Source organism: Vipera berus, assembly GCF_964194415.1.
Source record: "Vipera berus genome assembly, chromosome: 3".
Classification (NCBI taxonomy): Eukaryota; Metazoa; Chordata; class Lepidosauria; order Squamata; family Viperidae; genus Vipera; species Vipera berus.
In genome coordinates this window covers 15,563,986-15,708,164 of record NC_138204.1, presented here as the reverse complement: position 1 = coordinate 15,708,164, position 144,179 = coordinate 15,563,986, and the positions used below count along the sequence as shown (strand labels likewise).

General features: G+C 41.2%; 1 protein-coding gene across 4 annotated transcripts; it reads right to left on the bottom strand.

Annotated features, from left to right (window-relative positions):
- Nucleotides 1-52,914: 52,914 nt before the first annotated feature.
- PMEPA1 (prostate transmembrane protein, androgen induced 1) lies at nucleotides 52,915-136,325 on the bottom strand. 4 transcript variants are annotated; one of them, XM_081323121.1, is made up of 4 exons: nucleotides 136,068-136,325; nucleotides 69,653-69,807; nucleotides 60,425-60,478; nucleotides 52,915-60,204 (listed from the first exon to the last, which is right to left on the bottom strand). In XM_081323121.1, exons 1-4 carry the CDS (start codon nucleotides 136,168-136,170, stop codon nucleotides 59,671-59,673), a joined length of 846 nt encoding a protein of 281 aa, XP_081179247.1. In that variant the 5' UTR covers nucleotides 136,171-136,325; the 3' UTR covers nucleotides 52,915-59,670. The 4 variants fall into 4 exon arrangements, with proteins under 4 accessions (XP_081179247.1, XP_081179248.1, XP_081179249.1 ...); XM_081323122.1 differs by having other exon boundaries at nucleotides 52,915-60,201; XM_081323123.1 differs by lacking the exon at nucleotides 60,425-60,478.
- Nucleotides 136,326-144,179: the final 7,854 nt, after the last annotated feature.

The following is a 144,179-nucleotide window of genomic DNA, read 5'->3' as shown; positions in this document are numbered from 1 at the left end:
AGGAGAGTGCAAAACTTGGGTTGAAACTTAACATTAAGAAAACCAAGATCATGGCATCTGGCCCTCTCAATTCCTGGCAAATAGATGGGGAAGAAATGGAGGTAGTGACAGATTTTGTTTTCCTGGGCTCCAAGATCACTGCAGATGGGGACTGTAGCCAAGAAATTAAAAGACGCTTGCTCCTGGGGAGGAAAGCCATGGCAAATCTAGACAGCACACTAAAAAGCAGAGACATCACCCTGTCAACAAAAGTGCGTATAGTCAAGGCTATGGTCTTCCCAGTTGCAATGTATGGCAGTGAAAGTTGGACCATAAGAAAGGCTGAGCGCCAAAGAATTGAGGCCTTTGAACTATGGTGCTGGAGAAGACTCCTATGAGTTCCTTGGACTGCAAGGCGATCAAACCGGTCAGTCCTAGAGGAGATCAATCCTGACTGCTCTTTAGAAGGCCAGATCCTGAAGCTAAAGCTCAAATACTTTGGCCATCTAATGAGAAGGAAGGACTCACTGGAGAAGAGCCTAATGCTGGGAAAGATCGAGGGCAAGAGAAGAAGGGGACGACAGAGAATGAGGTGGCTGGATGGAGTCACTGAAGCAGTAGGCGTGAGCTTAAATGGACTCCAGAAGATGGTAGAAGACAGGAAGGCCTGGAGGAACATTGTCCATAGGGTCGCGATGGGTCGGACACGACTTCGCAGCTAACAACAACAACAACAACAATCTAACAGTTCCCACAACCATTTATCATACGGTTTGGCATCCAGTTCCCTAATCATCTTTGTTGTTCTTCTCTGCATTCTTTCTATAGTCTCAACATCACTTTTGTATTGTGGTGACCTGAACTTGGCATAGTATTCCAAGTGTGGTTTTACCAGTGCAGTATAAAGCAATACTAACACTTTACGTGGTCTTGATTCTCTCTTTGTTTTGATGCAAGTCTAGGATTGCATTGGCTTTTCTGGCAGCTGCAGCACACTGCTGGCTCATATTTAAGTAATTATCCACTGGGACACTTATAGCCATCTCACAGTTACTGCTATTGAAGCAGTTTCCACTTATTCTATACCCGGTTTGGTATACAATAAGTGGAGACATTTGGTTTTTCTTGACCATGTGTAAGACTTTTCTTTTCTTACAGTTGAACTGTGTCTTGTTCAGAAAGCTCCTTATCTGAGCAAGAATTTGAATTTCCCCAAACTTTAAGATTATCCTTTCCAGTGGTGGGATTCAAATATGTGAACAACCAGTTCTCTGTGTGGATGCCGCTTCTGGAAGTCCATTCTGGGCCTGGGCAACAAAAAATTAGCTACCAGTTCTGCCAAACTGGTGCAAACTGGCTGAATCCCCCCACTGATCCTAACTACACCACAGTGGAGAGACTCAGACAGTTCCCTTGAATCTTGAAGAAGTCCATGGGAATGTTGGAACATCAGAAGGATTTAGCAACACAACATGTCCTTAAATATTTCCATCTGGAATAAATCACCAGTTTCTTGGGGAAAATACACATGTGTTATTGGAATGCATCTTTTTTGGCATGTTCTACACTTTGGGATGGCAAGGACATTGGACCCAGCAAGGGTGGAAATTCCCTATGTGTTCTGTAGGAAGCCCTCTACTCATTGCTCCAGCAGATAAGAAGATCCAAGGGAACCCCTGAAATAATATGGAGGGGTAGCTTTCAAACTGACACACTTAGAATAACCTAACTCTCCTTTTAGACTTTTAAAGGGCCATGGTATTTTTTTCATGCTCCTTTTCTTTTTCCCATTAAAATGTATCCCCCCCAAAAGGAAAAGAAATTTCAAAAAGGTTCAATAATGCTCCCTGAATGTGACCTGAATATTCTTTCAGAAAGTGATATTTTTGCCCTTGACTGCAAGTTCCTGGTGATTTCACTTCCAGAATATGTGTGAAATCCCTGGAGAGCTTCGTTATTTTTTAACTTGCAAGGCAGGTTAAAAATGGGTTTAGTGAGAGCCAAAAGCTCTTGCTTCCATCTCTCTGAAACTGTTAACAGGATTGCTGTATAGCTTTTGAGGCCATGCCAACATTAATATCTCTGTATACTTTCATCTATTTTATCAGCTCTCTTTCTGTATTGCCAGGAGCAGAAAAGATCCATCTAACAGAGGGAGTCTTAAACTAATTCACAGAGTTGTCAAGGTTTCCGTAAGATTTGCTGTAAACAACTGTGTTTTCTGTTCCATGATGCAGCCACATTGAGCAAGTGGAGAGGACAAATAAATAAATAAACCAGGGGCAGTTTATTCTTGATAGCAAGTGGTGCTAAAATGCAAACTGGTTAGCTTGCACAAAACGTGTGTCAGATCTTAACAATGAAGTTTCCAAGTTTAACAGAATAACAGAATTGGAAAGGACTTTGGAGGCCATCTAGTCCAACCTCCCTCCCTGCTAGAGCAGACTCTATATCACTTCTGACAAGTGGCTGTCCAGTCTCTTCTTGAACGCCTCCAGTGATGGGGCACCCACAACTTCTCAAGACAATCTATTTAGTATTCTCACTGTCAGTAAATTTCTCCTTAGCTCTAGGTTGCTTCTCTCCTTGATCAGTTTCCATCCATTGCTTCTTGTTCTGCATTTCCAGTGTTGCATGAGACAAGCACATCTTCCTTCCCCTGTCCTGACCACTTTCTACAGAGGGATGATCGAGAGGATCCTGTCATAGAGCATTAGAGTCTGGTTTGGAAGCATCACTGCTTCAGACAGGAAGATGATGCAGAGAGTGGTGAGGATAGCAGAAAAGATCGTTGGCAGTTCCCTCCCTTCCACCCAGGACATAGCATTTAAGCACTGCTTGAGCAGGATCCGCAAGATTGTCTGGGACATTTCACATCTTCACACCTATTTTCCTTGTTACCTTCTGGGAGAAGACTTCATGGTATCTGAAGCAGAACATGCAGATTCAGTTTTGTTCTATAGAGTATTAACCTTGTGAACTCTGAAGCTTCCTCCTTCCACTATGTAATCAAGATGGACCGTGATTAATATTTATATATTATTTATATGTAAGGGTGTAGGTTTATTCACATGTTGTATATAGCATGTTTAAATGTGTGCTATGTATGTGTACGTAGGGACGCGGTGGCTCAGTGGGTTAGGACGCTGAGCTTGTCGATCGGAAGGTCGGCAGTTTGGCGGGTCGAATCCCGAGTGCCGCGTAACAGAGTGAGCGCCTGTTACTCGTCCCAGCTTCTGCCAACCTAGCAGTTCGAAAGAACGTAAAAATGCAAGTAGAAAAATAGGGACCACTATGGTGGGAAGGTAACAGCGTTCCGTGCGCCTTTGGTGTCTAGTCATGCCGGCCACATGACCACGGAGACGTCCTCGGACAAGCGCTGGCTCTTCGGCTTTGAAACGGAGATGAGCACCGGCCCCTAGAGTTGGAAACGACTAGCACGCATGTGCGGGGGAACCTTTACCTTTACCTTTATGTATGTGTACACTTTTGAGAGCAAACAACAAAATTTTATTTTTAATGTGTGCCAGTGTACCCACAGTAAAATAAAGACAATAAAGGTTATCTGTTCTATTCTATTCTACTCTACTCTACTCTACTCTACTCTACTCTACTCTACTCTACTCTACTCTACTCTACTCTACTCTACTCTATTCTATTCTATTCTATTCTATTCTATTCTATTCTATTCTATTCTATTCTATTCTATTCTATTCTATTCTATTCTATTCTATTCTATTCTATTCCTTTCCTCAGATGCTTTGGGAAATATTGGAATATTGCTGTCAGAAAGACTCATGGTCTTTCTCTTCTCTAGACTAGCCATGCCCAGTTCCTGCAACCGTTCTTCATATATTTTAGCCTCAGGCCCCTAATCATCTTTGTTACTCTCGTCTGCATTCTTTCCAAAGTTTCTACATCTTTTTTATAATATGGTGTCCAAAACAGGATACAGATTCCAGGTGACTAAGACTTTATAGAGTGGTATTATAACAGAATAACAGAGTTGGAATGGACCTTGGAGGTCATCTAGTCCAACCCCCTGCTCAGGCAGGAAACCCTATACCATTTCAGACAAATGGCTGGCCAGTCTCTTCTTTAAAACTTCCAGTGTTGGAGCATTCACAGCTTCTGGAGGCAGGTTGTTCCACTGATTAATTGTTCTGTCAGGAAGTTTCTCCTTAGTTCTAGGTTGCTTCTCTCCTTGACTAGTTTCCATCTGTTGCTTCTTGTCCTGCCTTCCGGTGCTTTGGCGAATAGCTTGACTCCCTCTTCTTTGTGGCAACCCCTGAGATATTGGAATGAATGAATGAATGAATGAAGAATGAATGAATGAATACAAGAAAGGCTGAGAAAACCTTCCTGTCTGTTTTCAACTATATCATTTCTATCACTCTCTCACCTTAATTAAGCTGTTTCCCCCTTAGGAAATTGGAAATGTTTTCCAGGAAAAAACAACAACAGAGAAGCAAAAGAGGGGAAAACTCTTTACTATGTCAAACTGAAAAAAATGTAAAATATAACTTAAGAAAGATAATAGATTCTATAATATCATTTCCAATTCTGGTGCAGGTACCTTGGAAGGTCTCAATTAAAAATCTGGCATTTCCATTTAAAAGGATCACATAATAGATGGAGGGAATCCTAGCATGATTAATGCTTGTTTTTAATCCTTGGCAATATGCACCTTTGTAACTCTCTGCTTTCAATAGCTGTAGCTATAAAGGGGTTTTAACTCTATCCCCCCATCTTGATTTTAGCTTGATTTTCTGGCTATAAGTGGCCATACGTGTCTTGTTGCAAGAAGGCAGAAAGGTTTTGTTCGGCATTGGACAGTTTTTAGGTTGCAAGGCTTCCATTAAGTTGTGGGCTTAGTTGTTTTATATGGGATTTCATGCAAATTTTCAATGTGGGCCTCAAGCTATGCCATTTGGAATTTTCCATCAAAATTTGACAGTAAACTGAAAAAGGCATTCTAGAAAATAGAAAAGTCTGAGGGTTTTGGTGGCTCTGGGGTTTCACAAAAGTCTTGGAAGAAACCTACGCAATAAAGTTAACTACCGCAAGGTGCAAAGGTGAACTTTGGCTTACATGAGAGTCAGGAAGGATGGCGAACAAGAGAGCATGGATCTCTTCACTCTCATTCACCAGGTAAGCTATTATTCCAAGGTCTAGGCAGGTATTCCCCATCCTATGCTTGCACATTTGATTTATGTTTCCCAAGAAAAGAAGTTTGCATTTCTCTCTCTTCAATGTCATTCCCTTATTTTCATTCTACTTCTCTAGGGTGCGGTGGCTCACAAGTTTAGGATGCTGAGTTGACGATCAGCAGCCTTGCATTCAAGACCCAGTTGCTGCCGCAGGACAAGGTGAGCTCCCGTCACACACTCCTGCTCCTGCAGACCCAGCAGTGTGAAAGTGGGTGATTGTGAGTAGATAAATGGGTACCACTTCAGTGGGCAACTTAATGGGGACATGAAAGGAGCCCCCAACTGGGCATCCCCTGGGCAGTAGTGATGTCATTGTTCAATCCTTTCAACCTGGAAGCACTTCGGTGCTCCTGACATGACAGTAGCACTAGTAGTAATCCCACTTCTCTAACCTATGAATATTATGAAGGATCTTCCCTTTATCTTATCTCCAGGACAATCCAATATTTGAGACAAAGAACGCAAGATGCCTTTGGCTTTATGCTCATCTTGTGGGCTTCCCAAGGATGTATTATTTGGCTGCTCAACTGGCTTGATCCAGCAGAATTTAAAATTTAAAACATGATTTCAAACTTTTGAGACTAGGTGCGTGAAAAACCGAAGGAAGATATCTAACAGAAGCATCTTAAGAAAAGGTATTCTCAAAAGTACCTATTACTGGGCATTGATTTGATTCCCTTATTCTTTGGTTTTTCCTCTCTTTTTTCCCCCCATAATGGCAGAGTAGATACTTTGATTCACCAGTTACTTAGAGTGAGCCACAGAACTGACATCTGAGGCAACTTAGTTGTATTGATTTCAACAAGGCTAAACTTTTTCATATGGTTTGTAAATGGCCTTGTGGGTCACCCTGAGCCTTTTGATATATACAAGTCTATTCCCAGCCAGATTAATACCACACTGTGAATGATCTCCAAGGTTAAACTGCTTTTAATTTTAGCTTAATTATGTGCAGAAGCACAAATAACTAACAGCATTGATCTGAACTTGGCACCAAAGACAGGTTCCAAATGGCAAAGCATATTAAAAGATCGAACTATTAAATACGGATAATGAGCAAAATAATTATGTGTTTCCATGCCGTAAAAGGTTAGACTTTAAAGTTGTCACAGTTCATAAGCAAGGAAAGATTTAATCCCACTCTTAATAAAATATTTATAAGATAATGCACGTTAATCAAAACAGCCACAATTAATTTGGGGTTAGGGAATATATTGTCCAAGATTTTCAGAGACAATTGGGGGAAGATTTTAACAGGGCATTTGTTTTCTTACTGAATAATGGATGACTCGCAGTCAGAAGCTTTTAAAATGCAGCTTAGCTTAGGATAAATAAGCATAATTGTAAGCAGTTATGCAGGATAAATATTCTAAGGCTGGTGGTGTTTCACATTCAATTCCAGAAAGAAGTTTTAAAGCTTTGGGATGTGCTTATATATACTGTAGCTTGAATGTAACCTCAATCTGCAACTCTTTAAAGCTGCCATGTCTAATCCACACATCTTGAAGTTGCTGAAGTTGGGAAGACTGCTGTAGCTTGAGCTGGTACCTGTATATGGCCCTAGAATCTGAAGTCCTAGAGCCATATATATAGCTCTCAACATTTTAGGTGTGAGTCCCATAACCCATCTAAAAGTGGCCATGAAGCTCATTCTTACCACAACAGTAAAAGTATGAAATAGAACTGAAATAATCATATTAACTGTGTTTCGTCTTAGTTTAAATTTTATTAAGTCAACATTTTATTTATCCTGCCTGGTTATCTACCTTGTTGGTTTGGCTCCACATATTTTGGTGTGTGTGTGTATGTTGTGTGACCTTTACTATGTCTCTCAAATGTGAACTGTGTCCTTCAACTAAAAAATAATGTACCCATGATGTGTAACTTCGTCAAGATTTTCTCATAATTTCCCTTGATGTTAGTGCATGCATAGGAGCTATTGTTGAACAACCCTTGTTGGCTGGTGTAAATATGCGTTTAGTACATTGTCGCTGAACTTTCAGTAACTGTTAATGTTTTTCATTCAAATAGCCTTTTAGGTGTACATGCTGAGTTCTAGAATGATACCTAAACATCTGAAGTGTTCCTATGATATACAGATGCATGTCAGTTGCCAAGCGCCGAAATTTTGATCATATGACCATGGGGATGCTGCAACAGTGCAAATTGGTTATAAGTCACTTCAGTGCTGTTGTAATTTTAAACAGCCACTAAACAAATGGTTGTAAGTTGAGGACTCCCTGTAATTGGTCCTTTAAGTGATCTCTGGGACCCAGTCAAGTGACCCCCATCTGGAAGAGGTCCAGAAATTCTGCAATTCATCTGACCAAAAGGGTCATCATCTTTGATTCTTTTACTTTATACAGCTTAGGACAGAACTGGCCAGCAGATGGAGACAGAGGCTAATTTCCCCCCCCCCCAAAAGCCATGAAGTCAACAAATTAGCAGTAGTAAAAATTAAAAAGTGCTTCTTCAATCCTTCCAAAACTTTTGGTTATGAGGTTTGTTCATAAGTCCTTACATGACTTGGCTTGCTACATATTATTTTTGCATGTTCCTTTCCCTTTTTTCCCATGAAGAAAGAAAGTTCCTTCTGTTGGTTTATCATCAGCATCTCTTTCACAGAAGAGAATATTTGTAGCTCATGGTTGAACTGTGGGTCCTTGGAGCTCTCTGAGCTTGGTGTGTCTTGGGAAGACCTCATTTCTACTCTTGCTCCTCCTTAGTCAACCTATCCCCAGAGACACTAAGGAGATGGCGGCTTTGCACTGGTAGGTCAGGTGTCCCAATCATGCTGCTCCTGAAAACACAACTTTTCTGGGAAGACTTTCAAACCCACAAAACTTTATTGGCAGTCCAAAACCACATCCAAGCCTATGTCAGTCTCAACATTGTCTAATATTTTACATGATTCTCATTTAATCTTTTGTAGTAATCACAGGGAGACTGACTTACTAAACCATTTGTTTAGTGACCTTCCAATGTTATAACAGCTCTGAAAAAAGTGACTTACGACCGTTTTTCACCTTTGTGACCATTGCAAGCATCCCCACGATCACATGATCAAAATGTCGGCGCTTGGAAACTGGCAGGCATTTATGACAGTTGCACTCTCCTGGATCATGTGACTATCATTACTAACTTTCCCAGCTGGCTTCTGATAAGCAAAGTCAATGGGGGAAGCCAGATTTGGTTAATGAACCTATGATTCGCTTAACAGTTGTAGCAAAACAGATCGTAAAACCAAGTGCAACTCACTTAACTCTCTTGCTTAGCAACAGAAATGTTGGGCTCAATTGTGGTCATAAGTTGAGGACTACCTGTAGGTGTTATATAGAACAGTGTATCTGAGTATATGTAGATCCACAGGTACATCCTTCTATTTCTGTATTTTATTTGCAAGTGAAGTGCTGAGTTGACAGGTTCTCCCAGACTCCAGATGAAAAGCTTTTCTCTGAACCATTATTGATTGGTGTAATTTCTGCTGCTTTCAATTTAGCCAGCTGTTTCACAATTAACTATCTGTCATGTTTTCTAAGACCAGAATTTCCTCCAAATGAAGGGTAACTGCTACTTCCTCCTCCTCCTCCTCCTCCTCCTCTGAAATAGGCTGGTTGTTGTTTTTCTTGTCTTGAAGATGAAACTCCAAATCAAAAGCAGGGACTTTTTTCCCATTAATCATCACAATAGTCGAAGGTGAATTATGATAAATAGCCCATTTAAATATGTTGGTGTTTAAAATTTCAGTAATGGATTTCTGTTTCTAAGGACCCAGATTGTTGGGGGCAATTAAGCTGACTTTGTAATAATGCCGCTTGGGGTGTGTGAAAGCCCTAATAAGCAGGCATATACATAGAATGAAGGCTACTGCTAAGTTTGTAAAGCCGTCCTGAGTCTTCGGAGAAGGGCGGGATATAAATGGAATTTTTTTTTATATATATATATATATATATATATATATATATATATATATATATATATATATATATATATATATATATATGTTAAATGTTTGTTAAGCATTCAGAATACACTTGCTTAGTCCCAAACAAATCTTATTTTCTGTTTCAGCCTAGCCCAAGGCCATCTACAGGCAGTAGCCACAGTAGTGGCAGCTCATATTTGTGTAAAAAAATTTTTTGGCTTGCTTTTATTCTTTGTTAGCAAGCCAATATATATATACCGTATATACTTGAGTATAAGCCGAATTTTTCAGCCCACTTTTTGGGCTGAAAAAATCCACTTTGGCTTATACTCCAGTGAACAAAAAAAAAAGAACTTACCGAGGACTTGCGCGCGGCCGAGGCTTCGGTGCTTCCGGGATCGCGCGCACCTCTCCCAAGCCGCCGCCGTCCGGAGACCTGCCGAAGTTTGGGGAGGTTGGGGAGGTGTGCGCGCACCTCCCCAAACCTCCCCAAACGTCGGCAGGTCTCCGGACCTCCGCGCCCTGCCTGCCTGCTTCTTTCCGCTGCCTGGCTGCCCTACGATGTAACCCGCTTCATGATAGAGTGCGACGCCTGCAAGGACTGGTTTCATGGCAGGTAACACAAAGCGGTCATTCTCGCCTTTCCCTCCCCCCCTCGCCCGCCCGCTCGCTTTTTTTTTCCTCTCAAGCATCACTGGACTGGGCCAGGGAAATCAGAGAGAAGCTGGGCGTGCAGCGTCACGGCAACGGCTGGAAGCCTCGCCCAGCTAGAGACAGAGAGGAAGGAGGGAGGGAGGGAGGGAGGGCGCGCGCAGGCAGAGAGGGTTTGGTCAGGGTGGCGGCAGCGGCGGCGGACACGGGGAGCTGAGGCGCCGTCCGGTAGGTAGAGGCCGTTATGGGAAGGAGGCGGGAGAAGGGACGTGTGGGGGAAGTACGGGGGCCGTGTAAACGGAGTACGTGCGGCGCCGCACGGGTCTGATAGAACTGGGCCGGCAACGGGTGCTTGTGAAGCGGCTGAGGGCTGGCTAGGAAGGGGGCGGCGGCGGCGGCGCTGGTGTTTTGCGGGTGGGACAAGGCTCTCGAGAGAGAACATGGTGGAGGCGGAACCGACCCCGCTGCTCCCTGCAGGGGAAAGAAGCCGGGCAAGCGCTGCTCCAGTCCTCGCTCTTCTTCCCTCTCCCGATTTTGCCTTCCTCTCCAAGATAAGTTCGAGCGGTAGGGGAAAGTTAGAGCCCCTTTCTGAGGCCGCCCCTTACTTGGGATTGTTGGGCGAGAAGGCGACGTGGGCATGGAGGAGGAAGTAAGTCGCGCTTTACTCGTCACTGCGGGGCGGGGAGAAAAAAAGTTCTTGCCGGCCGGACTTGGATGGCGGCAGCGGCAACAGCTGGGAGCCGCAGCCCCGCCTAGTCCGGCTGAGCTGAACCAGCTCAACACAAAGCGATCGGGCCTTTCCTCCCCCCCCTTTCCCTCCCCCCTCCCGCTCTAGGGCAGAGATCCCCTTCCTATCGCTCGGGGCCTTTCGTCTCTTTGGCTCGCCAGGGCTGGAGCGGCGAGAGCGAGCGGCAGAGGAGAGATGGTGGGCTTTCCTTTCCTTTCCTTTCCTTTCCTTTCCTTTCCTTTCCTTCCCTTCCCTTCCCTTCCCTTCCCTTCCCTTTCCTTTCCTTTCCTTTCCTTTCCTTTCCTTTCCTTTCCTTCCCTTCCCTTCCCTTCCCTTCCCTTCCCTTCCCTTCCCTTTCCGTTAGAGAGCTACCTTCGTGATTACAATGTGGAGTGGCCGACTGAGGCTGAAAGCACATTAGGTAGAACTTGAGACATGCAGGCAAATCCTGCTAAAGGGCTTTTCCCCCCCACTGGATCCGCGCTCCGCAAGCCTCTGCCGCTGGCGGAGGCTGGATCCGCGCTCCGCAAGCCTCTGCCGGAGGCAGGGCGCGGATCCAGCCGGCGGCAGAGGCTTGTGGAGCACGGATCCAGCCTCCGCCGGCGGCAGAGGCTTGCGGAGCGCGGATCCAGCCTCCGCCGGCATGCAGGCAAATCCTGCTAAAGGGCTTTTCCCCCCCACTGGATCCGCGCTCCGCAAGCCTCTGCCGCCGGCGGAGGCTGGATCCGCGCTCCGCAAGCCTCTGCCGGAGGCAGGGCGCGGATCCAGCCGGCGGCAGAGGCTTGTGGAGCACGGATCCAGCCTCCGCCGGCGGCAGAGGCTTGCGGAGCGTGGATCCAGCCTCCGCCGGCATGCAGGCAAATCCTGCTAAAGGGCTTTTCCCCCCCACTGGATCCGCGCTCCGCAAGCCTCTGCCGCCGGCGGAGGCTGGATCCGCGCTCCGCAAGCCTCTGCCGGCGGCAGAGGCTTGCGGAGCGCGGATCCAGCCGGCGGCAGAGGCTTGTGGAGCACGGATCCAGCCTCCGCCGGCGGCAGAGGCTTGCGGAGCGCGGATCCAGCCTCCGCCGGCGGCAGAGGCTTGCGGGGCGCGGATCCAGCCGGCGGCAGAGGCTTGTGGAGCGCGGATCCAGCCTCCGCCGGCGGCAGAAGCTTGCGGAGCGCGGTTCCAGCCTCCACCGGCGGCAGAGGCTTGCGGGGCGCGGATCCAGCCGGCGGCAGAGGCTTGTGGAGCACGGATCCAGCCTCCGCCAGCGGCAGAGGCTTGCAGAGCGCGGATCCAGCCTCCACCGGCGGCAGAGGCTTGTGGAGCGCGGATCCAGCCGGCGGCAGAGGCTTGCGGAGCGCGGATCCAGCCGGCGGCAGAGGCTTGCGGAGCGCGGATCCAGCCTCCGCCGGCGGCAGAGGCTTGCGGGGCGCGGATCCAGCCGGCGGCAGAGGCTTGTGGAGCGCGGATCCAGCCTCCGCCGGCGGCAGAGGCTTGCGGAGCACGGTTCCAGCCTCCACCGGCGGCAGAGGCTTGCGGGGCGCGGATCCAGCCGGCGGCAGAGGCTTGTGGAGCACGGATCCAGCCTCCGCCGGCGGCAGAGGCTTGCGGAGCGCGGATCCAGCCTCCACCGGCGGCAGAGGCTTGCGGGGCGTGGATCCAGCCGGCGGCAGAGGCTTGTGGAGCGCGGATCCAGCCTCCGCCGGCGGCAGAGGCTTGCGGAGCGCGGTTCCAGCCTCCGCCGGCAGCAGAGGCTTGCGGAGCGCAGATCCAGCCGGCGGCAGAGGCTTGCGGAGCGCGGATCCAGCCGCCGGCGACAGAGGCTCGATCCGCCGTTCTGCAAGCCTCCGCCGCCGGTTAATACCCTGTATTCAGCTCTGGGAAGTGGGGGGAAGGGGGAGAGAGGGGGAGTTTGGGAGGAGGGGCAGGGGGAGCTCCACGGTGCAAAAATAAAGCCCTGCCGCTCTTCGCGTTGCTTGCCCGACTGGCTGTCACGGGACCGCACGGATCGCCTCGCTCCCACCGGCAGCTGATTCCTTCGAGTTTGGTCTCGAGCGATTTTGCATTTTCTCCAGTGCTGAAAGCCACTCGGCGGATCCCAGCCTCGGCTTATACTTGAGTCAAGAACTTTTTCCAGTTTTTGGGGGTAAAATTAGGGGTCTCGGCTTATACTCGAGTCGGCTTATACTCAAGTATATACGGTATATATATATAATTTGGATTTATATACCGCACCTCTCCAGAAGGACTCGGGGCGGTTTACAGGGCAATTAAAACACTATATACAACACATAATATACAAAAATTAAAATAAATTAAACCAAGTAGCCCTAAACAATAAAACACGTTCTAAAATGTAAAATTTAAAATTTAAAATTTAAAATCCCAGTCCCTCAGTCCAGGCCAGCAAGTTCAAATAGCCAAGTCTTCAGGTCGCGGCGGAAAGAGCGAAGGTCGGGAGCCATCTGGAGCTCAACAGGGAGCTGATTCCAGAGGGCAGGCACGCCCAAAGAGAATGCTTTCCCCCTGAGGGCTGCCAGTCAACATTCCCTGACCGACGGCACCCTGAGGAGGCCCTCTCTGTGGGAGCGCCTATACACACACACACACACACACACACATATAAAAGGGATGCAGTGGCTCAGTGGGTTAGGACGCTGAGCTTGTTGATCAGAAGGTTGGCAGTTTGGCGGGTCAAATCCCAAGTGCCACGTAACAGAGTGAGCGCCTGTTACTCATCCCAGCTTCTGCCAACCTAGCAGTTCAAAAGCACGTAAAAATGCAAGTAGAAAAATAGGGTCCACTATGGTGGGAAGGTAACAGCTCTCTGTGCGCATTTGGCGTCTAGTCATGCTGGCCACATGACCACGGAGACGTCCTCAGACAAGCGCTGGCTCTTTGGCTTTGAAACGGAGATGAGCACTGGCCCCTAGAGTCAGAAACAACTAGCACGCATGTGCGGGGAAACCTTTACTAGCATTGATTATGTTACCTAGTTTGGGTAAGAAACATCAGCAAGAAAACAAGCAAGCTCTGAGAGCAACATGGACTTCACAGTAAGTTCAACCCAAACTCACTTTCTTAATTACTTTTGGATACAATGAATGTGCAGTCAAAAAGAGGTCTTTGGAAAAATTGGGACAAAGAAAACAACACTAGGTGAGTCAGACTTTCTTCTGAATTACAGAAGGTAAAACAAAGAAATGTTTAGATTTTTTTAAAACAGTAATAATATACAGTAATGACAAAATGCATTGTGTACTATATAATGTGCAGCTTTGCATTAGAATGAATTGATCTGCGGCTGAAACAATCAAGATTTGCCAAGGCTTTTGCTGGTTCCTTATTTCAAAAAGAAAAGACAAAAAGAACAAGGATGCTTTCATCTCTTGAAAACTCTCCTTCTAGCAAAAAATTATTTTATCAGTAGTCTGGTGACACATTACTTATGAAATAAGATCTGTCTCAAGGTAATGAATATTCAGATTAGTTTCCTCTCTTCTAATATATACTGTACACTTCAAGGAGTACATTTTAGGTTTATAAGCTGCTCTTCAAAATGTAGATATTTTCAGCATATAATTTTATAGGTTGCATTAGTGGAAAGATAAAAGGGATATCAAATTACTCTTTGTTTGGGACTGGAGACTGAAATAGATCAAATGTGCCAGGCCAGATGCCTGTATGGTAGTTCTCATTTAGCGACCGCCTCATTTAGTGATTGTTGCTAAAAAGCAACTTACCGATCATTCCTCGCATTTATGACTTGCCCAGTGTCTCTTTTCTCCTATTTTCATTTGCTGATTTACCTCACATGTCCCCAAAGGGAAAGAGTCTGAAGGAAGTAGCAAGATGCAGAGGAAAACTGAAGTAAAATTGTAAGCCCAGTTATAGTCACATAATTTTCATTTAGCAACTGTTTCACTTAATGACCGAATTGGCCGTCCCAGTTGTGGTAGCTAAAGGACTACCTGTAATGCATAGATGTTATCCTAGCTCCATGAGCCGAGATCCACATTCTTGGTCAATATCTGAAAGTGGTCCCCATTTGAGGAGAAAATCTCCATGTCTGCAGTTGTAACCACCCACCCATTCTATCCCAAATGGGGCACCAGAATTAAAGTTGTTGTGCAGGGGCACTGGGTGGAAGTGGGTGGTGGGGGAGAACAGTTGGTAAATAAAGATGGTAGCCGTGTCTGTGCAATTGAAGCCCCTCTCCTTAAAAGAGGAAGAGATTTCAGCCACATGGTCACAACTGCCATCTTTATTTTTTGACCCAAACATCCTGTTGGGAGCAAGTAAAACTGCCAATTACTCCAATGTTTCTATGGTGCAGTTGATATTCGTTTGGTGGAGATACACCTAATATCCCTGGACAGAAATTATTTTAAAACAATAACATTATACATTCTTATTTAAATGGTTTGTTAATGTATATTCTACATTTTTCCCCCACATGGTCAGCATATTACATCTAACTCATAACAGAAACCCATAATCCATAACAACAACCCTCTGAAGTTATTGCCCCCCTCAGAAAGGGCCCACAACTTGGGTGTCCTCCTGGATTCACGGCCTAATTTGGAAGATCATCTAACTGCCATGACCAGGGGGGCTTTTGCACAGGTTCGCCTGGTACGCCAGTTGCACCCCTTTTTGGACTGAGATGCCCTATGCATGGTCACCCATGCCCTTGTCACCTCTCGCCTGGATTACTGCAATGCTCTCTACATGGGGCTGCCCTTGAAGTGCGCCCGGAGGCTTCAACTGGTGCAAAATGCGACCGCGCGGGTGCTTATGGGAGTATTGAGATATTCCCATGTTACACCACTCCTGCGCGAGCTGCATTGGCTTCTGGTTGCCCTCTGGGTGCGATTCAAGGTGCTGATAATCACCTTTAAAGCCCTACATGGCTTAGGCCCGGGGTACTTGCGAGACCACCTGCTGCCAATGTCAACCTCCCATCGCCCGGTCTGCTCCCACAGAGTCGGCCTCCTCAGGGTGCCGTCGGCCAGGCAATGCTGGCTGGCGACCCCCAGGGGGAGAGCCTTCTCTGTGGCCGCACCGACCCTCTGGAACGAACTGCCCCCGGAGCTGCGGATGGCCCCTGACCTTCGGTCCTTCCGCCATGACCTAAAGACCTGGTTATTCCAACAAGCAGGCCTGGACTGATCATAGTTTTTAAATTTGTTTTTTTATTGGTTTAAACTGTTCTTATTTCTCATATTGTTTAATCCTCTTTTAATTTTTGTATTTATATCTTTTGACTTTTTATTGTTGTGAGCCGCTCTGAGTCCTCAGGGAGAAGGGCGGCATATAAATTTAATACACCTAAACCTAAACCTGAAGTAGATTGAGGTAAGAGAGAATAAGTAGTCCAAAGTTTTCTAGGGAGATTCTGTGGATGGGGGTGAGCTTATACTCCCAGTTGTATATTTTAATCACTCCGCCACCCTGTCTTTTTCTTCCTGCTGTAAATTGGATGGCTCTTCATTTTGAACCTGATTTCTGGCTTAAGTTTTCAATTCTATTAGGAATGGTGTCAGCAGGAAGAAGAAAACAGAAATAAATCTAACTAATGCAGCAATCAAGACTCATGGGGAAAATGCGTTCACAATGTTCACACCTTTTCCATGCATATTTTTTAAACAATAATCACATTGTTAACAAACCATAATGAAGCAGCATGACATGAATATATGAAAGGAAAACTCTAAAACAATTAAGGGAGAGAAAGAAAACAACAGAGATAGGGACAATCCCTTCAACTAAATTGACACTTCCATGCCAATCCTTCAAAACACTTTAAGCCCAACCAGCATTTGTCTGCACAGCAGCTGACCTTGAAATGCTGTGAACGTCACATGAATCAGTCCCAAAGGACCAGGAGATGGTGCAAAACATGGCATCTATCTGCACCTTGCCACCTCATCCATATCCAAGTAATAAGGAGACACATATGGCAGTTAGTACGTTTTAATAGAAGAGAAAGATGCTAAGGTGCTCTCTCATTGTTCAGTCTGATGCTTCTTTAGCAATGTTAATGGAATGGTAAAACTATTTCTATGGGGCAGGAGAAAAACCCCTTGATTTGGGAAATTCTCATCAATCCAAAAATGCTTACCCCCAAATCCTCCAAACTCCCAATATTCCTAGTTGTAAACTAATTTCAGACCAATTTGCCATGCATTGCTCTCAAGTTGGTTCTGTTGCTAGCTGGAGGTACCCTAATGGCATGGATAGGAAACACTAGGATAGATGTTGCTTGAGGAGATGTCTTTAAGATGAGGATGGTGGTGATATACGTTTGGAGTAAGGATTCAAGTCTTCCAAATTCTTCAAGTGCCTTTTATGTTCCCAAGGACTTTGTCAGAAAAGCCCATATGATGATTTGCTTTCCTCTCAAGAAGGAAGAGTCTTTTAATTTCATGGCATGCAGTCATTGCCTGCAGTGATCTTGGAGCCCAAGAAAATAAAATCTTATCATTGCTTCCATGTTTGACAAGGAGGCTAGAAGCTACGTCTTGTGAAGAGAAATAAAAGGAACTGGCAGTGTTTAGCCATGGAAGTCACAAGAAATATGTTAGAACTGGTATCTTCCAGAAGAAAATCAAGACCTATTCTCTGTTTTCTTAAAGAATAGGATAAATTATGGTGGCTTTAAGAGATTTCAGTTCTATGTTAGGAAGACCTTCCTAACAGTACAATGAAAACAGTTTGCCACGAAAACAATTATTCGGGGAGGTTATGATTCCCCTAACCCAGATGTGTTCAAGGAGAGGCTGGACTGACACCGAACAGACAATTATATTTCATGATCTACATGATCCTTTTTTATGATTCTATGGCAGGTGTAGATAATTAATTTTCCCAAGAGAGACGTTCCTTGAGGACGGGCTCCAGCACAAGTCCAAAAGCTCAGAAGACTAAACCTCTGGTCTTGATGGTAAACTCAGATTGGATTCTGCAACATTATCCTGGGACAGGTATATTCGCCTACATTTGTGAAAAATTCAAACACTAGGATAGAAAATGTTCCAGTTAGATCAGAGGTCCCCAACCTTTTGGGCACTGGTTCCATGGAGAGAGGTTTTTCCATGGATCGGAGGTTGCATGGTTTTGTGTGCTGCCTGTATCTCACGGATGGGGCTTTGCTTGTTTGCACGGACCAGTTGCTGGCATGCCACAGCCCGGTACTGGTCCACAAACCGGGGGTTGGGTACCCCTGAGTTAGATGATGCAAAATGCTTGAGGTGGCCTATTTTAATGTTTTGTGTTTGCTTGTTTGTTTGTTCCTGAAGTCAATCTTCAGTTATCTCCTTCACTACTCACCAAATATTAAAACAGGAATGCACACAAAAACACTTCTGCAGCCATTTCTGATTGCTTTTCCCCCCCTCTCTATTGGACTAAACAGTGAGGTTCTCAAAATAACTGAGGTCAAAAAGGTAGCAGTTTCTGAAGCCATTAGAGCAGAGTGTCTCTATGACCTGGAAAATGAATCCATTGCCAGATGCTTCCAGTATCAAAGGTTATTGCAGAATTTTTATTTCTTCCCAAACATTTATCCATTCCTGGCTCAGGTGGTTTGTGCAAATATTATATCTTTCCACATTAACTGTTCAAACACTCCATATCAATGTTTTTTGTCTTTCCTTTCCTTTCCTTTCCTTTCCTTCCCTTTCATTTTCTTTGTTATCCCAATCCTTTAAAATGATTATCTTCATAGGAATTTGAAGTTATAAAAGATGGATGAATATATAGTATCTGCCTTTCAATATTGGCTTTCAGGATGATGGTTTGACATCATAAGCTTTTAGGATGGAAGGCAGGAACATAACTGCAGTTAAGTATTGTTAAGCCCAGTATTTATTTTAAAGATGATGGGTTATGAATTAACTGAACTCTCTCTCTCTCTCTCTCTCTCTCTCTCTCTCTCTCTCTCTCTCTCTCTCTCTCTCTCTCTCTCTCTCTCTCTCTCTCTCTCTCTCTCTCTCTCTCTCTCTCTCTCTCTCTCTCTCACACACACACACACACAGAATAACAGAATTGGAAGTGACCCCCTGCTCAAACAGACTATCCTATACCATTCCAGACAAGTGGCTGTCCAGTCTCTTTATAAAAGCCTCCAGTGATGGAGCACCCACAACTTCTGAAAGCAAGCCATTCCACTGGTTATTTGTTCTTACTGTTATGAAATTTCTCCTTAGTTCTAGGTCGCTTCTCTCTCTGATTAGTTTCCATCCATTATTTCTTTATCTTGGAAAATAGGTTGGCCCTCTCTTCTTTGTGACAGCCTCTCACATATTGGAACACTGCTATCATGTCACCCCTAGCTCTCCTTTTGACTAGAGTAAAAAAGGTAAAGGTAAAGGTTCCCCCGCACATGTGTGCTAGTCGTTTCCAACTCTAGGGGCCGGTGCTCATCTCTGTTTCAAAGCCGAAGAGCCAGCGCTTGTCCGAGGACGTCTCCGTGGTCATGTGGCCGGCCTGACTAGACGTCAAAGGCGCATGGAACGCTGTTACCTTCCCACCGTAGTGGTCCCTATTTTTCTACTTGCATTTTTACGTGCTTTCGAACTGCTAGGTTGGCAGAAGCTGGGATGAGTAACAGGCGCTCACTCTGTTATGCAGCACTCGGGATTCGACCCGCCAAACTGCTGACCTTCTGATCGACAAGCTCAGCGTCCTAACCCATCCTGCAACCATTCTTCATGTGTTTTGGACTCTAGTTCCCTAATCATCTTAGTTGCTGTTTTCTGCACTCTTTCTTTTTATCTTTTTATCCTCTACATCTTTTTATAATATAGTGATCAAAACTGGATGCAATATTCTAAGTGTGGTCTTATTATGGCTTTATAAAGTGTGTATGTGTGTAGAAAAATAGGGACTACTATGGTGGGAAGGTAACAGCATTCCATGCGCCTTTGGCATCTAGTCATGCCGGCCACATGACCACGGAGACGTCCTTGGACAAGCGCTGGCTCTTCAGCTTTGAAACGGAGATGAGCACCGGCCCCTAGAGTTGGGAATGACTAGCAGGCATGTGCAGGGGAACCTTTACCTTTACACACACACACAAACACACACACACACACACACACACAAATTTAATTAAAATGCAAAAACAATATAATGCAATACTATGAAATGGGTCTAAAGAATTGCCTCCTTTTTTTCTCTTTGCATGAAATTATTCATTTCAATCCAGATTATTGGCTCATTTTATCCATCCTGGACCACTGTCACTGATAGGTCTTAGGCAAACATCTGGAAATTTCTTTAAGTGGATATGCTGGAGGCTGAATATGAACTCTGATAGTTACACACATTCATTGATATACGTAGCTCATGCTTTTCTGCAGAAAATTCCAAATTCAATCTTAATCATGTCCCATAGGCCGGTCAGAGAATAGATACTAAGACTTAAATTCAGAATCATGTATTTTTCCCCATTAGGGAGAAGAAAATAGCTAAAGTTTTTTAGTAGGGGAACAAAAGAGAAATAAATGAAACCAATTAATTCCCCCCACACATCCACCTTCCTAAATTAATAATAGCAAGTTTCAGAAGGTGGATTTAAATTGCTTTCCCTATAAAAGGCATGACTCATAAAGAATTACAAGCAATGTGAAGATTGGTCTTTACCCTTTATGTTCAATATTGCACAAACTTTGCGCTCAGTCGGGACAAACATGCAAATAATAGAGAAAAGTAATAGAAACCTAAAGGTTGATTATTTGAACAGGAACCTTTTGGTTTCCTTCAAAATGCTGCTGGAGCTATGAAACCCTATTAGGAATGGAAAATCCCTTAAGTGGGGGCTAATGTAATCAAGACATTGAGACATCTCAGATAGAATAATTTTGCTGTCACTGAGACCTATACGCAGGATAGGCAGCCCAGTGTTACAATCCAAGAAGACTTTCAATCAACTCTTTAGCAATAGCATTAATTACTGCAAGCACTTGACAGCCAATATCATTGACACAGGCAGAGGGGGAGGAATAAACGAAAGTGGGGGAAAAACAATATTTTTGGAGACATTTTGAAAAGTCACCCCAGAGGTTTCTTAGGAACATCAAATACAGGTAGTCCTCAAGTTACGAACACAATTGAGTCCAAAAGTTTATGCTGCTAAGTGAAACATTTGTTAAGTGCGTTCGCCCCATTTTACAACTTTACTTGCCACAGTTCTCAAGTGAACCATTGCATTTGTTAAGTTAGTAACAAGGTTGTTAAGTGAATCTGGACTGCCCGTTGATCTTGCTTGTCAGAAGGTAGCAAAAGCTAATCACGTGACTCTAGGATACTGCAGCCATCGTAAATATGTTTCCTGTTGCCAAGCAATCTGAATTTTGATCATGTGATCATGGGGATGCTGCAACAGCCGTAAGTTACATAAGGAAAAGGAACAACTTGTCTCCAGAAGTTGTGAATGCTCCAACACTGGAAGTTTTAAATAAGAGATTGGACAACCATTTGTCTGAAACAGTTTCCTGCCTAAGCAGGGGGGTGGACTAGACGTCCTCCAAGGTACCTTCCAACTCTGTTATTCTATTCTATTCTATTCTATTCTATTCTATTCTATTCTATTCTATTCTATTCTATTCTATTCTATTCTATTCTATTCTATTCTATTCTATTCTATTCTATTCTATTCTATTCTATTCTATTCTATATTTTTTCCAGTGCCATTGTAACTTTGAACTATCACTAAATGAACTGTTCTAAGTTGAGGTCTACCTGTATTATACCTTTCCCAGAAAAGAACGGGGGAATAGGAAAAGTCGGAGGCTTTGGGCATCTTTGAAATGATTAAAAAATCCCATTTAACTATTGGTGAATATACAGGTCAAGCCAGCATGACAAATTCCATGAAATTAGCATCCTGCAGATGACATGAACTTCAGGGCAATGTCAATCTGTCCCACATCTATTCCTTTGGCTGCAAGCCAAATCAGAGTCAGGACCACAATAAGTGTGCAGATTTCCAGAGAGTTATTTATCATTCAAAATGAGCTAGAGGTCTCGCCTGTCCTCAGTGAGTTTTTCCAGTATCATTGATCCTTGTCTATTCTCAGACTGTGTTCACACAATGTACATATTGATGGTTTGATGTATTGTGAAAAACAGAAAAGTGGCCGACTCAACAGTGATTCAGTTAAGCACAGAGAAGCACATTGTGCCTCAAAATGAAGAAAAAAATCTCTTCTGGAATGGAGAATTTTCTGCTAAAGCCTGTAAATCTGGCCAAATTTTTGATGATCTGGGATAGGAAGTTCATGCATTGTCAGCCGTTCAGTGAACCTGAACAGATTTAGGTCTGACTCACAATGCCATGCAGCTTTGCAAAGTAGGAGAACTCTGTTTCCATTCTTACCCAAGAGAATTAACTCCTCCTCCCGTAAAAAACCAAGATTAAGGCGTGCATAAGGGGATTGTTCTCTCATTCATGCAATGTTTGTCTTGACTTTTTATATTGGATTACTAGAGACTTATCAGAAACTGCTTGATCAGAGCATCCTGTGTAAGCAAGACAATGAGGTACACACAGCACACTATTATATAGTATTCTTGCCTGTAAGGATCTTCAGCCCGTTCTAGAAAATAATGGCTTGCTAGAACTCCCTACCACAAATCAGAATTCTACATGTTAATTCCATGATCATCTTGAACAGATGGCCCACCGTATCCCCATTTTTCATATTCAGTGGTATAAACCACCTGCTATAAACAGGAGAACTGGCAATTAACTATGGGTGATTTTTGAACATGTACAATACATCTCATGTTATTGTAAAATTGTAAAATCTGGGAAAGAAAGCCATTAGTTTCTGAACACATCAGTTGGGAAGAGAAACATTAGTTCAGAAACATTAATTTTGGACAAATGTTTACAATTAACAAGTAGTTTCATTTCTAATTGAGTCAATATGAGTGCACTATATCTAATCTTATCCAGAATGTTATTATGCCGAAAGGGTAAACTAAGCTAAAGAAGAATATAATAAGATTAAATCACATTTTTTGCACAGTGCTTAGGTGTTTTTGTGTATCCAAAATGGCTGTGTTCTATGGAAGGTATCCAAAACAACTGTAGCTCACATTGGCAAAAAGCTTAGGGTAAACCCATAGGTATTACCGCCTGTGAACGTGCACAGGAGTGCAACCTCAGTATACTGTTGTCATTGCTGTTGCTGCTATTAAAATCATCCTGTGCATGGCTTTGTACAGAACACAAAATGACTAATTCCTGACACAAATAAAACCTAAAACTGAAGACACTAGAAACAGTTACAAGCCATGAGAATTAGGGAGTTGTGGAATAGGTGGGTTTAATATAGGTGGGTTTAATATAAGATTCAAAGGAAATGAGAAAAGTGTGAGGAATAGTGCCATTCCAATCAAGAGATCTTTGGCCAACTGAAGATAATGGAAGTGGAAGAGCAGAAATCACAGGCAATGAAAAACAGAGAGGAGCACAATCGTGAAGGATTTTGAATGGAAAATGATGAATTCTCTCTTGGATCCAAACAATAACAGAACATCCAAGAGCCAAAATTATTTAAAGAAGGTCATTACCATCAGCAAGGTGGAAAGGCTAGTGATTTGGGAAGAGAGAAGCTGAGAGCTAATGTTTTCTCAAGGCAGAGATGTCAGTTATGTCAACAATCAATAACCACTCAGCTTCAAAGGCACACCACACAGCACAAAAATGTTCTTTGGAATGTGGGAAAGGAAAAAAAAAGAAGAATCAAATTTAAACCACTATATACTGTATGTATATGTATATGTATATATGTCTAGATATATATTTGTGTGTATGTGTGTGTGCGTATACACACAGAGAGAGAGAGTATATAAACACACTCACACACACACACACACACAAACACACACATATATACATATACATATGTAAAATATCATCATCTACATCATCTCTCTCTTTCTCTCTCCTGTATCTATCTATTTATCTCTATATATCTACATATCTATATGTACCGTATTTTTCGGACCATAAGACGCATCTGACCATAAGACGCACCCAGTTTTTAGAGCAGGAAAACAAGAAAAAAAATATTCTGAACCAAATAGTACCGGTATAATAAAACAGGGCTTTTCAACCTTTTCATCCATTGTACCACTTTTAGGACAAGGCAATGTCCAAGTACCACCAGTGGCCCAGCAAGGTGTCAAAAACTTGACCCCGCCCCCAAAAAGGGAAAAAAATGATATAGGTAGTCCTCGACGTATGATTCACTTAGTGACTGTTCAAAGTTACGACAGCACTGAAAAAAGTGACATGACCATTTTTCACACTTATGACCGTTGCAGCATCCCCAGGGAATTGATTGCTTGGCAATCAATTCATATTTATGATGGTCACATTGTTCCAGGGTCATGTGATCACCTTTTGCAAACTTCTGACAAGCAAATTTAGTGGGGAAACCAGATTCACTTAACAATCATGTTACTAATTTAATTTCTCTCTCTCCTTCTCTTTCTCTCCCTCTCCCCCCACCCTTTCTTTCTCTCTCCCTTTCCCTCTTTCTCTCCCTCTTTTTCTCTTTCCCTCTATTTCTCCCTCTCTCTCTCTCCATTTCCCTCCCTCTTTTTTTCTCCTTGTCTCTCTCCCTCTTTCTTTCTCTCTCTCTCCCTTTCTTTCTTTCCCTCTCCCTCTTTCTCTCTCCCCCTCTATTTTTCTCCCTTTCTTTCTCCTTCTCTCTCCCTCTTTCTCTCCCTCCCTATTTCTTTTTCCTTCTCTCTCCCCGTCTTTCTCTCCCTTCCTATTTCTTTCTCCTTCTCTCTCTCCCTCTCTCTCTCTATTTCTCTCCCTCCCTCTCCCATTGTCCCTTCCTTTTTTCCTTCCTTCCTTCCTTCCTTTCCTCCCTCTTTGTCCTTCCCTCTTCGCGTTAGAGCAGTACCCGTGGAGGCGGCCCTGCGGCCTGGCTTTCTCTTGCAGAAAGCAAGCTGAAATGGAGCGAGGGATATTGACAGGAACGCGAATTGGCCGATCTTGCGCTCCTGCAATCTCCCTCGTTCAGTTTCAGCTTCCCTTGCTACAAGAGAAAGCAGGCTGAAATGGAGCGGGGGAGATTGCAGCAGCGTGAGATCGGCCAATTCGTGTTCCTGGCAATCTCCCTCGCTCCGTTTCAGCCTGCTTTCTCTTGTAGCAAGGGAAGCTGAAACCGAGCGAGGGAGATTGCAGGAGCGCAAGATCGGCGTTTCTCAGCACATGCCAATTTGCGCTCCTGGCAATCTCCCTTGCTTTCCACTTGCGGAGGTTGGGGCTGGCCATACGGATCACCTTCGGACCATAAGAAGCACCCTCGTTTTCCCCCCCACTTTTTGGGGGAAAAGTGCGTCTTATGGTCTGAAAAATACGGTATATAACTACATCAATCTATCTATCTATCTATCTATCTATCTATCTATCTATCTATCTATCTATCTATCTATCTATCTATCTATCTATCTATCTATCTATCTATCTATCTACAGTATCTATCTATCTATCTATCTATCATCTATCTATCTATCTATCTATCTATCTATCTATCTATCTATCATCATCATCATCATCATTAAGGTTTGCAAAGTTAGAGATTGGAGATTTACACCTGAGTCTTGGTCCAGAGATCCTGACATCAGGAAGGAAGTGAAGACACCAAGAAGGCTAGAAAAGTTGTTTAGGTGGGAGATGATTGCCCTATGGAAGGCTCAAAAAAGTCAGCATTGGTGGCCATGACTGCAACTGAAGTCATCCGCTTGACTTTTTTGATTCCTATGCAGAGGTATTTAAGTACACTGATCATTCATCAGACCTACATCTCTGTGTTAAACAATGGGGAACACAAGTAAATGGGAATTATTGCTGCATGTATATTATTGTTCCAGCTTGGCATATGGGAAGCCTGCTGCCCATTTTCCAACAATAGGTGTGAGAATTCTCCAAATGCCCAGCAATCCCTGTTTGTTTTATTCTCTCAAGGCTCCAGGAATCTGGTCAGTTATTTTTTTCCTCTTTAGCCAGCACTTCTCAAGTCTGATCTTGATTAATGAGAGTCTCTCCTGAAGTCCCAGTATTTTCCTTCGATGGATGCAGTTGTGCTGAGCGAGCACAGAATCCGTGAATAAAATAGACCTTCTGACTTAAGGCTTCTCACACTGTGTCTCTGTGGATTTTCCTCAAAAGAATATTCTTTAGAGCCAAGTCACGTTGTTAGTCAAGTCAGACTGCAGAAGAATTTTGGTCCCTGCAGGGGACAAAACATGTTCACACTGGCAGGAAAAGGATGATGCTTCTTGTACCAAGTGACACAATCGATGTGTTTCTGCCAACTGAGAGTGTAAGTTCTCTGTTAGCCATAGAAAGAGGGCAAACTTGCAGTGACATTCAATGGGGATGTGATAAAAAGCGATCTTCTCCTGTGTGGTGAAATCATTGTAGACGTACTGTAATCAGGATAGGCCAACCAGGAATTCAAATGATACATGACCGATGTTCTACTAATGGCATAGGTTCATAGCAATCAGACTGGACAATTACCTCACCAACTTTTAGGATTTGCAATTTTATATAAAGTAAAGGAGAGAAAACGTATTCCACCCACCCTCCAGTTATTGGGGACAAGTTATATAGAATGTATAAAGGTATTTCAAATGAATGTTGAAAATATAAATGTAAAGAAGGGACTTTTTACCATTTATGGTGGACATGTGTTAAGGCAAAGAAATATTGGAGTAGGATTCATATTCTAATACAGAAAATTCTTAAAGTGAATATAAAGATAAAACCAGAAAGTTTTTTGGGGGGGCTTAATGGAAAAAGACTTGGAATTTTTTTGGGGGAACTTTGATGTTATATATGCTGACAGCAGCAAGACTACTTTATGCACAAAAATGGAAAGATATTTCAATCCCCACAATGGACGAATGGCTGCAAAAGCTGATGGAGTAAGTAGAGACGGCCAAATTGACGGCTTTGAGTAAAGAAAAAAATATAAGCACTTTTGTTTCTACTTGGAAAATGCTTCTGGATTTGTGCTTGAGGTGGAAAAAAAATGAAACTTTGATTTTGGGTTTTGTTGATTAGATAGATTCCTTGTTATAGTAATGGCTAATTTGTACTATTATATAAAAGTAAAGAGCTGAGGTTTTATGTTATTGCTTTGTTCTACTGCATTGCGAAGGTTGTTGAGAGCGTGGTGGCGCATCAGCTCCCTTTGTTCCTGGAGGAAGCTGATTATCTGGACCCGTACCAATCGGGCTTCAAGCCCGGGCACAGCACGGAGACGGCATTGGTCGCCCTGGTGAATGATCTCTGGCGGGCTCGGGAAAGGGCTTGTTCCTCTGTCCTAGTCCTATTAGACCTCTCAGCGGCTTTCGATACCATCAACCATGGTATCTTTCTGCGGCGTCTCAGGGGGTTGGGAGTGGGAGGCACCTTTTTACGGTGGTTCTCCTCCTACCTCCTGGGATGTTCGCAGACGGTGTTGGCAGGAGGGCAGAGGTCGGCCTCGAGGCCTCTCATTTGTGGAGTTCCTCAGGGGTCAGTCCTCTCGCCTCTCCTGTTCAACATCTATATGAAGCCACTGGGTGAGATCATTCGTGGTTTTGGGGTTGGGTATCATCAATATGCTGATGATACCCAGCTTTTCATCTCTAACCCCAACCAACCCCTGTGATGCCCTCGATGTGATGTCCCGTTGCCTGGAGGGAGTTCGGGTCTGGATGGGGAGGAACAGGCTTCGGCTCAACCCCGACAAGACTGAGTGGTTGTGCGTGCCGGCATCTCGGGAAATTCAGATTATTCCACCTCTAATCATGGGGGGTGAGGTATTACCCCCGTAGATAGGGCTCGCAACTTGGGTGTCCTCCTAGATTCACAGCTCTCCTTGGAAGATCATATAGGAGCTGTGACTAGGGGGGCCTTCGCCCAGGTTCGCCTGGTGCACCAGTTGCAGCCCTAACTGGACCGGAATGCCTTGCGTACAGTCACTCATGTGCTCGTGACCTCTCGTTTAGACTACTGCAATGCTCTCTACATGGGGCTGCCCCTGAGGACTACTCGGAGGCTTCAGCTGGTGCAGAATGCGGCCACGCGAGTGGTGGTGGGGGTTTCCTAATACTCCCATGTAACACCTCTACTCCGCGAGCTGCATTGGCTTCCGGTTGCCCTCCAGGTGAGATTCAAGGTGCTGGTAATGACCTATAAAGCCCTAAATGGCATGGGTCCGGATTACTTACAGGAGCACCTGCTGCCGGCATCAACTTCCCTTCGTCCAGTGCGCTCCCACAGAGAGGGCCTCCTTAGGGTGCCGTCGGTCAAAGAGTGTCAACTGGCGACCCCCAGGGGGAGGGCATTATCTGTGGGCTCGCCAGACCTTTGGAACTGTTTACTGGTTGAGCTCCAGATGGCTCCTGACCTTCGCTCCTTCCGCCATGACCTAAAAACTTACTTATTTGAACAACCCGACCTGGTCTGATGGGTTTGGGGTATTTTAATATTAATTTTATTAATTTTTATTGTAATTGGGCTATTATTTAATTCTTTCTTAACTTTTGTACATTGTATTTTTATTGTATTTATTGCCCTGTACACCGCCCTGAGTCCTTCGGGAGAAGGGCGGTATAGAAATTAAATTATTATTATTATTATTATTATTATTATTATTATTATTATTATTATTATTATTATTATTATTATTATTATTATTATTATTATTATTATTATGAATTGGAAGTCAATGCCTTTCTCTCTCTCTCTCTCTCTCTCTCTCTCTCTCTCTTCTTTCTACACTTCTCCTTGCCCCCTTTCCCTTCCTTTTCTCCCCTACTATTTGCTTTTGTCTTCTTGTATTTTATATTATAAACTAATAAAAATGGCAAACAGGGAGTTATTGGTCACTCCATAGAGAAAGGGACAAAGTTCTGAAAATGTGGTCAGCTCCTACCCCAAAAGAAGGAGAGGTGGAGACACAAACAGGACTGCAAAAATTAGGCAGAAGGCCATCGCTTTTCATCTCTTTAATCCATTCTTCAGTACTTCTGAAAGAACGTTAAAAGTGCCTTAGAATTCTAATTTTTCTTTCTTTTTTACTTAAAGAAGGAAGTTGACCCATCCTCTTTAAAATGAGCCCATTACCCCCCACACACACACACACATCTCTCCTGAGTGGGCGGGGAAGCAGCAAGGTTGGCCTGTGATTATTTGGCTCAAAAAACCCCTCCCAACTTGCTTTGTCCTATTGTCTCTGGCTGACCTTGGCTCCATCATAGTCCATTTAAAATAGTGGCATGCTTAATTAGCTCTCTTTTTTCATGCACTGTAAAAGTGTTTGCCATCACTAATGCGTAGGAACTCAGTTTTTAAAACACAAGCAAATAATTTTAGGCAATGAACCTACTCAATTGCGATCAGCAAACAGGACCCATCCTGCAGCCAGGAGCTTGACAGCTCAGTTGTGTAGGACGAGACTTTTTTTCTGCGGGGTTCCTAGATTATGGGAAGAGTTGGGCTCCTTCTATTCTAGTGTTTGGGGAAATTATGATAAGCATCTCACTTTTATCAAGCTTCTAACTGCTAAGTGTTGTAGCAACTGATTTGCATTTTGATTTTAACTGTGTTACTTTTGGCTGTGTTTCATACTTGATATATTTTACTGTAATAAACTACTTTGAACAGCGGAATAAACCAAAGGATGGAGTCTCAATTTAATAATTGATATCCAGAAATCCAGATGGCCCCAATTCTGTTGGCCTTTCATAAGGCACCGAAGTATCTTGGAGGATTGGTTCATGGCTGCTCATTTGTGTTGTTGATTGTAAAACAGAATGATCTTTTTGGACCTCAGGCACACGATATATATCGGTCAACTGTGGATTAAATTTCTTCTTAATTGATTTGTTCTGTTGCTTTCTAGTTTTAATTTCTCATTTGCTGCCTAGAGTTGTAGTGAGATGGGAAGCCAGACAAATTGTTTGAACAGGGGGGGGGGAAATGGAAATAACTCGGATGATTTCTAATCCAAATAATTTGGACCCTGGATTTAGTAGCCTAATAAGGATGAGCCTTTCCCACAAGAACTTTTTAATAAGATGCCACTTATTTCAAAACTTGATAAGCTATCAGCATTGGAAGACTGAGACATATCCTGCACCTAATTTTTGCTTTAGCACAATCTCTACGTTTTGTGCTGTGAAAAGGGGTGGTTCTTGCAAACATTCAAACATGGGAATTGATCCAAACTTCAAAAGCTCTACTATATTTATTACAGTTTGAGCTCCCCTTTTCTGCAAGCAGCTTACCACTAAATCTAGAGTGATACTAGGGAGGTAAGGAAGGGTTCAAGGGAGGTCACAAAATTGTGAGGAATTCATGAATTGTGCCATTTGCATCAATTGTGCATGAATTATGCAGATTACATATTTACATAATTCACATCTATTTTGGCGTCATGCTCAGATCACACTCATGAAATGATGTCCTGATGCATCTGATATCACTGTAGCTTGTATCAGATGCTTGTTGTGAGTTCAGCCCAATCACTTTATGGTCTTCTTAAATTTATACCACCCTAGAAAGAACTGTGAGTTGCTGGTAGAGAAATGATACACAGCCTTCTGTTTTCCCTTCCTACTTGACATTTCATTCTCAGAGCTATCCTGTGAGGCCAATTATGTTACGAGATACAATCTAGGTTCACAGATTGCGCTAAATGAAAATATAGGTTCCTTAATCGTGGTCTAGCATGCAGTAAGAACTCAGCCACTAGGATGGAGACCCAACACATATTGGCAAACATTACTCTGGGTTTCCCAGCCAAGTCTGTCTTCTCAGATGACCTTAGTTTGTGGCCAACTTCTCCTTATCTTTTGTCCTTGTTTTCTCCATTTCCGTGTAAAGTTGGGCACCAGATAACTTTATAAAGCAAGGAAAGGAAAAAAAAGGCACAACTCATTTTTTTTTAAAAAAAAAGCACCAATATTGATTTGCAAACTCATAAAGTAGGGCACAAGAGCACAATTCTGTTATCATTTCTTAAAACTGGATAAGCGATACTTCTTTTCCATGCCTGAAGCTAGGAACTGTTCTGAAATAAGAGTAATTAAATGCTAACACAGACAGCTGTAGAGAGAGAGAGATAAAGAGAGAGTTACACAGAATGTTGTCAAGAGGTTTTGGAAACAAGAAGGACTAAGTTCAGACCCAGGGAGAAAGCTGCAGAAATGGAAATTCTGCCCAACAACAGGAAAGGATGGGGGGGGGGACCAAAAAAAAAAAGAAGCGGAGGGATCTGTGTTCTTGCGCATATATATATATATATATATATATATATATATATATATATATATATATATATATGTGTGTGTGTGTGTGTGTGTGTGTGTGTGTGTGTGTGTGTGTGTAGTTTGGCGGGTCGAATCCCGAGTGCCGTGTATCAGAGTGAGCACCTGTTACTCATCCCAGCTTCTACCAACCTAGCAGTTCGAAAGCACGTAAAAAATGCAAGTAGAAAAATTAGGGACCACTATGATGGGAAGGTAACAGCGCTCTGTGCGCCTTTGGTGTCTAGTCATGCCGGCCACATGACCACGGAGACATCCTCGGACAAGCGCTGGCTCTTCGGCTTTGAAATGGAGATGAGCACCGGCCCCTAGAGTTGGAAACGACTAGCACGCATGTGCGGGGGAACCTTTACCTTTATATGTATATATATGTATATGTATGTATGTATATGTATTTCCTGTTGTTGGGAAGAATATATATATGAGGACTAAATGGCAATTCTAAGTAACAATCAAGACAGGCAATTGTAATTGCTTTCAAGTGAAAGAATGTACCTTCCAGCCAATGCCAAACAGTAGGAACAAGTGCAATTCATTCAATTATAAGGAACCCTTCGGCATCTTTGAAACTTCAGGAAGTTTATAATGGCCTATGATTTTGCAAGGAAACTACTGAGCGGGCCATCTTTCAAGTGCAAAACTTTTGAGGGCTCCCCAGAATTTGCTGCTTTCATCAGAAGGATGAAAGTAGCATTGCTCTATCACGTTGCAAGCTCCAGCCTACCTTTGTGCAATGAGGCATGTTGAAAAGGGCTTGAACTGCAATCTCTGAACAGGTATCTTTTCTCATGCTGACCCTCTTGGGTTCCCTTTCTGAAGGCCACCGGGCTACTCACCTTCCTTCACCTGACCCAAAACAAGCAGAAAAGGAAAATTATCCACAGTAGGCAGCTGCCAGTCATAAAAATGTTACTGTATTTATTGATATCTGATGAATGCTCTGGTTCTGAAAGAAAAAAAAGTTGATGTAATCCCAAGCCCATTTGTCTTCCCTGTAAAGTGTGACATTGCCTATCTTTTTTGAATCACTAGTGGGGCTCACAATTTTGTGGGATAGCCAGGTCAACTTTTATGAAATTCTTGATTTCCCTTGCTGTAGCCTGAAATGCCTGTGTCTATATGTGTGTGGATAGATGCACACCCATGTATATATGTGTGCGTGTATACACACATATATGTGTGCGTGTATACACACAAACAAGGGACATGGTGGCTCAGTGGGTTAGGACACTGAGCTTGTCGATCAGAAGGTCGGCAGTTTGGTGGGTCGAATCCCAAGTGCCGCACAACAGAGTGAGCGCCTGTTACTCGTCCCAGCTTCTGCCAACCTAGCAGTTCGAAAGCACGTAAAAATGCAAGTAAAAAAATAGGGACCACTACGGTGGGAAGGTAACAGCGTTCCGTGCGCCTTTGGTATCTAGTCATGCCGGCCACAGGACCACGGAGATGTCCTCGGACAAGCGCTGGCTCTTCGGCTTTGAAACGGAGATGAGCACCGGCCCCTAGAGTTGGAAATGACTAGCATGCCTGTTACTGGTCCCAGCTTCTGCCAACCTAGCAGTTCGAAAGCACGTAAAAATGCAAGTAGAAAAATAGGGACCACTACGGTGGGAACATACGCTGGATCATGGAGAAAGCTAGAGAGTTCCAGAAAAACATCTACTTCTGCTTCATTGACTATGCTAAAGCCTTTGATTGTGTGGATCATAACAAACTGTGGCAAGTCCTTAAAGAGATGGGAGTACCAGACCATCTTATTTGTCTCTTGAGAAACCTATATGCGGGCCAAGAAGCAACAGTGAGAACTGGACACGGAACCACTGATTGGTTCAAAATTGGGAAAGGAGTCCGGCAAGGCTGTATACTGTCGCCTTGCCTATTTAACTTATATGCAGAGCACATCATGAGAAAGGCAGGGCTAGATGAATTAAAAGTTGGAATTAAGATTGCCGGAAGAAATATCAACAACCTAAGATATGCAGATGATGCCACTCTAATGGCAGAAAGTGAAGAGGAACTGAAGAGTCTCTTGTTGCGAGTGAAGAAGGAGAGTGCAAAAGTTGGGTTGAAACTAAACATTAAGAAAACCAAGATCATGGCATCCGGCCCTCTCAATTCCTGGCAAATAGATGGGGAAGAAATGGAGGTAGTGACAGATTTTATTTTCCTGGGCTCCAAGATCACTGCAGATGGGGACTGTAGTCAAGAAATTAAAAGACGCTTGCTCCTCGGGAGGAAAGCCATGGCAAATCTAGACAGCACACTAAAAAGCAGAGACATCACCCTGTCAACAAAAGTGCGTATAGTCAAGGCTATGGTCTTCCCAGTTGCAATGTATGGCAGTGAAAGTTGGACCATAAGAAAGGCTGAGCACCAAAGAATTGAGGCCTTTGAACTCTGGTGCTGGAGAAGACTCCTGTGAGTCCCTTGGACTGCAAGGCGATCAAACCGGTCGGTCCTAGAGGAGATCAACCCTGACTGCTCTTTAGAAGGCCAGATCCTGAAGCTAAAACTCAAATACTTTGGCCACCTAATGAGAAGGAAGGACTCACTGGAGAAGAGCCTAATCCTGGGAAAGATTGAGGGCAATAGAAGAAGGGGACGACAGAGAATGAGGTGGCTGGATGGAGTCATTGAAGCAGTAGGCGTGAGCTTAAATAGACTCCAGAAGATGGTAGAGGACAGGAAAGCCTGGAGGAACGTTGTCCATAGGGTCGCGATGGGTCGGACACGACTTCGCAACTAACAACAACAACGGTGGGAAGGTAACAGCATTCCTTGCGCCTCTGGCGTCTAGTCATGCCGGCCGCATGACCACGGAGACGTCCTCGTGCAAGCGCTGGCTCTTTGGCTTTAAAACGGAGATGAGCACCGGCCCCTAGAGTCGGAAACGACTAGCACGCATGTGTGGGAGAACCTTTACCTTTACCTTTTATACACACACAAACATACGTGGATGTGCATGTCTGTGTTACATTTATAACATTTCTCTGATACTACAAATTATAGATAGCACAAATTGTATTAAGTAAATAAGGAATCAATAATTTCAGATATCTAGGCACAAGTTTAAAAGCTCTCGAGCCAATATATGCCCTCAAAGTTTATTCTTATTCTCTGCTTAACCAGTTAAAGAACTTAACAATGAGACCATCTCAGTGATTGTGCCCTTTTGGATTATCAAAAGAAGCAGATACAATCCTGATGTTGAATTCCTGGTTATTAGTTTTCACTGTAAGTTTCCATGTTATAGTACATCAACTTGGCCAAAATGCATTTCCCCCCCCTAGTATTATAAAGTCAGCTTGCAGACACAGCAGATGTGAGAGTCCATGTCCATGTGCTGATTTTCTCAAACACCCAATAACCAAAGCAAAAGGTCCTCTCTTAGGGAAGGTTGTCTGAATGGAGAAATTTTCCTGTGTAGAGAGCTATTTGTTCTTGTTTCTCTAATGGGATCTAAAGTGGCAATGAATGACCATAAGCCTTTTGAAAAATAATGTGTAGCTCTGGTGAAAAAATGCCATCCCTGGAATTATTTGGAATGGAGCTTACAATAAAACAGCCATATTCTAATGTTTTGGGTTAAATATGCTAGCTATACAGTATAATGTGGAAACACTTGGAATATTGTACACTCTGGTGGAAGACAAAGAGCAAATCAGATAGGACACGGGAAGAGTTCATTCAAGGCTTTTTTAAAAAGCCTTGAGCTTTAACCACTACACTAAATTAGCTCTCCATTTCAAGTTGATATTGCGACAATAAGGATAGTAAAATGTCAGTATTTCTCTTCTCTTCTCACATTTGTAAAGTGCTGGCCTTTTAAAAGTGGATTTAGAACAGGAGTCCCCAACCATCTGTTCTAAATCACTTTAAAAAGTTCCCAATGGGAACAATGGGATATTTTTTAGCCAGTTCCCAATGGGCCCAGTATCGGTCTGCAGCCCATTGGCAACTGGGCTGCACAAACAGTGAGGAAACACACAAAGCTTCATTTCCACACATGCAGGAGCTAGGTTGCACATGCAAAACCATACAACCCCCCCACCCCCACCCCACGCACTGCCACCATTGCTGCTGCCGCTGCTGCCACTGGTTCATGCAGTAAGAAAGGTTGTGGACTCTTTATTTGTAATATATTAGGGAAGGATGAAGACCATTTAATGGACTGTTCTGAAGAGTTTTCTAAGCATATGGAGGACAAAATTGGCCTGATCCCCTTGGAGGTGACTGAGACTATGTCTTGCCAGTGTTAGAGACTCCACACACTGATTTTACAGTCTGATTCTGTTGTTCCCCTCTGGGAGAAGATTTCAAAGTATTTCTAGCAGGACTACCCTATTCTGTAATAGCTTTGTTCCCTATAGTATCCATCTGGTAAACTTGCAAGATTAGTTTTTCTCACCATGCACATGTATACATAACCCGAACAAGACTGTTGTTTCTCTGTGTCATATAATATATGTAGGTATATGTATAATTCTATATGTATGTATGTATGTATGTATGTATGTATTGTATGTAGTGTACATTGGAGGTGGTAACCTTTTGAGAGCTGAACGCAATGAAATTTCATTTTAATGTATGCTGATTAGTGTACACTCAAAGTGACAATAAAGTCTATTCTATTCTATTCTATTCTATTCTATTCTATTCTATTCTATTCTATTCTATTCTATTCTATTCTATTCTATTCTATTCTATTCTATTCTATTCTATTCTAATTCATTGTATCTTGGATAGGTTTTAGTTGCTAACTTTTGCCTATGTTTGTCTATGGCATTGGCAGTTGCAGAAATGACAGTGAAGTCAACAAGTGAAGAAAGGGGTCATCCAAAAATGAATAAGGGGCTAGAGTAGCTCCTGTTAAAGAAATGCTATAGGGGGTATGATTCTTAGTTTGAAGTGGAGACAAATAAGGGAAAATGGGGTATGTTTCTTCCAAGGAAAATGTAGAAGGACAGAAGTTTCTCTGCTTCCCTCATAATGTTGGAACTGGGCTCACTCATTAAAACAAAAGGTGGGGAGATGGAGGATCAATGAAATAAAGAGAATGTTGCCAATTTAGTTGGCCTTAAAAGGTGACTGGACAAATTCAGGGAGGACATGGCTATTATTCTTGATGGATATATATCTGAATTATATGCAACCTGCAATAAATAATAACTGCTAAGTGGCAACCTTTGGCCAACCTTTTCATGGACTTGGAAGCTAAGCAGATTGGACATTATTAATACTGCCATGAACTATCAAAGATTTGGCCGAAACCGATGGCTATCACTTCCATACTGCTACCAAGAAAACTGCATGGTTGTGTCCATGAAGTCACCAGAAGCTTGATTTATGAGTGTTTTTACCATAGAGTATAAAGGAGAGTGGAAGAAGCCACTTCTCCTTAGATCAGGGGTGGGCAACTATGGCAAATTTATGACCTGTGGACTTCAACTCTCAGAATTCCTCAACCCAGCCCTTGCTGGCTGAGGAATTCTGGGAGTTGAAGTCCACAGGTCATAAAGTTGTCATAGTATCCCACCCCTGCCTTAAATCCTTCTAGCTGATTGACCAACATGGGACATGAAATGCCAGACTAGAAGGACTATTAGTTGATACAATGAGACACTTTCTATGTTCTCATTGTATAAACAGTGTTGGAGATCAAAATCCAATGGCTCTGAGTTTTCAGCACATGAGGCCTTACTGACTACAAAGACTTAAGAATTTATTCTGTGCCCCATCTTTTATCATCACTCTTTGCTAAACTGAGGTGACTTCTTTCCGCCTTTATTCCCAGACCTCCATACGCAAAGCCAAGGCTTGTTAACTTTCTTCCGGTAGGATGTACAGTAGGTAAGATGTGTATTCTGCCAATCTTTCTGTAGGATAGCGGTAGGATGTATTTTCTGTTAATAAATCTCCTTTCTGTTATAATTATAAAACTTGCTTCACTATTCATTGCTCAGATTAGATTTCTGTGCTCAAGAATATTCACCCGTATACATCTCAGCTTTCAACAAAGCAGATTTTTTTAAGCAGTCTGAAGAATTCTATAGGTAATCATTTATTCATCAGATCTTTGAGAATTAAGAGTGGCACATATGTATCTTGAAATAACATAATTTTGAATGCAAGCTGCATCTTTGCTTATCATTAACTATAAAAAACCATCCCCTTTCCTGGTTGCCCTTGGGAGGTTGAAAGCAAATCCATTTATAGTGCTCCATTTCTGTTGTATGATGCAAGATTAGCATGTGTATGTGTTTGCCTAATAAATCCAGATTATAATAAGTTCCTGCGACAGGGCAATACATTCATTTGCCTATAAAGTGCTTTGAAAACCTAGAGGGCTATATAAATAAATAATATAAAAATAGTTATGAACTGTTAAAAAAAATTCCTTAGGAAACATAAAAGTACACACCTCCAGCAGGATTATCCATGCAATTCTTACATTTCTTCTCTCACTTTAAAGCTGTACTTGTGGATTAATTGGAAGAGTAAAACAGAAAAGCATAATCCCCAAATATGAGTAGCCCCCCACACAAATGTTATATATAGTTAATATATCCAGAGGAAAGTTATTGGGCTGTATATAAGGGCTGCAAAGCTAAACAGTATCATCAAATAGTTGTTTCCATTAATAACTGTGAAATAATAACAGAACAGAATAGAATAGAAAACAACAGACGTGGAAGGGACCTTGGAGGTCATCTAGTCCAACCCACCGGCTCAGGTTGGAAACCCTATACCATTTCAGACAAATGGTTGTCCAATCTCTTCTTAAAAACTTCCAGTGTTGGAACATTCACAGCTTCTGGAGACAGGTTGTTCCACTGATTAATTGTTCTAACTGTCGGGAAATTTCTTCTTACTTCTAGATTGCTTCTCTCCTTGATTAGTTTCCATCTGTTGCTTCTTGTCCTGCCTCCAGGTGCTTTGGAGAATAGCTTGACGCCCTCTTCCTTGTGGCAGCCCCTTAGACATTGGAACACTGCTATCATATCATTCTCAGTTCTTCTTTTCATTAAACTTGACATATCCAATTCCTGCACCTATTCTTCATATGTTTTAGCCTTCAGTCCCTTAATCACCTTTGTTGGATTTTTATTACCTCCAGTTCTTTTAATATTTAAAATTATCAATGAAGAAGAATATTTGTAGCTCAGGATTGAAATGAGGGGTCCTTGGTGCTCTCTGAGCTTGCTTATTTCCAGCAAACAGCACTCCTTACTAGCACTAGGATAGCAGATAGCACTCCTTACTAGCACTGATGATATTACCAAGTTAGGGTGATGAAATGTCTGCAAGAAATCAAGTAAGCTCAGAGAGCACCAAGGACCCCTCATTTAAAATTATGTCCTTTTGACCTATAAAGCAATTTTGCGATTGAGCAGTGACTGTCATTTCTCTAGAAAAGTGTGGCAAAGAATGAAAAGTCTCGTCATGACATCATAGGTCCACACAACAGGATGCTTTGTAGAAATTCAGTCTAAGACCATGTTTGGCTGATTTCCAAGGCAGTTATCTCCTCCTCCTCCTCCTCCTCCTCCTCCTCCTCCTCCTCTCTGATACTGGTAAATGAATTTGAATCTTATTTTATTTATTTATTTATTTTAATTCCATTTATATCCCGCCCTTCTCCGAAGACTCAGGGCGGCTTACAAGCTTAGCAGTAGCCTTCATTCTATGTATATGCCTGCTTATTAGGGCTTACACACACACACCCCAAGCGGCATTATTACAAAGTCAACTTAATTGCCCCCAACAATCTGGGTCCTCATTTTACCTACCTCGGAAGGATGGAAGGCTGAGTCAACCTTGAGCCTGGTGGGATGCGAACCTGCACTAATTGCAGGCAGCTGATGTTACTTAAGGAGGCATTAGCCCACTGCTCCACCAAGGCTTAAAATAAAATAAATAAAATTCTTAAAATAACAAAGATATAAAACTAAAAAAAAAATCAACAGTTAAACATACAGTAGGCGGTGATGAAAAGAAGTGTCTTTAAGAATTTTTAAAGATGTGATCTCAGTTTCACAGAGAATGCATTTCAGAGATCAGAGAATCACCATGAATGTGGTTGTGTTGCCTTCCCTGTGGTAATCTGACTGCATATCAGGTGGGTCAGCTTTATGACCTGTTGCAGAGTTCCACAATTATGTGACTGCAATTTACTATTATTTTGCTGGTTTTGGGCAAAAATAACCCATTCTATTACATGGGTTCACTTGACTATGGCATTTGCTTAACGACCACTACAAAAAAGCCATAAATGTACTTCCACTTACATTGGTACCTTGACTTATGACCATAACAATTTATTTATTTATTTATTTATTTATTTATTTATTTATTTATTTATTTATTTATTTATTTAATTCGATTTATATACCGCCCTTTTCCCAAAGGACTCAGGGCGGATTACAGGGCAAATTTTAAAAAAATACAATATACAGATTAAAATACAATTAAATTAATAGCCCCAACACTTAAAAATTGAATTTAAAACCTTAAAAACCGCTCAGTCCAGGCCAGCCAGCTCAAATTTTTTTTTTAAATTCCATTTATATCCCGCCCTTCTCCGAAGACTCAGGGCGGCTTACAAGCTTAGCAGTAGCCAGGTTTTTAAGTCCCGGCAAAACGAACGAAGGTCGGGGGCGATCCGGAGTTCCACCGGCAGCTGATTCCATAGGGCAGGCATGCCCACCAAGAATGGTCTCCCCCTGGGAATCACCCGCCGGCACTCCTTGACCGGCGGGACCCTGAGGAGGCCTTCCCTGTGGGAGCGCACAGGACGATGGGAAGTTGACGCTGGCAGCAGGTGCTCTCTAAGATAATCCGGACCCATGCCATTTAGGGCTTTATAGGTCATCACCAGCACCTTGAATCTCACCCAGAGGGCAACTGGAAGCCAATGCAGCTCGCGGAGAAGAGGCGTTACACGGGAGTATCGGGAGACCCCCGTCACAATTCGCGTGGCTGCATTCTGCACCAGCTGAAGCCTCCGAGTGGTCCTCAAGCGCAGCCCCATGTAGAGAGCATTGCAGTAGTCTATCTGGGAGGTCACAAGTGCATGGGTGACTGTACGTAGGGCATCTCGGTCCAGATAGGGCCGCAACTGGTGCACCAGGTGAACCTGGGCAAAAGCCCCCCTGGCCACGGCTCCTATATGATCTTCCAAACTAAGCCGTGAGTCCAGGAGGACACCCAAGTTGCGGGTCCTATCTACGGGGGGTAACACCTCACCCCCCATAGTTAACGATGGAACAGACTGATTAAACCGAGATGCCAGTATGCACAGCCACTCAGTCTTGGCGGGATTAAGTCTAAGCCTGTTTCTCCCCATCCAGACCCGAACCGCCTCCAGGCAATGGGACATCACATCGAGGGCATCACTGGGTTGGTTCGGGGTGGAAAGAAAAAGCTGGGTATCATCAGAGTACTGATGATACCCCACTCCAAAACCACGAATGAGCTCACCCAGCGGCTTCATATAGATGTTGAACAAGAGGGGAGAGAGGACTGACCCCTGAGGAACTCCACAAACAAGAGGCCTTGGGGCGGACCTCTGCCCTCCTGCCAACACCGACTGCGAATGACCCAGGAGGTAGGAGGAGAACCACTGTAAAACAGTGCCACCCACTCCCAACCTCCCGAGGCGCCGCAGTAAGATACCATGGTCAATGGTATCAAAAGCTGCTGAGAGGTCTAATAGGACTAGGACAGAGGAACAAGCCCTGTCCCAAGCCCTCCAGAGATCATTCACCAGCGTGACCAATGCCGTCTCCGTGCTGTACCCGGGCCTAAAGCCCGATTGGTACGGGTCCAGATAATCAGCTTCCTCCAGGAACAGAGGGAGCTGATACGCCACCACGCTCTCTACAACCTTCGCAAGAAAGCGAAGGTTGGAGACCGGATGATAGTTGTTCAAAATAGCCGGGTCTGATCTTAATTTATGGTCATAAATCAAAGGCTACTTGGTTATGTCTCTTTATTCTTCAGAGAGTAGTGTGGTACCTGAATTCTGCACTAATTAAAGTTTATGGCCTAGATTTTTTTTAAAAGAAATCTAGCAAATGATTGCTTTTTCTTCCAAAAGATCAAGTCTACAGGCTATCAGTCCAAGGTTATTTTTCTTCCCAAAATCAGTACCTGTTGAGGTTGGCTTGTTCCTACAGTAGGAAAAACTACAGAAAGATCCAGAAAAATCCCCAGAATGCATTTCTGCTCTTTCTGAAGAGAATGTTAACTAATCCAGAACTGGAAGGTCTATGATTTTAATAGATGATCCCTTCTATCTTGATTAAATTCCACTTCAGCAATTTATTGTCCTTTTTCCAGCTCACCCCCAAATATGGGACTGCTGTCATGGAAACCACCCCATTATGGGACATTTTACCCAGATCTCTAATGCTCCACAATATCTGTAAAGAGACAGAAGGGAGTCCTCAGAGACACCCTGTAATGACTTCTGTTTCGAGGAGCAACTGTTTCCAAGCAACACCATCTGAAATCTACCTGGAGATAGAGTTGAATTGCTGTAAATAGTGCTTCTTATTCCTAAATAATCTAGGTAGATGGATTGAATGCCATTAAGAGGTTGAGAAAAGCTAATACAGTTGCTGCTTCTGTTGATCCCCAAAGATCATCCTTCAGGCCTAATATAACAACCTCTGAAGCCAGTTTTGAATAGATCAAAATGTTTACTTCCTCTACAGTTGTCAACGCTTGGGATGTAATTGCTCTGTCTATGTAAGATAAGTGACTGGCCCATAATTTCCTATTTCTTTGGATTCAAAAGAGGTTTCTTAGGAAGAGGCATTCTTCAACACGGAGGCATTCTACCATTCTACAGAGCTGTTTGTTAAACCAGGCATCTCAAATAACTTCATGTTTAGAGTTTACAAACCAGGCTCAGAAAACATCAAGAGGACAAGTGGTGGAAAACACCTCTCCAAATGATCTGTCCATATTGTTGGATGTCAAAACTTACATTTTGATGTGCAGTCATTAAATGCTCCCATGAATCCTGTTTATCTGAAGAAGTGAAGAGATGGAGATGCTATGGATTGTTGAGAGGCAGAGAGAAAAATAAGAAACCCTGAAATAATCTATCTTAATACAATATTTTGCTTAGGATAAACTAAGTTTTGCTTTGATGATTACCATTGCTATGAAATATCTGCGATGAGAGATCAAGAATTGGAAGCCAATGACAAAATGTTTCCGACGGTTTTATCATGCAAATGCTTTTGCTGATTGACTTGTATCAGGTAAACCATTGCCATGTGGGCATGTTGTCATTGTGGTTTGCCACAGAATCCACTGTGAAATGCTTGTCAAGGTTCCGACTAATGAACCCAAACAAATCAGAACTCTGAGGCTTTCAGATTCCTCAAAGAACATGTCTATTGGATACATAATATCGGCACAATCAAAAGTGAAACCAACTGTAAATTTCCATGTGGATTCAGCCTGTGTGGCAACTGTGAATAACAAAGATGGCTTCAGCCAGGTTCATTTCAAAATTTGACAATGCTATTTATTATCTTGGATGGTTGGGTATGATGGAATCTGTACAGTTCTCAGATATCTTTCAAAGACCCAGTTTGGTCTAGTGGCTAAGGCACCAGTCAGGAAATCAGGAGACCACGAGTTCTAATTCTGCCATGAAAGCCATCTGGGGGACTTTGGGCCAGTCACTCCCACTCAGCCCAATTCACTTCATAAGGTTGTGGTTGTGGGGGAAAAAGGAGAGGAAGTTGTGTTAGATATGTTCACTGCCTTGAGTAATTTATAAAAATTTGTAAAAATAATAAAAATGGGAATAAACCAACCAACCAATCAACCAACCAACAAGGCACTGGTTTCTGGATGTTTCAGCAGAGAGTTTTAAAAGCAGAGAATCTATGGAGATTCTCAGTCATCCAGGTCATGGTTGTCCCAAAGATATCTTTTTCAAGAGGCAACTGGGCTTTCTTGTTTTTCTTTGAAGATGTTTCGCTTCTCATCCAAGAAGCTTATTCAGTTCTTAGTGGATGGTGGGCAATGGAAGGATTTATACTCCTTGCAGAGAGCTGGTCATTTGCATTCTTTCAGAGAGTCCTTGAGGCCCCTTGGAGGTTTATCTTAGGGACAACTGAAAGGGTATCATACATTTTCTGAGCAAACCTCTCTCCATAACTTCGTTTTAGCAAAAATCCTGGCCTTACAGATGACTTCTCATGCAGACATTAAGCTCTCTTATTTACCACAGAGAATTATTACCTCAATAATTTAATATAAAAAGGAACAGAGAAGTACTTTCCAGGCAAAGCAAGGTTTATTAAAGCAGAAATACAAATAAAAGCATCAAGCAAAACCTTTAGATTAAAAGCCATGAGATAGTAAATGAATCAAGTGTTTACAATAAAAAGCCTGCTGCTGAAACCCAGAGACGTATAAAAAATATTGGGAAAAGCCAAGCACTGTAGCTACAATCTTTTAATATATCTTACTCATATATACCACATGTACCAAAAGTTATTCCTGTCTTGGGTTGCTAGCCTAAACTGTATGAATAATTTGCTGCATTTTAAGTAACACTAACTCTACTTTTTTCCAATCTTATGCAAAAAGCTTTTTGTTAACTTTATTATTCTTCATACCATATCTTATTTGCAGTCACTATCGCATGCTGGCCAGCTGGTCAGTCTTCTCTGGCTGTTTTCTGTGACAATGAAGTGCACAAGACTATCTCATCTGGTGGGTGTTTAAAAATGTGGAGCCTTTTTTGGTAGAAAGTATCACTTCTTTTGCCCCAAGATAGGATAGCACTTGGTTGATCAAAGCTGAAATTGGGCCTTCTGATTAGAGTTAGTCTTCAACTTATAACAGTTTATTTAATGACCATGCAAAGCTACAATGGCACTGGAAAAAAAGTGTCATGATTGTTTTTTCACACTTACTACCATTGCAATATCCCCATGGTCACGTGATCAAAATTCAGATGCTTGGCAATTGGTTCATATTTATGACCGCTGCGGTGTCCCACGGTCCTGTGGTCACCTTTTGCGACCTTCTGACAAGCAAAGTCAATGGGGAAGCCAGATTCACTTAACAACTGCAGGAATTCACATAACAATGGTGGCAGGAAAGGTTCATTGTTTTGAATAGCAACAGAAATCTTGAGCTCACCTATGGACATATGTCAAGGACTACCTGTAGTTGGATGGATGAACACCAGGATATCCCAGAGCTGGAGACCAAAGTGGAAAGTTGAAGGAAAAAGTCCTCCCTATTGTTGGCAAGAAACCTTTGATGAATCCATGGAGTCCCTACAAAGATTATCTTGGTTTGATGGCACTTTATATCATCTTCTCTAATAGCTGGTTTTCTAGAGCAGTGGTTTCCTACCTTTTTTTCACCACAGACCCCCTTTAAATACCCTTTATGGCAGACATGTCAAACACAAGGCCCGGGGGCCGGATCTGGCCCGCGAAGTAGTTTCCTGTGGCCCCCGAAGCCATCCTGGAAACAGTGAGGGAACGGCCCCCACTGCCTTGGCCCTGGCCCAGAGACCCTCCTCCTGCCAGAGACCCCCAGATCTGTCCCACTCCTGCCCAGGCCCCCATAGGCACCCTTGATGCCAATGATGTAGAGCTGGCCATGCCCACCCAGTAGGCCATATGCACTCCAGCCACGCCCACCCAGTAGGCCACGCCCACCCTGGCCATACCCACCTGGCCCCCCGACGGCAACCACAATGCTGATGTGGCCCTCAATGAAATTGAGTTTGACACCCCTGCTTTATGGCCGTGGACTATGGCCACGGACCACTGAGACCTAACTCAAGATTTAAATCATAACATTTCTTCAAGCCTTCGTGGCCCTCCTGTGATGACACCACAGTCCTCCAGTGGTCTGCAGACCACATGCAGAGAACCACTGTTCTAGAAGAATCTATCTGTCCAACAGGAACATTTGAGAGTCCAGGGGGACTGTGAAAGCATGATTGAAGGCCTATACACCCTATTTTATGCATGGTCACGGATGCTGCCTTGATAGTGCCTGCTGTCCAGATTGATTTTGCTCAGTTTTTCCTACCTTTTGAAACCTGGGTATATTCTACTAGGGTTGTCCTGTGACAGAATTTGTGAACTGGAGACCAAGAGTTTAGAAAAGAGAATGAGGTTGGAAAGAGAATGAGGGGTACACTTTATCTTGATTCAAGTACAGGTAGTCCTCCCTTAAAGACTGCCCTATTTAGGAAATATTCAGAGGTACCACAAGTAACTTTGTGGGCAGTCCTCGAATTTACACTCTTTACGGTAATGCAAAGGAAAGTTGAAGTAGGACCATAAGCAAAGCTTTGGGTTCACTTAGCAATCCCTTCACTTAACAACCAAGTGGCTAATGCCAATTGTGGTTGCTAAACAAGGACAACCCTGTAATGATATATCCTGAAAGAGAAATTGCAAGTACATGACATCTCAAGGGAAAGGATGCTCTTCTCACACATTTGAACTGCCACATATGATAATTGTGTGTATTCCAGTGATGCCCTGCTGTTCACAACACTTAATTCTGGAACTGGGAGTGAAGAATGGCTTTGAATAAGTTTGGAGATCATATTTTACCTCTAGCACCTACCTGGTAATAAGAGATTCGGGATCACAAGATGAGAAAAAAATGTCTTCTTTATTTGTTTTGACTTTTTAACATGACTTGCCCCCTCCCTTCTTTCTTTGTATCACTTAGATTGATGAAAGGTTCAGGGACCTCAGAAGCCTGCATGCTCTTTTCTTGATTGGTTGTAATCATAATCCTATTATAAAGTTGGAAGGGACCTTGGAGGTCATCTAGTCCAACCCCCTGCTCAGGCAGGAAACCCTATACCATTTCAGACGAATGGCTGTGCAGGCTCTAAACTTCCAGTGTTGGAGCATTCACAGCTTTTGGAGGCAGGTTGTTCCACTGGTTATAGTATAGGATTTCTCTAGATGTGCCAGTTTGTTCAACACTTTATGGATTCAGCACAGCTATTTTTATTTTCTGTATTTTCTGGTTTGCTTTTTGAAGGTGGAACATTAAACCATATTTTACTGGTTATTGTATCATCCCTGGAAATTGAGTGCTACCTGCTGCATCAGACAGTTGGATGCATTGGTTTTGTTTTAATTTAGTTTGTGTACACATTCTGTTATATTGAAGGTGGGAAAAATTGCATTTTTTTCCTCTTTGAAACAGGCAGCTGACGGTATCCTTCAAGAAATTATTCTGAAATGTCTTCAGCAAGATAGAATGTAAATGGGCCAGACATAGATTATTATTGCAAGTTCTGCCTTTGAGTCAGTTCTTCATTCCTGGTGACTGCCTGGACTAGCCTCTGAAGTTTTCTTGGCAAGGTTTTCCAGAAGTGGATTGCCATTTCAACTTCTGGAGAAGAAATGGTAGGCTGAAGATGCCTCTGTGAAGAGTGGAGCTGACGATCATGGGGGAATGAAGAGCTAGAGCAGACATGTCAAACACAAGGCCCGGGGGCTGGATCTGGCCCGTGAAGTGGTTTCATGTGGCCTGCGAAGCCATCCTGGAAACAGTGAGGGAACGGCCCCCACTGCCTTGGCCCTGGCCCAGAGACCCTCCTTCCACCAGAGACCCTCAGATCTGTCCCACTCCTGCCCAGGCCCCCATAGGCACCCTTGATGCGAACGATGTAGAGCTGGCCATGCCCACCCAGTAGGCCATACACAGTCTAGCCACGCTCACCCAGTAGGCCACGCCCACCCTGGCCATACCCACCTGGCCCCTTGAGGGCAACCACAATGCTGATGCAGCCCTCAATGAAATTGAGTTTGACACCCCTGAGCTAGAGAGTGCACCGACTCTTTGATAATTCTCTCTCGATAAGGAGAGGAGTTGAGATTGCCCACAAGTGCTCCAGATAGCTGCTCTTTGCAAGTAGATGGCAACAGACTATTCTTCAGTGTGCTTAGAGGCCTGGGAGAAGAGAGAGTAGCCATCTTGCTCAGTTGGTGCCTTTGAAAGAACATTAAGTTTCCATACTTCACATTTGGAGATTGCTTGTTAACTGCTTTTAGGCTATTAAGGAATTTTGGGTTAACATGTTTTATAGCACTGGGTGAATTTCCTTCATACCTTAGTGAAATAAGTTTTAGCTACAAGTTTAAGAACTTATTTTTTTCTTTTTGAATAAACAGCAAAAGGGTGATTTAAAACTTTGATTTTAGAAAGTTAGAATGGACTAAAGGTCCAAATAATTTGAAATAAATTTTTTGGAATTAACTATAAAGAATCATTCCTGTGGGAAAATGCTTTGGCTTTGATTTAAAATAAAAATAATAAGATTTTAAAAATTGGACACTTCATGAAACTAGAGTGAATTAAATATTATAATTAAAGAGGAGGAACATCCAAACTTGACTTACAATGACAGAATAAAGTAAACTATTTAAATATTGGGCAGATACTGAAGCATAGTGTTGAACAATGAACCCAGAAGTTAATCTTAATGGTGTCTGCTTCAGATAGACTCAGTTTAAAAGCTATTAAGGAAGAGGAACAGGTTCTGTCAAAGATTCAGATCGATCTGAAAGTGGATTTAAAAGTTTCAGGCTACGTGAATGACGTGGAACAACTTATTACTCTGCACATACTAGAAAAATGATCTGATATTTTAATAATTAAATGGGATGTACAAATAATAAACCAAAAGAATGACCTGGATAATTTTCCTATATTGAATTTACAAAAGAGATGTTAAAGTTTTGAAGAATTTTGTGAGAAGGAACAAAGAAAAAATGGAGGAAAAATCAAATTCTAGGACATTGTTTGAAGAGACTAAACATCAAGATCGTTAAAAATAAAAGGAACATAAAGTTGGTCTATTTGTTCATGGTTAAATATGCTATCTCTGGTAACCCTTAATGGACTTTAGCTTTAGGTTTTCTGGATTTGTTTATAGATAAGGGATGGAATATGGGAGAAAGGGATCATTTGTGACATTTTAGGAGAATGTGATAAGTTATTAAAATTGTTTATATTTGTTGTGTTTAAGCGGGAAATTAGTTCTTTGTGTGTTTCTTTTCTTTTTCTTCACTATGTTCTTATTTTTTCTCTTTTCTACTTGTCATTTTTCCTTTGCTCTTCCTTTTCTTGACCTACTTTTTTCTTTTTATTCTGTTATTATTTTTAGTTTGTATTAGGTTTTATTGTTGTAATTGCAATGTTTAATCAAATTACTTAAAAAAAAGTAGTTTGCCATTTCCTTCTTCCTAGGACTGAGAGAGAGTAATTGGCCCAAGGTCACCCAGCTGACTTTCTGCCTAAGGCAGGAGTAGAATTCATGGTCTCCCGGTTGTCTTAACCTCTGTACCCAACTGGGTCTCATTCTTTGTAAAAAAAAAAGTTTATTATAATACTTTCATGCTCACATCATCTGATGGAAATGGAAATAATTATTGTGTGGAATTGGTGAAAAGGTCAGGCCTTATTGGTGTGGAAACCAATTTTCCTTTATGCAATATAAAATATAAAAATATCAGGGACAATTCCACATACTGCATGCCTGCATATTTTGCACTCTCTATTCTCGATCACTTCCATAGTGCTTTCACAACTTATTTCAGTATAATCTTTGTAAAACTGTAAAATAGCAATAGCAATAGCAATACCACTAAGACTTATATACCACTTCACAGTGCTTTACAGCTCTCTCTAAGTGGTTTACAGGGTCAGCATATTGCCCCCAACAATCTGGGTCCTCATTTTACCGACCTTGGAAGGATGAGAGGAAGGAAGGCTGAGTCAACCTTGAGTAGGTCAGGATCGAACTCCAGGCTGTGGCCAGAGTTTGCCTACAATGCTGCATACTAACCACTATACCACAATTCAGTACGGTATTTTATTATTATGTACCCTCGGGGCGCAAATCTGTAAAAGCTGTAATGCTGATCTTTCACTTTAGCTAGGTGTGATGGATTTTCAGATGGTATCCTTAAATTTCTTCCATCAATGATATTTTATGGAAAATGTTAATTCAAAATTGCAAATATTGCGTAAAAGAAGGGAAAAGAAAATAGAAAATAATAGAATATAGAACATACAGAATAGGAAAGAAATAATCTTCCAGCTTGAGGTTGATAATTTGAAATTAATTTTCCAGTTTGCTTCATGGATTATTGAACTGGGGGCTGAATTAGAGTATTAATCAATATAAGTGTCTTCTGCCTTTTCCTAAATCTTGTTTAAGCTGAGACAAATTTGAGTATATTTATTAAATAATTAAATTAACAACAACATCAGCATTTGTAGCCCAGATAGGTATTGGAAAAAGGCATTGTGCATTTATAATAGCTTTAGGAGGAAATTTACACTAGTTTACACTTATTGTCTTTTACTCACCTCCTAGGATTCTAATAGAAAAGGAAATAACTTCTATCAGCCAATTGTTGAAGGAGAGATAAAAAGGCCCTGTCTCCATTTTCATCCATTTATACCAGGAGTCTTCAAACCTGGCCCTTTTATGACTTGTAGACTTCAACTCCCAGAATTCCCGAGCCAGCTGGCTTAGGAATTCTGGGAGTTAAAGTCCACAAGTCATAAAAGGGCCAAGTTTGAAGACCCCTGACTTATACTATGATGGTTGTGGAATGATAGATGCAGAGTTGACTATAAGATGAGCACCCATTTATAGATAAGCGGAATGAATGAATGAATGAATGAATGAATGAATGAATGAATGAATGAATGAATGAATGAATGAATGAATATCTACTTTTTTCCCTTGGTAATGTGGAAACCAAGTGGACTGGTGGAAAAGGGGTTCCTTCTCCTCACTTGTTTGTCTGAAATTGAAATTCTTAGGTGGATTGGTTGGTTGGTTTCTTTGTACAAATAATTCAAGGTGGCAAACTTTCCCACAACAATAATCTTGTGAGGTGGGTTGGGCGGAAAAAGAGTGACTGGCCTAAAGTGACCCAGCTGGCTTTCATGGTTAATGTGGGGCTTGAACTCTTGGTTTTCTGCTTTCTTCACTAGTGCCTTAACCATTAGACCACACTGACTCTCACTGAATGAAATTCTTAGTTCCCAGGGTTTTAAAGTCATCACTGGTTTATAATCTGGCATATCTTTTATGTATGCTCCTGAGATTAATTTGTAAATCAGAGAGAAGAAAGAACACTGCTGAATCTCTACAACAATTAAACAGCATTCACAAAGTCCTCCTAAAATTGATGTTCCATAGGACACATATCAGGAAAACAGAATAACAGAAGGGGACTTGGAGGTCTACTAGTTCAACACCCATCCACCCCCACTTAAGCAGGAGATAATAGCAGCAGCAGCAGCAGCAGCAGCAGCAACAACAACAACAACAACAACAACAACAATAATAATAAATAATAATAATAATAATAATAATAATAATAATAATAATAATAATAATAATAATAATAATAATAATAATAATAATAATAATAATGTTGAAAGGGACCTTGGAGGTCATCTAGTCCAATCCCCTGTTCAGGCAGGAGACCCTATACCATTTCAGACAAATGTCTGTCCAGTCCCTTCCTAAAAACCTCCAGTGTTGGAGCATTCACAGCTTCTAGAGGCAGGTTGTTCCACTGATTAATTGTTCTAACTGTCAGGAAATTTCTCCTTAGTTCCAGGTTGCTTCTCTCCTTGACTAGTTTCCATCCGTTGCTTCTTGTCCTGCCTTCGGGCGCTTTGGAGAATAGCTTGACTCCCTCTTCTTTGTGGCAACCCCTGAGATATTGAAAGACTGCTATCATGTCACCCTCGTCCTTCTCTTCATTAAACTAGACATACCCAATTCCAGCAACCGTTCCTCATATGTTTTAGCCTCCAGTCCCCTCATCATCTTTGTTGCTCTTCTCTGTACCCTTTCTAGAGTCTCAACATCTTTTTTACATCATGGTGACCAAAACTGGATGCAGTATTCCAAGTGTGGCCTTACCAAGGCATTGTAAAGAGGTATTAACACTTCACGTGATCTTGATTCTATTGCTCTGGGAAACAAACCCTATACTGTTTCAGACAAAAAGGAGAGGATGGAAAAGAGCAAATGGAACATCTGTGCAACTATTACCGCTTCCTATATGGAACTTTTTCACTGACTTTATCACTCTGTGAGCAAGCTACCTGAGAAGTGCTAGGAGAAATGTTGCTAAAACACCGAGAAATAAGAAGAGGGGAAACCCTAGTGTTTACAGCAGCATAGTTAAGGGGGGGGGGCTTCCTTTTCAGTCTGTTCATTTTGATCTTTAAAGATCTAAAATGATACTTCCCCTGCACACCCAGCCCACTGAGAAATGGGTAGAGATAATGGCAAGGAAAGGAATATCCTGAGAATTTAAGTGACTGTGATCTCATCTGTGTTCTGCCACAGATGGCCCAGACAGCAAATTTGGAGAGTCCGGCTTAGTTTAATCCAGCAGAATTTGCATAGCCAGCTGTTTTTGAACTGCTTTACAATGAATTGTTCAAGTTTGTGCTCAATCACTGCACATTGTTTTAATGAATTTCATAACTGCACCAGGTTTATTTTTTGTGAAGCATTTTCTGTAGTGAATCTCATGCCATCTTCTTTAATAATAAGAATATGAGATTTCCTCCTTGCTTTTTCCAGACAATGCAGAATTCAAATACGTTCCAGATATTTCAGTCTTTCCATGCTCCAATCTCTAAGCCTTTGAGACTGGCAAGTTTGCCATTTTAAAAATATTTTTTGCAACCACTAACATGTTTTTTTATTTACCACGTTACCTAGTTTGGGTAATGAAATGTCTGCAAGAAAACAACAAAGCTCAGAGAACACCAAGGCCCTCTCATTTTTTATTAATACAGAGACTTTGTGGTGCTAATGTTGCCCTGTAAGAATTAACTTTAAAGTTTCCTCAAGACTGGTTATTATATTTAATAATTGTAGTTGACATTTCTTGTAATTTAACCCTTTTACACCTTAAGTATGATATGAAAACTATGCATATTTCAAATATGGTCGCATCACAGATCTGTATGGAGACTTTGTATTACTGGCAGTCTTATTCTCAAATGATAAATGAGAATAAATAAATAATAAATGAGAATAAATGGCCAGGATGGAACTGGCCATTTTTAAATCAGTCACTAGGCAACATATGTCAGATAATGCCCACCTTGTCTTTTTAATAAATAAAGACATCGATAAAAGCCTGCAAACGTGAGTTTTCCAGTAATAATTTTAATGTGATCACTCTGATTTGATCACAATAGGAAGAAGACAGGGAGGTGGAAGGAGAAAGCTAAAGGTCCTCAAATGAACTAGAATTAGAATAGATAAAATTAATTAAAAATGAACCAAAAACAAACAAAAAACCTCAAATGGTAGGTTCAGTGGATATTGGGACATTTTTTGCTATCAATTTTCTATGTTTATATTTTTCCAACTGGAAGTGTGTCAGGCACAAAGAATCAGGATCATCTGTTAGATTGCAGCATACAAAATTTATTTAAGCCTACACATTAGAATTTAGTCAACTAAGGGTCAGCGTTAAATTGGCGCTACAGAATGGTCAAAGGAATTCCGGAGGGGGGCTGGATTTGGATAGTTTGTGGCAATGTAAGGACTCTAAGCTAATGACACATTTAACTCCACCCCCTCAAGCTCTGCCTGTTCTTCTACAAGTGTTGACAGCAAACAAAAATTATGAACTTCTGATTATCAAAAATTCTCTTCTCAGGAAAAGAGTTGTCATCTCTACTAACACCATAATGTAAACCAGGAAAGCTTTTTTTTTTAAATGACAATCCTTCAAATGCACAGATACTGGTATATACAATATATTCTAACCTAGCATGCATATATTCCAATGAGTGGATTACAGTTTATTTGAAGAAGACAAGTTATCATGTAATCCATAATATATTACTAGCTTCAACCACTGAGATGTTCAGTCTTTTTTTTAAAATGCAAAACCATAACCAGTCTCTTCTAATTTATAAAAAACATAGTTGATACATTTTGAGGAAAAAATGGTGAAAGAAAGCAAAAAAGGGGAAAGCGAGCAATCCAAAGTATTGTAAAATTTATTGTTTTTAAGTATTGCAGCTTTTTAAGGATAGAATGACATAATCATTGCCACTATTGGTTACTGTTACACAAGAAGCATTTTACAACAGAGTTGTGGAAATTGGCATCAGAGTACATATTCATACAAAAACAGCTAAGTATAGATAAGTACTGCATTGCATGTGCTGTCTTTTGTTTACATAAGGTTTTTTTTTTAATTTGAACAAAAAATTCAGGATACAGGACTGCATATAATAAACTTCAAAGCCAAAAGCAATGCAACTGGAAATTGAAGAAAATATTAAAATACAATGAAATGTGACTATAAGGCAGGCAAATCAGGACTTTTAACGTAGTACTCCATGAGCTTCTATATTACAGCAAAAAAATCTGAAAGCACAATTTATGGAAAAGTTTAGTTTTGCTTCCCTAATCCTTTTAGTTTGTGTATCGTATACGGGGGGGGGGGGAATTGTGTGCATGTATGTTTGCGTGTATAGTGTTGCACAGATTATATTAGAGAATACAGATTCTCATCTTGGCTAGAAACTTTATGCTACATATCTAGCTTTTTAATTTGATTCTTAAAGAAGGAAAGTTGTGGATTTTTTCTCCATTAAAGGTATTTCGTGCATGTTTTTTTTAAAAGAAAGCTTCAGCGGTAAGTAAAAATATCTTCAAGGGTGATATTTTTATTTTTCCCACCACCTATGTCCAATTTTCATATCCTTTCTTAATAAATCCAATTTTTAAACCTTAAGATTTATAAATGTAGAAACTGTGCATCTTGTATAGTTTAAGGAACCTGTTCAAACCTGCCACTATTATTTTCAAATCCATATTCTCCAACACAAGAGTTGTTTTCCACTGGATTTGGTCTTAAGAATGCTTTTTGGCTTTCTTAAGTACCAAGAAATATTAATCTTTTTTCTAAAATACAACCTGATCTGACCATTAAACTGTTTAACAAATAAGCAGGTAGCTACAGCTTGATAAATATAAACTAACCCTATTTTTCCCCCTCATTCAGCTTTGCTAATTTGTCCTCTTTCTGAGCTGTCAGACTCCATTCTATAGTCAAAGGCTAAGATCTTACTGGGATTTTGTCAAATAATTATTCATCCTTCTGTCTAGTTGGTCAAGAAAGTGCTAAATACACATAGCTTAATGAGCCCCCTTCCCCACCTGGATTGGTTTTCAATTGAATGGGAAAGAAGATAATTTCATATTATTCTTCTGTTTTTCATGAAAAAGTCTGTAAAGTACATACAAATGAATTCTTAATATAATTTCTGTCAGGAGTGAAAGAGTGTTGGGATCATGTTTGCAGGACTGAAAAAAATACTAAAGTTCAAAAAGGAAGGTTATCCGCTTATTAGTGATGCAGACTTCATCACAAAATTATTTGCAACAGGTGTGGAGATAAAAAATGGCAGAGGAAGGTGAACTGAAGCCTTAAGAGCAGGTGTGAAAAAAAGGAAGTCCAATAGATAGGGATTCTTTGTTCAAGCAAGCTCAGGTTTCTGAATTCCTATGGTCACACTTCTATTAAGTGTGAGGGACCCCGTAGAATTCCTAGAGTTGATTCATTATTGGTCAGAAACCAAATAATTGCAGAATTACCTAGGATGGAGGCCTGGGAACATAATACTTTCACCTACTGAATGTCTGCCTTCCATGCAGCAGTGCTTGTCAGAAGAGGCAATGGCTTAGCAGCAACCAATGAAGTTGCATTTGTGTTATGTTGAAATGAGTATTCAACCTTCCAGGTTTTTTTTAGTGAAAGGGCAAATGGGGTAATAAATACTTTCATGGATGATGCTAAAATACCTTGAATGGGGAGAACAAGTCCACCTAAATAAACTATTTTTAAGAGACAGATCTCACTGAATAACGATACTTAGGTCTTCTTAACCCAAGACTGGTGTTGAAAACCCAAATGGCTCTGCAACAATCATGGATATTAACAACATGTTTGGTTGAGTCAACTAAATATTCCCATGGGAAGTAAGGACACAAGGGAGGAAGGAGGAGAAGATAAATTAGCAGCTGAGAAAAAAATAAGCAAAGTTGGACATTTCATTTTGTCCTGTGTAATAAATCCTATTCGTGTTGGAAAAGACACCATCCTTTTTTTTCTGATCCTGCTCTTGTCCACTTAATAGCAGCTGACACAGACATAGAACAAAGTATTTTTTCCCCTCTGTACCATTTCATCCCAATGACAGAAAAGTCACTTCTTTTCCTTACTGCTATATCAAGTCTTCTGATAAATGAAGAGAAGAGACAGGATGAAAGTTGGCAGCTGAGTTTTAGAATATCAGAAATACTTGTGCAAACCACTCCCTCCACCTTATTACTATCCCTATGATCAATTTCTTTCGCCTCCACTGTAGTGTTTCGTTTGGCCAGCCTCCTGAACGGTGGGTACAAGGCAAGTGGGGAAGTTTGCTTCCATCATATCATGGTGGGCCACTGCTGGCAAACTCGGAAAGGCTCTGGGCAACCTGTCATGCCCCCCCCCCATGCATGCTAGTGGATCTTGACATGCACCCAACTACATCAACAAAACACCAGTCCCAATCCCAAATTTTGGTTCATTTTGTACAAGGCACTCCCGTGACTTAGTATCTTGCAGCTATGCTGATGTTTCTTTAATTATGGTAGAGAATTTAGGCATTATATTAATGCATACAGGTGTCCAGTAAAAGCACAGATCAAAGAAGGGAAAAAATAAGAAAAAAAAGTTTTAAAAAACCCCCACAAAAATTACTATTTATTTATTTTGGCTCAAGAGGGCAGTAGATATGTTTCAATTTCTTTTGGTTGACACTTTTGATTATAATCTCTGCCACAATTTTACTACCTACTAGGGTAGGATATGTGCATAACAGGTATTTAAGCTACCTAAGAAGCACATGGCAAAAGATGAGGAAAGAATGCTTCAGGGAAATAAATGCATTAGACTGGATGTAAAGGAGTCAAATTTATGGACTTTAAAAAAAAGGAAACTTGAAATCCCAGGACTGATCTAAAAGAAAATGATGACACTCTAGAAGTTCCTATCACACCAATGATAGAATTTTCCTGTCTTTTATTTATTTTTGCAAAAAGAAAAAAAAGGGAGGCTTACTGTTTCTTTTAATAAGGCACTAAATAGACATGTTACATAAAGGAAAGATACATTTTTAAAAAGTCTACAAATTCTTTGACTCTCACAAGAAGATAAGAGTTCTTCCTTGTTTTTTACCTTAAAAGAACTGCAAATTGGAGTTGTTGTAAAGCTATTATTAAGGAGCTATAGAGGGAGGTTGAGGTTGTCTATTCCTAGCCCCCTCCCCCAAAGGTGGCATTTTTTAAAATGTTCATTTCTATATTTTCATTATGATCCCTTTTAAATATTAAAAGTCATTATATATATAATATATATATATATATTGCTGTCATGACTTTTTTCTTCTTCAAGTAATAGAAAAATCGCATAAAAACGTTATTGCCTTTATATCTTTCATTTATGTTACCTTCCTAGTTAGCATTTGGCAAAAACCAAATTACACCTCCTTGTATATATATACAGCTCCCTCTGCTAATTAGGTCTGGAACTGTGTAGCCATAAAGATTGCCAACTTCTCAACTGGCCCTGATAGCTGTTCTTTCATCAGCAGCTAAAGAGGTCCGGTGACCCCAACTGCCTCTTTTCCATCATTTTTTATCAAAGGCTGATGATATAATTAGAAACAGGAATGTTGATACCCTTCAATGATCAGCAAAGATCAAGATAGTAATTCTGAACTCAAAACACCAATTGGCCTGTTCTCCTCAGTCGGGCAAATATAGCGAGATCAAGTTTTTAATCTCTACTCTATTCAAAGTCTGCCCAGGATGGCTCGTTTTGGGGGAAAAAAAACCTGACTACCTTACTAGGTAAAACTTAAAATTGTGCATTGCTTAGAGAGATCCAGAGATTGATGCTCTGGAAATGTTTAAACAATTTCTTCCTCTTTTGTCATTAATGCCTCTCACTCTCTGTTACTAAAATCATATATGAATTAATCATGTGGATTAAAAACAACCAATCAGACCTTTACACATTAAAAAAATGTAAACAAAAGACAAAACGGTTTACAAAAAAAAGCAAGACAACGCTTTAAAGAAGGGGATGACATGAGCTGATTTGTTTGTTTGAAGGTTAGATAGTGCACCCTTGATCCAGAAGGATCACGATCACAAGTGGCAAACACAGACCAGCCGTGCTAAGAGGTTGTGGACTTGCTTCTAAAACCTGAACATGACTCTTTTGCCTTGAATACATCAGAGTAGCTGAAATATTTCCATCTACATGTCTTCCCTTATTCCCCAGCTAAAATAAATACAACACAGTTAACAATCAAAGGCAGTCAAGAGAGGAAGGTAATTCAGCAAGGGTGATCTTCAGGACCCCTTCCTTTTCTTTCAGGATGGAGTGACACATGAAGATAGATGGAGCCTTGGGTGCCTGCAATTTCCTTAGCCCAATAAGTGGAAAGCTGATTTAGTGAGGGATTAATATATCCTCCCTGTTTTTGTTTCTTTTAAAACCCTGCCTTTTAGCTTGAACCTGAAATTTGGGGTGGGTCATTTTTTTCCCTCCCATTAGCAGGATGCAAAGTAGAATTAACAAACTGCAATTGGCTTCCAAAGAAACCTGCAGACTCAGATGAGCATATGTAAAGAAGGATCAGGCCCATCTTCCTTTAACTGTGGGATAAATGTAAAGTATTTTAGAGTTAACTCCATTTGTGGACCTGATAGGACAAGCTTATGCTTGTCACTGGTCCCTCCTCCTACTTAAAAATAAAATAAAATAAAGCAGCCCAGGGACCATGGCTTTGCCATGTGAACAACCTTCACTTATAAAACGTATTTAAAATCTTGCGAAAAGCAGGGTGCCCGACCCATGTTGCCAGGAGCGCTATTAATCTCAAAGGCAGGACTTCTGAATCTTGATGGTCCTTCACTCCTTTTATTATCTTAACCAGAGAGAGCGCCAAATTATATTGTTATTAAAAAAAATGATGACAATTAGAAGCCATCACCCGGTCATTAAAAAATAAAATAATATAATGACTGTGTATGCTTTTTATGGCCTTCCTGAAATTAACAAGATAATAAAATTAGAACAACCATTCCAATTTGCCTTTGGAGGGCTTGATTTTGCAAAATATAAAAACACCTAGGTGCTTCAAAGCTCTGGAGCAGAAAAATACTTTATCTAAGCAAGAGATCTCCTTTGTCTTCAACTCTTGAGACGAATTCAGCTTTTATAGAAGGAGAACAAGGAGAACAAGAAATGTCGAGGGAAAAGTCTTGCTTAGGCATTAATCTAACTGCACATAGGTTCAGGATGAACAGCACTCCAGCCCAATGGAGATCACACACAGTGCTAATTGCGTTGCACAATTAAACTCTTCATTTTTGAATTATTATTTTTTCATGCTTTCAATAGCCATAAATCAATTTCACATGTTAAATGTTCCCTTTTAAAAAAATAATGAGGATTTTGTAGGGAATGTAGGATTATGTAAGCATTATGCTGCTTGACAAGCCTGGGAATGAACACCCGAGTGCAAAAAACCAGCACAAAGAAAATACATAGGCATCAAATCAATGGAGAAACATATACTCACAGGTGTAGAAATGGCCTCTTCCCCTTTTGAAGCAAACCTTCAAGTACAGAGGGAGAAACTGTGGGGCAGGGGCACAATTACCTTGTTCATTTCTTTAAAGGGGCAATTTTTTATGTATGCTCAGCCCCTTCACAGTTAATGAAATACATGTACATGGTGGATTCTGGTCTCTTTTATAGGCATCCATCTGTGCTTGTTGATAGGTGCCAAGGAATTACCCCAGGTCTAAGACAGGGTCTGAAGAATTTAAAAAAATTTTTTTTGCACAAGATGCAGTCCTTCTTCCCCCTCCCTCCACCCCATGACTGTTCAGACTTCAACGTACTTTCCTCAACAGTTTTATGGTAGACAGGATAAGAGATTTCTAACCAACACAAGCACTGACACATTTATATTAAAAAATAGTGCAAAATTTCAACATTTATATAAATAATTCTAAACCCCTGCTTTTGTTTTTTTTCTTTTTTTTCCCTATTGTTTTTTTTTCTCTTTCTCACTTTTTTTTTACAACGTCATACATGCTTTCTTGAGTTGGCTCTCAAAAGTTGCCGTGTTTTATATACTAAGTTCAGAAAAAAAACACAACAAATCGTTTTCCCCCCTCAATAGGCCTCTTCTAATATAAAAATACTCCTGCTCCCCCTCCCACACACATACAGTTTCTCTTATTTTTTTTAATATATATATTTATATATATATTGCAGATTTTTAAACAAATGTTTTTGTGCAAATATTTTTTTTCATCTTTAAAGTTAAGTGAACTAAAACAAAAGTTGTAGCATCCACACACACAATTCAACTAGATACAAAACTGGGAAGGGGAAATGGAGGAGGGAGTGGGGGGGAAGGACTGCTGTAGATTTATTTAGAAAGGGGGGAAAAAATCAAACTCTTCCTAACATAGCTCAACAAAGAAATGTTTTTGCAAGTTTTGTTGGCTTGTGCATTCAGACCAAACATAACATGTAAATATTTATACTACACAGAGGTGGAGAAGGGTGTTTGGTTACATCCCCCTCCCCGTCTCCATATACTTCCCCCCCTCCTATTTATCAAGAAGTGCAGAGTGTTTCCTTTCTTTCTCTCTTTCTTTTTTTTAAAAAGGCTGCCCTTTCTGCTTGTCCTTCTCTTTGTTCCACATCGTTGTGCTCTCAAGATTGCTGATGGGCGAAGGCGAAGGGAACGAAGGCACCCCACTGTTGTTCTGCTGGTGCTGGTAAAACGTAGATCCCGGGAAATGGCCAATGACCTCATTGTACGTGGGAGGAGGCCCTTCCATTCGGCTATTGCTTCCATAGCAAGTTGCGCTGATGCCCGAGTTGCTGCTCGGAGGGCAGGGTCCTCCATACACTGAATTATCTATCAGGTCACTGTCAAAGATGGTTCTGTTGGGAGGGGCTCTGACCGACTCCCTATTGAGTTCCATTTGCTGCTCGGGGTCTCGGAGCTGCAAGGTGCAAGGCCCCTGATAAGGAGGCGGCTCTTCCCCATCCGACAGGGAGATGGTAGGGGGCAGGTCAATTTCGTGCTGCATATAAGGGTACGTTGGCTGAAATCTGTTGAAGCGGTCTCTCTGCAAAAAGGATGGGACTGCTAGTCTGTCGGTAGGCCTTGGTGTATAGACTTGCTGCTGGAGAGAAGAAAGAGAAAAACCATGAGAGAAGCCAGGCCAAACAAGGAGTTGGGATTTATCTTCTATTGCAGGGGTGTCAAACTGCCGGCCCGCGGGGCGGACACGTCATCCGGAAGCCACGCCCACCCCATTGCCGGCAATGGCAAAACAGTCCCGATACATCTCGTGACGTCGCGAGTTTGACATGTCTGGACTCTATTGCATATCGGTTCCTTACCTCTGTTACACCATTTCCTGACACTGTGCTTTCCGAAGGCCATAAGCTGCCATCCTAAAAAGTAGAGAGAAGACAGACCGTTTTCAAAACCCTTATTGGACGGTCCACCTTTTCTTAAACCCAACACATTAAGATAGTACAGAGGTTTGAAAGCACCTGCTCCTGCGTGGCTGAGGAATCTACCCACCAGGCAGGTGAGGTGTAAATAAAGAAGGTCTCCAGAAGTGAGTGCCCTCTGTATTAGGGAAGTTAAGTGGCAGACAACCTGTTTGACATGCTGGAAGATCCTGGGCCCCATGGCTGCATGCAGATACATGTAATGTCTGGAACCCCATAGAGCAGAAGTGCCACACTGAGCTGGGATTTTGAGCACTTCACTCAAAGGTAAGCAGAGTTAGTGAGTGGAGGTTGTTGTTGGAATCAGGAGGTCACATGGCTTAAACTACCAATTTTATCTTTTAACACTCCCCTCCCTTGCAAAACGTAGGGGCAAATATTTGGTCCTGCCTATTGTGGAGAAGCTTGGGGATCATATCTGTACCATTTTGCACTCTGGAGAAAAGTTGTTATAAAATCAATGATATTGAACGTAATGGGCCAAGAGACCGTAGCTGTCTAAAAGTTGAAGCTGGCAGAAAAGATTCTTGTCTAATAATATTTCAGAAGGTTTTGAATGTCACAAAATTTAATCTGTGTTTTTCATAGGTTTAAGATCTCTCTGAGTTGCAAAGGAGGGGTATCACATAAATGTCTACAACTAAAACACAAGAGTATTAAAAATGATAAGCATTCATTAGTAGTGTTCAAATCAAATGCTGATTTAGGGGAAATTAAGAAAGGCGAGTGATTGTTTATTTGTTGAACTATTCTTGGAAAACTACTCTTTTTCAAAATACATGGAAATTTTGATCTGCAACAATCTGGGGGCATTGTTAACAAATAGGAAAATAACCACTAGTTGAAATATCTACATATTTAATCTTATTCTTCTTCAAGGAATTCAAGGTGACATCCCTGTATTTTCTCTATTCAATCCTCATAGCAACCCTATAAAGTTGATTAAACTCAGCCAAAGGGAAACAAATAGTTACTGAAGAAAAAAAATCAACACAATTCCATATTCATGTTGCTTCTTTTTTCAATATATTGGTTTAATAATCAGGCCTTTATGCTAAGCTATGTTTCTATCATGATTCTTTATTGGTGGAAGCTAGATTTCAGCAAGACAGCTCAATCCATGGCTTTTATTGAGAATAATGAGTATCAAGTATCCTTTGTTCTTAACCTCTTGTTAATTAGCAGTAGAAAGACACAAAAAGAAATTAGTGTCATTTCCTTCCAAATTCTCCATTTCCCTATTATTTCTGTGTCTTCTTTCACTGAAATGCACTTAATGTTTTTTTGTCAGGGACTGGGAAATTCCTATTGCAATCCCCCCCCACCCCCAAAATAAGATCTTGTAAGACAAAGCAAGCATCTTAGCGCATATTTAAAAGCTTAATCCATATCGTTTCACCTTGCTGCCTCATGAATGTCTAAAAGAGTTCTTCCCAGCCGAGCCTTGTTAGCTGGGAGTTGCAATTCAAATGCATTTATTGATCATTAAATTTAAGAGGACTGTCTAGAAAGTTGTAAATCACAAAAGAGACTATCAGAAGAACTGGTTAAAATGGGAGCTGTGGAATACAGTAAGGACAATTAGCTTTAGGACTTGGAAAGCCCAAATGCAGTGGAATGAGATCATTTCTATTCCTTTAAGCTGTAACATTTGCCTGGAATTTTCATATTAACATTAGATGTGAAAATTCCCTTTATCCAAATCTGAACTTCCCCAGGGATATTTCATCAATGAGTTCTCAGCTTCTTCATTCAGGCTTCATGATCTATAGCATATTGAATCAAGTATTGCAAGGGCCATGCATGCATTTAAAAGAAAATTAGCGAAAATGAAAATTGTACCTCCAGTTGAAACCAGAAGAGGGGCTGACAAATTTATTGGTGTGCATCTAAACCAAACTACCTGATAATTGGCAATTATCACGCAATTAGGGAGTTATACAAACTTTGCATAATGAATGCAAATTGGATAGAAATTTCCAAAGTTATAAGTAACAAGAGGCAGGATGCTGGTCTATTCAGTTCAGTAGGAAAAAAAACAACCACCTTAGAACTAAAATCAATCAAACTGGTAGATACACACACACACACACACACACACAAAATAATACTCTCAGGTTAGCATGATATGAATGTTATATTATATCCTGTTCCTGCGTATGAAGTTTTACATGATTTTCCCCACAACAATATCAACTCTGGAGGGATGAAAAAATTCTCTATTTTTACACTCTGTGATGTCTTCAGTGCCTCATGTAGGCAAAATAAGTTAAAATTAAGATGGCTTCAAAGGTGAAAGTATGCCGTGAAATAGACAGGCTACAGTTCCTGTTTTGCAATATATTTAGGCATCAAGTGCCTATCGAATGCATTCTATGTTTTAAAACTCTGCTCTGCACACATAAGCCCCAAGGCTGTGCTGCTACTCTAAGAAGGAAAAAGAAGTGATTTATATGGAAATGAACCACTCCAGATGTTTTCCCCTTCCTTCTGTTTTATAGCAAATCTTGTCACAAAATGCCTCTTATAAGATAAGGGGACTCCTTTGAAGTGAACGATAACAGATTGCCAGTGTTGATTTCATACGGTGCATTAATCCAGTTGCAGCATTTGACTGATGTAACTAATAAAATGTCTATATTTTAGAAAGTTGTTGTGAGCTGCTGAGGAATTACAGATTCAGTTGGGCCCCGGAATTTGGTTTCTCTTTTAAATTTAACATAAACAATAGCCAGTGTACCAAAAATTAGAGGAACACAAATAAATGCACCTCCAGATGGCAAGAATCTTTCACCAGGTGAAGATTTCATGAAAAAAGAAAAGAAAAGCAAGCAAGCAAGCAATGCATTAATATATGAAATATTCTGACAAAATCGTTCCATTAAAAATGGCCGTAAAAACTTCTTATTCAGGTTAGGGTTCCAGGGAAGTCATTTTACACTTACATAGAGATGACTGTCTCATTTGTTTATTAATTCATATCCTTACTGTTGTCCAGAACCTGAAGGCAGCCTAAGTAGCATTTCCTGCAATTTTTCCCATGACAACAACTCTGTGGGGTAGACTGCACTGAGAGGCAGTGCTTGGCTCAAAACCACACAATTAACTTAGGTAGCTCAGGGTAGACTTCAGTTTGGATTTCCCAGGTCCTAATTCAAAATCATAACTAGGATAACTGCAACTTGGCGAAACTCACAGCAGAGATACAAGCTGCATTGGGGCCCTTTTGCCCCATACTTCATGCTAGCCCTAGTATAATTCTAGAGTAGATTCCAGCCAATTTTAGATGTACTGAAGAGTAGCCCAATGAAAGTATATGGCACTCGCTTTCATGAAGACAGGCATAAAAACTCATTATGTCTCAAATAATATGTAACAGTAGCTTTCAAAAGGTTTTCACGCTCAGACCAAAAGATTCATAGGGGATCTTGGGTTTGGATGAGACATCATAGCCTGGCTTAAAAGCGTGATCCTCCACCCTCCTTGAATTGGACAAAAATGATTATTTGCTCTTTCCATTGCTCCCCCCTATTCTGTTGCATCTGTCCTAAATTGCTGCTGAATGGGGTTATCCTGATTGTGTGTGTGCTGTGCATAATACAGAAAAGGACTGAACTTCTTCTTCAGCTGACATCACTAGCTGACAGGACAAATATCTGTTCCTTGTTCTTTTTATATTAATGTTTTCTAGTTTTTATGGTATGCAGCCAGAGTCACTTTTTTTGTGAGACAGGCAGCCATATAAATTGGATGGATGGACGGACGGATGGATCTGTCAGTCATGGCATTGCAGCGGACATAGGAGTGGGTCTGGTTGCAGGGATGTCTCTAAACCCTGATTGGATTCTTGTCTTACATCTATTCCCATGTTACTGTGCATCAATAAGGTTAAAACATATGTTAAAAGGGAGCTGAGTCAAAGGCACCATTTTTATTTCAGATTTTCCCCTCTCCTTCCTTTCCCCTCCCTATAAAGAAAATTAATACTGACTTCCAGATTCCTCTGGATTATATTTTGGAAGAAGTGGGGTGGTCTATTTCAGCCTTGCACTAAACTAGCAAGGAGCCAAGCCAACACAGCTGTCTAACACTGTTAAGCAGTTCTGATACACCCCCTTTTAAATTTACTACCTACTGATTGTTCCCACCATTCCATAAGGGATGTAAAATTGTAACATCTATCCATCATATTTGGCTACGCTGATAGACAAGGATTTGCTGGAGGGGACTGTTTGCATGAAGCTACAGTAGGATGGCCAAAGGAATACAAAGAGAACACTTGTTCGCTCCATCACCCTTATAAAAATCGAAAGAGTTATTGTGTCTAGTTCTTTAGGGGGAAAACAGCACAATGACAGCAAACAAGGCTGATCAGAGGCTGCACCAGAGGGCCCAAAACAACTAATAAATGCCTCATTGACCCAGTTACTCCTGGTCACCCAACTTGCTATCTGATATAATGGATGACAAAAGCAGGCTTGATGCACCTTGCAGTTAACACTGGATGCCGCTACCTTAAAGGGGAAAACAATTATTTTAGCAAGGGTACAGCAGAGAATAATTTAAGCCTGTCTCACTCAAGAGTTGAGGTTGAGGTTGAGGTCTGGCAAGAAAAAAGAAGGTTCCACGGATATGTTTGGCTACATGCTAGGACAGGGAAGGTGAACCTTTTAGAGACCGAGTGCCTAAACTGCAACCCAAAACCCACTTATGTATTGTCGGGTGCCGGGTGGGTGTGCCCAATTGGGTGGGCGTGGCTGTGGTGTTAATGGCAGACTAGGTGGGACTAAAAAGTTCAATCAGTTCCAACTTTGCGAGATCTTTTTTTTCCCCTTGAGAAGTTGAAATTGATTAATTGAACTTTTTTTTGCACACGGGGGAGGCCTAAAGCGAAAAGGTTTTATAAAACCCAGCTGAAGGCCTAGGACAGGTTGTGTGCCACCTGTGGCACGCGTGCCATAGGTTCGCCACCACGGTGCTAAGAGGAAAAGGGCCTTTGATATGAGTCAAGAAAAACCTTGTTGGGTTTACTAGCCTTGAAACAACATCAGCAACTCTCCCTTGTCTATCAGGTAGACAAGAAGACATGCTGGTCAAGATTGGCATGTAAGGAGGACCGTAAAGTTTCCTCAAATGGAAAGCTACATGTGGAATTCAACAAAACATTTAGTTCTGAATCGTTTCGGGCATATAAATTCATGAGCCCTGCTGTCCCTTGGATCAAACCACTCACTGCCTGAATGCAAAAAAGGCTGTTTCAAGCATTTTGGCTTTGTTTTTGCATGTGAAACAGCTCTGTTTCTAGTGTGAAACACACTGTTTGGGGCTTGAAATTCTTCCCAAATGTTCAAAGCAATCAATTTTGCATTCAGAACAGTAGTTTTCCTCTCCTGTAAAATTCAAGTTGCGTGGGTTAAAGATCTGCCTGATAACAGTAACACACCTACTAGCCAGAGAGGACAGAATCACAGTTAAACATAAAAATGTTTATATTTCATCATCCGTGGCAGATTTATTAAGTGGTGAGTATATCATTGCCTTATGCTCCCTGGTGTCTATTTAATTTAGCAGTGAGGAAAGCTATTGCATTATTCCATCTGCTTCTACAGTTCTTTAGGCTGATGTCAAGCTGACAGTCTTGTGTGGTGGAGGCAGTTAAAGGCTGCCACAGAGTTGACAAGCTGATGCTTTTTGACCTTCTGTCTTCCCTTCCATTTTTAAGAGCTTTGTGCCTCCTCTACATATGAGAAGCCTGCACTGTTTTTGATCTGGATGAATTAATCCAGATTAAAACTTCTAGAACCAACCTTATACTTGTTCATATCCTATGGGCCCACTCAGTTATGACATAAAATTAAATATAAATAAAAAATGCACATAGGAGAATAGCCTTTGGGCTATTGTTAATAACCCTTTGGGCTCTGAAGGATTTCTGCATTGCTCCATTGTATAGTTTAATTTATTTCAATTCATTATTAAGAAACCTATTGGTAGTTTTTTTTGTAGAAATCTATGTGCAGGATGGATGATCTACAACCCCCCCCCACACACTAAAAAAAATAAACATTATAAAAGAAAAAAAAATATAGTACGGCTTATGATAAATTATTATAATTAGCTTTTAGAACATGTCATCTTTATAAAATTGTAAAGTAAAAATGCCCCTTGGAATGTAAATACGCCAAACAGAAAATGTAAAATTAAAAGGGCTAGAAGGAAATTCCTGGTGAAAATGAAACAAAGCAAAGTTGAAGCAGTAGAAGAATTTGACTGTTCAAAACCCCTTCTGCCTTAGAAGTGTGGGAGCCATGCTGTTTTGCAAAGCAGCTTTCTGGGGGTGCTTAAAGATAAGTGCCCTTATAAACACTCCAGGAATAACAGTTCTTGCTTATTCTTCCCTTACCCATATCAATATGTGTGACATGTAACATAGGAAGCTAAATAAAGCTTTGTTCAGAGGAGTAATTCACACAATCCACAGAGTAACCCATTTGCCACCAAGGAAATATTCACAAGGGCTCTGGAGTATTCTGCCCGAAAGCCACAACAGAACGACTAATACATTTCCCCCCCCCCTGCTTAGACATCCAAACAAATCCTTAGCTGTATCAGGTATAGCCTTGGTTAATGACAACTCCTTCAGCGACTGTTTGAACTAATGACAGCACTGAACAAGGTCCAGCTGTCGCAGGACCCTGTAGTCATGTGAATGCTATCCTGGCACCTTGCCAACCAGCTTGGATTTCTGACTATTATAAGGGTCACATGGTGGTGATTTGCAACCTTCCCTACCGGCTTCCCACAAGCAAAATCAATGGGGAAGTCAGCAGGAAGTCAGCAGTTGTGGTCACACGAAGTCTTCATTTAATGACCTGTGGTAATTTGCTTAGTGATGGTAACTGAGGATTGCTAGAACTGCCAGCGCTAGGCACCAAGACCATAAGACATCGTGCAATTGCAACAACAAGTATGATTGTTAAGCAAAGACTGCCTGTTATGTGACCTTGGGCTAAGAAATACAATAGAATAAGAAACGGGAAAGGAAGGGAATGTTTCCAAACCACAGAACATAATCATTCCACTTTATTCAGACTCTCTTTGGATTGCTCTGTTCAGAATTTTAAAAAGCAATTTGGAACGCTTTCTATAAAGGCCTGTGAAGATGGTCAGTGGCATGGAAAGCATCCAAAAGAATAGAATACTCTTAGCTTGAGAACGGAGAAATGATACGACAAATGATCATCACACACTAGTTGGATATAATGCTCTTTGGTACTCCAGAGGGCAAATTAAAGGTGGAGAGTAGATTATATTTGGTGAAACTTCTTAAAAGGAAGAGTTGTTTGCAATGGCATTGTTTGCTGGGGTTTCTAACCCAAAGTTATAATACTGGGCAGCCTTTAGCTCTAAATTACTTGAATCCAGCAGGAAACTGAATGAAGTACTTTACCTGAGACCTCTACCTCATGTATTATATAAGTCTTTAATTGTAACCCACAGGCTGCATATTCTTGACTTTCCACACTAGGGGACGCGTTGAGGTTCTTGGTAAGAATGCATCCAGTTCAACCATTCTGGAGACCAACAGCTTGGAATTGAAGCAGCTAATTCCTTTATTCCTTTTCTTTAACAGAGCTATGCAACTATCTGTGGATCTGCTTTGTGTCAATGAATGTTGAATGATGAACCCCCTGGAGATTGCTTTGCAGAACAAGATTGCTCCCCACTTCCAAGGGAAGTGTCAGGAAAGGTCTCAGATGAAAGCCACTTCCAAATAAGCATTAGAGGGCACTAGAAGGTGCACACCTTGATGAGGCCAATCCAAAACCACCCTACATGGACATAGTGAAGCTTCCTCTTGCCAAAAGTCATTATTTATGGGAGACCAATGTCTACTATTGTTCCCAGGGCTTTATATCATTCAAAACATAGCCTTGGAGGAGTGCTGAACTGTGGACAGGGAGAGGAATTAAAATTCTCCAAGCGTAGGAAACCCTGGTGGCACAGTGATTAAAATGTAGTATTGCAGGGAAACTCTGCCCACAGTCTGAAGTTCAATCCTGACCAGCTCAAGGTTGACTCAGCCCTCTGTCCTTCCAAGGTCAGTAAAATGAAGACCCAGACACTTGGGGGCAATATGCTGACATTGTAAACCACTCCAGAGAGTGTTGTAAAAACCCTGTGGGGCAGTATATAAATCTAAGTGTTATCGCTATAGGGCAGGGTCTGCCATAGAAAAGTAAGTAATGACTTATCAAGGTTGAATCTATCCACCTGGGAAGGTTACCTTAAGTGGATCTGCTGAGAGTAATCCCCCGACAATAACTATAAACCAGTTGGCAGCCTATCCATTGGGGGACTGAAATGCTGGAACTCACCATCAGCAGAGGTTTCTGAAGACTTTCCTATCCAGATGTTTCATAAAGGAATTGAAACAAATAGTTCTTCCTGGCTTTTAACCTATTTTTGTTGCGTACATTGGGGTTGTTCAAGTTGTTTTATGTTTGTTCTACTACAGGGATCCTCAACCTTGGCAACTTTAAGACTTGTGGACTTTAACTCCCAGAATTCTGGGAGATGAAGTCCACAAGTCTTAAAATTGCCAAGGTTGAGGACCCCTGTTCTACTGTACACTCCCATAGTTTGAAAATTGGGGCAGGACACAGAAAATTTTAATCAATCAATCAATGATTAGTGGGAACTTCAATGATAGCAGGATGCAGTCAAATATCTGAGACACCAGAAATCAAGATGATGTGGAGAAATGTGGAAAACCTATCAGTCCCCACTTCTCTGCAAAACAGAAATGCAGCATTGGTATAAATATCTTTCACCTTTAAAATTTTAAGGTTATCTGGATCTGCAGCATTCACTGGAGGAACTGTCTCTGTGTGTGTGTGTGTGAGAGAGAGAGAGAGAGAGAGAGGGGGAGGGAGAGAGAGAGAGAGAGAGAGAGAGGTAAGATGGCAAATGCAGCTTCAAGATGCTGTGTTTGCCATTTTGTCTTTTTGGACATCTCCTTCATCTCATCCTTGTGGACACTATTGGTTGGATGGGCTGACAAATAGCAAAGTCTGGTAACAATAGGAATTGGCCCCCAACCCTCCTTACCGATGATAGGTTTTCTTCTCTTCTCCGTCCTTGGCTGGGTCGATTGATGAAGGACCTTGCAGAAAGTTTGTAGTGATTCAGCAGGCACGTGATGACAACCACCATAACCATCATTACCACCACAATTATGATTATCTGTACAAACTCTAATTCCGCTATAAAAGAAAAACAAAGAGACAAAGATTGTATTTTAACAGGCCTCAATATAAACCAGAAACAGATAAATAAGAGCAAAGAAAAAAATCTGAGGATAAGAGTAGATGTTGACAACAAATGTCATAAGAGCACTTCAGTATTATTATTATTATCCCTTTGTGGTGCATGCCCTTTTCAAGTATAAGCTTGAAAATCAGGAAAATCTCTTTACTGTCCATAAACTATTCAGGGAAGCCACCTGAGTGAACAACGAGAGGTAGATGCTTCATATAAGGGACAAAACAATAATTTCTTTGTGTTGTCAAAAAGTGAAAGAAGAAGCATGAATTAAAAAAGATTTGCAGTATTCTGGACAAATTCATCCCCAAAATGATTTGAAAATGGCTTTTATGCACAAACTTTCTCTTCATCCCCTTGTGAGATCTCATGCAAAAGGGGCATGAGACAATATTCATGTTCAAAGACACTCACAGATTAGTGGAATCTTCCAAAATATGAAAGACTAATCAAATAAGACAACTCCTCCAGGGAAAATAATATTAATAATAAATGATAACAATAATAATAAAGCTTACATCCTACAACATTACTATCAAATGACAACTTCTGCCTATTCAAAGTCCTTTCAAAGGACTTGAGAGGTCCATGGTGGCGAATTACAAAAGGTTCCACTACTTGGATCTGCACTACACTACATGAATGCATTATGACAACCTAGATTCTTGGGAAGAACTTGATGTGTTTGAAGCCAACAGCAGCTAAAGAACTGGCAGGTGTGATTTCACATGTTGTGTGTATAATAATAATCCACATTGACAAAATCATCACCAGTCAATTGCAAAAGGCAGCTTTACTAGGAACAGCTTACATTCTGCAATGATATCTGTAACATGATCAGACATCCACTTTTGCCTATCCCAGGTCAATTGGAAGGACTTGATAGGTGGACAAAACTGCCAAATCCAATCTGAACATCTGGTTATATGACAAACTGTACAATAGAGATAATCATATTATACTATTAAGGGAGCCCTTGACTTACAACCATACCTGGGAACAAATTTCATAAATTGTTGTGGTCATAAGTTAAGGTATCACATGACCTGACTTTTTATAGTGATCATTAAACATAGTTGTTATGTGAACCATATGGTTGTAAGGGTGAAGCCATTTTATCCAATGAAAATTTTTGCTGGCTTTTGCCAGAAAACCATTGCAAAGCATGATCACTGCTGCAACCAGTCATAAGTGTGAACCAGTATGCCAAATCTCCATAATGGGATCACTGGGGTGATGGAGCAGTCATCACTTCAAGAACAAGTCATAAATAACTTTTTTTAGTCCATTGTAACTCTCAATGCTCATTAAACAATCAGTCAGCTTACATCCTGTGATAATACCTTTCATATTATTAAACAACAACATCTGCCCATTTCTCTTTGGGAAGGACTCAATACATAGACAAAAATGCCAAATCCATTCTAAACATCTAAACATGTGTGACCAACCATAACAACAACAACTTATATGTCAAAAATCATCACCTCGATTTTTGATCACTGATTCTCAACCAGAAAACCAACCATCTAACTGGTAACACTAAATATAGTGTTAAAAGTACTACCTGGAATATCAACTCCAAACTGGCAATTAAAAATACCTCCCTTCCTCCTCCCCCCCAAAAAAAAAAAATCACAGTCACTTTTGCAGTGAATAAATCAAGGCAACCTAGTGGAAGTGAGTAAGGCAGAAGTTGGAAGTGTGAGAATTTTTGAACAAAAGATGTCATCTATTACTAAAAGGAAAGTCCACAGTTTAATCTGAAAGGAAGGCTAATCCCTTCCCCCTCTCAAATTTATTAAAGTATTGTCTAAGATTCAGGGGAGAGGATTGTTTTAATTCTGACACTCTTCTTTTGAGGTAAATACAGCATTATCCTATCACTGATTGAAGTAAGACACTGCACAAAGACAGGCTTGACTTTTTTTTTTTACCTAGCTGTGGCCAACCATTCATTGCAGCCGCCTTCTTTTCCCTATGCTTCAAGAGATTCCTTCCAGATAGTCAACTGCAGCATTCAGATGGCACCAATCCACTGAATGACAACAGCCTGGCCAATGGAAAGGCCTCCCCCCCCCACCCTGGGTGTTAGCCCACCACTGAAAATGCAGCCGCCGCCGCTTCCAAGCTGATCCCCAGGGGTCTCCGCATGCCAGACTTCCAGACGTAATTTAATTCAAGGCTCAGTTCAGCCAGCTGGCAGAAGCAGCTTGAATGACCTGAGCTGGCACAAAAGTGTCTCACAAAGGGAGGCAGGAGGAGAGGAAGATGTACAAAGCTGTCAAGGAAACAAGAGCAATCAACAACAGGCTGCTCAGAGAGTTTGAGGGAGAAGAAGAGAGGACATACAAGCCTTAGGCAGAAATAAGACGCTGAGTTTTCCATTCACAAATGGAGAAGGGCAGACAGAAGCTGATGCCTGAGATATCCATCCATATCTGGCAGGTTTAGTTTAGGGAGGAAGCTAATGCTGTCCCAATCAAGCTCTCTGTCCTGCCCAAGGACCAGGACTCCGTGAAGCCCAACAGATGCTTTATGGTTCTCCAAGTGGAACGAAGCAATTTCTCTTTCCCTTGGAGATGGTATGTTGAAGGGTCCAGATCTAAATTGGGCTCATATTTGGTGTAGGTCAGGGATCTTCAAACCTGCCCTTTTATGATTCGTGGACTTCAACTCCCAGAATTCCTCAGCAAGGCACGCTGGGTGAGGAATACTGGGAGTTGAAGTCCACGAGTCATTAAAGGGCCAAGTTTGAAGACCCCCTGGTGTAAATCAATGTTTCTCAAAATTGGCAACTTAAGGCCAGCTGGCTGGCTGGCTGGCTGAGGAATTCTTCAACTCCACATGTCTTAAGTTGCCAAATTTGAGAAGTACTGGTGTAGATGAAGTGTAATAGGAAGCTGTACATATTTTGATTACTTGGTTTCTTTAATACAATTACTATGGGGTGCATGTGGGTTTATGTGGGTGTGAGACAGAAGGAAAGATTGAAATGATGAAGGCTGGTCAGCCAAAAGAATCACAACAACATTGGGAAGACATTTCTCCTGCACTGCCAGCTATAATTTTAATAGGACACACTATCTCTGGGTCGCAAAAATCTGGATGACCATTTGAGGGCAGCACAGATACAGGACATTCTGATTCCTAGATCTTACAGCCTAGATCAGGGGTAGGCAACCTTGGCTCTTTTATGACTTGTGGACTTCAACTCCAGTAGTCATAAAAGAGCCAAGGTTGCCTACCCCTGGCCTAGATGTACGCTGCCAAAACTAAACATTTTTAAGAGTTGTTATCTGATGAGTAGTCGGTGGCTTCATGGTCTGTACTGGAGATCAGTGGAGGCAGGTCCATGCTTGATCCATGTTACATAGAGATAGTGAGAGGAGAGTTCATACTGTACACATGGCACAGATCTCTATCTTAAAGGCTTCAATATGCACTGTGTGAGCCAGACTTGGCATATGATTGTGAGTGCCTGCTATGAGTGTCTTTAAATTTTTATCTCTGCCTGTTCTATTCCAGCCACATATCCCTCAACTGTGACCTCCGCTGTGATCAGCAAGCTGGCTATTTTAAGAGTGGACATACACTTCAGCCCTGCTGGCCTCTCTGTTCTGCGGATCTCTCCCCACATCAGGCTGCAGGGTTTCCCCTGGCTGCTGAATTCCTCACAACAGCTGCCACAATTAGCAAGGTTGAGCAACTGACATTTCACTCCCCTGCATTCAGAAGGCCTGTGAACATGCTGTGACATCACTGCCTACCCTTGAGGCCTGTTACAGCAAAATTATGTTTCCATCCTGGGAATGACACAGAATCTGCACTGGAGTTTCCTGGGTTGGCCTGTGGACAAACTGCTTTCAGCCACCCTAGTTTTCAGCCCAGTTTATCCCCAAGAGCAAACAGAATGAATGTTGAAAATTGCTTCTAAAGTCTTAGAGGTTCAGGGCCAGTGAAAGCAAAAGAGAGGCTGGGCAAATAGCCTACACCTGCTTGTAACGGTGGAGCAGCCAGTCCTGCCAGTTTAAAGCACCTTCTGATCTACTGCAAGCATCCCAAATAATTGTGAACCATATATTCAGCAGTTATGGAGGGAGGATAGAAAAACTCAAGATGGCAAGCACAGCTGTGCAATTTAAGCCCCACTCTTTTTTTTAAAGGTGCAAGATGTGCATGATACATGTGGAAAAATGAGGCTTCAATCACATCCTTGCAGCCATCTTGACCTTTTCGACACCCCTGCTTAGCTCTCTAAAAACTTTTATTTAACACTGCATTAATTAATTAGGATTCAACATCACCGATTCTCTTCTGGCAAACTAGCTGAAAACAACATGAAAAGGGACATACGATGTTTTCAGTGTTTTCCAGTTTATTGCAGGCAAGTACTCTGCTCTTTTTGTAATCATGAGATATGTCTCAAAGCAGTTCAGAATAAAACGACAGTCATGCAGAAATTGTCACCTCCTATAAGATATTGTACAATAAAAAATCTCCTATGACCTAACACACAGGCACACACGTATGACACACATTGCAGATAAATGTAAATAGATTTAGTCCATGGGATTAAATGATCTAGTTATGTGAATCTGTTTTTTTTCCCTCAAAAGAGGAAAGGCAAGCTACACTTAGTAATGTGGGGTTAAACCTTAATCCTACAAATTCTCCTATGCTTTAGTTCTCATCCATTTCTTTTAATTTCAGACAGATGCTTCCTATAGCTCAGATCAACTCATTCACATAGTCTGTTGATTCTTAGATATTTCCCTGCTTTCCTTATTATCTCCAGCTTTAGAACAAACCACAAGTCTACCTTAATTAGGTGGCATGCAGCAGATATATCGTGGATTGGGGAAAGTTAAATCTTCTTTTCCCTATCCTCTCTGCTTGGAGGTAGCGGGGCAGCCACCCAGTGCCAATGAGAGCCTGAAGGAAGCCTAATTTGCCATGGTCCTACGAAGGAGGGAGATCTACCCAGCAACAGTATAAAACAATTTGCCATTCGGTGGTGCCTCCCAAGTTTTAAGCGAGAGTATTAGCTCCCCCCCCCACTTCAACTGAGGATCATGCTGTGCACGCATTGTTCCCTACCCTCTCCATCCACAACACAAACTCTCACAGCGGATTGTCTGAAAGGCTTGTATATAAACAGAGCCACTCCAAAAATGGGGTGCGGCAGAGTGGGGAGGAAGGCTGGGCTCTCTCTTTGTCCTGCAATGAGATATATGTCCAAAAAGGGTGGTGCGATTGGCATCCAGGACTGAGAAGCGCAACTAGGCTGAGTGACAACAAAGCTGGGTCACACTGTTCCATTCAAATGTTTACTCCCTTGAGGAGGGATTGGGAGGGTGTCAATAGCTCCTTTTGTAAGCAGCCTAGTAGCAGTACTGCCTTGCCAAAAGACCCCAGGGTGATGTCTTTGGGCCTTTGTTTCAGGGCAGCCAGGAGGAGGTCAAAGGTCACGGAAGACAACAATCTCCTTGTGTTGGCTGTTTTCACCCCTTCCCGGCTGGCTAAGGGCTAGACAGGTTTAGGCACTCTGGCAGACAGATAGCAGTGCATCCTCAGCTTGTCACAGTCACACCACACACCTGATGCTGCAGAGCACTTGGGATCCTCTGCCTGGTGCGTGAGATGGAGTGGGGCAGGGGGGGGGCAGGATAAATTCTGTTAGTTGTCCATGGAATGGATTCTTTGTCCCTCCTCTTCAACTCACCCATTTTATAACCCCAAAACAGATTCATTCACCCAACCCACTTAAACCAGGTCACCTAAAGCAGCTGCATTGCCCTACATACTAAGCATAGTTACTGTTAATCTTGGTTAATGGAGGAGTGGCTAAGCTTGATGTGCAAATGCAGCCCTCTGGGTATTTCAAGGTATTGTTTATATGCAGAAGATATGTTAATATGGAAAAGAGTAAAGCATGCTTAGTGAATCACATCAATTTGTGTGTGTGTTTGTGTATTTCCCTCCTTGAGTAAATATATACCAAACACATACTCTGCTCTCTCCTCCCAGTGCTGCTATTTATATATACAGAATATCCTGTCAAGAAAGATTTTCAAGGGATTCTTTCTCCCCTTCCCTACTTGGGAAATCTCATGGTTTTTATATAGCACACATGTGCGGGGGAACATTTACCTTTACCTATGTGTGTGTGTGTGTGTGTGTGTGTGTATATATATATATATATATATATATATATATATATATATATATATATATATATATATATATATATGTATGTATGTATGTATGTATGTATGTATGTATGTATATATGTATATGTATATGTATATGTATATGTATATGTATATGTATATGTATATGTATATGTAAAGCATGTCTGGAGTTGCCTGATTAATATTGTGATCATCTTTTTTCATTATGCAAAAAGGAAAGTAAAGAAAAAGACACTACAACCCATAATTTCCACTGGGTGTTCTTAAGACAACTTAGATTATGTACCCTCCAAACATTTGTCAGCATTAGCAGAAGGAACTGCACCATGTTGCAAGGAAAACAAATGCGGATGGTTTACATTAAGTAAATGATATACAGAATAAGCAGTAGAAGTAAATAGCTTCCATTGGAATCAACAGCTGGCAAGTCTCACAAATTAAATTCCAAATGCACACCTCTGTCATTTTCAGTACACTCTGCTCTATATGGGGCTCCCTTTAAAGGCTACAGCTGGTGTAAAATGCAGTGGCCTGTTCATGCATGGGGGAGAACTGGCAATATTGTATGAGACCGGTTTCGCAGATACTGTACAGCAGGGGTGTCCAACCTTGGCAACTTGAAGACCTGTGGACTTCAACACCCAGAATTCCTCACCCAGCCATGGTGCCTGAGGAATTCTGAGAGTTGGAAGTCCACAAGTCTTAAAGAAGTCAATTTTGTTCACCCCTGCTGTACAGTATTGCATTGACTTCCCATAGCCTTTGGGGACAGTGCAAAGATCTGTTTTTAAGGCTGGGTGCTCAGGAACCTGCAAGATCATCTCCTCTAGGTAGAACCAACCTGTGCGGGTATATGAAATCAGGAAGCAGTATTAGGTTTCTGTGTATGCCCCATTGCTATATAATCGCTCACCTCTGGAGAGCTGGATTGCACCTAATAGCACTTCGGGGGGGGGGTCAAAACTGGGGATTTTTCTGCAGAGGATAAAATTTATGTAAAGTAATGGGGGAATCTGCTTATTTGGGCAAAAGTTTTTTTTTAAATCCCATTTATATCCTGCCCTTCTCCGAAGACTCAGGGCGGCTTACAATTTAAGCACAAACCAATGTGCTTAGCAATAGTTGTTGGAGCGCTATCCCTCTGCTCACAATTAAAGATTAGAGAGAAATGATAGCATCCTGATATAACTGTGCCATAGATTGACCTCTTCTGGGATAGCCTAAGACCTTTTAAGTATCTCTCCCCAAACCTTAACAGACCTCCAGGATTTCAAATGAAGAACAACTTGCAATGTTTTTGGAATCACAGGAGCTGAAACAGAAATAAGTTAGCTCATGTGCTAAAAAGAGATATCACAAGATCACAGGTGTGAAGCACACTTTTGTGAGCGGTGGAAAGAGCATTTGAGGAAACACCCATGGTACGACATCTTTTTTTCCACTCCCACTAGAGCAGTATTTCTCAACCTTGGCAACTTGAAGCTGTGAGGATGTCAATTCCTAGAAATCCCCAGCCAGCTTGCTGGGGAATTCTGGGAACTGAAATCCACATAGCTTAAAGCTGCCAAGGTTGCAAAACAAAGCACTGAAGTGATTTTTCAGTGATGGCGCCCTATGTATAGACTATGCTGTTCACATTAGGCCGAATGAAATGTTTTAATTCCAACTAAAAACTGTATTAAACCCATGCATATTAATTATTCTGTCACTGCTTAAGCTTACTGGTATGTTTCTTATAATGATTTTAAAAGTGCCATTATATGAAGTTGTGTAATCTTATTGTTTTAAAGAGAAGTTGCTTTCAAATGGTTGATATTAATGGCTAGTCTACAGTCAAAATGTCAAAAGGGCTGCAAAGCAGATAAGGGAAAAAAGATGAAAACCTGCACTTTCAAATAAAGTTCTGGAATTTTACACTGTGAATATGATAGAAAAGGTACTGATTTCAGAATAAAGATATGAAAAGCCAATAACCAATTGACTACTTGATTAAAAATAACATATTTTGTTTTAACAATTCTAGTAGTTCTAGAACTAAATTATCATCAGATCAATGATATTGTTCCATACTGTAATCTGACACTTAATGCTTAAGAAGACTTTTCTTGACCTCCCCATTCAGACACCATCCAAATGTATTCATCTGAATGCATTATTAAATTTACAAGAAGGAAGATGAGTTAGAGTATAAGCGAGTATCCTTATTTCAACATTTTGTCTTAGTAAACATTGCCAATCAGTTTCTGGTCTTACCATATTTCTATACATGACTGTATTTTCTATATATACACCCATTTAGAATAGAATCAAAAGCAAGACACAAGAGATAAACATTAAAAGAGAAAATCCCAGAAATTACAAAATCCAAATTTTTTTTAAAATCCCATTTATATCCCGCCCTTCTCCGAAGACTCAGGGTGGCTTACAATTTAAGCACAAACTAATGTGCTTAGCAATAAAAATTAGCAATTAAATTTAGCTTTAAAATATAAGCAATCTGTTAAAATCAAACCAAATCAATGATTTCAGATCTGTGATCCATGACAATTTCTCACGTTTTAGTCTTTAAACTCTTAATAGAATACTTTATATTTTATTTTAAATATTTGTAAAACAAAAGGACAATAAAAGCAAAAAGAGAAAAACTGACACAACAACCACACCTGATGATGTGTCACATTAATGCAATGTAGAACATTCTCATCTCATTCTGACCTCATCCTATCCCAAGACTTGGGGGAAGATCCAGGTCTTATGTGCTTTCCAGAAGGACAAGAGAGACGGAACCTGTTGAATCTCCAGGAGAAGAGTGTTCCGTAGGGCAGGGCTGGTGAACAAATGAATAGCCTTCAACCAATCATGGAAAATGGCTTAAGCCCCAAGACCACCACTGTAAACTTTGCTTCTTTGGGAGAAGAAAAGGGTTGCTATAGATTGCCCACAGTGCAAACAGTGTCAATTATCCCATAGGGTCAAGTATGATGGCTCCTTGCCACTTTAGGTAGATTTACCAGAGTAGTCCAAGTCAATAAATGTTTCCCCCAAGGAAAGTGCATTATATTCAAGGCTGGCTAACTTCTTTTGACAGCTGAGGCAGAAAAATCTCATAAAATTCTGTTCTGATAAGTAAATACAATAATAATGTAATAACTAATAATTTGCTGCTCTGTCATGACAAATGCCTGGGTAACTACTGAGGAACTATATCCACAGACTCTCCCTGTTATAATTTAGCTTCAATCCTCTTTTCATTGCTTTCTTCCATGATGAATTGGTCTCATGTTACACAATTGTGGTAGCATCACTTTCTATTTAAAAAAATTCAAAAACGTTGTTATCTTCCATCTTATACCAATAGGTGAATCTTTTTCAAGAGCAAAGAACTCATAACAGGAGAGATAACAGCACCCCAACACACAAATAGAAAGAATCTTTGGGCTATAATTTACAGGCAGGGTAAAGACAGAATTGATTTGATTTCATTTTCATTTCATTAATTATATTTTCACAAGGATTTTGGCATACAAAAGGCCAAATCCACCTGGTTAATGGTTAATGTGGACCACTAGTTAAACACAAATGGAGAGAATAATGCCCTTGTTGTTGTTAGTTGCGAAGTCGTGTCCGACCCATCGCGACCCTATGGACAATGTTCCTCCAGGCCTTCCTGTCCTCTACCATCTTCTGGAGTCCATCTAAGCTCACACCTACTGCTTCAGTGACTCCATCCAGCCACCTCATTCTCTGTCGTCCCCTTCTTCTATTGCCCTCAATCTTTCCCAGCATTAGGCTCTTCTCCAGTGAGTCCTTCCTTCTCATTAGGTGGCCAAAGTATTTGAGTTTTAGCTTCAGGATCTGGCCTTCTAAAGAGCAGTCAGGGTTGATCTCCTCTAGGACTGACCGGTTTGATCACCTTGCAGTCCAAGGGACTCGCAGGAGTCTTCTCCAGCACCAGAGTTCAAAGGCTTCAATTCTTTGGCGCTCAGCCTTTCTTATGGTCCAGCTTTCACTGCCATACATTGCAACTGGGAAGACCATAGCCTTGACTATACGCACTTTTGTTGACAGGGTGATGTCTCTGCTTTTTAGTGTGCTGTCTAGATTTGCCATGGCTTTCCTCCCAAGGAGCAAGCAATGCCCTCCCCCCCCCCAAATCAACCTAGTAGCACTTTGCAACAATTGCTGTATAAAAAAGCAAACTTTTGAGAAATGAAACAAACTGCATAAATTTATCATTCAATTAATTCATATTATATATGTATGTGTGTATATGTCTCTGTGTGCGCACACGCACATATAAGAGATACAGACACACATGCACACCCACCGCCCACATACCTTTTTGTAAAAAAACAACAACACATTATGTATTTGGGTTCCTAATCATTGTCACTTTTCAATTAAAGAAGACCTCATTCCATTTTTCCCTGCAGTTTTCCCCAGGGAAAGATGATGGATGAAACAAGCTTTATGAGACAGGCAAATGTGGCATCGAAATGCAAAGTAAGGTCACATTAATTTAATTTAGCATAATTTTTATTCCTGAATATATTTCAGGCCCACATTCAGATACTGCGTGGAAATGACACAGCCTGCTTCTTTGTATTTTCTGTCTAGACAAACACAGACACACTGGGAATCTAGACAGTGGGGAAAAGGAAGCAATGCATAAATTTGCTTTTGTAAATAAATATTTTTTCGCACATTCCTGTAAGCATTATCAGTTTCAAGAACCAAATGAAAACACTCATCTATCACTAAGGGGCTGCCAGCACTGATATAATTGTCTCAGGAGTTTGTGCAACAGCCAGTTTTCTTCAATTATGGCTGTAAACCTCAAACCACTTTGCTCCAGTGAGACATAATGAGGCTTTCACAGAAATTGTGGTTCTTTACTGCCTACCACCGCACGAGTTGCAACTCTTCACTATTGCAATGGACAGCCTGAAAAAGATGAGCTGTATGTTGCATCAAGGGGCCACCGCACTTCAGGACAAGGTGGTATAAAAACTCAGCTCCTCAAAAACTATTTGTCTGCTTTTCAAGATTCTTAACTAATTTCTGCTGAAATGAATTTGCTCTCCAAAATGCTCATGATAGCTTCAGAGATGTTTGGAGGGAGAGGCAAATAATGAGATCACCAGCATGCTGCAAGCTCAACTCCCTTTATATGCATGTTGTGATGTCACCCACACTTCAAAAGGAACGAAACTTGCCCCATGATGGTAGATGATATACTTCTGGATTGTCTGAAGACAAATAACATCTAATATTGTAGGCTTTCTGGGCATTTGGAGCTTCTAATCCAACACTATTATCAACCAATACCCAAACATCCGACGATGATTTAAAATAGTCAGCATTTGATGGTTCCAAAGATGCAGTCAACATTTGACAGGGCTTGACAGGTTAACAATCGGTATTTGACACTACTCATCAGCAGTTACAGTAACAGCCAATATGGCATGTGGCAGTATCTGACATGTTTCAATCAGCTTCACTTTGTCTTCCAGCAAATTTACAGGAGCACTGAACACTTTTCATTTTAACACAATTTTACTAATCAGGAAGCATCCCTTGACGAGGGAGAAAAGTACAAAGTGCTGAAATGAAAACATCTGATGACAACTTCCTGCTTTCAACTTCAAATGGTGATTCAATATAAAATGTTGAAACAGAGTCATAAATATTTGTACAGCTAGCAAATCCTATTTAAACTCTGGAATGTGTTTGGATAAAAGTGCTAATGGCTTGTTTTGAAATGTTAAGCTTTACTAGCATTAGTATCTTCATTGCATGGTAAATGAGCACTGGATTAGTGGAGAAAAATAAAATAAAAATAGATATCTAAGGATGAAAAAAAGGAACCACTGTTATAGATGTTTTCATGCTTGGTCACCTCACTTAGTTTAGCTATGTGCTGTGTGTGACTGCACAATGATGTGGTACATATTACAGTATGGAAGAAAGTAGTTGTATTTAGGATGGATACTAAGGAGATTGTCTATGAGAATAGGCTGAAGGAACTTGGGGTGTTTAGTCTGGAGAAAAGAAGACTTGGGGGAGACATAGGAGGTGTTCTCAAATATATGAAAAAGGTTGTGGGTTGTATATCTCTGGAGGTCTTTAAGAAGTGGTTGGACAGCTATCACTGAAAGTTAAATGTTTTTGTAGATTTTTCCTTTGTAACTCTGCAGTTCTGAGATTCTATGAAAACACAGAAAACAAACATGTGTCTGAGGTTCACACTCAGAACAGTTTTACACTAAGGCAATGATAGCCAAGAGGGTGGGTTGAACATATTAAAGTAGGAATTATTGAGGCTGGCTGAGCCTAAAATACTGGTTTCCAAAATGGAAACAAAAAAGTGGTATGCATCCAAAATGCAACACGCTCTATACTACCCTATTGCTCACAACCCAGGCAGTTTACACAATAAAAATAAAACATCATACAGTATTCAATAACTTTACAGATGCAACCCAGGCTTATTGTCCACGATAATTGCCCATTAGAAAAAGATGATTTTTACCACATTGTGAAATTTTTAGAATCCTACCATTCCAGAATAATAGAATATTTGGAAAGCCTGGGGAAGATTTAGAAGTATTTGGGCTCAGTGTGTTAAAAAAATAATGATCTTACCCTATGAAATTATTTTTCTCCCCCAGAGCTAGGTATAATCCCAAGTCATGGTTTCTGTAACTATGGTTGATTCATCAAGTCAAAAACAGCTAGATTCACATATCAGGCTAAATTAAAGCCCAGGACTTATGTCAATGTTTTGCAACATTGGCAACTTTAAGATGTGCAGACTGAGAGTTGAAGTCCACACATCTTAAAGATGCCAAGGTTGTTTTTTTTTAATCCCATTTATATCCCGCCCTTCTCCGAAGACTCAGGGCGGCTTATAATTTAAAGCACAAATCAATGTGCTTAGCAATAGCCTTCATTCTATGTATATGCCTGCTTATTAGGGCTTTCACACACCCCCCAAGCGGCATTATTACAAAGTCAGCTTAATTGCCCCCAACAATCTGGGCCCTCATTTTACCTACCTGGGAAGGATGGAAGGCTGAGTCAACCTTGAGCCTCGTGGGATGCGAACCTGCACCAATTGCAGGCAGCTGGTGTTACTTAAGGAGGCATTAGCCCACTGCCTCCACCAAGGTTGAGAAATACTGGCTTATGCTGATGGCTTCCCAGAATAATAAAACCCACAAACTACTAATCAATTGATTAGTGATTTCCAGAGGGCTATCCAGAAAAAAAAATAGGTTGCAGCAGATCTTGTTGAAAAAACTACAATGACTTGTCCAGGCAGCTGTTGTAGTTAAGAATCACTGAAAGGCACCAAAAATAAACAGTAGGGACCCACTAACTCCCTTTGTCCACTGTAATTTCAGGCTGGGGAGTGGGTTTCAAGAATGGAAGCAAGATATGTTGGAGATATTTCACTACAATGAAATGCACATAAATTGTGTTACAGAACTTTAGCCTCTTGATGTCAAATTTCGGGTGCACAATTGCAAAATGCTAATTAGTACCAATAGCTGGGCTGGATGGCTAGAGTGTCTTCACCGCCCTCATGGCTTCAATGAATCATGCACTTAAAATAGAAGTAAGGAGATGTTTCTGGGTACATCCTGAGACCTGGATTTCATTTTCACCACCCTTTCATGGAAAGGCTGAAGATTTACCTAACTATGGTTTACTAAATAACTTATAATTGGCTGGGCTTGAATTCAAATCTGGGTATTATAATTTAAAGTGATATGTAACCTTAGCTCCAAATTCTTTCCCAGATGTCTTCATTTCGGCAGCTAATTCAGATGGGAATGACCTAATGTGCTCTTATTACAGTTAAAAGCTTTGCAATCAGAATTCCTAGTCAATCCACTGCAAGTGACTCAGAACAAGTGACACATCACAAGATATCTTGTTAACCACTTTTGCTCTAAACGGAACCATGCTGGTCCTCTGGATAACTAAGACAAGCTACAGAAAGCTGGTTGAATTGGAAATCTTTGCCATGTTTCTATTTTCAGTCCCCAATCCAGTTGTTCTGTTTTGTTCCAGTGTTTTTATTACACTTTTGAAAAATAAATCCAGGCAATTCTAGAAACCATTACACAACCAGCTTTGGTTACAAACCTATGTACTCTTTGATGCTGCAACTTTGTATTGCTAAATAAGAAGAGCAAAATCTATTTCCTCCGTCAATACAAAACTGGTCCACTAAATCATTCCTCCTCCTCCTCCTCCTCCTCAACCAGGCACATATATTTCCTGGCTAACAACCAAGTATGTGCAAGATCCAGTCATGTCTGGACTCCTGGCTGCCCACGAAGGCATGAGGGCGGGGGAGTGTCTCAAATTTATGAAAATCTAATCTTGTTACCCAAAGCAATCTGGGTGATAAGCCGGGAGTGATTCATTGTCATTCCCACCATCAGGTCCCATGTGACTGACTTGCAATGGGCATACAATTTTATTTATCTCGGTTCCAGGCACTGGCCAGGCAAGGTTTCCTCCTAATTGGAATGAAGACTGGCTGCTTTATAAATGTAGGCCTGAAAGGCTGAAGCAGAAAGGAACCACTTTGAAACAGGAGACCGGTTCCTTCAAGTGACTTAGCCGTGACCATTTGCAGCTGAAAGAAAAACAGACAAACTCTGTCAAATAGATATTTCATCAAAATATCTATTCATTTTCAAAGTGAAGACTAAGCTCAGTTGCTGTTTCTCCAACTGTCAAAGAATACTGCTCTTACTATTCAGATGAAAACGTGCTCCGTGTAAGAGCAAAAGAGAGCCAGTTTGGTTTAGTGGTGAGACTGTTGAGTGCTAATCCTGCCTAAGGCCTTAAAGCTGGCTCAGTGACTTTGGGCCAGCCACTCTCTCTCCAACCCATCTCACCGGGTTGTTGTTATAGAAAATAAGAGGAGGAAGGAGTATTAGGTATGTTTCCCACCTTATTTATAAAGTTACGAGTTCTATTTATAAATAAGGTAAAGGTAAAGGTCCCCCCGCACATGCATGCTAGTCATTTCCGACTCTAGGGGCCGGTGCTCATCTCCGTCTCAAAGCCGAAGAGCCAGCGCTTGTCCGAGGACGTCTCCGTGGTCATGGGGCCGGCATGACTAGACACCAAAGGCGCACAGAACGCTGTTACCTTCCCACCTTAGTGGTCCCTATTTTTCTACTTGCATTTTTACGTGCTTTCGAACTGCTAGGTTGGCAGAAGCTGGGACGAGTAACAGGCACTCACTCTGTTACGCGGCACTCGGGATTCGACCCGCCAAACTGCCGACCTTCTGATTGACAAGCTCAGCGTCCTAACCCACTGAGCCACCGCGTTTATAGTTATCTATAAAAATGTGGGTTAAATTTTTTTAAAAAGTTTTTTTATAAAAAATATTCAAAGTCCAGAGTCATTCGTTGTCATTCCTAATACGAAGATTTACATGCAATTTACATGCCATATGCAATGTAAATGCAACCTACAGTGACATATTTCTTACCTTTCTATTTAAAAAGCTCTGCATGATGTGCCCAGGAAGTATACTCATATTGCACTCCAACATACACCCCAGGAGTTGATAAGGCTACTGGGTTTATGCATTACATTAAAGAATGGAATATTGAACTAAGCCTTGTTATGTTAGCTTTGCATAATTGTGGTCTGTAGTAGACAATGCTGCCAAACTGTGCCATTGTTTAATAACCATAATGGCTGAATCCACATATCCATATTGTAGCTTTGTGTGATGTGAGAATCTAGTCAGTGGCTAATCTAGGTTCACCGAATGAAGACAAACACACACACACACATACAAAGAAAGTAAGAAAAGAAAAAGAGAAAGAAGAAAGAGAAAAATACAATTATGTCTTCTGCCATTCTTTCTATTGAGCAATTATCGCCTTAATCTTTTTAATCAATCGATCAGAATAGAGTTGGAGGGGACCTTGGAGTTCTTCCATTGTAGATACAGAGTGAACTTTCCCCAACTTGGCACTCTCATGCTGGGTTGTGACTCTTTATCATCCCACCCAGTGTGGCCATTGGGAATTTCAGATCAACACATCTAGATAATTTTCAGAGCAGAAAGTTGCTTTCCGTGAAGCTCTTCTTTGTTACTAAGCTGGATCAAACTCAAGCAAAACATCTGTCACAAGTTTTCCAGGTCAGATGGGAGTTTCATAGTTGTTCAACAGAAGAACTGAACCTGGGAATATCTACACCCAAATTAAGAATGTAGGTGTGTGTATAGTTCTCCCTTCCCCTACTGCAGCCTCAAAAGTGTCCCCACTTTCCTGAAGTAAGTGTGTTGTAGTTCTTCACAGTGCAATCTCTGCTATCCTCCCTTTTTTCTCTAGTATACAGCAAGTCCACTATTAATCTGGCAAAACATTCCTAAAAACCAGGAAATGAGTCACTTGAACCAGGAATGTGTTTGCCTGTTAAATCTTGGAAATTTGTAGTAATTCCCTGTATTTGGATGGATGTAGCTCAGCAACTGGGCACATGGAATGGAAACTGCATTGCAGAAGCTGCCCCATTATTATATAACCAGCAAACCAGAACAATTGGTCAAAGAAAGTGCAAGAGGAAAGATGCCAATAAGTAAAAAGGATGGAAATAGCAAGGACCAGAAGAACCAGAGAACCCTGCTTTAAATGGGCAGAAGGTTGAGGTGTATGCTAACATTTCCCCTAAATTACCTAGGTATCCCAATGCAATTTTGCCTGACATTCCACAAAAGGTCTTGAAGAAACTCTGTACCTTTCAGCTAAATAAATACAGTAGATGGGTAGACGTCTATAGAATACAATTTTAAATCAGTACCAGCATTGATTATTCCAGCATACTCTAACACTGGCGGCTTGTTGCTTGAGCAGAACAACTTCTGGGTTAAGCACCAACACCTATGTTGAATCCCAGAGATTATACTAGATAGACTAGGGAAGAAAAACAAAGGGATAAAAGGACTACAGAGGATTTACAAAATCTACATGAGCTGTAGAATTGGACAGATAAATGGGAGCTTCCCTATGGTTTAGGAGAGGAACTGATAACCCAGCTGAAGTTCCCTGAAGCAGTGTTTCTCAACCTCAGCAGTTTTAACTTTAGCTGGAATCCTGGGAATTGAAGTCCATACATCTTAAAGGTTCCCCCGCACATGCATGCTAGTCGTTTCCAACTCTAGGGGCCGGTGCTCATCTCCGTTTCAAAGCTGAAGAGCCAGCGCTTGTCCGAGGACGTCTCCGTGGTCATGTGGCCGGCATGACTAGACGCCAAAGGCGCAAGGAATGCCGTTACCTTCCCACCGTAGTGGTCCCTATTTTTCTACTTGCATTTTTACGTGCTTTCGAACTGCTAGGTTGGCAGAAGCTGGGACCAGTAACAGGCACTCACTCTGCTACGTGGCACTCGGGATTCGACCTGCCAAACTGCCGATCTTCTGATAGACAAGCTCAGTGTCCTAACCCACTGAGCCACCGTGTCCTTCTCTGAGCCACCGCGTCCCTCTTAAAAGTTGTCAAAGTTGAGAAATGGTGCCCTGGAAAATACATCCTTCAGTTTTCCAGCAAGAGAATGGGGGAGATGAGCAAAACCCGTGCCAATATATATTTACATATATGTATGTAAATTTTAGAGATACACGTAAAATAATGAAAAGCAGACCTAGGGATATCTGTCAAGGTTCTACCAATCTGCCAGTGCCTGCTCAAGATTCTTCTTTGAATGCCACATTTATACACGTATGGTTGTAGGTTCAAAGTAATGTATTACTCAGTATAACTTTTCAAAAAAGAATTCCAAAGTACCCAAGACAATGGTTTCCAAATCCTTTAGATTTAACAGAAATTTTCACTCATTCTTACTTTGCAGCTGGACAATATATAGTTGTCTAGAAATTATTAATCTGTGGTATCGAACATTGTTCACCATTATTAAGTTAATGCTATAGGAAATTGTTGTTCACCATCGTCTCTGATGATCAAAGATTCTGATACAGGTGATTTTCTTCCCTAATAAGGGAAGCAAACAAACAGGTACAAAAGACAGTACCGTAGTGTTAAACCAAGTATTAAGACGTGCCTGGTAATGGAAGCTGTTTAATAGTAGAACAAACTGCATTGTTTGTTCAAACAAAGTGCTGGACCCTTGTTCATTCAAGATGTTTAAAAAGAAGCTGGATGGTAAGGATGCTAAAGCAGTAGTTTTTTTGTACCACTAAAGATAGGATTGGAATCTGTGGGTCTATAAATTCTCTACCACAAAAACTCTTCACGTCTACCACCACACCACGTCTACCACTGTATGTGAATATCTTTGGCCAGGATGACTAGAAATTATAAGACTTGCTGTCTAAGCATACATGAAAAACATCATTACTGAAGAATTATATTTCATGTTGTAGGAATTCTGAACGAAAGTCGCCTCCGAGGCAGCTGCTATAATCGTAGCCCATATTTTGCATAAACTTGCAACTCTGAATTAGGATTTACTTGGGCTTATTTTAAATACCTAATCTCATGCCTAAAGATAATATGAGCAAAAAACCCCCACAATAATAGTTATGAGGTGATAAAATTGAAAATATGAACCTGAAAGATTTTTCTGGAAAAAAATGCTTCTTGAAAATTGAAAATTACCAAAGGTGGGATAAGGCTAAACAAGAATATTCTAGGATACTTTGCAGTAAGACTACTTTAAAATTCAAGAGATTCTTTGTAATACATCTCATCTGTTGTGTGATTTTTGCAGGTCTTGGAATTGATAGCACAAAGCTCAGAAATCCATAACAAATGCCTATAGTTGGAAGCTTCAACTGTTTCTCTAGAAATTGCTTACTATCACCCTGCCACCCAAACTAATATCTCCACTATCCTTAGAGATGTACTCACAGAGTAATTCAAGAAGAGAAAATAAACACTGAGAACTGTCCCAGATTCTCAAATCCACATTTTAATCTACATTCTCCATTCTTGTCTCCCATCCTCCTTCACATGAAACAAATTCTCAGATGAGGTGTTGGCAATGTTTGTCACAGAACCCTAGCATATGTGTTGGTTGTAAGCGACAAAGACCAGGGTTTTAAAAAGTAAAGACGGCACCCTCTGACAGAATGTAAAGAAAAGAAATAAAACTGATAAAATTACCAGCCCACTTTTATCAATATGAGGGATAGTGAAATACAATTGAGCGTTGCATCTAACCACTTCTGTTCCGTGTTATTTATGCCCCTTTGTATTTTGTTTTCTCATTTATTAATTCTGCTCCTATAACAGAACAGAGTAAGGGACGCGGTGGCTCAGTGGGTTAGGACGCTGAGCTTGTCAATCAGAAGATCGGCAGTTTGGCGGGTCGAATCCCGAGTACCACGGAGCAGAGTGAGCACCTGTTACTCGTCCCAGCTTCTGCCAACCTAGCAGTTCGAAAGCACGTAAAAATGCAAGTAGAAAAATAGGGACCACTGCGGTGGTAAGGTAACAGCATTCCGTGCGCCTTTGGCATCTAGTCATACCAGCCACATGACCACGGAGACATCCTGGGACAAGCGCTGGCTCTTTGGCTTTGAAACAGAGATGAGCCCCTAGAGTCGGAAACGACTAGCACGCATGTGCGGGGGAACCTTTACCTTTAGCTAACAGACACGAGTGTATACTATAAACAGCTGTTGAAGCTTGCTCTCTAGCCTTTTCTTATTCCAGAAAATCTATCATTTCTGTATGCTGAGTGATAAGAAAAGCCACAGAAGGGGAAAAAAGAACTCTAAGTCCAGAAATGTCTTCTTCTCTTCCTTTTCCAAGAATCCCTCCTTTGTTGTCCTTACCTACCCTAAAGTTGACTCAAGGTCAAATCCTTCAGGTTATCATGCTTGAAGTCCTTATTTAACAGGAGCACCTCTACATCAATAGGACTTCAAAGCATAGGATGCTTTGAGGATTATAATGATCACAGGCTTCTCAGATTTCAAAAGGGTTAAATAGCAATGGGAATCATACCCCTCAGTCAACTTTTCTATGGACCTTAAGGATACTGAAAGATAATTTGCAGTGAGGTCTGTCAGAGCCAGTTCCTTTATATATACTGTATATAATTTTTATTAAATATTGCTTTTTAAAAGAGGAAAATAGAATTATTCTGTTAATGCAAACTAATATAAAGAAAAAGAAAAAAGTAAAAGAAAAGTAGAAAAAAAGAACAAAGATGCAAAGTAGCTTCCAATCTTCTTATAGCTGTTATAAGTATAATGATAAATACACGTCTTACTCTATGGTCAGAACATAACTCTCTTCCTTCTAGCATCTATCCTGTCTAATCATCAAATTGTAAGCTGTAAGTTCATTTTCTTTCTCTTTAACACAAAAAGTTTATAAGCAGTTTCCAGTTGACAGTATACATACATACATACTGTCTTTTCTCTGATTAAAAAAGTCAATTTAGCCTTGTGCATCATGTCTTCCAAACCGAGCTCCATCCTGGTTAAGCTGAGATTGGTAGCAGTCCATTACAGAAAACATTCCATCACTTCTGATCACTGTCAGTTCTTTTCTAGACACCAATCTTTAAATTTAAGAACCACAACTAAATTATTTCTCAGACCTTCTGTAACAATGCTGTCACACACAATCCCATTACCAAATAATTTGTTGTTGTTAGTTGCGAAGTCGTGTCCGACCCATCGCGACCCTATGGACAATGTTCCTCCAGGCCTTCCTGTCCTCTACCATCTTCTGGAGTCCATCTAGGCTCACGCCTACTGCTTCAGTGACTCACCAAATAATTACTATACTCAAAACTTCTTTGAAAATCAACTAGCCCAGGGGGTCTTCAAACTTGGCCCTTTTATGACTTGTGGACTTCAACTCCCAGAATTCCACAGCCAGGCACGTTGGCTGAGGAAGTCTGAGAGTTCAAGTCCACAAGTCATAAAAGGGCCAAATTTGAAGACCGCTGACCTAGCCCAACCTAGTGAAATGCAAGACTGAAGCCCAGCTGAAAGATAACCAGGCGAACTCTGCTTAAATTTCTTTAATGAAGGAGAGTTTGTCACTTTCCAAGGCACTTTGTTGTTCCACTGGACATTACATATCAACAAGAATAATATCCTAACAACTTTATTTGAAAACTCCTATCTTGTAACTAGAGCTCAGAGGTTTGAATCCAACCTTATGGAAAAATAATGCTCTATAATCCATGCCAATTTATCATTTAAACTATCAGAAGGCACATAAATTTATATCTAACTCAATTCAACTTGATTACTTTTATGCCTCAGCTATTAAGGTTAGCGGAAAGTCTAATTACTCTAGCAAGCTTCAAAGAGGCTATTAGACAGGCTTTCTGTATCTTCCTTATAAAAAAGAAGCTAATAGAAGGCAGGTAGAAAAAGATGTTTCCTCCGCTTGTTGGCCCACTGCTAAAATATTATCAACATTGTCTACTTCTGTACTTGTACCTCAAATGGAATTTGCAAGTCTTTGTAATATTGACTTTGAAGCATCCGAGATGATCTAATTGCGGACTTTTCTCTCCAGAGGAAAGAAATGCATAGAACATTTATGCTGCCACAAGACAATGGCTTTATATTTTGTTTACTTGGTCCATATATCTGCACTACCATTAATAGTATATGAAATATAATCAATTATAAAATCCTGCCTCCAGGAGTTTTTAAGGGGTGATGAACATCCCATGGCCCACATCATATTTGTTTCTTAATCCTAAAGTCTACATTACAGAAATATATATTAATTTTATAGAGCATAAACATTTTTGTTTTTAAGGATAACCTAATCAGATTGGCATTTTTAAATTGGCATGACCTGAAGGAATTTGTTTCCTTATAAATTCCAATAAGAAAATTCAAGTAGACTTTTAAATTTTCTGTTTATTGGAATAAAATTAATTTGCAAATAGTCCATGCCTCCTTTTTGAGATGTAAAATTAAACTGCCAATTTTCAGCTTTAACCTAATATTTTTATACAAACACAAGTCTGAACTCTCCATAACTGAGAGAAAGTTTATTGCGACAAGAGGTCGCAAATTGCAAATTCAGCCTTCTAAATGCTTTATCTGCAAAATTAGAGAACTGGGAAGTGGAGAAAACAGACAGACAGATAACCTTTATTATTTTTTACTGTGGGCACAATGGCACACATTAAGAATGAAATTTAGTTGCTCGCTCTCAAAGTGTACACATACATAACACACATTTAAACATATTATATACAACATATGTATAGACCTACACCCTTACATATAAGTAACATATACATATTAATCACTGTCCATCTTGAATACATAACAGAAGGAGGAACCTTTAGAGTTCACAAGGTTAATACTGCATGAAACAAAACTGTGACTAAATCTGCATGTTCTGCTTCGGATACCAGAGCCTCCTCCTCCCAGAAATTATCCACTTGTAATTGATAGTGACTCCCAATCCTTCGTGCTATGTAACATTTATAATGAAAAAGAATATTTTCAAATATCATGGAATTCAGTCAAGTACAATTGAAACTAAAAGACAGGAAAAAAGATATGAACCATTTCAACTACTTATAATAGGACTGGGAGATAGGTAGACCTGTGGATATTATTATAATACAATTTCCAGGTTTCCTTAACATTGGCTGTGCTACCTGGGGCTGCTAGGAGGTGTAGTTCAACAATACAAAACAGTTTCTTAAAACCAAATACTGTAGATTGAGCAAACAGGTCTCTTAATTTTCTAAAAAAAATCAGTGAGAATACCTATAACATTGTTGAACAGTTTACTAGCAGGAAAAACTTCTGGAATTAATGAGCTAAATTATGCTGGAGTAATTCGCCTTTTCTGCCTTGTTGCTAGGTAACAAACACTTTATACTTCAGAGTTTAAGCCTTATCTTGCAGATTTTGTGTAATCTCCTGTCATTGCTGCTTCAGCATCTAAGGCATAGCAAAAACCCATGCACCTCTTGATTGCCCTTCTTCCTTGGATTGTAAAACAGATGACCACCAAACTTCTGGAGTCCATCACTTATTTGGTGGATCATCTGGCTATAAGGTAGAGTCACCTTTGCAACTCAGAGTGGCACAAGACAGGTGCTCTTTGAATTTATTTCAGTTACACCAGGACGGTGGGACACACTTATTAGCTTTGTCTTTCCCCATTCCTTGTAATTCTCCAGTGAAAATCAAAGGCCAAGCCTGAAAATCAGACTGAACGTCTTCTCCTTGCTGTGTGAATTTAGATCTAGAGGCAATAAATCTCATGGAAACACTGTGAGATTTAGAAGAATCCTGAAAGGTTTCAAAGACTTAAGGAACATCCATGAGAATAAATGGCTACCTGCTTCAGAGGTTATGTTGATAGTAAGAAGGGATAAGAGGCAAACTGCAATATTGGTGTTAGGATAGAGACTACACACCGATTGCATTTTGCACTGTTTCTTATTCTTTATTTCTACAAATAAATAAGTGGTTCGAGTCTTAAGTTGCGTTATTTCATCTGTAGACCCCTTTCCTTCCAAGAGAATGGAGTCTCGTGCATAGGAACAGCAAAACAATCTATGCCTAACTATCTGCATAAAATATTCTGCAATAAAACTAAGACAATGAAAAGCATAATGTAGAATGAAGTCCTTGGTGCTCTCTGAGCTTGGCTGTTTGCTTGCAGATGTTTCATTACTTACCTAGGTAATATCATCAGGGCTAATGAGTATGGAGTTTTCTCCCTGTTTATATGCAGTGTTTTGCCCTGCTAGTTTTTGTGGGGATGTGGTTTTCTTCTTGATGGTTTTAGTACTACCACTGAGTACAGTAATTCATTGCAGTAATTCAATGTTCAGTTATAGACACAATATATAGGCTTGCGTGTGAAACATATGTGACTTTTAATTCCAGTAGAAGAAACTGAACCTTGGCATGTTTAGGACTCTCTGAGCTTGGTTGTTCGCTTGCAGATGTTTCATTATCCAACTAGGTAACCTCATCAGTGCCTGTAAGTAATCATTAGTAACTGATGATGTTATCTAGATGGGTAATGAAATGTCTGCAAGCAAACAACCAAGATCAGAGACCACCAAGGACACCACATGATATTTAATTGAAAAGTATGTATCTCTATATTATTGGAATATGTGAGAGATCAGGTTAGGACTAGATTGTTATGGAGAAAATCTACGTGGTTGCTAGGAATCAACAATGACTTGATGACATATAATCATATATTTATATCCTGTGGTATACCTTTTAATAAAAGATATAAAAAAATAGAAAAGACTCCAAATATGTTTTTGCCCCATCTGTAAATCACTCAGAATCCCAGAGAACAGAACTGTGCCTCATTATTCATTAGCAATAGATATTTGTACTAACTACCATTTAGGAATTTCATTTCTTGCTTGATCAAGTACTACTGAAAGAGGCAATTACTAAATTTGTTTCTAGTTATGAAAATAGATGTTTGTTATAGCCCAACCACATCTGTCTCGCCAGCAAACTGTCTGCTTCGGGTTCCCTAAATAATAAAGAAAAGGAAACAAATTCATCTTTTGGAGAGCTTTTTGTTCCTGCTGAGAAAAGTTAAGTCAGATGACGCATATTTTTTAAATAAATAAAATGAAAACTTTATACAACTTTTTAAAAAGAGCACCTCTATACTGGGAAAAAGACTTTTACATCGATGAAATATCCTTCAACACAAGGAGAAAGCATCTTGTAGCATTTTTTCTTTTTCAGTTAGGTCATCTGCTATACTTGATACAACAGCATAGCCCAAATTCAGGTTTAGTATTAATGAATCAAAATATTCATAAAGCCATGGTATCCAATGCAGAATTTAAGGTTATAAAAGCTCCCTGGTAAGGCTTGGGCCTTGGAAAGCTTATGCTAAATGTATCTTTTATCTCTTTCTTGATATGACTTTTCCCCTCTTTTGGCCAGGTTCCCTATGTACTGAATACTTAACAGCAGCTGCTCCATGAATCTATTCTTGTGCTTTGAACATACAAGTAGACCTCACTTAATGACTGGTCACGTAGTGAATGTTGTGAGATATGATGGCCCCCTCAAATTACAATCCAGTTGTGGAGTTCTATGGTGGCAGGTAAGGAGTGCAGGTTTCTCAGGCGGGTAGCATAGGCCACACATGACTTGGGAGGCAGGCTGCTGCACTGCAGCCCAAAACTGCCACAATCCAGGAGCCTTGGCCTGCTCCCTGGCCCATTGGCATGTGCAAACCTGCCAAAGCCCAGAAGGCCACAGCCTGCTCTCCCGCACACCAGGCTGGAAGCCTTGGCCTGCTCGCCAGGTCCCTAGCAAATACAGTTCTGCTTTGGCCTGCTCCCTGGCTCATAAGTCCTTGAAAGTCTCAACCTGTTCCCCAACACGGAAAGCTCAGGAAGCCTCGGCCTGCTCCCCGACCCACAAGGCCCAGGAAGCCTCGGCCTGCTCCCTGACCCACAAGGCCCAGGAAGCCTCGGCCTGCTCCCTGACCCACAAGGCCCAGGAAGCCTCGGCCTGCTCCCCGACCCACAAGGCCCAGGAAGCCTCGGCCTGCTCCCTGACCCACAAGGCCCAGGAAGCCTCGGCCTGCTCCCCGACCCACAAGGCCCAGGAAGCCTCGGCCTGCTCCCCGACCCACAAGGCCCAGGAAGCCTCAGGATGCTCCCCGACCCACAAGGCCCAGGAAGCCTCGGCCTGCTCCCTGACCCACAAGGCCCAGGAATCCTCAGGATGCTCCCCGACCCACAAGGCCCAGGAAGCCTCGGCCTGCTCCCCGACCCACAAGGCCCAGGAAGCTTCAGGATGCTCCCCGACCCACAAGGCCCAGGAAGCCTCAGGATGCTCCCCGACCCACAAGGCCCAGGAAGCCTCGGCCTGCTCCCCGACCCACAAGGCCCAGGAAGCCTCAGGATGCTCCCCGACCCACAAGGCCCAGGAAGCCTCGGCCTACTCCCCGACCCACAAGGCCCAGGAAGCCTCAGGATGCTCCCCGACCCACAAGGCCCAGGAAGCCTCGGCCTGCTCCCTGACCCACAAGGCCCAGGAAGCCTCGGCCTGCTCCCTGACCCACAAGGCCCAGGAAGCCTCGGCCTGCTCCCTGACCCACAAGGTCCAGAAATCTGTAATTTTTGCCTGGTTCTCCAGCCCTAGGATGTCTAGGCCTGCTCCCTGTCCCACCAATGCACACAAAGCATCCCACTTACCTTCACTGTTTTTCTCCAGCTACTGACATGTGCACCCAGCACCTATGGAAGGGATGACCTTCTTACCAAGGTCACCTCATGCCACTCTCCATGCCAGCTCCATTCTTAAGATGTTTCAGAAGTTTCTTTCTCCGCATTGTACAAGGCTTGGAGAATGAGGCTTCTGAAGCCCTTTTTGCCTCCTCTGCCCCAGACCAACTGCTTGGAGATGCCAAGCACTAAAGAACAAGCCTAGGGGAAAAAAAACTAAGCTTTTTTTCTACTTCCCCTGCAGTCCTGCCTATCTAGAAGCGATTTAAGTCCAGAGATGCCTCTTGGCGAGGTGGGCAGTATATAACTTTAATCAATAAATATGTTTAACAAATAAATTATCATTTTTCAAAATCCAAGTATGTTTCTATGGGAGTAGGAAAAGGGGACTGTATACCTGGAAAGAACTGAACACGGTTAATTGTCCTTTAGAAATACTTCCCCAGTTTACATTTATTTTAATGACAATTTAGGGAGCTTCTATTTGACAGGAGCCTTCATGGAAACTAAGCTACTTGGTTGAAGCAGACAGGTGCTGATTAAAGGTTGTTTTTTAAAAAATGCATTAAGAGCAATCACCCATCAGATATGTCCTATGCAGAAGGACTGATGTTAATCTATTACCAAATTTTGGCTCAGTGAGCTATTAAGAAACCTGCTTACAATCTGTGCTTGTTAAACACAAGTGCAGGGTACAAATCACTGTGTTTTTTGATTGCTTGACTTAATCCCCAACTACTTGAGATCTCAATCTGCACAAGAACTAAAGAATAAGGGTGTGTGTGTGTTTGTGTAGAGGCAAATATTTATGGCTCCTTTAGCAAGGTCAACACCAACAATGGATCTTCCTCTCTTGCCCACAAGGAGTGAAAGGAAACAAAGCCGATGAACTTTCTTTTTTTATTGCAGAGGAAAGCCTGGCTCGTCTTCTGCCTCTCCTCAATCCCCCTCCCTATCAGCCTGTAGATGTAATTTTAGCTTTTCAGAGCTGTTAATATTTCTCCCCCTTCACTTTCCCTCCCTGCTACTCTCCCTCTCCTCCTAATGACTGCATATGAATGAAAAAAGTTTCTGCCTCTTCTTTTACCCTTATTTCAAGGCAGGGGAGGATAAAAATCACAACATGCTTAGACTGGGTGACTTTATTGTGATGAAAGGTGGAAATAAGGAGGAGACATCCTTGAAGGAGGTGGGGAAGGGAGGAGAAGAAGAACAGAGGGGATACAGGCCTGTGCAGAGCCTGAGTTCTCTCCACCCCCCCTTTCCCTTTTAACAATAAAGAAGCAGCTATGGCAACAGGGTTAATTAATGCATCTCATTTGCATAACTAAAACCTTTCCAAGCCCATTCAGAGCGCCTTGTCTCCATTCTTAAAATCTGGCGGAGGGAAGCTGCATTCTTCTTGCCAGCAATTCAAAAATGCAAACACATCGGAGAAGGGGGAAAGATTTCAAAGAAGCGGCTATATATCAGATTAGAAATGTAGGCTTGGAAATGTGATCTGCTTAAGTAACTTTAAGTGAGAGTTTTCCCCTGACTCCCTTTCAGAAGGAAGAGGTGGGGGTGGAGATCAAGGGGGTGGTGGTGTGAGGAATCCCATGAAGGAGAACACAAAGCAGAATTGTGTGTGTGTATTGTGGGGGGAGGAAGATGGAAAGTTATAGTAAGATAAAATAAAAAACAGGATAACAATGAAGCTAAAAATATTCTTGTAAAAAAAAATCAGGTGATCATTTCAAACAGAAGGCATGAAAACCAGAGGGGGAAATGTCTTTTCACTGCAAACACGTATCTGAATGATGTCTAGACAGTCATAAAAAGGGCAATTAAAGTGAAGCTAACTGGAGTAGGCTAATGTCTCCTTCTGAGAAATGGAGCATTAAAGAAAAAAGAACAGTATTAGGTTTTCATCCCCCCAACCTTAAAAAAAAAGCAAATGGGGGAGCAGATAAAAAAAGAGGTAGGAGAATAAAAAAAATGCACCAACTTAAGGCAGTAAAATTCATCTAACCCTTTCCCCCTTCTACCTTAAACACTGTTTCCGATATTCTCCCTGCGTTCTGTCTAGACAGTCATAACAATGGGCATTAACCCCCACTAAGATGCACAGTGGTCATTTAAAGGGACAGCGCAATGTTTCTCAGTTGCACACCATTTGTCTGATTTCAGAGGATATCAGCAGTTTGTTGTTCAAAATCATATTTGTTTCTTCTTTATCCCTTCCATGTAAAACTTCATGAACCAAGTTGTTGCCTGAAAGTGCCACATTTGTTAAACTTTATTTAAAACACAGGAGCAGGCACTAAAATTTAATTTAAAGAAGGGAGAGATTTGTATAAATTCTCCTCTACTCCTCTTTAATGGATCCAAGATAGTTTGCAATTTAGAGAGAGCTGTAATTTAAAACAAAAATAATACATTGCTCTTGCAGTCCATAACTGCATAATTTATTATATTACTTCTAGCAACAATTCAATTACAGCTCTTCGTGGCCTTTTTACTCTGCCTTACAAACACATCTTTTTTTCTTTTTCTGTCCTTTGTCACCTGCTATCAACACGACTACCAACAGATCAAGAAATACTATTTATTTATTGCAAGTTCCATATGCAGAAATTAGCAAGTGGATTGTATTATTATTAACTGTTGATAGCTGTAGAGCAAGCACTTTTTACAGAATACAGCTACAGGGACTGCTAAGAGCATCTATACCATATTTTTCAACCTTGACAAATTAAAGAGGTGTACATTTCAACTCCCAGAATTCCATAGCCAACAAGATGGTGATCTCTTAAATTCTATTTTTTATCATATTCTGAAAATAATAATTTTCTATGAATCTTTCATTACTCCTCTAAAATAACTACCTATTTGTCTCCTTCCCAAAATTCACTCTGTAAATTTATTGTGGATGTGGCTCTGTATTTCCAATGGCACATGATTTAGATTTAAATTTAGAATTTGCCCTAGCTTGTAGCATGCTAATTACAATATCTATCCTACTCTAACTCTTATGTTTATACACATGCCATATATATTCTTGTGTTTCTATACATTCCATATATATTTTGTGTTTATATACATGCCATAAAACAATCATTGTACCCAAACCCAGTAATTTATAGAGCTTTTTACAAAAATAAATCATGCATTGCTGCATTGGAGTCATGGTGGTGCAGTAGTTAAAATGCAGTATTGCAGGCTACTTCTGCTGACTGCCCACTGCCAGCAGTTCGATTCTCACTGGCTCAGGGTTGACTCAGCCTTCCATCCTTCCAAGGTTGGTAAAATGAGGACCCAGATTGTTGGGGGCAATATGCTGATTCTGTAAAACCACTTAGAGAGGGCTGTAAAAGCACTGTGAAGTGGTATATAAGTCTAAGTGCTATGCCTATTGCTATTGGAGCCAATGTGTCAGTACATCACAAAAAGATGCCTCTCCACAAGGAAGAATTTTTGTGATACTCCAATTCAGATATAATTATCTGCCTCCCAGAAACTGTGGACTCCTGTATTGAAAATATATTGGCCATGCAGAACACACAATGTTTATAAAAATACTGTTTTTCATGTTTTCTAAACTGGTAACTCTATGAGCATACAATAACAGGAAGCCTATTTCAAGACATGGTCAATTCCCACTAAGGATATCCCTGTGGTTACCTTGACAAAAAATAAGTGGCTTGCCATTGCCATCTTCTGAGCTAGTGTGTTTTTGTTGATGTTGTTGATTTTTCAGACTAGCCTAAGGCTTTGGGTTTTCCTGGTGTCCTGATGCTGATTAGCTTCTAAATTCTACTGGGAAAGGAGGAGCCTTTCCAAAGAGAGCAATGGATTTATTTTCTGAGAATGCTTGTGAGTCCAAGAGGAATTCACGGAACTGAAGCTGAGGCTGGAGGTTTATGCATGGTTTTGTAGCGTAGAGTTTCCATTTTTCTAATGAAGAGTTCGATAAATAAATAAGCAAAATTAGGGCACCAAGTCTAGCAGATGCCAAGAGTGTTATCCCTGGGGGCATAAGAGCCTACTGACAAAAAAAAATACCAGCTCCTTCAGGACTGATGCTCTGTGTTGCTAGTGTTACAAATGTATCATCACAGCAGTGTGCCTTTGCATGTATTGTACTGAGAGTATCCATGATCATCTCTTACATACGACATAGGTCTGGCTTCCATATTATCAGCCCATTTTGATGCATCTGATAACTTTAGACCAAAACCCAGTTTCCAATAATTAGCATTCCGCATGCCTGATTCCTTCATTAAGATTCTTGTAAAGATGCTAAACCTAAATGTGATTAAGCCAGATTCTGTGTCTTGTTCAAAATCTTCCAACAGCTCATAAAGCTGAAGAAGAGGAGGGGGAGGACATACATGTGGCTGTTGCTGACTTCTTTTCCAAAGACTTTTCTTTCACCTCTGGGACTTTTCTTTTTGTACATAAATCAGTATATTTATACTAAAGTTGCTGCCTATTGGTTTAAACAGCTAGCTACCTTCTAAGTAGGCATCTTGAAAGATTGATTTGTTTCTTAGTTGATGCACTTCTTAAATGTTTTTGCACCTCTCCATCACTGAAGCAACTGAGGGGTAGAATATTTTTAAGTCCATGTATAAGTTTCTACCAAACAATGTCATCTATGTTTTTCCTTTCCAAATGCGGAAAAATCTCCTCACTGCCCACCTCATTCTCTGGTCCATTCTTGTGACTTTGCCTGAATGCATCTGGTTAATACTGTAACTGCAAAATACATTCAGGCAAAATGGGCAGAGCTATATGCTAGGCAAACAGAAGGATGTCACTAATTAGGCAATTTATCTTGGATATGTATTACAATTTTTTTTCTGCATTTTAGGAATTAGACTTGGAAATCTGTAACATAAAATTCAAACAGAGAAGCGATATTAAGGCTACTCTTCCTGGGCTTCAAAAATGGACATAATCAGTAGATTGCAACAGAGAGATAGGAAGGGAAAGAATCTAACTCCCTGCTGCCATCTAGTGGCTGTGTAGATTTTTGTAGCCTGAATAAGGGTGTTAGGGTGATAAACTGGAAACAGATTGTTAGAAGTGAATTCTAGAACTCAGATCCTCCCTTCAAGGAAGAAAGATCAGCATGTGAAAGGTATGATACCTAACAAATACCTTGCAGCTCAACCTCTGTCCTAGTATCATCAGCACCATAAAAAGATTTCTAGTGTCTCCAACTGAGGTATAGCCTCCAGATTTGTTGGGCAACAACTTCAACATTAGTCAGATTTTGAAAGTGCTTCCTCAACTCACATTCTGCAAAACTCAGGAATCCCTCTGTTTCTGCAAACCAGAATCAGCTGACATTAGATTTTATCAAGCTCTAAAAAGGCTCCATCCAGAGAGTATCATCTATTAGGAAGCTCTAGAATCTAATGGGGGGGGGAGAAGCAAACTGGCCACCTATTGCTATAGTTAACATCAAAACAGCACATTTTTTGAGTATGCAAAAAAAAAATAGGCAAATATCCTTTGGCTGATAGAGAACACTTTGACCATAATAACTCAATGAAATTTATGGCAAGCAAAGATGGAAGGGAGCTATTGCTCTCCTGTCCATGCTTGTGACTTGCTTGAATGCATCTGGTTGGGACTGTGTGACATGAATGATGGACTTGATATGCTGTTGAACTTTTGTTGTATTATGTTTAATCACCCACGTTGGCATCCAACTCTACAAGTTGGATCATATATGTGGTACAATCCTATGCATGGGTGCTCGGAACTCAATGCAGCTTATCTCCAAAACAAGTCCTTTAATTACTTAATTAGAAGCAAATCCAATTACATTGAATGGGAGTTAAATGAATAAGGATATATAAACCTTCTTCTTCCTCATACCAAAACAATAACAAAAAAAATCTCTGGGATTTATGATGCAAGAACTGGTATGAATGATAGAAGGAAACCAGACAGTGTGGAAATCCTAAACTACATTTGCTTCTTTTTATCACCATTTATTGTACTATCAACACCAATAATTTCATACTTCTACTGCAAGTCCCTTTCCTTCCCTAACTTGCTTGTTTCTTAATTTTTTTAATAAGACTTCATGCTCAACCCACAATAGCCCAAGGGCTACAACTGTTATTTAGATTGAATTCCTCTTTTCTCTGAACTGACACAGATGCATTAAGTTGTCTGAAAGAAATTGCTAAAGGAAATAGTGGAGAATACACCTGGATTATTTCTTTCTCCCCTTTCAAGGATTAATAAAATATATTCTTCCAGAATTCTTATTGTTTATAAGTAGCAAAACCTACAACCTAATTATGTAGATTGTAGAATTTCCTTTAATATTGTTCCTATATCACTTGCAACCCTAAAAGAAACTTCCTTAGAATAGAAGGTTTTTTTGGAAAACAAAAAACGATGAGTTCAAACACATGTTTAATTCACCAATCCGTCAATGATAGAGTTCAACCACTTATATAAAAAAACTCATAAGAAGGAAGCCGATAGTAACTTACACTGTTTGGTTCTAGTACCTGGTAATCAAATATTTGTTGCTGAGGAAATGGCAAGCACTTTGAGTAGCCACAACTTTAAACCTAAATATTTATTTAGAGGACCAGACAGTAAATTATTAACTCTACTGATTTTATGGGAATTCCTTAAAAAACAACTTTAATTTTCACTGCAAAATCACATCAAGAGGACCAGATTCCATATCCCCCTCTACCACCCATCACAACATGTCTGCGAAGTTGGAAGAGTTCTGAATAAAGTTTGAAATTTGTAAAAATAAGTAAATGTCTCACTATTTAAAAATGATAATAATAAAAGGATAGAATCTACGCATGCAAAAATATTGGCTCAGCTGTGTTGCCATGGGAGTATATTTGCTGAGATTCTTTGCATTTAAAGTTCTGTTAATATGTTTTAACAACACCCCCTTTCTAAAAGATTGAACATCTTGTGTGTGGAACACAAAAATAGACAGAGGAACATTCATTCTTCTCTTTCCATGAGTTTTACATGCTCTAATCTGAGTTCAGCAATTTTAAGAGTGGCCATTTTTAAAATTAACATTATTATTGTCATAATTATGTTTCATCTTCGTCCTCATAATGATTTGGCAGCTTGCTTGAGATGTATTGGCATAGGCTAAAAGGTTTCTGTTTAGGCAGTGTCAGATGAGAATCAGTACATGTAAAAACTGGAGTGGGAGTAATTTTGACTACATTTCAAAAGTATGTTTCTCTTTGGGAGAAGCTATGGTGAAAAGGGGGGGGGGGAATTTAAGAAGTGGGATTTGCTGTCTGTGGATGTGTCCACATTTTATTTCCTAACTATCCATTGATCAGGAGAGAGAAAAATTGGTTGGCAACATTACCATAACCTCATGACCTCTGCTAACAAAGAGAATGAAAATGTCTAGACCTTTGGTCTGCATGCAAGAGAAGGCAAGTATTGTATCCTTAAGCTACATGGCTTGCTCCAGAGAACCAGAGGCAGGGGAGAGAAAAACAGAAAACTACTTTGCAAGTAATCTGGTGAAGAAATAGGAAAAAAGGATAGCATACATATCTTTTCTAATGGGTTGGGGGTGGGTGGGAGAGAGAGAGACCAATTTAACACAGAACAGCAACAGAAAACAATAGGCCAATTTTAGCACTTAAACCCAGGCTGCAATCTTGCACAGAGACCCAATAACGGTCTTTACAATGGAGGAAGCACAATAGCACACAAAACACCTTCCAGAACCATTTCTAATTTTGGCTTGTTTGGATCTCCCTCCTTGCACTTCAGTTGTGCAATGTTTGGACTCCCCCCCCCTCCCTATTTTACCCTTTAGGGGAGCAGAAAGCATGTGTATGCTTCTTTTACCCTTCAGGAAAGCGGAAGGCATGTGTAAGTCCCATAGAGCTTAGTGGAATCTACTTCTAAGCACACACGAAGAGGTTGTGTTAGGTTCACAGAGTGAGTGTTTCAGCCTGCTCTCTACCTCAGCCAAATGAAAGAAATATGAGCGACACCCCCCCACCCCTGTCTTTTGCATGCTGGGTCCTGAATTGTAACACCACTGGGAATTTTCCTAATGAACAACTTGGGTTACTTTCAAAGCAGGTTGTTACAGGACATCTATTTTACAGGCTCTTCATGAATCCTGAGCACACCCGGGTAAGAACAGGACTTTGAAGAAGTGAAATAAGCAAACTCACTTGCTCAATCTATAGCACATCACAGCAAAAAGTTGCACATCCACTAATTAATTGGATCTAATATGAAAAAAAAATAGGGACGCGGTGGCTCAGTGGGTTAGGATGCTGAGCTTGTCGATCAGATGGTCGGCAGTTTGGTGGGTCAAATCCCAAGTGCCACGTAACAGAGTGAGTGCCTGTTACTCGTCCCAGCTTCTGCCAACCTAGCAGTTTGAAAGCACGTAAAACTGCAAGTAGAAAAATAGGGACCACTACGGTGGGAAGGTAACAGCGTTCCGTGCGCTTTTGGCGTCTAGTCATGCTGGCCGCATGACCACGGAGACGTCCTCGGACAAGCGCTGGCTCTTCAGCTTTGAAACGGAGATGAGCACCAGCCCCTAGAGTTGGAAACGACTAGCACGGGGGAACCTTTACCTTTACCTTTAATATGAAAAATATTCTGTCATTCTATTGCATTCAAGATGGTGAAATATACACAGATCATTGAAGTCAGGCACCTCTACAATTCTTATTCTGGCAAACAGGTATTCGGTTTTGTCAAAATGCATATGACAAAGGGTGAAGCTTTCTATTCTTACAAAGCTGGAAGTCGGAGCCAAGGCAGCGAAGGGTGATGGAATCTCAAACTCTCCAGGCCTTGATAGGAGGCAAAGTTTACAGCAGGGGTGGGGAACCATGGCCCTTTAATGACTTGTGGACTTTAACTCCCAGAATTCCTGAGCCAGCATGGCAGGCTCAGGAATTCTGGGAGTTAAAAATCCACAAATCAGGAAAGGGCCATGGTTTCCCACCCCTCCTTTTAGGGCATCAACTGTGCCACCAGTCTATGCTGCAATATCAGCTAATTTCAAAGGTCAGTCCCAAGACCTGTAGCTCTATAAATCCAAGCCTCACATCTAGTTCTTTGGTCTGGGTAATTTGTTTTTGTTAGCTTTGCCTGGCTCTTGCTCACTTTATTTCTTTGATTTATATCCTACCTTTCCCCCAGATGCCTCGGGTAGCATACCAAGTCGTTCTTTTCCCCAGTTTTATTTCAGTATGAATTTGGTGAGGCTGACCGAGGGACAACAAGTAATCCAGTGTTTCTGCTGGCTGGGGAATTCTGGGAGTTAAAGTCCACACATTTTCAACATTACTGAGGTTGAGAAACACTGGAAGAGCCCAATCTCTTATTTCATGGCCTGATCATCATGGGGTTCATCATGGGACTTTGAGAGTCTGTTAAAGCTTTGCAAGATTCCTCTGCTTTCCCTTCAGCCTCTGATTGATACCTAGTGCTGAAAAATATGTCTTTCAGTGACACCATGCCATGTGTTTTTCCATCACTTCTTGTAGAAATGACAACCCAATGAAATGCAGAAAGGACAGGCAATCTAACACCATGATGTCAGCTTACACATTTTGTAGGAGAAATGGTACAAGGAAAAAGAATTGGAGCAGTACACGGTGGCAGACTTTGGGCTATTAATCCCTATCGCTATGCATTACTGGGGCTGATCAGCAGCAAAGCTCTACAGGATTTCAGGCAGCAATTTCCCAGCCCACTGGAAGATACCTGGGACTGAAATGGGACTATTCTGCAATTAAATAGGATCTCTATCATCCCCCACAGCATGTCTCAGACAAGGGGCAGCTGCTGTTTTTAGCAATATATGACCTACAGTGTCTAGTTCCAGATGAAAAACTGGCAGCTCATGTAGAAAACGTTTATGATGAAAAAAAATCTCCTACCTAATAACATGAAACTAGGGACGTGGTGGCTCAGTGGGTTAGGACGCTGAGCTTGTCAATCAGAAGGTCGGCAGTTTGGCAGGTCGAATCCTGAGTGCCGCGTAACAGAGTGAGCGCCTGTTACTCGTCCCAGCTTCTGCCAACCTAGCAGTTCGAAAGCACATAAAAATGCAAGTAGAAAAATAGGGACCACTACGGTGGGAAGGTAACAGCGTTCCGTGCGCCTTTGGCGTCTAGTCATGCTGGCCACATGACCATGGAGACGTCCTCGGACAAGCGCTGGCTCTTCGGCTTTGAAACAGAGTTGAAACGGAGTTGGAAATGACTAGCACGCATGTGCGGGGGAACCTTTACCTTTAGTTACTTCAAGGTTTCCTGTATACTTCTCAGAATGGCTTCCCTACTAATCATTGAAAGAAGATTTTAATTTAATAATTTAATAATTTGATTTCTATACCGCCCTTCTCCCGAAGGACTCAGGGCGGTGAACAGGGCAATACACAATAAAAATCAGATACAAAAATTAAAAAACCATTAAAAACCAATTAAACATCATGCCCATAAAATCAATACATATTAAGTTAAAAACTAATTTTAAAAAACCCAACCCCACCCCGTCAGACCCGTCAGACCAAGATGCACTTCCTCTTAAGAGGTGCCTCACTCCATCATGAATAAAAGAAAACAGAGGTATTGCTTTGTATTTTGCCATAATATTTTTATATTTTGGAATGCTTTGGGGAAAGAAAGGGGATGAACTGTATTATATATGCTAGGTGTCATATAACACCTACCAAAAACATTTGCTTCTCCCTCTACTACAGGGAGTGTATTTATGTATGCGTATGTTTTGATCCTGCATCGACCAATTTCTCCTTTCATAATTGGGGCTACAATTTAGCTCTCACTGCATTAGTGAGAAGAAAAAAAATGCTAAGAATTAAACCAGGCTGCCCAGATCCTTAGAAATCAAATTGCTTTCTCCGTGACATAGTAAACATTAGGGGGAAAGGTGATGGAGACCACTTCTTCAATGCAACCCATGAAAAGAAATGGCTTCTCGTGGAAATATATTGACAACTGTAAAATTTGTCCACAACTTGTCCATTCTCAGCAGGAACTTTATAATTAAGAAGGGGCTGTGCTTTTTAAACCATAGCTGAGTCTTTCAAGTATGAGATCTGTTATGTACTGGGCTTTTGAAGGAATACCACATGGGTTGCTGGAGCAGCTAACGGCTCTCCAGCAACCCAGACTACAAGTTTCCTCTGCTGCAATTGGCTATCTCCAGGCAGCAATGGTTGATTCAAACCTATTGGCTGCCGCCTAGGGCAGGGGTCAGCAACCTGAAACAGTGAAAGAGCCACTCGGAACCGGTTCCCTCACAAAAGGAAAAAACTGGGAGCCACAAAAAATGTGTGCGCATTTGCGTACATGCGCACATGCGCAGAACAGGGTTTGACTGAAGAGTGGAGCCAAGGCGAGATATGCACCTACCCTGCATATTTGAATTAATTGGTTGAACTTTTTTAATCCCACTTTTTTTGGGGGGGACTGCACATGGCAGAGGACTGAGAGCCGCAGGAGACGGCTGAAAGAGCCGCATGCGGCTCCGGAGCCGCGGGTTGCAGACTTGTGGCCTAGGGGCTAGACTATATATTGCGGCTGGTTGCAGCCATTTCCCTCAGTACAGTCACAGAATGAAATAAACAATGAGTTACCCTGTACTCAGTTTCGCATCTTCATTCCTGCGTCAAAGAACCCGCTATTTAACAAGATCTATCATAATAAAATGAAAGGACTGGAAGGGAACCTTGAAGTCACCCAGTTCAGCACCCTGCCCATTCAGGTATCTACAATGCCCCTCTAACCTCCGCATAAACACCTCTGTTGAAGGAAATTCTATCATCTCTCCGAGTCTCTCTACTATTGAGCATCTCTGTTTGTTACAATTTTTTTTCCTGAAATCCAACTAAAATCTACTTCCTTAAACCCATTAGTTTTGTGCTTACGTCTGGAACAATTTCTGAACAATTCTGTGCTGCCTTTTCCATCATAGTCCTTCAGACCCTTGGAGACAGCTATCCTGATGTTATTCTAATGGCAGATTAAGTAATGCAGTACCCTGCAGGCACCAAAGGCTACATTCCCCCCACCACATGATTTAAATTTCTTTTTTCATTTTTTTTAAAAATATACAAAGAAATAGCAAGCTAGCTTGCCACAGAGCAAGTCATCAGCTTCTCGCCTTGCCTTTCTAAAAAATTTGCCACTGGGCCAACATGGAAAATCTTATAAAATTAGAATGGTAGATAGCTGTAATTCTTTGTTCTTAGACCCATTTGCCTAAGGGTTAAAAAACAAAAGTTTAAAATGTCCTTGGGGTTAAGCTTGATTTCTGAACTACACATCCCTCTAGCTTTTTTTGGCAAAGTCTGGAAGGGGTTTGTCACTGCTTTCTCCCATGATATTTTCAGTTTACCATCCAGCCACCTGCTCTGGAATTCCTAGGGTTGTAATCACTGAGAAAGAGCAGACCATGTGCAACTGAGGCCTAGCTACAGTGCTGCTTTCCAGATATAATTTAGATGAATGCCAAGATATATTTTTCACCTGTTGCCCAGAGAAGGAGTTGCTACTGATCAGCTGAGAGCAGATATGTTCTGGTTCAAGTATTATGGACTTCCTTCATGAGGGTCCACCTTAGGGCAGCAAATGTGCTATATCAAATGAGCAGCAGGAACAAAATATAAGAAGAAGACCAAAGCATTTGAGATCCCTTAAATCAGGGATGTCAAACTGCCGGCCTGTGGGCCGCATGCATCATAGCGAAACCGCGCCCACCCCATTGCCAATGGCAAAAAAAGTCACGATATGTCGCGACACATCACGTGATGCTACGAGTTTGACATCCCTGCCTTAGATTATATTCCCTATGAGAGAATAAAATGTGGGTTTCATCTCAGGATTATTCAATACCAGTGTAGATTTTGACCAAGTTTGCATTTGGCTGATTTTTGTCTCATTTAAGCAGAGCTTGGCTAGAAGTTGGATAAAGGACTTTATCATAGTTTCATCTCCTCAGTGGTATTATAGTGGTCTGCAGCAGTGGCGTAGCGTGGGTTGTCAGCACCCGGGGCAATTTGCGCCCCCTAACCCGGTGACGTCATGGCACCGCCGAAAAGACGCGCCCCGCAGCGGCGTAGACTTTCCAAGAAGAGTCGCGCGCATGCGGGATGCTTCCGGGTCCCTCTCAAGGGCGGCTGGGCGGGGCTCCGACCTGCAAGAGCCGCTGCATTCAAGCTCGCACGTGAGCCGTGCTAAATAAAGCCACGCATGCGCACGAAGCTAGGCCAGCCGGCCGGCGGGTCCATCTTCGCTCGGCCAAGCCTGCCGGGGCGCCTGTGGGGCGCTTGCGGTTGGCCTGAGCCTGGGCGGAGAGTTGGGCGCTTCTATTTATTTTATTCAGTTTATGTGGCCGCCCATCTCACCTGCCGGACTCGTTTCGCTTTGCAAGAAAGAGCAGCTCGAGAGCGGAGCCAAGCCGACTCTGTGCAGCCCTTGGGGCTCCCTGAGCAGCTCAGTGCGAGCGCGCCCCCCCCAGATGTTGCGCCCGGTGCGGCCCGCCCCCCCTGCACCCCCCACGCTACGCCACTGGTCTGCAGAAGGCAACACAACAACAACAACACAAATAATAATAAATGCTGCTCTAGCCTTCTATAAGGACTGGAGTTAAGGCAAATTAAAGTAAAATTGCTAATAATGCTGCAAATTTATGAAGTTAAATCAACCTTCTGGTAGATCAGCCTTCTCCCAAACCAGCTATTTACTTTTTCAGATGCATTGAAAGTAGAGCTGCATTTGAAAGTATCTCCTCCCGCTCTTCAGCCAACTATAGAAGTAGCCTGGAACTGCCAAGTTCCACAAAGGGTTTGTGAATAACAGAAAGAAAAGGTCTGTCTTAATCCAACTTGTTAATATTTTCAGAAGTCTGTTCTTGTTCTGTTATGCTGGACAACCTTTCTTTTTCTTTAGCACGTCATCTAAAATAAGTGTGCCTCTCCTCGACACTATAAGCAAACAAAGAATAAAGGAGCAATTATTTGCAGTAACTCTTTCCATAAGTATTTATTTAAAAGAACTGATATGGCCACCTATGTCAACCAGTGATCCTAGGCTGCTCAAAACAACCAGTAAAAAAAAAAAAATCCCACAAAATTCATCATGACCTTCCCACCTAGATCTCAGAACCACCCGTATTGTCAACCTCTTGACTCATCCCATCCGAGCCCAACGTTTGGAGGAGTACCCAGGTCTTTGGGATCTTCCTGAAGTCTAAACAGGTGGTGGAGGAAACAAAGCTTGTGGGAATCTATTCCAAAGGGCTGGGGTAGCTACAGAGAAGGGCCACCTCCAAGGTACCATCAGATGGCAGTTTTTCAGGAAGGCGACCTAGAGCATGCACACACTCTATCTAACCTAGTAGGTCAAGTAAATACCCTCCGGGAGAGGTGGTCCTAGAAATAACCTGGTCCTATGTCATGTAGGGCTTTAAAGATGACAGTCAACACCTTGAAAATGGAAAGCAGTTGCAGCTCAAGGAACATGGTATAGCATGAATGAATGAGGAGCACCCAGAACTGCACATGCTGCCAGATTCTGGACCAAATGCAGCTTCTGGATGGGTTTCAAGGGCAGTCCCATGTACAAAGCATTGCAATAATCCAATAAGGAAGCAACCAAATCTCTCATTGGAGGTGGAGCTCTTTGGAAGATGCCTCCTGCTATAAAATGATTAACACCTCATAAAACTGAGAACAAGCAAGCCCAGGTCCATGCACTAAGAGTGCCATGCAGACTCTGGAAATGATTCAGAAAGTAGGCTTTGGATCTTGTGTACGCACAGCACCTTTCTATTGTCCACTGAAGTAGCCGCTCTTTTCTAAATCTCTGTCTAGATATTGAGACAAACAAGTCAGTATCTTGAGCCTCAACTATCTATGAAAGAAAATTTCTCCGCAATTGTTTTTATTGGGCATTGTTTTAGATTGTGATGTTAAAGAAACCAATTTGATGTTGAATATGATAACAGCAGCACGGCTGCTGGTGGGACAATATTGGAAGAAGGATAGTTTGCCTACTATAGAAGAATGGGTGTTTAAAGTTTCGAATCTTGCAGAAATGTCTAAGATTTCTGCTTACTTGAAAGATCATTCACAGGAAAGATATATTTCAGTTTGGAGGAGATGGATAGATTATATTCAGAATAAATATGGGACTAAAAAGTTCCATTTAGCTTATGAGTAGATTCTAGAGGGATATTCTTATTGGTACTTTGTATATAGTTATGTTAAAGGGGAGTTAAAGCACATTATGAATTTGGTTAATTGTATATTATGCATAATTTTTATTTAGAATATGATTATTATAACCATAATCCTGTATTTAGCTCTGGGAAGTGGGGGGGGAAGTGGGCGGGTTTGGGGTGGGGGGGATTTGGGGATATATTGTAAAATCTTGTTTTTGTAAAACTTTTTAATAAAAAAAAGAAAGAAAATTCCAAATTTCAAGTATGTGTGCAATACGCACTAAATCCAGGACTCTGAACACTTAAAATCCACTGTATAGACGTGAAGAACACTTGTTGTCTATGAAAGGTTTCAAGCTCTTATCGGCTTTCCTAAAAAGCAGAACATGCTCATGGTATGAAAAACATGAACAAGAATTCCAACCCTTTTCACGAGTCTTTTCATAATAGTAGTATAGCCGTCTGCAAGAAACATTGCTAGAGCCTAGACAGTTCTGAAATTCTCAGCTGACTTACTTTACCTGGGAAAAGGTGGAGAGATATGCGGCGCCTGAAGACATCTGAATGAAAACAAACCACCACAAACAAACTTGTCTGTCAGCGTACCCATTCTTTCTTCCTCAGAAACTTCACATGTGGCAACCCTCAAGAAGAGCTGCCAGAAGCCACTTAGGCTTTGGAATGCAAATGAGTAGGGCTCCAGGAACTGCAAAAATGGATTTGCAGCCCCACATGTGTCTGTCACAGTAAATTGCTTCTTCAGCATGGCACCTTCCAGAGGCACAGAAATTACAGAACCCTTCATTCAATCTAGCTACATAATTCTGGGAGTGGTAGTCCCAGCATGGCATGTGAGTCAAAAAGTTTACAGGCAGTCCTCGACTTATGACCACAATTAAGCCCAAAATTTCCATTGTTAAGTGAGATGTTAAGTGAATTTTGTCCCATTTCACGACCTTTCTTGCCTCACTTGTTAAGTGAATCACTGCAGTTGATAAATTGATTGGTAAATCAATCTTGGCTTCCCCATTGGCTTTGCTTGTCAGAAGATCGCAAAAGGGAATCGCATGACCCTAGGACACTGCAACGGTCATAAAATATGAACCAGTTGCCCAGCATCTGGATTTTGATCACATGATCCATGGGGATGCTGCCAAGACGGTAACTGTGAAAAACGGCCATAAGTCACTTTTTTCAGTTCTGCTGAAACAGCGCTAAATAAACTGTTGTAAGTTGAGGACTACCTGTATTATAAATCATGCTAGAATGGTAGGGGTCTTGATCCTAGGAGAAAAAAGTCCCATTTGTTAACAAGGAAGGAATTTCACACTAGATATCCAGTACCTTTCCAAGCAGTTTAAATGAACTGAGTCCATCAAATCATAATTGTTGCATCTCTTAAGCCCATTCAATAAACACTTAAAATGATTTCGTGAATAAAATGCCAAGTGCAATTCAACTGGTATTTTCTTCGGTAGTCAGTTTGTTTGTTTTTCTTTAATCATAAAATCCAAAACTGAAAATCGCATCTCCTGGCAAGGTTATAAATATCCAAATGTTCATAAACCTCGGCATGTGTCTGCAAATATTAGCAGTGTATCACCTTAGAAATGTCCTTGCTATAAGTTGGTATTAAGGTCTCCCACACATCTGAGAGGTACAGTTTTGACAACCATTTTTGCCTTTTGACATGCTAATTGTACTTTCCGTCCTGTGAAATACCAATGATTTTTTTGTTTTTGCACGTAGGACTATCTTTGGAATTAGTCAAGGAAGAATTCTTTTTTTTTTAATCCCATTTATATCCCGCCCTTCTCCGAAGACCAATGTGCTTAGCAATAGCCTTCATTCTATGTATATGCCTGCTTATTAGGGCTTTCGCCCCCCCCAAGCGGCATTTATTACAAAGTCAGCTTAATTGCCCCCAACAATCTGGGTCCTCTTTCTCTTCACATAAAAAAATAATAATCCTAGAATTAAGTGTCAAATAAACTAGAACAGGGATGGCGAACCTTTTAGAGACCAAGTGCCCAAACTGCAACCCAAAACCCACTTATGTATCGTCGGGTGCCGGGTGGGTGTGGCCCATTGGGTGGGTGTGGCCCATTGGGTGGGCATGGCTTCGGTGGTAACGGCAGACTGGGTGGGAGTAAAAAGTTCAATCAATCAATTCCAACTTTGCAAGATCTTTTTTTTCCCCGCAAGAAATTGAAATTGATTGATTGAACCTTTTTTTTTTTGCACATGGCGGTGGAAGCCTAAAGTGAAAAGGTTTTATAAAAACCAGCTGAAGGCCTAGGACTGGGGCGACAACACGCGTGCCAGAAAGAGGCCTCTGTGTGCCACCTGTGGCACATGTGCCATAGAAGGTATGGAAGGTAGACTCCCTCCCAAGTGATAGGTGCCAGGTACACAAGAGAGCCACAAACTATTGGATTATAATAGCAATAGCAATAGCACTTAGACTTATATACCGCTTCACTGTACTTTACAGCCCTCTCTAAGCGGTTTACAGGGTCAGCATCTTGCCCCCAACAACCTGGCTCCTCATTTTATTGACCTCTGAAGGATGGAAGGCTGAGTCAACCTTGAGCCGGTGAGAATCGAACTGCCAAACTGCTGGTAGCCAGCGGAAGTATCCTGCAGTACTGCATTCTAACCACCGCACCACCAGGGCTCTAATAAAAACACTTATTATCACCTATTGTTCCTTGATTGTGAGTGTCTCGAAAGTAAGTGCACAAAAGAATTACTACTTCAAAATACAGATAGTCCTCAACTTACGATCACAACTGAGTCCCAATATTTCCATTGCTAAGCAAGAGAGCTGTTAAGTGAGTTTTGCCCCATTTTACAACCTTTCTTGCCATAGTCTTCAAGTGAATCCCTACAGTGATTTAAGTCAGTAAAAGGGTTGTTAAGTGTATCTGGCTTCCCCGTTGTCTTTGCTTGACAGAAGGTCTCAAAAGGGGATCACATGACCCCAGGACATGGCAACCGTCATAAAATACATACCAGTTGCCAAGCGCCCGAATTTTGATCGTATGACAACAGGGATGCTGTTAAGTGTGAAAAATGGTCATAAGTCACTTTTTCCCCCCAATGCTTTTGTAATTTTGAACAGTCATTAAATGAAAGTTGTAAGTCAAGGATTACTTGTATTTTGTTGAATAACATGCCTGGGTCAAAATAAGGCATAGCATATCAAGGAAAACCCATTACTTTCTAGCTCTTTGGGGGATTCTTATCTACTTGGGAACAAGTGTGGGTCTTTTCTCAAGCTTGTCGAAAACAGATTGCAATTCAATAAAATTTGTCACTCAGCAAGGAAACTAAAACAAAGCAAAGTTTTCCAGCTGGTTTAGCCACTACAAGTAATCCTCATTTACTAACTGAGCTGTTTAGTAACTGTCCAAAGTTATGACAGTGTAAAAAAAAATCAGCTTTATAAACAGTCCTCGCATTTATGACCATGATGTCCTGTGATCAAGTGAACATGATTATCATCTGCATCCTTTACAATTTTTATTTTATTTTATTTTAATCCCATTTATATCCCGCCCTTCTCCGAAGACTCAGGGCGGCTTACAATTTAAGCACAAACCAATGTGCTTAGCAATAGCCTTCATTCTATGTATATGCCTGCTTATTAGGGCTTTCGCCCTCCCCCCCAGCGGCATTATTACAAAGTCAGCTTATTGCCCCCAACAATCTGGGTCCTCATTTTACCTAGTGCAGAAGTAAAATTTCAAGACATGGTCAAGTGATAACTCATTTAAAGACTGTGATGATTTACTTAAGGCCTGAATGGGAAGAGATGTTGTAAGCTTGACGCAATCACATGATTTTCTGCTTAGCGACAGAGTTGGCAATCTCAACTGTGATCGCTAAGCGAGGACTACCTGCACACCAAACTAGCTGTCCTTATTCCCTCTAAATTGGGCATCAGCCTTTTTGAACTGAGCTGGATTCACATGTGCTAGCTAGGCCAGGGGTAGGCAACCTTGGCTCTTTTATGACTCATGGACTTCAACTCCCAGAATTCCTGAGCCAGCTGGCTCAGGAATTCTGGGAGTTGAAGTCCATGAGTCATAAAAGAGCCAAGGTTGCCTACCCCTGAGCTAGGCATATATAGAACTGCATAGAACAAATAGCAATTCATCCAACAGTTCTGCAGCAAGCTCTCCTTCTGAAATGGCTTTGTAAGGGCCCCAAAACAGGGGTCAATTTCAGAAGCATCTGTTGCTTTGCAACAACATCTGCAGCAGGGTTAAAGCCAGTGACAGTAGCATCACAACTTTGTGGTGCACACCCTTCTTCTTTTCAGTGTGCTCTGTGCCGTTGCACATATGTCCTAAAGGGGTCAAGTTTGTAGCACATCCCTGCTTTTCTCAGTCTGATGAAAGCAGGAAGACCTTTGGACAGTACTGATGCTTCATTATCTGCATGACAAGTTTACTACTTCATTTTTTGCAAAAAAAAAAAAAAAAAAGTGGCAAATTTTACATAAGCTGTGCTGAACTTAGGGACTAACACTTCCAAAAGGCTACAAAAAGGGAAAACTCTTCTAGTGGATGCTCTTGCTTACTTCTCTACAGACGTGTGGAGGAAAGGGAGGGGTGACTCTCATCCCCTTGGTTGTTTCAGAAGGTTTTTCAAAATTAAACTAGAAAAAACTAGAAAAAAGATTCTCAACTTTTCAGATAAACCATAAAGAAGCCACCAACTGAATGCTTTATTAGACTGGTCTGCTATGAAGGCCCTCCTTTGAAGAAAATATATCTGGGGCACAGGACCCCAACAAATCATGTGTTGTGCTGTGAAAGGCACATTAAAATACCTAACTCCCAGTTCCTGGTTTTTAAATGTTGCAGGGATGCACAGCTTGCTAGTGAGCAGTGTTGTTGTTTTTTTTAAAAAAATGTGACCCTGGGACCCCCAAAGACTCAGGTGTCCTCAAAATCAAAACCTTTTTGCCAGCCTTCATTAAAAATAATACAATATTAAAATCCCACAAATGATCACGAGAAGCTGTAGCGGCACCAAATGCGTCCATTTTTAATATGGTAAATATCAATAAATATAAGCCACACAAACAAAAATCCTGTTGGGTGTTCTCTGTAAGTTTTAAAAGCAGGAAGGAGTCCCCGAGAGAAAAAGGTTGAAGAAACCCTGCTCTGGAGAAACACCATCCTGGGTAAACAAGGTTTGCCCGCCCCACGATACAAAACATACAACTTGTAAAAATAAGCCGCATGAGAAAAAACCCTCCAAAGATGGACCACTTTGAACAACACAATATAAAAATACAACCGCTCTCTTTCTTGAATAAATGATTCCTGGGTGTTCGGTGAATTGTCAGCCTGGCCTCCAGAAATGTTGATTTTATTTATTTTTTGTTTCCTGCCTCAGAAAAAATGCCATCTTAAAGTCATCCTAGTTTAAATCAATAATTTGGGGACAAACTGTAAATAAGATTTTCCCATAGGTCACAGCATCTGAACTTTCCACTTTTTCACCATGTTAACATTAGCCTGTACTCATCTGATAAACCTTTATTTAAATTCAACATCTCAGACCATTTATCACGGGGAAGAAAAGAAAATTGAAAAAAGATCACTGAGATCAATGCCAACAAGTGTATTACCATTCCTTGCCCTTGGTGACCTATTCCTCAAAGGAGAAACAATTTGTTTAAATTTTGCAATGGCAACAAATAATGTATAGTTATTCACACAGATTCAGCTGCAGACTGAATTAAGGACAAAGATGGGTACCTTGCCATCTCTTTTTATCCAAATCTGGTGTGTGTTAAGAGCACAGGTTTATGGTGGAAGATAATTGTGTTGTTTGTGTTTTTCAACCCTGGCAACTTAAGATGTGTGGACTGCAATTCCCAGAATCCCCCAGCCTCCAAAACATCTTACAATTGCTAAGGTTGAGAAACACTGATCTATAACATACAGTACATTAACAGAAATACAACATGAATTTTGAAATGTCTGTACTATGGTCAACATTCTGCTGAATTCTTAGGAAATGAAATGAGACAATTGTGATGGAACTTGGTGGGGAATGAGGGAATAAGTCTAAAGACCATATATTTGTTAAACTTTTTGACTAATGAGGTTTACAGATAAAAGCACCAATTAAAAGCCTGTTTTAAAATATGAAGTCTTTTGAATAAGTCAAGGAAAAAATCAAAACTCAATCACTCCACATGCCAGAGATCCAGGACAGATCCTCGGAAGACCCAAACACAAGTCACCATGAGACAAAGTCACAGCAATTCTAGGTGAAACTCAGTCATGAAAAAACACTAGAACATGAAAGAGGTAAGATGTGATATCAGTATTTTATTTAAAATAGATTTAGATTGTTATCAAAAGAAATAACAGTAGATGAAAAAGATGTAACATGTTTGTGGTGGGATACTTAATTGGCCTTGAATCAGGTTTGGAAAATAATTAAAAGAAAATTAAGAAAATAAACATGCTCCTTTCCTAACCGAACAGCAGAGTATTTGGGAGAAGAATTACTAATTAGAAAAATTTGCAAAAATGTTTGTATTAGAGCAAACCTAGGAAATGAAGAAAGAATATACAGGATTATGAGTACAAAGAAGCCACAACTTAATTACTGATATAAACTAACTGATCTGTCCAAACTGTTGGGAATTAAAAGATGAAAAGCTGATTTAAAGTTAATGTCAAATGTATATCTCCAACTACTGGAAAAAAAACATTTGTATGGACTGCATGCCTGTAGTAACTACTAAATGGTGGCTACAGACATTTTAAGTTTGAATAATTAAACAGACAATTAATTTCCAGCTATTTTAATACCGTTCTTTGCTGATTGGTAATTGAGTAACCCTGGCTTTCCACATCTTTTGTTGAAAGCATATCCCAATGGGTTTTACTGCGAAGTTGGCTTCTATAGAATTTGCAGCAGCCCGAGACATCCAAAATCTAATTATTTACCTAATGTTAGATTACTCCTTTATTTGGTTAAAAAAAAATCTGGTGGTACAGAGCATCCATGTGTTAACTAAAAAGTTAAGCAGATGTGGCCTTGTTAACACAGTTGCACGGGAGACTGCCTAAGGAACCTATGGAAGTTGCTTTGGAGAGGAAAAATCTCTTTAATTTTACACTTATAGTCTACTTAACGGTGGTGCTTGATTTATTTTTGTATGCATGTATCCTCCTGCCTCACTTCACATGAATATTATATAAGTGGAAACCAGACTGCGTTCTCCTTTCTCCAGCAACATTTTTTTCTCTCCAGGCAACCCTACAAGGCAAGGAATTATGAGCTGTGGTCCTCTTCAGGCTTGCCAGACACTGAGAGGGTTTGCAACTTTTTTAAAAGCTAATTTAGCTTTAGGTAAAAGGCAGCATTAGCCAGGAGTGAGTTTTCATAGTGCAGAGGCAGATAAAACAGAAAGAGAAACTCAGAACAGGTTTTCCGACAGGGATGGGCAATTCATTTCCCCAAGGGGTCATATGAGGAACTGGGGACTGTTGTGGAGGGCTGGACCAAGTGCATAAGCATGCACAGGTGCACATACGTAAATTGGGGGAGGGGGGGCGAGTAGCGATCACCCTCAAAATAAAAGCAATGCAGCTGTAGGAGCCCTGATGGCGCAGTGGTTAGCATGAAATATTGCAGGCAAAGTCTGCCCACCAGTAGGAAGTTCAAACCGGACAGTCTCAAGGTTGACTCAGCCTTCCATCCTTCTGAGGTTGGTAAAATGAGGACCCAGATTGTTGGGGGAAATATGCTGACCTTGTAAACCACCTAGAGCAGGGGTAGGCAACCTCGGCTCTTTTATGACTCACTCAGGAATTCTGGGAGTTGAAGTCCATGAGTCATAAAAGAGCCGAGGTTGCCTAACCCTGGCCTAGAGAGTGCTGTAAAGCACTACTGGGCAATATACAAGTCTATTGCTATTGCGTGCATGGCATACACTTATTTACATTTGATTTCTTATTTCCAATTGATCTCATGAGGGCTAGATAGAGATAGCCAAAGGGCCAGATGTGGACCAGGGGCCATAAAGTGCCCACATCTCTTCTGGGAGACGGCTGAGTTTATGCTTTTAACTCCTTCCTACTATATCTGTAGTTCCTGAAGCAAGGGCGGAAGTATACAGATAGTCCTTGACTTACAACAGTTCATTTAGTGACCATTCAAAGTTACAATGGGACTGAAAAAAGTAACTTATGACCCTTTTTCACACTTATGACCATTGCAGCATTCCCCAGGGTCATGTGATTTACATTCGGATGCTTGACAACTGGTTCATATTTATGAGGGTTGTCGTGTCCTGGGGTCCTGTGATCCCCTTTTGCGACCTTCTGACAAGCAAAGTCAGAGTCACTTAACAACCATGTCATTAATTTAACAACTGCAGTGATTCGCTTAACAAATGTAGCAAGAAAAGTGGCAAAATGGGGCAAAACTCATTTAACAACTGCTTCACTTAGCATCATAAATTATGGGCTCAATTGTGGTCATAGGTCGAGGACTATCTGTACATATTAACAAAGTGCAACATGTGTGTGTGTGTGTGTGTGTGTGTGTGTGTGTGTGTGTGTGTGTGTGTGCTTTCAGTCAGTGAAGAATCCTGCCAAATATTTGGACAGGTCCATGAAGTCTTCTTGGTAACATTTTCAGAAGCAGCTTCTCACTGCGTTCTTCCTATGACTGAGAGTGACACTTCAAAGTCAGCCAGGTGGCTTTTGCTAAGACTAGACCTCATAACCCAAACACCGAACGGTTATTTCCACATTTTTACCCATTGTTTTAAACATTTAGCTTTTCAAAATGGAAAGGTTTGGTTGAGTGTTAAGTGAAAAAAACCCAATCTTCTGTTGTCTATGGAGATTCTCAGTCTTCCAGGTCATAGTGGTCCCAAAGGTGCTTTTTCACGAGGCAACTGGACTTTGTTTTTCTTTGAAGACGTTTTGCTTCTCATCCAAGAAGCTTCTTCAGCTCTGACTGGATGGTGGGCAATGGCAGGATTTATACTGCTTGCAGATAGCTGGTCATTTGCATTCCAAGCAGTTCCAAGAAGGCTCCACACCCATTTGCACTACTCAGGTGATGCTGACAACACAGATAAATCCTCCAGGTGGCCTCAATGATTCTCTGAAAGAATGCAAATGATCAGCTGCCTGCAAGGAGTATAAGTCCTGCCATTGCCCCACCATCCATCAAGCCTCTTGGATGAAAAGCGAAACATCTTCAAAGAAAAACAAGAAAGTCCAGTTGTCTCATGAAAGAGCACCTTTGGGACAATCTTCTGTTGGTGCTAAGTCAAGAAAGTATGATAAAATTTAGATATCCTAGATGTAGTATATTTATTTCCTGTTCTGCTCTAATTCTAATGAAGTCATTGGTTTGATTCATAATCATCTTAAGTTGTACTCAGAAGCCTACTGTCATCCAGTGCAGTTTATGGAGTAGCGGTGTCACCTAGACATAACAAGATGCACTTAGAACTCCCTGCACTGCTGTATTCCTGGCCAGCTGAAATTTCCAAGAAATGGAGTTTAGAGATGGTTATCTAATGTTTGTCCATCTATTGTAAAGTAAGGTAAAGGTAAAGGTTCCCCCGCACATGCGTACTAGTCGTTTCCAACTCTAGGGGCTGGTGCTCATCTCCGTTTGAAAGCCGAAGAGCCAGCGTTTGTCCGAGGACGTCTCCGTGGTCATGTGGCCGGCATGACTAGACACCAAAGGCACACGGAACGCTGTTACCTTCCCACCGTAGTGGTCCCTATTTTTCTACTTGCATTTTTAGGTTGGCAGAAGCTGGGACGAGTAACAGGCGCTCACTCTGTTACACGGCACTCGGGATTCGACCCGCCAAACTGCCGACCTTCTGATCGACAAGCTCAGGGTCCTAACCCACTGAGCCACCGTGTCCCTATATTGTGAAGTAGGAAGACTATTTTCCCGTAACTGTTGCAAACTGGATCAGAAAGTGTTTCATTATATACACTATAATTCTAAGCTGCAGAGACCCCTATCTTGATAAAAAAAATGGCATTGTGGCTGGCTATCAACGTTCTTCAGATGATGCTTTAATGGAAAACTAAGTAAAAGCATCTGGCTGTCCAAGTGAAATATACTAATACAGGAAATCTTCAACTTACACCAGAATTGAGACAAAAATTTATGTTGTTAAGTGAGATATTTGCTAGGTGAGTTTTGCCACATTTTACAACTTTTCTTTCCACATTTGTTCAGTGAATTACTGACGTTGTTAGGTCAGTAACATGGTCATTAAGTGAATCAGACTTCCTCATTGTCTTTGTTTGTCAGAAGGTTGCAAAAGGGGATCACATGACCCTGGGACTCTGCAACCATCATAAATATGAAACAGCTGTCAAGCATCCAAATGTAAGTCATGTGACCAAGGGGATGCTGCAACGGATACTGCAAGTGTGAAGAATGATCATAAGTCCCTTTTTTCATGCTGTTGTAACTTTGAATGATCACTAAACAAACTGTTGTAAGTCAAGAACTAGCCATACAGCCATGAAAGTCTCAACAAAAATAAGATATTTCCTAACAGAAAACTTCTGTTATGGAGAAATTAGATTTCAGCACAAAATATTTACCATTTTGGGACATAATGAGAGTGAAATTAAAATTTAGTATCTTTACCTAATCTTAAATTTCATGTGGGTTTTTCAGAGATGCAATAGTTTGCAGACTTCCTGCTCACTTTTTCCAAAGTTGGCCAACCACCTTAATACCCAATATAGAAAAATATGTTTGAAGCAGGTAATGATGGGTTTACTCATATTTCAGTGAAACTCAAATACACACAGAGAGAGACACACCTCAAAAGGATCAATTTTCACTCTTTCCCAAAAATGCCTTTCTTTACAGTCCTAAGTGAACAATAATTTAATCAAAAGAACAAAATTCTCTCTCTCTCTCTCTCTCTCTCTCTCTCTCTCTCTCTCTCTCTCTCTCTCTCTCTCTCAGAAACACTCAAATATAAATTCTGTTTATAGACTATGCACTTTGTAGGAGACTTCAGTAAAAATTCCTAGACAGATAGTCAGGAAAAATGTAGACATCCTGACCTGCCTAAAGCAATAATGGCACAAACATACTTCAAAAGCCTTTGGAAAACAAAGCAAATATGCTTTGCAAAGCAGAACAACCTCCTCTGCTGCCTTCCTGCATCCTGCTGTCCTTTTTTTATCATAAATATGGTTTTCATAATCGTCCATTTTCTTTTACTGCAAGGACCAGTCTGCATATTTAGCATTGCTACAGAATGTATGCACACATTTGAAAGAAATGATCTCCATGAGCTGAACAGAGTAAAAGTCTTAAGGTCATGTCTTTTGAGGACTTAGGATTGTTGGGGCCAATATGCAAATAATGCTTCTCACATTGTAAATTGCCCAGAGAGTGCTGCAAAGCACTATGGGGCAGTATATAATGCTATTGCTATCCTTCTGACCATACATCTTGAGTCCTATACTTCCGTTGTAGAAATTGGAAACATGGTGTCTGTGAGTGGCAAAGTCCTCAGACACCTAATCTGGGATCCGCTTAGCTATTTAAAAGATATATCCATTTTGAATTAGAAGACTCTTTTAAATATATATGTATATTTAAAACACACACACACACCACAAAATTTCCCCAGACAGTCTCCGAAAAGGAAAGTGGTGTACAATTGCAGCCCAATATTTAGAAATGTACTGAACTGGTCAGAAAAAGAAAAGAAAAAGAGAAGAGAAGGTAAGTTGGAGAAATGGATAGCATTTCAGAGAAATTATGGGGACCAAATTCATCAGGTTGTTTTCTGCTAAGCTGTTTGACTCACTACAACTACGAGGGCAAGCCATGCTGTGGTAGCATTCATGTCCTGCTTTCCAAATGCCAAGGGTGCGCTCCAAAGCAAAACAACCCCTTCTCCAATGATTGGCTCTAGACAGCGATCTTGAACTAAGATCGTGGCAAGAAGAAAACAAACCTACTTCCCCATTTTTCCCCCAGCAAACCCTCCATTACATCTTGCGTTCATTTGCAGCCTTATAGAAATCTATATCTATTTCTAGAAATCTATTTCTGGATATTCTTCAATAGAGGAAGTGCTTTATTTTAAGTCAGTTTCATTTCACCCAAATCAAGTCTCTGTTGCTTAATCAGAGGCAGGGCTTTTTTTTCTCATAGAACGCTCAGAACGGAGTTCCGGCACCTTTTTTGGATAGAACCTTGTAGGGTAGGCAAGGAGGGTTGTATGACATGTATGACATTCTTTTACAAAAAAAGCACTGATCAGAGGAAATAAATAGTCACATATAGAGCGCAAGGACAGGGTTTATCTACTGTATGTACAGTTCCACATAGCTAATTCTCTTCTCATGCCTCCAGTTTATGGTGGCTATGACACACAGCACGTTCGGACTGTTTGGGTCATGTATAACGGGTATGATGGGCTGCATCAGTCTTGGTGTGCCAACATGGACATGCACATTACTGCTTGAAAATAACAGATCTTTACACACAAATAACTCCTAACAGCCAACAGGTATTTCTGAATGGGAGCAAGGAAAGTTTTCAGTCGGCCAACATCACCATAGCATGCCAAACCTAAAAGGTTCAGCTAACTTACATCAAAGAGAGCTAGATTACTTTAAGACAGATTAAAGATTAATGGACACAAAAGCATTGAGCAACACCCAGAAGGATGTGTTTTATATAAAGGTTAGCATTACCCAACTGGTTTATTCACCATGGTAAACGACACTAGAGTCCATCACCCTTCATACACCCACCTCTTTTCCCGTCACCATAAATAGATTTGAAAAGTTTCTGCAGATGAGCATGACCCTGTCTGCTTGTGCACTTAGCCATGTATGATTCATTCTTGGCTAGTAGCAGCTCTGCAGAATGACTGAAAGATAACTAGTTGACAGACAGACCGATGGATGACTCATGCTTTCCATAAAGCTATACCTTTGGCCTTCTATAGATACCAATTGCAAAGCTGACAGGGGAGGGGGAGATGAAGAGAACAAAGAAATTACTCATGCCCTTTGCACAATGCTAAGTAAAGTTGATTCATGAGCTGCAGATTTATTACTAGAAGTCATTTGTATATTGGGCCAGGAAGCAGTAGAACAAAACCTGAAATTTGGAAGATATAAGCAGCTGAGGAGTACAGTACAGCATTTTAGTCATCTTCTTTTTGAAGGAAAAGAAAAGAAAAATAAAGAAATCAGCCAGGGGCAAGTAACTAAAATGCTTAAAGTGCTGAATTAAAAATTGGAGTAAACCAAAAGCAAAGCAAAACAAAACTTAAGGATGAAGAACAAGTAAGGTAGATTTTGCTAGAGATTTATAAATCTTGCACGGTGTACAGCAACTGAAAAAGAGACAAAGGGCAGGCCATGAAATTGATCTGGTTGACTGAAGGTAAAGTAAAAAAATAATAATCTCTGCATTACAAAATCCATTGTGATAGGATATGGTGGACGGGGAAAAACAGATTAATGGAAGAGAGATCTATCAATGGTTATTAGCTGCAATGGCTGTATGAACAGCAGAAAAAAGAGGGTAGTGGGGAGTATTAGGGTCACATCCTCTTTGCCAGTTTCTGAAAGACATTTAGATGGCTGCTCTGAGAAATAACATGCTTAAGCAGAGGACTTGGGCTCCTCTTGCATTGTAAGAATATTGTCAGTTTGCACCTCACTTGCTGACTACAGCTTGAAATACCAACCAGTGTGTATTAATTGGCCTCCAGATTCAGTGTAACCAATAGAACTCTTAGTAAATTAGCTCAATGCAGTAGGGATGTGCCACCCTTCTTACAAATACTGCCCACTAAAGTATTCATTTCATAGAGTTCTTGGGCTACTACAACCTAAAATTAAATAAAAGAAATTTATAGATGTTAATCGTCATAAATCCTTTGTCATAGACTCATTTTCTCAGGCCACAACAGCTGCAGTGATCATGTAGAAATCATGTCATGTAAGTAACTAAGTTTAATAGTGATGATGCTTAAAGAAAATGCAGAGTCAATCCATTCTAAGTGCACACTAGTCAATGATTCTTTATCCAATGAGGATAAATATGACCTTAGGCAATTTGTCACACGAAGCAAATTAATAATGTAACCTTCACTGGACAGTCTGCTTTTGCTTTCACAGATCAGTGCAATTTATGAGAAACGGAAACACTCTTTCAAAAAGGGAAAAAAAACCTACCATGTAAACTTGCTCACATTTAAATGTTAACAGTATCTGGATATAAAAGATCTATTTTCTTGAAGAGCTAAGTAGCAGCAGCACTTAGACTTATATACTGCTTCACAGTCCTTTAAAGCACTCTCTAAGCAGTTTACAGAGTCAGCATATTGCCCACAACAAACTGGGTCCTAATTTTATGCACCTCGGAAAGATGGAAGGCTGAGTGAACCTTGAGCCAGTAAGAATCTAACTGCCAAACTGCTGGCAGCCGGCAGTCAGCAGAAGTAGCCTGCAGTACTGCATTCTAACTACTGCACCACCACAGGCTCTTAAATTATGAAACTCTATCACTATAGTTTAACATCTGGAAATATTGGCAATTGTTATCAACACAGACAATAGAAATCAAAGTTTTATACAGTCTCCAACAGTAGTGATGAGTGCACTGTTGGAAGAGCTGAAGGACCAGGTTAGTGGCAGGTCCTCATGGAGAAAAACCACCTATAACCACCTATGTGGTTACTAAGAATCAGCAATGACTTGATGGCAAGTAATAGCAATAGCAATAACACTTAGACTTATATACAGGTTCATAATGCTCTATAAGCAGTCATGCTTATAGTCATGCTGGCCACATGACCACGGAGATGTCCTCGGACAAGCGCTGGCTCTTCGGCTTTGAAACGGAGATGAGCACCGGCCCCTAGAGTCGGAAACAACTAGCACGCATGTGCGGGGGAACCTTTAACTTTACCTTTATAAGCAGTTTACAGAGTCAGCATATTGCCCCCAACAATCGGGGTCCTCATTTTACCAACTTGGGAAGGATGGAAGGCTGAGTCAACCTTGAGCCGGTCAGGAGCCAACTCCTGGCAGTGGGAATGCAGAGTTACTCTGCAATACTGCATTCTATCCACTGTGCCACCACAGGCTCTTAATCATCCTCCATAATCATCCTCATAATCAACCACAATGCTTCTGACCCTCAAAGCATGAGTTTCAGTGTTTCTAAAACATAAAAAATATTCTTTGTGAAGCATTCTAGAAATTTCAAGCACACTCATACAGCTTTGGCACCTTAAGTAATTATATATGATGTACATAAATATAGATGCCACTTTTGCCTTCTGTTGAAAAAAACATAAATGAGCATAGGATGATCCTTCATTTTAGAAGTTCAAAATAAATTTATGCTCTTGATGTAAGGAAAAAAGAACCCTGGATATTGTTTTAATACCATTTTAATTTTGTCAGTGAAAGACCTCAGTCGGGTTTAGAAGGTGAAAGCAGACGTGAATAAAATAAGAGGTTACTATAATGACATTTCCTTGGTGTTGAGACCCTAAGTTATCTCTCCTGATTCATTTGATGGACATCTTTTGTATAACTCTTGTTAGCTCAGGCTGATGGAAGCACCAGACAGTCTATGCCTGGTTTGTTATCTGATCTAATGTAACTCAGCTTCCTATATTCCATGATGAAAACTGAGGGCATAAAAGTGTGATCATGATTTTGGAAAGCAAAATCCAACATGAACAATGAACAGAGAACAAAGAGAGCCTCGGTAATGGGTTACTAAGTTGTGAGTTTTAGAGTCAATGCACTTCATTTCCAGAGTGGATTTGTGAAGGATTCAGAAAGACAAATGCTGCCTTGTTGGGTTAACCTTTTGAGGTAATCCTATCAAAAATAGCATCTTGGTTGAGAATACAAACAACCATTTACTGGGCAATGGATAATTAGCTGTGCTTACAATACTGTGATCAGCTGATTTACCAGGCCAATGAAGATTAGCAGACCTTGTTCCTAACATTTCTAAAAACCTAAAGGAAAGCACTTTTTTTTTGGTCTTGCAATAGTTTTTCAGTTGCTCCTGTGCTTGGCCTCATAATCAGTTCTGGGGATCAATTAACAATAGGGATCTAACCCTGCTTATTTTGAGCTGGTCTTCAAACACAGTATGAAGTCAGTTCCTTGCAAATGAAGACTTAGTCCAGGTAAGGTAAAGGTAAAGGTTCCCCCGCACATGCGTGCTAGTCATTTCCGACTCTAGGGGCCGGTGCTCATCTCCGTTTCAAAGCCGAAGAGCCAGCGCTTGTCCGAGGATGTCTCTGTGGTCATGTGGCCGGCATGACTAGATGCCAAAGGCGCATGGAACGCTGTTACCTTCCCACCGTAGTGGTCCCTATTTTTCTACTTGCATTTTTTACGTGCTTTCGAACTGCTAGGTTGGCAGAAGCTGTGACGAGTAACAGGCGCTCACTCTGTTACGTGGCACTCGGGATTCAACCCGCCAAACTGCCGACCTTCTGTTCGACAAGCTCAGTGTCCTAAGCCACTGAGCCACCGCGTCCCTTAGTCCAGGACTAGTGGCTAATTTTAGCATTGGAAGATTCAAACAAGTACAAAATATAAAGTGAAAGTTGCCCTACTAATATTGGAATCAGTCCATATTACAAGTTGAAGGCCCTTTAAAAGGATCTGTATTTGTATGCGAATTTGTGGCACAGGTTGGAATCCCTCCAATTCCTGAACACAACTATTTTCAGTAAAACTGAGTTATCTTTTGACTTCCACACTGTAAGTGTCTCTAACAGGATTCAGCGTTGACCCAACTGTTATCTTCAACAATTCCCCATAGATTTCAGGAAAGTCTAAATTGCTGGCAACTCAATATCTTTAATTCACATATATTTAAAAGCCTGTTCAGGGAACATTCCATTCAGGGAATATTTCTAATCTTACACATATCAACAAAGGGATTTTTAATGTACATGTTCTTTCTAAAAAGCACTCAGGACCTATTTATCGAGACAGATCACTCAGATTAATAACCTCTTAACTGGCTATTTTCTGCTAATCAACATGAGGCAGAGAGTAGCAATGTACAAAACACTGTTTGAAGTTTTGAGGAAGAAATTAACATTTTAATATAGAAATGTTGCCAATTTGGAAGCTTGGGCTGTTCCAGGCAGATACTTCATGATTAAATAAGTTCCCTAGAGGAATATAAACATGATTCTATGTAGATAACCGCAGTTATAAAAAGTCATTGGACTGTGAAGACCTGACTTGAAACAAACTCAACTTGGTGCAAAGACAAACAGGGTTGGTGTTAGCTGGGTTTCTTTCCAGCATGCTCTGTTGTAGAAAAGCTTTCATTCCAATTGCTCCCCAACAGCACCGGAATCTTCCATTCAAGCTTTAAAAAGAAATCAATCTGAACTATCCTTTATAGAGAATTCATTGGTACTTTGCGCCAAGACACAATGTGTTCTTTGGGGTTTGGCCTTTGTGTTAAATTCTTGGTAGATGAATAGGCAGCTCTTTCTCTTATAGTAAAGAAGGCCAACTTGCGTTCAATTCTGTCTTCAGCAAAGATTGGTTTCATGGAGGAACAGAATGTTTCATTGCTCATAGAGTGGACCTTACACGTGGTGCAGCTTCTCAAGTTCTGGGATGAAGTTGAAAACTGGGCAAAGGAGTTACAAAATAAACAGCCCAAAAATATGAATGAAAAACCAGAAGGAGACATTTGGAGAAAAGAGCTGGGCAGAAGGCTTGGAAGAGATATTCTTTGAAGATAAATTAAAGTAATTTAGATTGGGATAGTCTCGTGGATGATTGAGAAGAACATTAGGAAGGCAGGATAAGTGACTAAGAGAAACTACATGCTAAAGATAAACATTTGAAGAAGCAGATAAAGCTGTGGTATAATCACAATATGGCACTACCAAGGTAACAAGGCAATGTCCTCATTTATGCAGTCCAAAACTATAAATCCTTTGTTTACAAACATCAGTGTCTTTTGCATATCAGTTTAAATTAAAAATAAACAAATCATATTACAGCTTAGTATAACGTAGGAACTATGCTTTGAATGGTGTCAACATGCAGTGAAAATAAAAAGAAATAGGGATTGGGACTGTGGTTCACTGACCAATGGAAGAGCAAATAAAATCTGGGAAGTTTGGGATTGTGAGATAAAAATAGCAGAAGGCTATCTGTATCCATAATCCGTGTTTTCATGATCTGGGGCAGTTGTGGCTTCTCATATTATGCAGATCCACTGCTCAGCAACCTTAAACAGCAATAAATAGTAAAATGAACTGTTTCTGCACAAGACTCTTAAACAGAGCAGGTGAAAACCTAGTAATTGCATTCATACAACAAATTAACCAGGTACTATGGTTTCTTCAACCATCCATGGTTCAAGAAATTATAATTTAATGTAACATGTGAATCTAACATATATGTTATGAATCTTCTAAAAGGAGAATCTTTCATTAACCGAATCTTAATTATTTGGCCGATACCTTCAAAAATCACCTAAATGAACTGAACAGACCATAAGGGAAATATGCAGGAAAGCAAAGTGGTTAATGAATTAAACTTTTACACGAAAAGAATCTAATAGCTATTTTTCAGGCACACCTATCTCTGCTGAAATATAACTTTATTCAACTGAAACAACTGTCCTGTTTTAAGAAAGCTTGCACAAATAAATCCCCAGAGAAAAGGAATGGAGTCAGTACATAGAATTAATTATTCCTAGCAACCATCAGAAGCCTAGCGGATGGAAGAAAGACGTGGCCTTAATCTACCATTGTGAACTATTTGTTATTTCCAGACACTGCCAATAGCATGTACTCTCTTGACCTCATTTCACTTTGTCTGACTGATTAGGACCACATCAGAGATGTCTGGCTGCCTAGAAGAGCGTCACACAATGAACAGTTGTTACACTGGGTCAGAGTACTTGCTGGCCTGTACAGTAGTCAAGACTTTGAACTCGGAAAGGGAGGGAAGGGGTGGAAAAGAGACTATTTCTAAGACTCATTCAAGAAGGCAAGAGAGAAGCTGGCTAATTCCTGTCTGCAGGTGCTAAAATGCAATGAAAGCCACTCTGAACCCCACTCTAAACCCCAATCTTTGCAATTAAGCCACATGTGGATACAAACACGCATAGTAAGGTTAACCCCTTAAAAAGGAGATATTTATTAGACCTTTGTAGAATCCTCCTTTTGCCACTGGCTTCCAGACTTAAGGCCAGGATTTCAGCAAAACTGAAATAGATTTCCATTTCTTTCTCTGTGTGTTTATGTCTGTATCTGTGGGCCACCACCACCACCACCCCGACCTCTCTCTCTCTCTCATTGTCTGTATGTGTATGCATATCTATCAATGCTGATGTGGTTCAATGATTCCTTAACGTTCTCTGTGTTAACTGAGTTCATACAACAGACCAGGTGGTGCAAAGGATTGGATAGTTCATGCTACAACATGCTGTGAGGACCTTGCCATTATCACAGAATATTGTGTGAATCAGATTGTCATCCTGTACCCTAATTTGGAGACTGTATTTATCTGAACACAGCAACTATGTTTTTGCTCATTTGGATTTAGCACATTCTGTGAATGCCACTATTAAATTGTAAAGTCTCCTTTCAACAGAGGTTGACTGCATCAATGCGTCCATCCATTTTCCTTGGCTACAATATGGGATTGTATGGAAGAACATGGCCATTGTCTTCTTCCAGGATGGAACTGTCTGGCAGTATCCCATCCAATTATTAGCCTGGCCTAACTCTGCTTAACTTCATGGCTCAGATAAGGTCAACCAATCTTGCCACCTGCTGAAGCCGTTAGATCATATTATTGAACAAATCATAAGTGGCTTTAAGGTGACCTTTCTGCCACTGTTAAAGGTAGAACAATTATTTTAATAACCTTAGCAATTATTGATAGAATTATTGTGGAAGTAATTCTAAATTAATTAAGCTAGGAGGAAATCAGTATAAAAAATAAATTCAAACATCTAACAGAATGAAGAAAAAACTTAAAGCTCATTGCATATTTTAAAAAGTGCCATATCAGCTTACTATTTCAGCCATATAGACTGAAATACTAGGGTCAACATTTTAAGGGGAGTTTATTTCAAATAATGCTTAACATTTCAAATAGGGATCATCTTAAATTACAAGGCAGTGATTTAGTGCTTGGACAAAAAGCAAGCATAGGCGTATCCAGTAAATGGGAAATGAGTTTAATGAAACTGACTTCCGGTTCAATTTCTTTTGAGTTGCAGCCAATACTACCAAGAATAAACATGCAAAATTCAAAGCTTTTCATTAGACTTAATACACATACTACTGTATTGTTTTCTTGCCCAAAGTCAATCTTAAACTCTCAATAGTTTTCCATATTAGTTTCCAACATTAAGAGGGGATATGTAAGGTGATCCTGTAAACCTAGTGCAAGTTTCAAGGAAAAATTTGGAAAAAGGACAAATGGTTCCCAATAAGAAACTCCTGCTGTCTGTCATTATAAGACTTTGTCCTTCAAAGGAAGGTTGAATGCTTTTGAGATATTCTTATTCCCATCTTCTTGCAGTACCTATCAACTAAAAAATTAAGTTCATTTCTCAGCTACAGAGGGAGAAGAATTCCAAAAGACACGATCACTCATGTTCAGCTTTGATATCTATGATGCAACATTACGATGACAGTCATGTACATTCTAATTTGCATATTATTTCTGGAATTGATATTTGGGTATTAATCCATATACAGAGAGTAAAGCACTCCAGTGATATTCATTAGACTCTATTTAATATGGAGTAGTTCCACGGTGACTTTTATTGTAACCTAGGCAGTGAAAAGAGTTTTAAAGCAAGCTTTCTAAATCTGATGCCTATCTTATGTCTTGGAGTACAATTCATATCAACCCTCCTAAATGGAAAGTTACAATAAGCATTATAGTTCAACATATTTCCATGGCACTGGACTATGGGAAATTGTTTCAGGGCATTTTTCATTTTTGATGGGAAATTTTAGAAAATAGATTCCAGAAATTTGAAATAGGGTTTGCTCTCAAAAACAAACAAACAAACATGTGGAATAGATTTTGCTATAGCCTCAAATATAATGCACATAAACACACATAAGCACAAGCGCACATATTCCCCAACTCTAATTAATAGATCTAGAAATTGCAACAGATTCAGGCAAATGTATTTGTTCAAAAGCATTTTTTTTAAAGAAGACCATGTCAAAATCAGCTTGCAAAAAACGAGCCCCTCTCCCATTTCACTCCTGCCTGTCTTGACAGCTAAAGAATGCATGCATTTTATATGTATATTACATATTGAATGTTGTTTGTCTTAATGCTAACCTTGCAGGTCGAAATCCCCTGAGTATCACTTCATCAGGAGTGAGAAATGAAGTCTATTTGGAAGAGCAGACAACTAAATTAACGAGACTGCCTTGTGTCAGCCAAAACATCATTACAGCTGATTAGCTGAGAGGAAGGAACTGAAAATAAAGGTGATGAATTTGAAAGGAAAAAGAAAATATATATAGACAAGCCCTGGAAGAAAGGGAGGCAAACATTTGGTGGTATAATACCCAGCAGACAGAAGCTCCATACGTATTTTTATTAGCAAAGAAAATATTGTTGTGTGTTGGGAATCTTTGGGTTGGTAAACAGTCAAGACCCGCAGCCAAAAAAAGGGACACTCTATCTAGAAGCAGGAAAGGGGAGAAACATTCATTTTAATCGCTGGTATATTTATAGGGGAGAAGCTCATTTTCCATGGACATTGATTTTTAATTAGCTGATTTTAAAGAAGGAATCATTGTACACTAACATCTCTGACAGAGGGGAGAAGACGACACTGTTCCACAATAATTATTAGCCTGCTGTGTCTGGGAATCTGTGATGTAGTAGATACATCAAGAGCATTGGCAGGCTCATAAATAAGGAGGGTATGACCATGTACTGCGTGTATTTTTTTACATCGATTGTGTTTAAACAGCAAATCCTTTACCAGAAAAAAGGACAGAAGAGGCAATCAGCCAAATTTATCACAACAATGCAGTATTTTAAATATTCCAGTTCTGGGCATTTCCCCAATGCCTTACTGTGTTGGATAATTTAAAAATGGCAGGGAATGGCATTTTTTGTCCATAATATTACAGGCTAGAAAGTAAGAATTGGAGAACAGTTTTTTGCTTACCCAGCAAAGTCAGACATGCCAACTAAATAGGAAGTCTCACTGTAATCAACTGAGCTCAGGTCTAAGTTATGAATAGGATGGAAGCCTTAAAAATTGAAACAATTTTTCCATCACCAGAACAGCAAATGTTTAAAAAACACTTCTCTGGTCCAATTTTTTTGGAGCTGTAGTAAAGATCTGTTATGACCACAGTACAGAATAAAATGCAAATGTAGGCAAGAAAGAGAATTGAGAATTAGATATTAGGAACTCTATGACAATATATTTGCTTAGTTATCATTACAGGCACAGACACACTGGCAGGGGGGGGGGTTGAACAGAGAGGACTAACTTTGTCTGACTTAGTCTTTCCACAGACTAGACAGAGCTGTAATCTACTTCTCAGACAGAGTGATTACTATTTATAGTCACAAATTCTGGTTTGCCGGACATAACAGTTTGCATTCTCATCACATACACGAGACTCCTTGGTGAGATGCCTTAATAGCTAAACAATTATTCTGTCATGTCATGATGGGCTGGCTGTAAGTATCTTTCTACAGAACTCTGGAGCCAGAATTGTGACAGAGCCCAGCAAAGCACTCTTCACACAACCCTAACCCTATTGGATCAGATCAAAATTCACCAACAGCCAGCTTAGTCCTCCGTTCCCCAACACTGCTCAGCTAAGCTCACAAACTCACAGACCCTGTTCTACTGTTGGGAGTCGAAAGATAGACTGCCTTTGGACAAGGAGGTTTCAGCGATCACCTCCACAGATTTGTCCCCTATCAACCTTCAAGCTTCAAGAAAACAGAAACAAGGGCTTTCTCTTTCCACAAAGTAAAGCATGGTTGCAAAAGAAGAGTGGGAGGCGTATAAAATATCTGAGAAGGCTGAAAGAGTTATTAATACAAACGGTTTAGGACAGCTGGAGGGGAAGGGTCTGGAGGGGACTCCGATCTGCAAAGTTCAGGAAGAGCAGCAGATTGCAGGAAGACAATTTAGGAGGGGCGGGGGGGGGGAAAGAACAACCCAAAGGCAGCGACAATAAAACCCCAAAAGACGGCGTCTCGTCCTGGGAGACGAGATCTCCCCGGCTCGCTAGCTGGAACCTCCAATCCAGCGTGTGCTTGAAATAGCCCAAACAGGCTGTTTTTACCGTCTGGCTTGGGAACAAAGTTCCCGGGGCGATCAAACTCAGCGGGGAGGATCGCGTCCCCTCCTCCCTCGTCCTCTGCTCCTTTCCCTCTCCCTAAAGGGAAGACCCAGCCGCGCAGCCCAGCCAGCCAGCCAGCCAGCCAGCCAGCCCGGGAGAGCCTTCCCCGGCGCGTTCCCACGGTCCTTTTGGGTCTCCCGAGCGCGAACGGAACGCGCCTCTCTTCCTCCCACCCGCCCGCCTGCCTTCCGTCTCCCGCAGTCCCGCCGGCGAAACTGAAGGGCAAAAGCACACAAACCAAGCGGGGAGGGGATTCGATTCGAGCTGAATTTCCCCCCCCCCCTCTCTCTCTCGCGGGCGAGCTAGAAACCAACTCGGGTTTTCCAGCTTTGATTGCAAAGCGGCGAACGTGCTACCGGCCACTGCAGATACCGGCAGGCAGTTTTATCTGCCGGGGGAAGACGTCGTCCGAGAGAGAGAGAGGGAGAGGGAGAGGGAGAGAGAGAGAGAGAGAGAAAGAGAGAGAGAGAGAGAGGGGGGGGGGAAACGAAGCGCCCAAGATTGCAAGAAACGCAACTTTTGAAGGGGAGGAAATGGAATGGGGCGGTGGGGTGGTGGGGTGGGTGGGAGAGTAGGAGGCAAGAGGGATGGGGTTGCAAGAGGGAAAAAATAAAATAAAATAAAAGGCCGAAGGTTGTTAAAAGTGCGGGAGCGGACTAGAACTAAGCCATCCCAAGTCTCAAGACTCTCTTGACAAGAAGGGACAAAATTGTTCGCCCGGAGGGTTTTCTTGCGCGTAAAAAAAAACAAAAACAAAAAAAACCAAACAAGCCGCAGAAGGAAGCCACTCGGTCGAAGCTTGCAGAAGAAGGACGGCGGGGGTGAAACGCGCTTGGAAAGTCCGGATCGCATTTCCCCGGCGGGAACCAAGCAAGGGCAGGTCACTCAGTCTAGATCCAAATTCCGCCCACCCACCCCCTCCCCAAAGTAGGGAGAGGAAAAGAAAAAAAAGGAGGGAGGGAGAGAGAGAGAGAGAGAGAGAGAGAGAGAGAGAGAGAGAGAGAGAGAGAGAGAGAGAGAGAGAACGGAAGGAACCATATGGTTAATTAAAAAAAAATAAATCAATCGAAGAAGTACTTACTGATCTCCATACTCTGAAACAAAGACCGTTTGCAGTTACAAGTACAGGAGACATTAGGCTGGTGAGGTCCGCCGGTATTGTTGAGACCCATCAAGTTATACATTTAAAAATTCAGGAGGAGAAAAGAAAAAGAGCGGCGAGACCTCAAAAGGTCTCCGGGAAGCCCGACATAAAGACGGGAGCGCTGGCAGCAGCAGGAGGAGGAGGAGGAGGAGGAGGGGACGACGGCTGAGAGACGGGAGAGGAAACCGAGGCAAATACAACTGACTTTAAAAGAGAGAGTGACACACACACACACACAGAGAGAGAGAGAGAGAGAGAGAGAGAGAGAGAGAGAGAGAGAGAAACCTTTGCGGAGGAAGGAAGGGGGGGAAACCCTCAACATTAAAAAAGGAGCACCCTCCTCAGTTTCACGGGAGGGGGGGGAGAGGAGGGAAAGGAGAGAGATGTGCGTCTCTAGCTTCGGATCAGAAGCTGGTAAGAGAAGGTTGGAGCTCCGAGAGGTGCGGCTCGGCCCCCATTTCCCCCTCCAGACCTAGAAGTTCGCACACGGAGCGGACCAGACTTGCGACTTTGATTCTCTCTCTCTCTCTCTGTCTCTCTCTCCCTCTCCCTCTCCCTCTCTCTCTCTCCCTCTCTCTCTCTCTCCGTCTCCCTCTCTCGCGCTCGCCTGCCCAGGCAAGATGTGAGTTCCTCCCCCCTCCTCCTCCTCCTCCTCCTCCCCCCCCGTCCTCTGCTCCTCATTCAAGTCCAAGGAGATTCAGTTTCAGATGGGGGGGGGAGAGAGAGAGAGAGAGAGAGAGAGAGAGAGAGAAAGAGGAGACCGAAGCAGACAGACGGGGTGACGTCAACGCTAGACTGGAACTGCCCTTTCGAGAGGTGGGGGGGGGGGAGGAAGGCGCTGCGCGCGCGGGGAGGAAAGGAATCTATTGGGGGAAGGCGCGGTAGAGGGGAGGCGGGGCAGAAGGCTCGGGGAGGACTGGCCCCGCTGCCCAATCGCAGGCGGGATAGCCCGTTGGCCCCTCCCTCCGCTCGGGTTGTCGGATCTGCCTCTTAAAGACAAAGGTGCTCGGAGTCTGGCCGGGGGGGGGGGAAGGAAAAAAAAACGGAGAGGGCGGGGGGGGGGGTAAAGCATCCTTGCAAAGAAGAGGAGGGAGAGGAAGACTCTGCAGGGCTTCGAGGGCCCGAGAGAAGGAGGTGGCTTGGTGGGAGTGATGGGGATCAATCTACTTTTCCTTATGTATTAAAGCAAAGGACCCTTGCCTTTCCCCCCCCCGTCTCTCTCTCTCTCTCTCTCTCTCTCTCTCTCCCTTTTTCTTTCTTTTCTTTCTTTCTTTCTCTCTCCCTTCGATCAATAAAATGTTCCTACATCGCCCCAATCCCCGAGTTTCGAAGAATAAGTGAGGTATAACCGGCTTCCGTCGGGACCGAACTTGGTAAGTGAAGGTTGCTGTTAGAAAAGGCGGGAGAGAGAGAGAGAGCGAGAAAGAGAAAGAGAAAGAGAAAGAGAGAGAGAGAGAGAGAGAGAGAGAGAGAGAGAGAGAGAGAGAGAGAGAGAGAGAGAGCCTCTCTAGTCTAAATACTCCGCTGTACCAAATCAGCTGGCATCGGTTAAAAAAAAAAGATCCTGATTGGGGAGATTATGGGAACTGAAGCCCCGAACGTCTAGAAGTCATCAGGTTAGGGAAATCTGCATTGCTGCCCCGATCCTTCTCCTTGCTAAAGCCTCGTTTATCCCCCTCCCCCCTTCCCCCGAATGAACCGGGGTCTTTTAACCTAATGAGAAGAATTCGCCCTACTCTAAGATTAAGCTTCACCACAATCTCTAGGATTTGGGGAAACGGAGTGGTAGGATATCAAATGAGGATTCCTGACTTTGCTTTGCCCAATCTCAGCTCCAACCACTCAGACATCCGATAGATAGCAGCAAAGGGATAGAGAATTAGTAATTCTTTGCTGTCATGCAGAGATCTATCTGCCTGCCTGTCTTGTCTGTCTGTCTGTCTGTCTAATTTCTGTAGCCACCCATCTCTATCAATGACTCTGGATAGCTTACAATTTTGAAGATATATTGGTTGTAGTGCATTAAACTTACATGTGATTTGTTTGATTTTGATTCAGGGTGCTTTGGAAATCCAGCCAATTGTGGTTAATTAAAAAATGTGTCTAAATAAATCACGTTTTAGTGTGATGTTCAAACTTAGTCTGCTTTCGTAGCAGCAGGCTGTCAGACTGGACATTAAAAACTACCATTTGAGAATGAACAAAATGTTGAATGAAAATTTAGCCCAAAATATATCCAGTTTCCAGGTGATACATGACAATCTTTTAGTGCTGTGACATCTAACATAATTATTGCCTGGAAGAGTTACAGTATGGTTACTGAATCCTAGCCAAATAAATAAACCAGATACTTTGTGAAATGCTGTATCTACCCATAAAACTTTTAATTCAAAAATTACCCTTATAAACATTTCTTTATACTTTGGATCACATTGTGTATTCGTTGTGTGTACATATTTTATTGCCCAGTGTCTCATTGCCAAATACAAATACAGTTTAGTCAGTCATGTGCCAACTGTACAGTTAGAGATAGAGCTAGCTGAACATTTAAAGTATTAATAGTTTAATCAATTGGTGTTACCAATATTATTTGGTATTAATTAATATTGGTAATACCAGTTCATATGATTCTTAACACACCAGAAGCTGTTTCTAAGTAGAAGAGCTAATAACTATTTGTGTAGCTGTTTCTTGATGAAAACAATATAATATGCCATTATTAATATTTTGGATATTTTTTATTGAACCATTGCTAAGGAAAAAGGCCAACTTAGTGAATGGCATTAAGGCAAATTAATTATCTTTCAAGGAAGTGAAAATAAAACTGGCAAAGTAGTTATGTCTTTGTGTATTGCTACTAGAACTGTATTGGAAAATGACTACTGGAAGGCAGGAAAAATAGTGTGACCCCTAACATTTTGCTGCATCATGTCATGGGGATTTTTGTACCCCAGATCCTTACTTATGCACATCCATTCTGGGGTTCTAGTGGAAAAAAATATATTGCACAATCCCAAGTACAACCCAAATTATTGAGGGGGGAGAGGAATAGAGAAACTCTTTTACAAAGAAAGACTAGAGTGACTGGAGATTTTCAGTTTGGATCAAAGGCAGTTAATATAGCAGAGGCATATAAAGGCACGAACACTACAACTGATCAGTAAAAAAGGAGGATTCCCCCCCCTCTTATATAGTAGAACATAAAACCATCCACCAAAACTCAAGACAGAAAAAAATCAGGATTAAAAAAAAGGAAGTATGTCTTAACATGACACATAAACAATTTGAGGGTCCTTGATGCCCCCTGAGCTTGATTGTTTTCTTGCAGATGTTTCATTATCCAAATAGGTAGCATCATCAAATTGATGTCATTCCGCTGATGATACTAGTTTGGGTAATGAAACCAAGCTCAGAGAGCACCAAGGATCTCTCATTTCAACTCTGACCTACAGTATTCTCCTCTATCAATAACAGAAATAATTTGTTGCTCTTAGGTGTGCCTATGGTTCCTAATTTATATAATTTTAAAAAGAAATCTGAAAAATTCATGGAGAATTTAACTACCCTTGGCTGCTAGGCTCAACAGCAGTAAATTAATTCCAGAACCAAAGACTGCTTGCCCTTAGTAGTAGGTGCTTAAATATAATAGTGGAAGAAAGCTCTTGTCTTTGTCTCCCTTTTATAAACTTTCCTGCCTGGATTCACCTGTTCAGACACCAACTGCTGTAGGAAATAGACATTTGGATGGATCCATCAAAGTTTTTTTAGGTTCTTAAAAAGATACAGAGTTTTGGTGTTAGACTTCTGAATTGTAATCATTTATGATGGCCAGAGATGGTCATACCTTCAAAGCTATAAAGGTAAAGGTAAAGGTTCCCCCGCACATGCGTGCTAGTCGTTTCCAACTCTAGGGGCTGGTGCTCATCTCCGTTTCAAAGCCGAAGAGCCAGCTCTTGTCCGAGGATGTCTCCGTGGTCATGTGGCTGGCATGACTAGACGCCAAAGGCGCACGGAACGCTGTTACCTTCCCACCGTAGTGGTCCCTATTTTTCTACTTGCATTTTTACATGCTTTCGAACTGCTAGGTTGGCAGAAGCTGGGACGAGTAACAGGCGCTCAGTCTGTTACGCGGCACTCGGGATTCGACCCACCAAACTGCCGACCTTCTGATCAACAAGCTCAGCATCCTAACCCACTGAGCCACCGCATCCCTTCAAAGCTATACAGGTAGGCATTTAATTCTCTTTGGTGCATCAAAGAGAAAGGACGTCTCTTCTTTTCGTTTGAAGGTTGCAATGCTCTGCTGAAGTCAGGGATATTTACTTCTGAGCAGTTATGCACGGAATTGCACTGAAAGAAGAGTGGCATAACGTGAAATGTTTTCACACCTAGTCTTAGCTGGTATACAGACATGCCTCATTCGAAGTTATGACTGTGACCCAAATTTGAAGTTCCAATGGTAGCTCCAGCCCCCCCCCCACACACACACTTTTGTCTAATTCAATCTTAAGCCTTCTGAACTCATGGCCATCACCAGATTTGGACAATCATTTAAATATGAGCCAACAGTGGGTTGCACCAGCCAAAAAAGCCAGGACGCTGAGCTTGTCGATCAGAAGGTCGGCAGTTTGGCAGGTCGAATTCCAAGTGTCGCGTAACAGAGTGAGCGCCTGTTACTCGTCCCAGCTTCTGCCAACCTAGCAGTTCAAAAGCACGTAAAAATGCAAGTAGAAAAATAGGGACTACTACGGTGGGAAGGTAACAGTGTTACGTGCGCCTTTGGCGTCTAGTCATGCCGGCCACATGACCACGGAAACGTCCTCGGACAAGCGCTGGCTCTTCGGCTTTGAAACGGAGATGAGCACCGGCCCCTAGAGTTGGAAATGAGTAGCACGCATGTGCAGGGGAACCTTTACCTTACTTAAGCTTAGGATAGGATTTCGAAGAGGCAGAGGAACTAGAGATCAAATTGCCAACATACGCTGGATCATGGAGAAAGCTAGGGAGTTCCAGAAAAACATCTACTTCTGCTTCATTGACTATGCTAAAGCCTTTGATTGTGTGGATCATAACAAACTGTGGCAAGTTCTTAAAGAGATGGGAGTACCAGACCATCTTATTTGTCTCTTGAGAAACCTATATGCGGGTCAAGAAGCAACAGTGAGAACTGGACACGGAACCACTGATTGGTTCAAAATTGGGAAAGGAGTCCGGCAAGGCTGTATACTGTCGCCCTGCCTATTTAACTTATATGCAGAGCACATCATGAGAAAGGCAGGGCTAGATGAATCAAAAGTTGGAATTAAGATTGCCGGAAGAAATATCAACAACCTAAGATACGCAGATGATACCACTCTAATGGCAGAAAGTGAAGAAGAACTAAAGAACCTCTTGTTGCAGGTGAAGAAGGAGAGTGCAAAACTTGGGTTGAAACTTAACATTAAGAAAACCAAGATCATGGCATCTGGCCCTCTCAATTCCTGGCAAATAGATGGGGAAGAAATGGAAGTAGTGACAGATTTTATTTTCCTGGGCTCCAAGATCACTGCAGATGGGGACTGTAGCCAAGAAATTAAAAGACGCTTGCTCCTGGGGAGGAAAGCCATGGCAAATCTAGACAGCACACTAAAAAGCAGAGACATCACCCTGTCAACAAAAGTGCGTATAGTCAAGGCTATGGTCTTCCCAGTTGCAATGTATGGCAGTGAAAGTTGGACCATAAGAAAGGCTGAGCGCCAAAGAATTGAGGCCTTTGAACTATGGTGCTGGAGAAGACTCCTGCGAGTCCCTTGGACTGCAAGGCAATCAAACCGGTCAGTCCTAGAGGAGATCAATCCTGACTGCTCTTTAGAAGGCCAGATCCTGAAGCTAAAACTCAAATACTTTGGCCACCTAATGAGAAGGAAGGACTCACTGGAGAAGAGCCTAATGCTGGGAAAGATCGAGGGCAATAGAAGAAGGGGACGACAGAGAATGAGGTGGCTGGATGGAGTCACTGAAGCAGTAGGCGTGAGCTTAAATGGACTCCAGAAGATGGTAGAGGACAGGAAGGCCTGGAGGAATGTTGTCCATAGGGTCGCGATGGGTCGGACACGACTTCGCAGCTAACAACAACAACAACAAAGCTTAGGATGCATTAATAGAGGGATAGAATCAAGATCACGTGAAGTATTAGTACTGCTTTATAAAACCTTAGTACAGCCACACTTGGAATACTCCATCCAGTTTTGATCACCACAATATAAAAAAAGATGTTGAGAGTATGGAGAGTTCAGAGAAGAGCAACAAAGACGATTAAGTGGTTGGAGGTTAAAACATACAAAGAATACTTGCAGGTATTGGATTATGTCTAGTCTAGTGAAAAGGAGGACTAGGGGTAATATGATAATAGTGTTCCAATATGTAAGGGGCTGCCACAAAGAAGGAGGGGGTGAACTTATTTTCCAAAGCACCAGAAGGAAAGACAATGGATGGAAACTACTCAAGGAGAGAAGCAACCTAGAACTAAGGAGAATTTTCTTAATAGTGAGAACAATTAATCAGTGGAATAGCTTGCCTTCAGAAGTTGTGGGTGCCCCATCACTGGAGGCTTTCAAGAAGAGATTGGACAGCATTTGTCTGAAATGATATAGAGTCTCCTGCTCAAACAGTGGGTTGGACTAGAAGACCTCCAAAGTCCCTTCCAATTCTGTTATTCTATGATTTCTATGATGGTAGCACTTTCCCTATCTTGGAAAAGTGAATTATTTTTATTGATCCTGATTCTTGCTCCCTATCGGCATGCAAAAGTTACTTGAAAGAGTGAATCTGATTTATGTTGGCTCAGCAACAGCCCAGCGATCTTTTCACGTTGATTAAAGGTGTTGGGGAAATCTATAATTTGGAGGCTTACCAAGTTCTTATTTGGTTCTTCTAAAAGAAGTATTCTTTAAAAGGACAATTGGCAACACAAACATCCTTCCCTGTCTTATTTCCAGTATCGTAATGAAAGCTGGACCACCTTTTAATGCTTGGGTTCACAAAACACACTTAACCAGATCTGTGGTTTAAACAACAATAGCTAGTTTTGTGATCATACTTGTTACAAACTAGAATAGCAGAACTTACTTAGATCCCATTACAGGTAGTCCTCGAGTTACGACCACAGTTGAGCTCAAAATTTATGTTGCTAAGTGAAACATTTGTTAAATTAGTGTGTCCCATTTTACACCTTTTCTTGCCAGAGTTGTTAAATGAATCATTGCATTTGTTAAGTTAGTAACACTCTTGTTAAGTGAATTTGGATTCCCCATTGACTTTGCTTGTCAGAGGGTCACAAAAAGTGATCACATGATCCGGGGACACTGCAACCGTCATAAAAACGAGCCATTTGCCAAACAACTGAATTTTGATCATGTGATCATGGGGATGCTGCAACGGTCGAAAGTGTGAAAAACGGCCCCAAAGTCACATTTTTCAGTGCCATTGCAACTTTGAACAGTCCCTAAATGAACTGTTGTAAGTCAAGGACTATCAGTATGGCCTAGCGTGAAACATGGACCTTTTCTTTTTCTCTTACTACTGTGCAAAGACAATGTTAAAACATAAGGGAAATTAAGATTGGCTGCCTGCTGGTTTATCCAGTGCTGGGGTTTGGTGTAGCTGGATACAACGTTAAACTACTTTTAAAGCACTTTTTATTGGACAAGCCTTAATGGCTTGGTTGGTGCATAATACTGAGCTATAAAACTGGTCATCCTGGGATTATGACCATATCTGAGCCCAAAGTTTCCATGCCTAAGCAAGGCAGTGGTGAGTGAGTTTTGCCCCATTTTATGACCTTTTTTGCCACAGCTGTTAAGCGAATCACTGCAATTGGTAAGTGAGTCATGTAGTTGTTAAGTGAAACTGGCTTCCCCCATTGACTTTGCTTGTCAGAAGCCAGCTGGGAAGGTCACACATAGTGATCACATGATTCGGGGACAGTGCAGCTATCATAAATACATATCAGTTGCCGAATACACAAATTTTGATCATGTGACCGTAGGGATGTTGCAACCGTCATAAGTG

Bases quoted from the DNA above. Each gene is read 5' to 3' on its own strand.
- PMEPA1 (XM_081323121.1), bottom strand. From the start codon at position 136,170: ATGTATAACTTGATGGGTCTCAACAATACCGGCGGACCTCACCAGCCT. The intron at 60,479-69,652 runs GTAAGGAGGGTT...TCTACTTTTTAG, and splicing joins GAGAAGAAAACCTATCATCG to GATGGCAGCTTATGGCCTTC. The intron at 60,205-60,424 runs GTAAGGAACCGA...TCTTCTCTCCAG, and splicing joins CAGGAAATGGTGTAACAGAG to CAGCAAGTCTATACACCAAG.